General features: G+C 40.8%; 1 protein-coding gene across 3 annotated transcripts; it reads left to right on the top strand.

Annotated features, from left to right (window-relative positions):
* The first annotated feature begins 69136 nt into the window (after nucleotides 1-69136).
* On the top strand, nucleotides 69137-102578 carry LOC129762332 (putative aldehyde dehydrogenase family 7 member A1 homolog). 3 transcript variants are annotated; one of them, XM_055760516.1, is made up of 4 exons: nucleotides 69142-69232; nucleotides 69295-69342; nucleotides 69607-70990; nucleotides 102334-102578. In XM_055760516.1, the coding sequence occupies exons 3-4, from the start codon at nucleotides 69608-69610 to the stop codon at nucleotides 102544-102546; spliced, it is 1596 nt and encodes a 531-aa protein (XP_055616491.1). In that variant the 5' UTR covers nucleotides 69142-69232; nucleotides 69295-69342; nucleotide 69607; the 3' UTR covers nucleotides 102547-102578. The 3 variants fall into 3 exon arrangements, with proteins under 3 accessions (XP_055616490.1, XP_055616491.1, XP_055616489.1); XM_055760515.1 differs by having other exon boundaries at nucleotides 69137-69342; XM_055760514.1 differs by lacking the exons at nucleotides 69142-69232; nucleotides 69295-69342 and adding an exon at nucleotides 69440-69554.
* Nucleotides 102579-144179: the final 41601 nt, after the last annotated feature.

Below are 144179 nucleotides of genomic sequence, written 5' to 3'. Positions count from 1 at the left end.
ACATACACGCGCAGAACTTTTTCCGTTAGGATGCCATTCAGCATCGAGAAAGTTCCGGAAAGATCTAATCATTGCTGGAAAATAATCTGCCAGTTCCTTTGGGAATTTTCAAAATATATTCATGTGAAAGAGTTTATTTTAATGTTTTCTATCCATGTAACACTGTGACCAAATACATTAGGTTTTGTGATTTTTCAATCAATCGCAATCAACAGGATAGCTTCTGAAGATTATTCTTCCCCATCAGTAGGATATTTCCGTATCCAATATTGGATGCATAAAACCTTGTGCCTCCAACGTAACGCTCTCGTTTTCGAAGTTCTCCAAATATTCATTCATTCAGAATGAATTCAGATTCAACTTCATACAAATGATCTCTAAATCAACGATAGTCCTAGGTCACCCTTGCGGTTATACCATAGATATAACCCACTTCCTGTTTTTTTTTTATTTCACTCTTGCAGGTATTGTTGTATTGTTGGACCAATGAAATCTAACAGTGTTTCCACTTATTCAGGTGTTTTTCTCAACACTGCTCTGTAGTCTAGAGGATCATCACCGATGAGTTCCTTCAATATTGTATTTGTTGCTCCCTTTCCTTGCATCGAATTGCTGACCCAAATCCCTTTGCCTTTTTGCTTTTTCGGATAGTACCATCAGTTTGAAAAAATTCAGCACAAAGTATTTTTATATACGGTCAGCATGTATTTCGCGATAAAATTGTGTAATGATAAATTCAACTGAAAACCTGAGACGAAAACTGCCAATAGAGAAGTTGATTTTGGATCAATCATCTGTCAAATTCGGACCTGATTGCTGTTTCTGACTATTTGATGGACATTCGAAAAATTATCTGGCTTCCCTGGTAAGCCAATGCTGTAGTATCTAGTTTCTCGTCAGCTGCTCACACTGTGTGAACGGACAAGGCGAGTCAACCAATTGTCAAGCGAGATCACCGGCCCAGTAGCTGCTCACTGTCAAGTCAGCTACTAGCAACGTATTAATGGGCCTTAACTCGTAAAACGTAGTTCAATGGCGTGTCGTTTATCAGACCCGAATACACTTCACGGTGGAAACGAAATTGCAGTGCGGCTGAACTGTCCCTAAAGCCGGGTTCAGACGGTGCGAGTAAGCATACGAGTCGATCTAGTCAGTTACTGCAGTGCAGCTACTCACACCGTGTGAACACATCATGCCAGTTAGTGTCATGTGTGATTCGGCGTGCGAGCTACTTCAAAGTTTTTTGAATTTACTCGCACTCGCATCCCTCAAAACGTCAAAAAACAGAATTTAGCGTTCGAATCAGGGATGCCAAATGTAAACAAATGTCTCTATTTTTAAGATATTTGAAAATATGCGAAGATATTTATAGACTTGAAAAATATTGGAAAAACAAATAAAACCCTAATAGTTTCTAAACGGAATCGTTGTTATTTTGTTTGGCACACTGGCGGGGCACGTTTTCTTATTGAGACAGTTTTATTGGGAATCTAAATATAAAATCATCATCGGGCACAATTTTCATTCAAAATTCACTCACAACTTGCAAAAAAAAGTATTGTTCTAAGAAACAGAATACATATTCGATTTGAAAAAAGTATATTTTCATTCATTATTTTAGTTTTTGAGACGTATTTATTCCTCCGGCGAATCTACTATCATTTTCATTTCACAAATTGGTACACGAAGCTGCTGTCAACGCGAAGTAAATCAAATTTTGAAAAATCTTTTAGACTGCCATTTGTAGCACCACATACTTTCGGAATTAATTAAGCTATGGATGCTTTCGAGGTTCTAAAAAATAGCGACAATAATCTGATATATATTCCATATTCCAGAAGAAAGGCACATCATTTCTAGTTTCACTCATGAGTGTATATTGGCGTTGTATTTGTGGAGCAATTAAATCCAACAGTTTTTTCACTTTTTCAGGTGTTATTTCCAACACTGCTCTGTACTCTCGGGGATCATCATCGTGGAGTTACTCCAGTATTGTATTTGTTACTCCTTTTCTTTGCATCCAATTCCTGGCCCGAATCCTTTTTTCTTTCTGCTTTTTTCGGATAGTACCCTCAGTTCAAAGAAATTCAGCACATTGTGTGAACGGACAAGGCGAGTCAACCATTTGTCAAGCGAGTTCACCGGGTCAGTAGCTGCTCGTTGTGAAGTCAGCTACTAGCAACGTATAAATGGGCCTTTACATATGATACGAAAGAGTTGCAATCGGATACGTCATTCCTGATTGTTTATTGTGCTTTAGTGGAAATATCGCAAAATTTATATAGAAATGTTTAAATAAAGTGCAGTACTATATGTTTGAAGTAACCAAATAACATGAAGTAAAAAATTTCGTTCATATTTTAACAATTATGATGATGATGATGATGATGATGGTCCCGCCTCCTTCCCCTACAGAGGTTTGAGCAAGACGAGTTATCTAAAAGATAATTTATTTATTTTTCTCAACATTGAAATCAGTTTAGCAAACATGAAAAACGAACTGATGTTATTTACAGATATAAGTTCAAAAAATTGCATTGTCCAAAAAAAAGCCAATACTCAGTTAGGTCCGCCACAGAGCCGATACGGTCCCGACGAGGCCCTTGCAGCCTAGTGGTCCACCAGAGCACAAGTCCAACCGCCAGTCTGGTTTTGGATTGACTATGAATACCCTCATTCAGAGAAATCGAGAAAATTTCCTTTACGAAAAATTCCTAGACCGGCACTTAAAAAAACATTCAATTTAATATCCTTTATATCTGTGTCTCGCGCGCGACGCTCAAACTTTTGTAGACTACTTTTTTTTTAAAACTAATACAACTATAAGAACGACAAAATAAAACAAAAAATAGTCCATCATCACCAAGATCATGACAGATATAATAGAAATCAATACAAATTTAAAAAAAGATAATTTTTAAAAAATTAAATAATCTACATAATATAATCCGTTCAAAAAAAAACCTTCGTCAGATTCATTGAAAATATTGAAAACAAACTGCAAAAAAAATGTCCACATTAAATTATCCGTTCGTATAAAACTTCGTCAGTAAAGATCTTCGTCATAAAAATAAACAAAAACTCGTTCAGCTTTTACATGGGAAATACAGTGCCTCTTAAATTATGTAAGTGTTGTTACGCATTTAATATGTCTTGGCATCGAGTTGAACACATTTATTCCTTTGAAGTACAACGAATTTTGTGAAGCACATGACAAGAAATTAGGTGTTCTTAATTAATTCGCGTTTCTAGTGTTATTACTATGGAAGTCACTTCCTCTTTCAACTCGATCTCACAAATATCGAGGCAGCAAACCGTTAATTACTTTAAAAATTAACACCGTAGTTAAATAAACAATTCTTTGCTTCACGGATAACCATTGCAGAGCGTCCAACATTAAAGATGAGGAAGTGAATCTGTTACATTTTAGTATCAACCGCATTATTTTGTTTTGCAAGCGCTGTAATCTCGATATTTGTGTGTCATTGGCTAAGAATAAAATGGAAGAGCAAAAGTCTAAATGAGGAGAGATGATTGATTTGTATAGCTGTATTTTGCTGCAAATAGTTAAATCGTTTTTCAATCGACATAAGATTCCATACTTCTTGGCAATTTTCTTGATGACATTGTCAATGTGAGTGTTGAACTTGAGTTTGTCATCAATAATCACGCCAAGATATTTAATGTCCCGAACTCGATCAATAGTCTCATTATCAATAACGATGGAGACGTTTTCATTTAAACGATTTCGCGAGATTACCATATATTTAGTTTTACTTATGTTCAATTTCAATTGCTTATACTTCAACCAATTACTTAAAGAATGTAAATCTCCATTCAAATGTAAAACGACCTGATCTAAATCATTAGCTACAACGAATAACACGATTCAGATCACTCGTTCGAGAACTCGCGAGCTGATCGGACAATTTTGAGAATCGATCCGATAACGGTGTTTTTTTTTCACGCAGATTTATATTTTGCTTTTTTCATCAGCGCTTGCGAGTGAAGCGAGCTCAATAAAAAGTGGTGCACGATCGAGACGCTGAGGATCCAGTTCAGATCAACACACATTCATCACACGCTACACAGCAGCGGCAAGTAGAAGTTTATTTTTCTATTGTTCCATTTATCATTCCTTCAACCTCCTGTGTACGATTTACACCATTGTCCAACATTGTATTTACCAAATCGGCAAGCGTTGGCATTAGGGGTGTACAATTTTCTTACATTACCGTTGAACTTTTGTTGAAACTTTTTTTCATTTTTGAATTTATACAATAAAAAATTGAAATAAATATAATTTATATATACCTTGAATACAAATATAATTTATTTACTCATTTATTTTTTTCTATTTTTTTATTATTATTCTATACTGTTCACATCGAACAGGTGACTAATTTATTATTATGGCTGAGGGCGGGGGGGATCCCCCCTCCACGTCATTGAATGTTTCTGATGCTGACCCACCTCCTGAAGAGCAGGAGGATGAAGCAGACGTTGAGGAGGAAAATTCTGTGTATGAAGTAGAAAGTTCTGAAGATGAGGAAATTGATGAAAAACATGATTTTCGTCTAAAGGAATACCCGGAGGGATTCAAAGGTCCATTCATTGTATACTTTAGACGAAAATCAAAACCTCTTAATGTCATTCGCATCTCGAAAGAACTAACGCAGAAATTTTCCAAAGTTACTGAAATTACTCGGATGGGGCCAGACAAATTACGAGTTGTCGTCTCTTGCAGGACCCAAGCGAATGCAATAACGCCCTGTGATCTCTTTGCGATTGAGTATCGCGTATACGTACCCTGTTGCAACGTTGAAATAGACGGTGTAATAAACGAAAAGGGTTTGACTCGAAAAGAGATACTCGATGGTGTCGGTCGCTTCAAGAACTCCTCACTTAAAAGTGTGAAGATTCTTGAATGCGATCGACTGAAGTCTGTGTCACTTAAAAATGACAAACGAGTTCTCAATCGGACAAACTCTTTTCGTGTGACATTTGAGGGTTCCGCTCTTCCAAACTACGTTGCAATAGGTGCACTTCGTTTACCTGTTCGGTTGTTTGTACCCCGGGTAATGAAATGCAACAAATGCATGCAACTCGGTCACACGGCCGCCTATTGTTGCAATAAACAACGTTGCGCAGATTGTGGAGAGAATCATGATGGGACTTCTTGCGCAAAAGAGCGCAAGTGTCTTCATTGCGACGAGGCTCCACATGATCTTTCTCAATGCCCGGTGTACATACAACGAGGGGAAAAACTCAAGCGTTCCTTAAAGGACATTCCAAGCGGACTTATGCAGAAATGCTTAAGAGTTCCGCTTCAACGACTCAGGACAATCCCTACTCCATTCTGCAGAACGACGAGCCTGTTGCTGACGCTCCCAATGCAGGAAGTTCCGGTACATCGCAGGGTGCCATTAGGAAAAGAAAAATTACTTCTTTTCCATCACTCCCCAGAAAGAAGACCGAAACTTCCCAAATTGGAATGAAACCTCGTATCGAACGTGCTGAGAATAGACCGAAGCAAGTACCTCCTGGTTTAAGCGGTTCTTCTACGCACCAGGGGTCCTCAGCACTTCCCGGAGCAGAGCCCAAAACGTCTGTTCCTTTTTCGCGGTCGAGGCAACAGCCACAATCTGGCTTGCTTGCGCTTTCTGACCTGGTGGACAATATTTTAAATGCTTTAAATATAAATGACCCTCTTAAAAGCATAGTATTATGTTTGCTCCCGATTGTGAGAACATTTTTGAAAGAAAAATGTGGTTTTTTAGCAGCGTTCATTTCCCTCGATGCCTGATTCAGTGCAAGAGGTCAAGGATTTGACCACTGTAATACAGTGGAATTGCAGAAGCATCATCCCTAAACTAGATCAATTTAAATTTTTAATTCATAGTTCTAACTGTGATGTATTTTCCCTCTGTGAAACATGGCTTTCTTCAGCCGACGAACTGAATTTCCACGATTTCAACATTATTCGCCTCGATCGAAATGACTCGTTTGGTGGCGTACTATTGGGGATCAAAAAATGTCACTCCTTCTATAGAGTCACTCTCCCATCGATGACAGGCATTGAAGTTGTCGCTTGCCAGACACAAATCAATGGCAAAGACCTCTGCATTGCCTCGATATATTTTTTTTTCCCCTGTTGGATGTGAACCACTGCGTCCATTATTCTGAACTATTGTGGTATATCCCATTTTTTTGTACTCCGCTTCAAGCTTACCTACTACTTATTGATGAAGAAGTAGACTGAAAGCTATAGCGAGATAGGTGCCAATCAGGAATACTCTGTTTGATAAATTTTATAATCCTGATCGGCGACGCAGACCAAATTTCCTTGGGCTCCAAAATAGCCTTATCAAGGTATTGCAGTCTGCGTCTAGTTAGAGCTCCACAATTACAGAGCAAATGTTCCGAGGTTTCACTTTCGGTATAACAAAAACGACAAATATCATCTTGCACTAAACCTATGTTTTTGAGATGGTATTTACTCGGACAGTGTCCTGTTATAAGGCCTGTGATTGTGCCTAAGTCTTTCTTATTAAGACTCAGCAATTGTTGAGTAATTTTAATACGTGATAAATTTTTTTGACTGGTTAAGTTGTACCGCCAACCAGTTGGCTAATACTTCCCGGTCTTCCCAGTTCTTCAGCTCACCTTTCAACACACAGTCAGATATTCCACAGAAAGGTTCTGGACCAGTGAAAGGTGAGCTTGAGCCGTTCCTGGCAAGTTCATCTGCTCGCTCATTTCCCTCTATTCCACAATGGCCAGGAATCCAGTACAGTTGTACCGAACTTATCCGACTTAGTTGCCGTAAGAGGAGAATGCATTCCCAGACAATTTTTGAGGAGCATTTAAAAGCATTTAGAGCTTTAAGTGCCGCTTGACTGTCTGAGAATATGCAGATGTTAGCATGTCTATATTTTCTTTTAAGGCAGACATTTGAGCATTCTATTATCGCAGCTATTTCTGCTTGAAAAACTGTTGGCCAGTTTCCCATAGCTACAGAAATTTTTGTTCTGGGACCATACACTCCAGCACCTGTTCTGATTCCCATTTTTGACCCATCAGTGTAGAACATGATTGAACCATTACGAACACTGGGACCGCCTTCATTCCATATTGAATGAGAAGGCTCGATTACACTGTATGGAATGTCTTAGTTAATCCTAGGTTCCATCCAATAACTGTTCATCTCTGAGGATGGTCCTACGGGTAAGAGATTCAGGATGATCAAGTGACCAATTTTGTCTCCGTCTAGTATTTTTTTCCATTGTTTAAGCTTTAGAGCGCTTTTCTTAGCCTCTAGCTGAACATGTTGGTTCAGAGGTAGCAAGTGAAGGATAGCCTCCAGTGCCTTCGAGGGTGTGCTTCGCATTGCTCCAGTAATTGCAATGCATGCTAGTCGTTGGAGTTTGTTTAGCTTTTTTGTAGCTACAGTCTCCTTGGTCTTTGGCCACCAGACTAATGAGCCATAGGTTATTCTAGGCCGCACAATGGCAGTGTAGACCCACATTACCATTTTTGGTTTAAGACCCCATGTTCTTCCTATCATTTTAGAACATGCCCATAGGGCTATATTGGCCTTACTGATTATTGCATCTAAGTGTGCATTCCAGTTGAGTTTAGCATCTAGGATAACACCTAGATATTTCACTGAAGCGCTGCATTTTATTTCCACTCCCCCAAGATATAAAGACTGTAGATGCTGTTTTTTTCTTTTTGGTGAATGGAACAATTGTTGTTTTCGAGGGATTTATGCTCAGACCTTCTGTGGTACACCAATTTTGTGTTAGGTTTAAGGCCATCTGCATTCTACTCGATATCACGTCGTCGAACTTACCTCGTATCATTATGACTAGATCATCGGCGAAGCCCACAATTTCAAAACCTTTTGCCTCTAAGCTTGTCAGAAGGTCGTCAACTACTAGTGACCAAAGGAGAGGTGATAGAACGCCTCCTTGTGGGCAACCCTTTGTTGCAATCACATAATTAGACGACCCGCCCAGCTCCGAGGTGATTTTTCTTTGTGTGAGCATGCCATGGATCCATTCGACTATACAGTTATCAAAGTGTCTTCTTCTCATTGCCTGTGCCATTGATAGATAAGAAGCATTATCAAAAGCACCTTCGATGTCAAGAATCGCACATAATGCGGTTTCTTTTGACAAGAGAGATTTTTCAATTTTTGTCACAAGCATGTGTAGTGCTGTTATTGTGGATTTGCCTGATTGGTAGGCAAACTGGTATTTGGATAGTGGGTGTTTGGACATGAATACAGACTTTATGTATTCATATAATACTTTTTCCATAGTTTTCAACAGTATTGATGATAAACTAATTGGTCTAAAAGCCTTTGGAAGTGATTTGTCGCGTTTTCCCGCTTTTGGGATGAAAACTACTTTCACAAGTCTCCATATCGAAGGAATGTGCTCTAGTATCAGACTTGCCTTAAAGATCTCGATTAGAGACGGAATTAGTTTTGATTCTCCATTTTGAATCAAGGCTGGAAAAATCCCGTCTGCACCTGCAGATTTGTAAGGTAGAAAGGATCTCACCGCGTTTGCTACTCTGGCCCTCGTGAAGACTAACCCAGCAACTATGTTAGCGACATCCTTTGCACTTTCGGGTCCTATGAGACGCCTTCGAGAGCATATTGTGTCGCCATTATAGCCAGGATTTGTGTCCGAGTGGACAGATGTAGATCCCGGAAAGTGAGTCTTCATCAGTAATTCTAGTACTTCTGAGGGGGTTTTTGTGAACGAACCGTCGTCCTTTTTAAGCGATCCAAGCCCGTTCGAGTGGTCTTTTGCCAAAGTCTTGTTGAGTTTAGCAACGATTGGGGTATTTTCAATGCTTTCGCAGTTATATATCCAGGATTTTCGTTTAGATCGTCTCAGTTCTCTACTGTACTCAGTTAGGGCTCTCTTATATTGAGACCAGTCCGAGGTAATTTTTGCTCTGTTGAACAATTTACGCGCCGTTTTGCGAAGCCGTTCGAGCCTTTTATTCCACCAAGGAACGTTTCTTGTCGAAGAAACTTTTCTCAGTGGGCAATTACTGTTGTAGGCAGAGATTATCGTTTCATTTAATTCTTTTGTAGCTGATTCAATCTGTTGAATCGACCTTATTTTTGAGTTTAGAGTTTTAGACTCGAGTTCAAGTGCATACCGATCCCAATTGGTTTTTTTGGGATCTCGGTATTCTCTCTGAACTTCCATGCCACCATTCCATTCAAAAATAATGTGTCTATGATCAGACAAAGACGCCTCATCGGAAACGTGCCAGTTATGGATATTTTCTTGAATAGCCGGACTGCACAGCGTTAGATCTAAGACTTCTTGTCTGATAGCGTTAATGAAGGTTGGTTCATTCCCTTTGTTAGCAATATCTATGTTGTTTGACGAGAGAAATTCTAAAAGACACTCACCTCGATAGTTGATATCCGTAATTGCCCACATGGTGTGATGAGCGTTGGCATCACATCCGATTATGAAGTCCTTGTTAATTTCCCTGCAGTAGTTTACAAACGCCGCTACCTCTCGTGGAGGAACCTCAGGAACGTCGCCTGGAAAGTAAGCCGACGCAATTACGATGTCGGCCCTTCCTTTGGCGGTAGGAACTTCCACTCTGATCGCGACGATGTCCCTTTGAATGAACTCTGTAATAGGAAAGCATTTAATGTTTGCATTTACTAAGACAGCAGCTCTTGGGGAGTCATGCTTGTCATCATAGAACAACTTACATGAACCTGTTTGAATACCTAGTATTCTTCCTTTGTGAACCCAAGGCTCTTGTATAAGAGCTAGATCCACAGCGTCTTTTGTAAACCTCCTGGATAGCACGCTCGACGCTGCTTTGGCGTGGTGGAGGTTTATTTGCAGAACTTTAGTGTTCTGCATTAGGTTGGGTTATCCGATCTGGTGGTTCATTTGGGAGGATCGGAGTCCCATCTGTTTTTTTGAAAATCAGGTCAGGTTTTTTGCTTGTTCCAGCTTCCGTATTCGTATTAGATCTGGGATGGGTATGAAGAAACTCACCTTTTTTACTTGGCACAATCGAGGTTCCTAACCTGTTTGCGATAACCATTGTGTTCGTACCGCTTGGGCCGGGAATACTCAGGATGCCAAGCTTCTTGTTTTTCGGAGAATCTTCACGAGGGCGCTTTGGTTTTCCAGAAACCATTCTGCCGACTTCTTGAGTTTTTTGTGGTTCCACTATTTTGGAGTCACTAGTCTCTGAAGACTTCAGGTTTCCTGGGTTTTTGGAATTTTTAGGTTCCTCGTTTTTTGGCCCCAGATCTCCTTTGAATGCACCGGAGCTTTTATGGATTATGACTTGGCGCTGCTTTGGATTTGTTTTCCTCAGCTTATTTTCGCCAAATCGGAAGTTTATGTTGAAGTTTGTGCTAGTTAGTTGACGCATCGAAGCTTCGTCGACTGTTAGCGTCCAGTCCGCGTGAATTTCGTTGGGATTGGATCTTTTTAGTATTCGCCATTTATCGGTGGAGAGATTTTCATTTTGACTCTCAATGAGGCTTTTGAGTCTCTCGTCGCTGAATGTTGCGCTTTGTGGGAAAAGGCATGGAGAATTTCTGGACGCGGAATATTTTTGGCGTCTAGAGCAACCAGTTTGATGTTGTCGTCTAGGATTATCCCGGGAACCACTTTCTTCAACCATTCCGAAGTTTGATGATCTTTGCACGAAAGGATTAGATAACCTGACTTATACGAGCAATTGAAAAATTTGGGCTTAACCGGCTCGTTTCTTTGTTGCTCTATTGCAGTGAGTAGAGCATTCTGGATGGAATCTAACTGAGCCGTAGTAAGATCGGTGTTGGGATAGTCCTCCGGGAGTATTCCAACTTTGGTCTGTTCCAAAGCTTCCTTGAAGGAGATTCCAGTTTCGACAGAAGTTATTGTGGAGTCTTTGTTTTGAAGAGTGTTTCGAGCATCTTTTTTTTGCTCGTTCAACCCCGCTCTTTTACGGGGGCAGAGATTTTGTTTGGATTTTTTGAGAATCGGTTTTTCGTCACTACTAGGTAGTTCCGATCCTCGGGGGCGTTTTGCTGGTCCAGAGATGTGCTGACTCAGTGCTTGCTGCCGAGCTTCCTTTGCAGGGATCCCGGCTGCGACTAAGTTCTTCAGCCTCCTTCTCTGACCCTTGGTGAGGTTTTTCTTCCACGAAGAGTGGACCTCAGCTGAATCTAGCGCTTTAGGTTCAGTTTTTGTAGTGACGTTACTTTCGTCACTATCATCCTCTAGCGACTCATAACGAGTCGGGGTGTTGAGGATGGAAGAGGAACAGGACTGAACATCCGCAGGTGCGTCACTCAGTACTTCATCCTCTTCGACATTCATAGAGTCGACCTCTATGACGATTTTTTCCGACAGAGAGAGGCTGCCGGAACCCGGAAGATTTTTGTTTTTTGTTGAATTATTCATGAAATTCCCACGAGTTGCGCGGTAAAGAAGTTCAACTGCATCAGTGACCCGCTTAATGCAGAGGGGGCAGACGATACTGTCGAGGGTGCCCTGGTACTCCACAGGCTCCGTTAGAGGCAGGGTATTTGATTGAAACCCCCCCAACCATTCATCCCTCAGCACGGGTCGCGTCACACCTTGGATTAGGGGTTTATCCATTACTTTCTTTCCATAATAACCATGGATAACAGCTATTACAACCATCCTCCTTTTAGGGGCTTTGGACCCACTGCTCTGGTTCTCAATAGTTTCAGGTTCTTATACGGACATGCTATTATCAAGATAATTTCAGGTTCTTATAAGGACATGCCATTATCGAGATCCGTCATTCGCAGGTGCCTCGATATATATTCCTCCAAGAACTATGGTTGGCCGCCATCAGTTTTTTTATATCATCGAGGCACTGCCGGAGCCGCGGCTAATCTTAGGTGACCTCAACTCCCATGTAACAGCATGGGGTTCACTCTACGATGACAACCGTGCCACTTTGATTTATGATCTGTGCGACAACTTCAAATTGACAGTTTTGAATACTGGGGAAGCAACTAGAATAGCCAACCCCCCTGCACGGGCAAGTATGCTAGACATATCACTTAGCTCTTCTTCGTTATCCCTGGATTGCACTTGGAAGGTAATCCAAGATCCCCACGGTAGTGACCACCTGCCAATAATTTTATCGATCGCCGAATCAGGTTCTCGTGAGTCAGTCGATATTGCGTATGACCTCACGAAAAATATTGACTGGAGAAAATTTGCAGAAATAAACGTCGTCCTCCATCACTTTGGTGGGACAAGGAGAGTTCAAAGGTCTACCTTGAAAAATCATCCGCTTTCAAAAAATTCCGGAAAACTGGACTAGTGGAATGGTTTCGAAAGTACCAAGCTCTAGAAGCCAAACTAAAAGGTCTGATTAAAGCAAAAAAGCGTGGATATTGGCGAAAGTTCGTCAATAGTTTGTCAAGGGAGACCGCTATGAGCACTCTTTGCAATACGGCTAGGAGAATGCGTGGCTGGAACCATACAAATGAAAGTGAGAAATACTCTGACCGTTGGATTTTCAAATTTGCAAGAAAGGTTTGTCCCGATTCCGTTCCTGCACAAAGCGTCGTACGCGACATTCCGCTCCAATGCGACTATGAGAATTTTTCGATGGTAGAATTCTCAATTGCCCTCCTCTCATGTAACAATTCAGCTCCTGGGTCGGACAAGATTAAATTCAACTTGTTGAAGAATCTTCCCGACTTGGCGAAATAGCGTTTGCTGAACTTGTTCAACAAGTTTCTGGAGCTGAATATTGTCCCACATGACTGGAGGCAAGTGAGAGTGATAGCCATACGAAAACCCAACAAGCCGGCTTGCGATCACAACTCGTATAGGCCGATTGCAATGTTATCCTGTATTCGCAAATTGTTAGAGAAAATGATTCTACTTCGTTTGGACAAGTGGGTTGAAGCGAACAATTTGCTGTCAAATACGCAGTTTGGCTTCCGCCGAGGTAAAGGGACGAACGATTGTCTGGCGCTGCTATCTTCTGAAATCCAAATCGCATTTGCTCGCAAAGAACAAATGGCTTCCGTTTTCCTCGGTATCAAAGGGGCATTTGATTCAGTTTCCATGGAAATTCCCTCAGAGAAACTTCATAATCGTGGACTTTCACCAATTCTGAATAATTTCCTGTACAATTTACTGTCAGAAAAGCACATGTTTTTCAATCATGGCAGCTTGAAATCTTCTCGATACAGTTTTATGGGCCTACCACAAGGCTCCTGCCTAAGCCCCCTCTTGTACAGTTTTTACGTCAATGATATAGATGATTGTCTAACTAGAGACTGCACGCTGAGACAACTTGCAGACGATGGAGTTATTTCCATCACGGGTACTAATCCCGTCGTTCTGCAAAAGTCGTTGCAAGATACCCTGAATAATCTGTTCACGTGGGCCCTCAAGCTGGGTATCGAATTCTCTACGGAGATAACTGAAATGGTCGTTTTTTCTAGGAAGCACGAACCCGCCCAATTCCAGCTTCACCTATCCGGCAAAACGATCAAGCACTCGATGTTTTTCAAATACCTTGGAGTATATTTTGACTCTAAATGTACCTGGGGAATACACATTGCGTATTTGAAACAGAAATGCCAGCAAAGAATCAATTTTCTCCAAACAATAACCGGAACATGGTGGGGTGCCCATCCAGGAGACCTCATTCAGTTATACAAAACAACGATATTATCAGTGTTAGAATATGGCAGTTTTTGCTTCCGATCAGCTGCCAGGATTCATATTCTCAAGCTGGAGAGAATACAATATCGTTGCCTGCGTATAGCCATGGGGTGTTTGCATTCGACACATACGATGAGTCTCGAAGTTTTGGCAGGAGTACCCCGCTTACTCTTCGGTTCACAGAATTATCCTACAGATTTCTCATCCGTTGCAAGATTATGAATCAATTGGTGATTGATAACTTCGAAAATCTACTCCAACTGATTCCTCAGTCAAGTTTTATGTCTTTATACCATGAGTACCTTACCCACGACGTGCACCCTTCACCAGGCATCTCCAACCAAGTTTGCTTCCCATACTTTTGCAATTCCTCTGTCATTTTTGATCTGTCTATGCGACAAAAAATCCATGAAATCCCAGATCATCTACGCTCCGATTATATTCCGCCGATATTTTCGGCAGAATATGGGAAAGTTAGATCTGATAAAATGTTCTTTACTGACGGTTCATACATAAACGGGTCCACTGGCTTCGGCATCTTCAATGAAAATTCCAGTGCCTCTTTCAAACTCAAAGATCCTTGTTCCGTGTATGTCGCTGAACTGGGTGCGATATACTACGCACTGGGGATCATTGAAACATTGCCCATCGACCACTATTTTATTTTTTCAGACAGTCTCAGCTCAATAGAGGCAATCCGCTCAATGAAAGTTGATAAACGCTCATCTTATTTCCTAACAAGAATAAGACAACTATTGAGTGTTTTGGTCGAAAAATTATTCAAGATTACCTTAGCATGGGTTCCCTCTCATTGCTCGATTCCGGGGAATGAGAAAGCGGACTCGCTAGCTAAGGTGGGCGCTTTAGAAGGCACACTTTTTGAAAGGCAAATTGCTTATAATGAATTTTTCCACATTCCTCGTCAGTACACGCTCGTAAGTTGGCAGCGCATGTGGAGTGGAGATGAGTTCGGTCGTTGGTTACACACGATTATCCCTAAGGTCTCGACGAGTGCATGGTTCAAAGGATTGAATGTAGGTCGTGATTTCATTCGCGTGATATCTCGGCTTATGTCCAATCACTACAACCTAAACGCGCATCTCTATCGCATTGGGCTCGCAGCAAACAATCTTTGTGATTGTGGCGATGGCTACCACTGAGAGCACAAGGCAGACAATCGGAGATCCCCGTCCGGGATATCTTAGGTAGCCGTGATCCTGATCTTCTGCTTCATCTATACCTGTTCCTCAGGAACGCCGATGTCAACGTTTAATGATGTTTCCTTCGTTGTGTCCCCGTTTTATATCCCTCCTATCCGATCGATAAACTTTTACTTAGTCGCGGCAATACATACACACGCTCTTTACAGATACACGGGCCAAAGGTTGTGCAGTCCACTGATGATTCAACAAGAGCCAAAGGTTGTACCGCTCATGACAACTCTACATGAACTGATGATTGCGCCGGTTAGTGACCATTCTATCCTGGATTCCTCGAGTCGAGAAAAACGCACCACGCTAGATATGAGGTACAGACTAGGGGGGTGTTGCTGATCAAGGGTCAGCTGCATCCCAATAGGAAGTATCCCGAGTCGGGATACACGTACAGAGCATTGGAGACAGCAACATCCCAATTACGAAAACACTTGTAATACTAACCTCGAGCCAACCGCGAGTAATCGGTTACATATTACTAACATAGATAATAAGAAAAATTGTCAAAGTATTGAACTCCCGGCCCCGTGAGGCTAACGCCATATGAGCCTTGATAAAAATATATATTTTGGAAAAAAAGGTTAAGATTTGCTGTTGGGTAGATTGGCAAAAAATTGGTTTAGTCCAGAGTATTCTTGAAAAAAAACCAAAGAAAAATCGATTTTAAAATTCTTCCCGTTATTGTTGCCCACTACACCAACATTTACCCAAGAGAAAAATATGTACGAAAAATATTCTTATACCTGAAAGCTTCAAAATGATGCGCCTCCCATCGATATGCGTTATATATATATATATATATATATATATATATATATATATATATATATATATATATATATATATATATATATATATATATATATATATATATATATAAATATATATATATATATATATACACTAGCTAACCCGGCAAACTTCGTCCCGCTCATTTACTTGATTAATTCTCGAGTAATGCAGAAATTTGTGTTTTATTTGTATGGCAGCCACCCCTAAGAGAGGGGGGAGGGGTATCTAACCACCATAGAAACATTCATTGCACCCTAAAGTTTCCATATGCCTAATTTGGTTTAATTTGCTTGATTAATTCTCGGGTAATGCAAAAATTTGTGTTTCATTTGTACGGCAGCCCCCTCTAAGAGAGGGGGAAGGAGTATCTTAACACCATAGAAACATTTATTGCATCCTAAAACCTCCAAATGCCAAATTTGGTTTCATTTGCTTGATTAATTCTCGAGTAATGCAGAAATTTGTGTTTCATTTGTATGGCAGCCCCCCCTTTGGAGTTCGGGAAGGACTGTCTAACCATCATAGAAACATTTATTGCACCCTAAAACTTTCACATGCCAACTTTGGTTTCGTTTGATTGATTAATTTCCGAGTAATGCAAAAAATTGTGTTTCATTTGTATGGCAGCCCCCTCTAAGAGAGGGGGAAGGAGTATCTTATCACCATAGAAACATTTATTGCATCCTAAAACCTCCACATGCCAAATTTGGTTAAATTTGCTTGATTAATTCTCGAGTAATGCAGAAATTTGTGTTTCATTTGTATAGCAGCCCCCCCTTTGAGTGGGGGAAGGACTGTCAAACCATCATAGAAACATTTATTGCACCCTAAAACTTTCACATGCCAACTTTGGTTTCGTTTGCTTGGTTAATTTCCGAGTAATGCAGAAATTTTTGTTTCATTTGTATGGCAGCCCCCCCTTAGAGAGGGGGGAGGGGTCTCAAAATATCACGAAAACCTTCCCCGGCGCCAAAAACCCCTACATACCAATTTTCATGTCGATCGGTTCAGTAGTTTCCGAGTCTATAAGAATTAGACAGACAGACAGACATCACTCCATTTTTATATATATAGATAGATATATATATATATATATATATATATATATATATATATATATATATATATATATATATATATATATATATATATATATATATATATATATATATATATATATAGGCAGTATGTATATATATATACATACTGCCTATAATGAGTTTTTCCACATTCCTCGTCAGTATACGCTCGTAAGTTGGCAGCGCATGTGGAGTGGTGATGAGTTCGGTCGTTGGTTACACACCATTATCCCTAAGGTCTTGACGAGTGCATGGTTCAAGGGATTGAATGTAGATCGTGATTTCATTCGCGTGATATCTCGGCTTATGTCCAATCACTGCAACCTAAACGCGCATCTCTATCGCATTGGGCTCGCAGCAAACAATCTTTGTGATTGTGGCGATGGTTACCACGACATCGAGCATGTTGTCTGGTCGTGTATCCGGTTCCATGCTGCTCGCTCTCAGCTCTCTAGAGCACTGAGAGCACAAGGCAGACAATCGGATATCCCCGTCCGGGATATCTTAGGTAGTCGTGATCCTGATCTTCTGCTTCATCTATACCTGTTCCTCAGAAACGCTTAGTCAACGTTTAATGATGTTTCCTTCGTTGTGTCCCCGTTTCATATCCCTCCTATCCAAACGATAAACTTTTACTTAGTCGCGGCAATACATACGCACACTCTTTACAGATACACGGGCCAAAGGTTGTGCAGTCCACTGATCATTCAACAAGAGCCAAAGGTTGTACCGCTCATGACAACTCTACACGAGCTGATGATTGCACCGGCTAGTGACCATTCCATCCTGGATTCCTCGAGTCGAGAAAGACGCACCACGCTAGATATGGGGTACAGACTAGGGGGGCGTTGCTGATTAATGGTCAGCTGCATCCCAATAGGAAGTATCCCGTGTCGGGCACACGTACAGAGCATCGAAGACTGCAACATACCAATTATGAGAACACTTGTAATACTAACCTCGAGCCAACCGCGAGTAATCGGTTACATATTACTAACATAGTTGTAAGCAAACATTGTCGAAATATTGAGCTCCCGACCCCGTTAGGCTGACGCCATATGAGCCTTAATAAAAATATATATTTTGGAAAAAAAATATGTATTACTTTTGAACTACTGGACCGATTTAGATGATCGATGTATCAAATTGAAGCCTACTAGCTAGCCTATTTTTAAAATAACACATTTGCCAATTAATTGGATTATAGTCACTTACATTCAGTCTAGCCGCATAGAAATATTGAACGTAAACCGAAAACATGTTAACTTTGAAAAACCATAACTTAAAATGGAAAAATAACACCTCTCTGGTATTTGGATATATTATGTGAAAAAACCTCAGCTTTCAGCAAAAAATATTAAAAAAATATGGCGCCCGTGGTCCCGAAACGATGTAAGCTATAAAAAACATATATAATCAATAATTACGAAAACAAAATCCTTTTTTATTCAGAGAAAAATCATAACTCAAAAACGAAAAAGAACGCCTCCCTTGTTTCGAGATATGTTATGTGAAAAATCCTCAGCTTTCCAGAAAAAAATATAAAAAACTATAGCACCTTTGGTCCCGAGACTGTGAAAACAATAAAAAACGAATACAATCAATAAAATCGAGAGCAGAATTCAAATTTTCTGCAGATTTAGTATTTTTTCGAAAAAGACAAGGTGATTGGCTTTAATTTGATATATTGATTATGTATATATATATATATATATATATATATATATATATATATATATATATATATATATATATATATATACATATATTTTTTTTTCATGGAAAGCTGAGGATTTTTCACATAACACATAACATATCTCGAAATCAGGGAGGCGGTTTTTTTTCGTTTTGGAGTTTTGATTTTTCAAAGTTACCAGATGGTCCAAAAAATCATTTTTCCCTTTTTTCCTAAAAATGACTTTTGTCAAAAATTTATTACTTTTGAACTACTGGACCGATTCAGATGATCGGCATGTCAAATCAAAGCCTACTAGCTGGCTTTTTTTGAAAAAAATAACACACTTGCCAATTGATTGAAATATAGTCACATACATCCAGTCTAGTCACATAGAAATATTAACTTTGAAAAATCCTAACCTAAAAACGAAAAATAACAACTCTCTGGTATTCGGATATATTATGTGAAAAAACCTCAGCTCTCAGGAAAAAATATAAAAAAAATATGGCGCCCTTGGTCCCGAAACGATGTAACCTATAAAAAAACAAATATTACCAATAATTACGATAACAAAATTCATTTTATTCATTTTGGCTGTATATATTGGGGAGCCATATTGGTCATCTCGAGTTTCAAAAAATTACCCCATAAAAGATGTTACCCCATAAAAGATGTTGTCGAGTGTATATATATATATTATACTAGCTGACCCGGCCAACTTCGTCCCGCCCAACATTTGTTTTTTGTTATCAATACCTTCAAACATTCACGTTTTCTTACTATGAGCAAGTTCATGGGTCCAATCGCAGAACTGTTCATTGTTTGATCTTCTATTCGACCCCGTTGAATTTACCTTTTACTTTAAAATTCTTAGTATTTCTAACAAAACTCATCATTATAATATCAGATTATTTTCAGACACAATTCTCGTTCAAGATTTTTCAACCACTTGCAAATAACATGTTTCTCCGTTACATGGAATAAATGTTTTTACAGAAAATATAATAGAATAAAAACAGCCCTAAATCGGACAATTCCTTCCTCGAGTTCTGCTCGTATCAACATTTCCGGCGATCCTTTTTCTGGTATAGATAGAAGAAGATATAGGAGTGCGTTTCATCACATTAAAATCCATTTCCAGTTTCGAACAAAGATCAATTTCGCTAGCGCAAAGTTGTATTTCTAGAACATATGGGAATTTAATTTTCCGAATTTTCCCTTTTTCCTTCAGAGTTTTCCGAAAATTTTCAATTGTCAAGTTTGGTTGGAATATTTTTGGTTGAAATATGTGTTCTTTCAATAGTTCAATAGTTCTTTAGTTAGTTGTATGGCAAACAACTGTGTATACAGTTCAGAACGAAATGCGTATGCAGTTCAGAACGAAATGTATATACAGTTCAGAACGAACTGTGTGCGATGACCACCGAATGAACTGTGTATGCAGTTCAGAACGAACTGACCGCTGGCTGAACTGTGCATGCAGTTCAGAACGAACTGTGTACTGTAAGCGGTGCATAAGAGGAAAGAAAACGAACGAGTGATAGATGAATGGTACTGCAAGGTAAATAGTTCTTAAGTTAAAGGCTGATTTAGACGATGCCAGTCAGCGCTCTAGTTGAAGTATCCAGAACAGAGAGAACAGACAGCTCAATCGCACTTAAGGGAGAGTGGCACAAAGCGGTCAAAGTTTGAGTTTTTTTAAAATCGAAAAATCACCCAAGAGGGGAGTAAAGAAATTCGAGGTTTTCGAAAAAAAATTAATGCCAAATGTCATTTGGCATTAATTTGTCAAAAATCGGCACTCTGGGCGAAAAGTAAGGTTTAGGGTGCCAATAAAAAAAAGTTATCTCGATTTTTCATTCGGAACTTGCTACGAAATGTTGATTTGCACAATATACCCTATGCAAAATATTAGCTCATTCGGACTAGAGGTGGGCAAAACGGTTCACTTTAATGAACCGTTCAGTGACCAACCGTTCACTTATGTGAACTAGTTCTTTTGAGCAGTTCACTCACTCTTTTGAACAGTGGAGGGATATGTCAAAGCAAGTATAAAAAGTGTGGGATGTTATGTAAGACTGTTCATTAATAAAATGATAGATTCATAGAAATGTTAGATATTGATATTGGTTAGAAATAAGTTAGCACAATAGAAAATCAAACTTTGATTTTGAAATTTTGATTTTGTTTGAGTCGTTATTCATTATTTTTCAGCATAAACTAGCATTGTGCTGCTTTGCTTACGATGTATTGCAATAAATGCTATAGCAAAACTGTACCCAAACCGCGAACGTCCATCTCAGAATTATCGAGCACAATATGATATAATATGAAACAAGACTGTTTAAATCTTTCCGCTTTCAACTATATTTTCTAGGTGAGGTAGATTTGCATATCAACTTGCTGAAATATTTACCCTGAACTCCAAAATTTTATTTGATAAATAATTTAAAATTTCACAATCCAACTTAAAACCATCGTATCCTGAAATTTTGCGTTTTTTATGAAAGCGACAATACCGACATATTATTTTTGTTATTTTATGGGGCTATCGTTTGTTTCCATTTGTTAAGGCTGATTTAGACGATGCCAGTCAGCGCTCTAGTTGAAGTATCCAGTGAACAGAGAACAGACACTCTGTTCAAGTTACTTGTACCAGTATCGAACAAGTAATTGGCCTCTAACTTAAACAGAGTGTCTGTTCTCTCTGTTCTGGATACTTCAACTAGAGCGCTGACTGGCATCGTCTAAATCAGCCTTTAACTTAAGAACTATTTACCTTGCAGTACCATTCATCTATCACTCGTTCGTTTTCTTTCCTCTTATGCACCGCTTACAGTACACAGTTCGTTCTGAACTGCATGCACAGTTCAGCCAGCGGTCAGTTCGTTCTGAACTGCATACACAGTTCATTCGGTGGTCATCGCACACAGTTCGTTCTGAACTGTATATACATTTCGTTCTGAACTGCATACGCATTTCGTTCTGAACTGTATACACAGTTGTTTGCCATACAACTAACTAAAGAACTATTGAACTATTGAAAGAACACATATTTCAACCAAAAATATTCCAACCAAACTTGGCAATTGAAAATTTTCGGAAAACTCTGAAGGAAAAAGGGAAAATTCGGAAAATTAAATTCCCATATGTTCTAGAATTACAACTTTGCGCTAGCGAAATTGATCTTTGTTCGAAACTGGAAATGGATTTTAATGTGATGAAACGCACTCCTATATCTTCTTCTATCTATACTAGAAAAAGGATCGCCGGAAATGTTGATAAGAGCAGAACTCGAGGAAGGAATTGTCCGATTTAGGGCTGTTTTTATTCTATTATATTTTCTGTAAAAACATTTATTCCATGTAACGGAGAAACATGTTATTTGCAAGTGGTTGAAAAATCTTGAACGAGAATTGTGTCTGAAAATAATCTGATATTATAATGATGAGTTTTGTTAGAAATACTAAGAATTTTAAAGTAAAAGGTAAATTCAACGGGGTCGAATAGAAGATCAAACAATGAACAGTTCTGCGATTGGACCCATGAACTTGCTCATAGTAAGAAAACGTGAATGTTTGAAGGTATTGATAACAAAAAACAAATGTTGGGCGGGACGAAGTTGGCCGGGTCAGCTAGTATAATATATATATACACTCGACAACATCTTTTATGGGGTAATTTTTGACGTAGGACTACGTCTTTCATTTCTATACCGGGGTGTAAAACCAAAGTTTCGAGAACGAAAGCGTTACGCTGGAGACCGAGATTTTGAGCGTTAATAGCTCTTAAACAACTGAACGAAATGGTATGATTAACACTTCATTTGAAAGATAAAATGTCTACGCGTCATATACTTGTTACTTTTTCATCCAAAAACTTGTTTCAATAGTCTTAAAATTGCTTTCAAAACAGGCTATTGAAATCAAAAATCGGTATATAAGCGAGCGCCGCTCGTAAACCCACTCAGTTATGATTGAACAGCGATTGGAGCATGTTGTCGCTGTTGTTGTTAAGCTAATTTCGTTTACCATGAATGCGCTGATGAACGGTGTCACCAAGAGCCTGTTTGTGCACCTAATGCCAAAAGGGAATCCATCAGGAGAGTGATGCCACGGTTCCGCTTGAAACATCGGAGCAGCCGTCACACACACACACACACACACACACATACACGCGCGGAATTCTCGTTGCTATCATCGTTGCTGAAAAATAATCTGCCAGTTCCCCTGGGAATTGAAAAATACATTCATGCGAAATAGTTTATTTTAATGTTTTCTATCCATATAACACTGCAACCAAATACATTTGGTTTTGTTATTTTTCAATCAATCGCAATTAACAGGAAAACTTCTGAATATTTTTTCCCCATCAGTGGAAATTTTCGTATTCAATATTGGATGCATAACATGAAAAACGGAAAATGTTTCACATCGCGAAAATCAAGTCATTTTCGAGCGATTATTTGCTTTCTACTCATATAATGCTTCGACCAAATACATTTCGTTTTGGATTTTTTCAATCAAGTGCGATCAACGTAAGACCACGTCTTTCGGCAATTTATTAGAGGTGCAATGAATCTTTAGGAATTCCCGCTCTACGCGCACTGGCAAACAATGTTTACTCAACAATTTCTCTAACTAGAAATGGGTGTTGTGAGAGAGGATTAGCGAACGCGAAAACGACAAACGGGAGAAAGATACGTCTGGAGGTTGAAGGAAATTGGCAGAAAACTTCTTCATTCTATCATTCAAATAATGTGATTCATACCACATCGTTTTGCCAGAAAGAGATTATTAATGCTCAAAGGAGGAATCGAGTCCTCCGAGGAAATTACCCAGCGCAAATTAGAGTCGACTATCGATTGCGGCATTCGTACACAAATAATTTTATAATGCAGTTTCACCAAAGTGATTTCTTCGGATATATTCACTACATCATGTCATGTATTTCATATTCTTCATAAGGAAATCCATATCCATGGCACCTATCGGTAACGAATTATTATCGAAACCACGATTTTCGCTAAATGCTCCTTTCAGTTCGGCCTGTAAAAAACTTTTCTGTACTCTAATCCATCAAATTTGGAGCCCTGAAAAGGGCCGTTGATTATATGCTAAGCTAATATAGCACGCTCTCCTCGGATACGATGGGCCAGCTGGATGTCCTTGGGCATGATGTGACGCGTTTTGCATGGATAGCACACAAATTGGTATCCTCGAATAAGCCTCCTGCAGCGTCATAACCGCGGAACTTTGGAAGCGCAAGTCGGTTTTGAAGTCCTGAGCAATTCCACGAACCAAATGCTGCAAAGATAGCTTGCGGATCAGCAATTCGGTCGATATCTGATAGCGACGAATTTCATGCGAAGATCCCGGTCGATAGCGATGTGGCTTCTCCACCTATCCTGCTACTGGTGCGCTTATCCGAGCTGACTTCGTGTGCCTTACCACCGAATGACTAACGAGCTGTCTGCGAAAGACTAACGAGCTCGAGTCCTCACGGTGCGAGAGTAGAGTAAGAAATGAACGAAAGCAAAGGAAGCGTCATTTTATAAACCATAAAAGTATAGAATCTAAATCCCACCCTTATTATATTCGTGAGTATACAGTAAGCTTATACAATAAAGAGGGTGGGGTTTACATTCGATTCTTTTATGTTTTATAAAATGACACTTCCCTTGCTTTCGTTCATTTCACGGTGCTTCTGACATTCAACCGAGACGGTCATGTTTGTAGCGCCCCTTTGAAAAGAGTAGCGAAAATAGAAGTTTTCTCCTCATACAACTGGTTCTATGCTAAAGGAAATTCCTTGAGGCTCTAATCAGTCCTAAATAAAGTTTTTTCCCACAGGTGTACAAGACGAGGACAAGGAGGAGGCCACCGAATAGCCTAGACGGTTGGTGGCTTTCGATACCGGCAGTTTTCACTGCCCCTAGCGTCGGTCCCTGTTTTTGGCGCGCTTTATAGCTTGCTTATTTTTTCTACCGTATATCGCTAACTGTTTATATTGTTATACTTATATTTGGTGGTGGTTTTTTCTTTACAGCTGGTGTTGTTTCCTGCGCTGCGGATTAGTGGTGTTGCCACACTACCTTCTCTCCGGTGCGGGGGGCTTTCCCCCCAGCAGCTGTACTTAGTGCAAGTGATTTAAAAACAGTATCTTTCTACCCATAGCCTCCCAAGGCAATAGTGATTATAAGGACATTTCAGTAGTGTTGAAGCAATAATTACAGTGCATTTCTAAATTTTTTCTATACCATTTCCGAAGATAGTGATTTTTTGTTCTAGTAGTACCAGTGCTTTTTCTAGATATTTTGTGAAATTTTCACCGTTCTTCCTGGCTGTACCCCCTGGTATAGCCAGCCACAATCATGGCTTCCAGTAGCTCTGGCATCGCCGGCACCGGTAAGTCAACAAACCTATATAATGGCGTGCCCACCACACGCACCTCTCCTTTCTGGGCTGACCCCCTATGCGGGGAGCTCCAAATTTTATTACTTAGAGCAACTGGCAAGAATACTCTACCATCAAACCCTTTCGTAGTTTCCAAAACCATCCAAGCTGTTACGGATCGCGATTTCAAGGACGCGAGACCACAGCGAGATGAAAATAATAATCTACAATATGTTATCCATATTCGCAACAAAGAATATGTGGATGCACTCCTGGGTATTAAGTCATTAATTGACAAAACCCCTGTGGAGATAAATTTTCACCCTACCTTGAACCAGCGCAAATGCGTGGTATCCTGTAGGGATGTGATTGATATGGCAGAAGCTGTACTTTTAAAAGAGCTTGCTGACCAAAGAGTCATAGCAATCAAACGAATTTCCCGTATGGACCCAACCAAGAAGGAATTAATTCCAACTCCAACCTTGATTTTGACAATCAGAGGTACTGTAATTCCTGAATACATCAATTTTGGCTTTATCCGCGCCCCCACTCGTAATTTTTATCCGAATCCGATGCAGTGTTTCGGCTGCTACAAATTCGGACACACTTCGAAAAAATGTAGGACCAAGATCCAATTATGCCGAAACTGTGGACAAGCACACCCAGAACTAGGCAATGAAGAAACTGCCAAGAGCTTTATTTGCAACGCTCCTGCCTACTGTGTAAATTGCAGTGGCAACCACCCTTCTACTAATAGAAAATGCCCTGCATGGGTCATGGAAAACAACATCACCAAAGTGAGAGTTGACCAAGGCATATCCTACAAGGAAGCCAAACTAAGCTACCAGGCCAAGATAAATGGATCCTCTTACGCAAGCAAAGTCCAAGAGAGACTTAATGTAGCCCAAAGCACAGGATGCAATCGCTGCAAGTGCAACTGCACGCAATCCAACCCTACCCCAATCATTCCAACGGTTTCCACACCGATAATTAATCTACCAGACATGGAATATACCATCTCCACTTCCGATTCCGAAACTGATTCAGAAATTCCCATGGAAACTGAATCAGCAAAATTAAACAAACGAAAAATCAAAAATGTTAAAACTACAACTTCAGATAAATTGAAATCATCTGAAGATGAAAATTTCCGCGTTAATGAAAAAACAAGGAAAAGGTACAAAAACCAACAACTTCAAATATCTCAACCGGCCGCCCCACAACTGGCCGACCCTCAACCATCTACTTCACACAAAACAGTACCCAATACAAATAGAACAATACCAAATTACTTAAAATTTGACCCTAGACTGAAGACCAAGATTTCCAAAGGTAACAAACAGTCTAAATAATTTCAGTTATACCTCCTTCCACATTAATTAAACCCTTCAAGAGCCTCCATAATATTTTTTCAATTTCAACACTCCACACAAAAACAGTACACCTGTTGTCCAAGATTCAACATCCAACCGAAAACTTGCCATTCAATGGAATTTGCGTGGGCTTAGTAGGTCAATGGATGAAATTAAATTAATGTTAGCTGAGGAGAAACATCTCCCACTAACACTTGCATTCCAAGAAGCCAGAGTGACTAAGATTACACCCGATTTTAACCTTTCACTACAAGGTAAATACAAGTGGTACTTCCGTGAGGGACTTACCTCACGCCAGGGTGGAGTATGCCTCGCTGTTTTGAGCCATCTCCCACATACCCTCATCCAAATTTCATCACAGTTACAGATATGCGCAATCCAACTCACGGGACCGTTACGGTTAACCCTCGCTTCTATATACATTTCCCCAACGCATAGTAACAGTAATTTGGAAGCAGAAATGAACAATGCCATTCAACAATTACCACACCCTTTCATAATCATGGGTGATTTTAACGCCTACCATACTGTATGGGGTGGCCAAAGATGCAATTTAAGAGGTAAAATTATTTTAAAAATCGTTAAACAACTTAACCTCATCATCCTGAACGACTTCCAACATACTCGTATGGATGAACACTCTGGCTCTACTTCTTCAATTGATTTAACGATTACCTCATGGGACCTAGCGCCCAGAGTCAGATGGTGTGTCGATGATGATCTAAGAGGAAGTGATCATTTTCCCATTCACATCCGAACACTGACCAGTAATCCAAAAATCCTCCTGCGAAGGAGATGGTTGTACCAATTTGCCGACTGGGATGGTTTCGAATCAACCATTTCGCATCTGTTACCTGCACAGGGTAACTATTCAGTAGAGGAGTTTTCCCAAGCCGTTTTCGCAGCTGCGAAAGCTAATATACCCCGCACTAGTGGTATCTCCGGCCGGAAGGCAGTCCCATGGTGGAATAATGATGTCAAACAGGCCATTAAATCCAGAAGAAAAGCGCTGAGGAAGCTTAGAAGACAACTGGACGGTAGTGAGACAAAAGTACTTGCCCTAACTGATTTTCAATCCACTAGAGCTAGAGCAAGGAAAATTATAGCGGAAGCTAAACAAAATAGCTGGCTTAAATTTCTTGATAGCTTTTGCCCTCAGACAACTTCTAGTGAACTGTGGAGCAAGGTTAATGCAATCAGTGGCAAAAAAAGATCGCGAGGCTATTCCATTATGATCAATGGTACCACTACCGATGATCCCGGAACCATTGCTGAACATTTAGCTGACCATTTTGCTAGTACTTCTGCCACCTCCAACTACAAAAGCGACTTCAAAGCTCGTAAAACTGCCGCGGAGACTACAGAGTTTCCCTCGGACTCAGGGGAACCTCATATTTACAATATCAGGTTCTCTATGAAAGAAATGTTGTGGTCCATTAAACGAGTCAATTCTGCACGAATTCTCGGTGTAATGGTGGACAAAAAACTCACGTTCAATAAACATATAAAGAGTACAATATCGGACATTAAAAACCGCCTTAACTTAGTTAGCGTTATAAGCGGTCGAAGCCGAACAGGATCCCGCAAAACTATCTTCAACATTGGAAGAAGCTTAGTCTATTCCAAACTTACTTACGGTATTGAACTCTTCAGCCGTGCCACCTGGAAAACGCTTGAAGAACTGAGGCCTAGCTATCAAAAGATAATAAGACTAGCATCAGGGGCCTTTAGAACTAGCCCAAGTAAAGCGTTACTCGCTGAGTCAGGCAATTTACCCTTCAAATTGTTCCTCACGAGATTCTACAGCACGCGCGCGATACGAACGCTCGAGAAACATCCAACATTTGAATCCTCTCTTGTGAGAGTGAATAACTGGTTGCAGGATACATGCCGAACCACTCTTCCAACGATTGCACCAATTCCCATTATTAACCTTCGACCATGGTATAAACGGGAACCTCAGATTGATTGGTCAATTAAAAATTCTGTGCGAGCTGGTGAAAACAGCAGCATAGTTTTGGCCATTTTCAACAACCACATCCACAGTAAATACCTTTTTCACCACAAGATCTTTACAGATGGATCCTTTGATGGTTTACAAGTAGGTATCGGCATTTTTGCTAATAACCTGCAAGTTAAGTTCCAACTCCCAAATATCTGTTCGGTATTTTCAGCTGAATTAGCGGCACTTCTTATCGCTACATCAAAGTGCGAACACAACAGAAAGACGGTTATTTTCACCGATTCTGCTAGCGCGCTTCTTGCTCTTGAGAGCGGAAGTAGCAAACATCCATGGGTACTCGCAATTGAAGAGAAAACTGCCCAAAATGATATCACCTTCTGCTGGATCCCAGGTCACTGTGGAATCCGCGGTAACGAAGAGGCTGATCGCCTAGCCAAAGAAGGGAGAACATCCGAACTATGGAGCACAAGCGTCCCATCTGATGATATAATCAGATGGGTTAACTCATCTCTGATGACGTGCTGGGAGAACGAATGGAACATCTGCAGAGATACTTTTTTGAGAAAAATTAAAAACACTACCCATCCTTGGATGGATAGAAACCAAAGATCTTTTCAAGTATGTCTAACACGTCTTCGTATTGGACATACCAAATTAACGCACAGGTTCTTGGTCGAAAAAACCGAACCATCCATTTGTAATACCTGTAACGTCAGGCTGACCGTAGAACATTTTCTACTTGTCTGCCCACGTTACAACCTTATGAGAACTAAGTTTCAGATAGCTGACAACCCAAGGACAGCCCTAGCAAGAGATAACTTGGAGGAGGACAGATTACTGCATTTCCTGAAGGAGACGGATCTTTTGGAGCTTATTTAACCATTATACAATTATTTACTATATGTTACAGACTTAACCACATCATTCATACTAACACCTAATGCTTGTGAGCTAATATATGTGTTACCAACGTATTACATATGTTAGGTCACACACATTTTATTTATAAAAAAAAAATTAATAAATATATAAAAAAAAAACAAAAAACAAGGCTTTGGTTCTCAAATGGGGATCAACACTAGGGTAGGAGCCTACCTGTTGGTCTCAAATGTTCCTATCTCACGCCTCCACGAAGATCATATGACGACATTTTTAGATCGGGCGTGAACTGGAAACACACACCTGGTCTTGGCTCCGAGAACGGGTGTCGAAAGTGGCTAAGTGAGGGGGTGCGAGCGAGTCAGAGCGCTATATCTCTCCCGGGGAAGGCCTCCCGGGTCATGGAGGCCTTGCCAACCCGCTGTCTCCCGGGCAAAGGAGATACACCCAGACAATGGAGCTAAGGTCAAGACGAATACTACGAATGCGATCACCCGAGGAGGGTCCCCGAACTGGAGCTGGTCCTGGAACGGGCGTAAGAGCGAGCGGCCAGCGGCTGGAGGGCGATGTGCAAGAGCGGGCCACCAGCCGGGTTCAACCCGAAGAGCTACCGCCACACGGAAACAGCAGCCATCGACATCACCAACGAAACGCTGCGCCTACGAGGCGTGTTGCGACTGTCAGACGACAGTCGTCCACACTTGTGGGTACTACTAGGCGACGGATCATGTGGACACACGAAATGAACGAATTCGTGATCCGCGCCTATTACATCTGCACTGCTTTGGAGACGGACATGAGCGGTCGCCCTCGAATACTCGCAATGTTCGAGGAAGCGTATCCAGAGTTCGTCGGGAGGCTTGACCAAAACGCGATAAACGCGAGGCGTAGAGCGATTGTACGCAACAATATGCTCTCCCAAACGCAAGTCGACGAGATCAAGCAGCAGGTGCAGAGAGAACTAAGCTCCAGAACAAGCAGAGTGTCGAGACGAAGTTCAGTACGGCTGAGCAATTCATTCGCGAGTGGGGCACGCGAATCAGCACCAGTGGAGGCCACAGTACAACAACCCTCTGAGCCGGAAGATCCACAGCCAGATCAACAACTACTACGCGATCTGGTCTTCCATTACGACGAGGCGATCTCACAGTTCCGCGACACGGACCCTTTGTCGCGCCCCAGGATCCCGAAGTTGCAGCATTCCCGCAGGCTGACAAGTGCAGTAAAGCTCATGAACGAGCACGTTCTTCCGCTGCACTTGGTTGATGCTGAGAACATGGAGGAGCTGCAACTGAAAGTTTACTGTGCTGCTGTGGCGACCGCCAAAAGTTTAGGATACCGTATTAGGCCAAGAGGCGGACTGCTCCAACATCTCCGTGAAAGGCGTGAGCCTCCATGGCGAAGGAGATTGGAGCAACGGATCCTAAACAAGCGCGCCGCAATTGGAAGACTGATGGCGTACAAAAGAGGCAGCAGATCGGCGAAATTATGTCGCCAAGTTGCTGTGATCGTGCGGCCTACTGAACTTCGCCAGCTGGGAGCTCACCAGCTGACGGAAAAACTCGACACACTGGTACAGCAATTGAGCGTCCTTACAAAACGGCTGAAACGTTACTCTGACTCTGCAAAGCGCCAGGAACAAAATCGGATGTTCAGAGATAACGAGAAAGCGTTCTACGACCACATTAGCGACGAGAAGCCCGACTACCGCGAAGGTTTGCCAGATATTAGCGATGTGACGAACTTCTGGGCTGGTATTTGGGAGACCCCAGTAGAACATCGCGACGGGCAAATGTGGTTAAGACGGGAGGAGGAGAGTTGTGGTGAAATTGGAGAGATGCCAGCTATCATCGTCGGAGAGAACGATGTCCGCGAAGCCTCGCGGTACCTGAGGAACTGGGCAGCACCAGGCCCCGATGGTGTCCAGAACTTTTGGCACAAGAAGCTGACCGTCGCACATCCAAAGATAGCTGAGTGCTTCAACAAGGTGCTACGTGACCCACACAACCTTCCTGAATTCGCCACCCGTGGCGTCACCTTCCTCCTCCCGAAAGACAGCAACACATTGAACCCATCAAAGTACAGACCGATAACGTGCCTATCGAGTCTGTACAAAATACTGAGCAGCATAATTACCGCCAAAGTTTCTGCTCACTGCGAACAGCATCACATCATCGCAGAAGAGCAGAAAGGATGCAGGAAAAATACGCATGGCTGCAAAGACCAGGCCATCATCGACGCAGCCATAGTCGGCCAGGCGGTATATAACCAGCGGAACCTAAGTATGGCCTACATCGATTACAGGAAGGCTTATGACTCCATACCTCACTCGTTTCTCGTCCGGGTATTGGAGCTCTACAAAATTGATCCCGTCGTCGTTAGGTTCCTGCAGCATGCGATGAGGCAGTGGAGTACGTCTCTGCACCTCAGTGATGGGGAAAATGTGTTGCAGTCTAGAACGCTGCAGATAAAGAGGGGGATATTCCAAGGCGACTCTTTCAGCCCGCTTTGGTTTTGTCTGGCACTGAACCCCCTCAGTAGGACGCTCAATAGAAACGGTCATGGCTATAAAATAAGGTATGGCGACGGCGCCCACGAAGAAGTGACCCATACCTTCTACATGGATGATCTCAAGGTCTACGCTGATTCACGTCAGCGTCTAGGTGTAGCTATCCGGGTTGTCGAAGACATAAGCAGGGACATCTGCATGGAGTTCGGCCTTGACAAGTGCCGCTGTGTCCATATGCTGAAAGGGCAGCTTACCGAATCCGGAGGTTACGAGGTCTATGACGGCGAGTTCATAAGAGACATGGTTCGTGGCGAATCCTATAAATATCTTGGATTCCGACAGCTCACCGGGATTCGCCACTCCGACATCAAGACGGAGCTGCGAGACAAGTTCTTGAGTCGAGTGAACTGTGTCCTGAGGACTTTCCTCAACGCGGGGAACAAAGTACGCGCGATCAACACATTCGCGGTTCCCCTGCTGACCTTCAGTTTTGGTGTAGTCAAATGGAGCAAAACTGACCTAGAGGACCTTGAGAGGAGGATGAGGAAAGCATTTTAAGAGGCCGGAATGCACCATCCTCAATCGGCACTGGAGAGAGTTTCACTGCCACGCAAAGAAGGGGGACTTGGAATAGTCGACATATCTGCACTGTGTGTTGCCCAGGTACGACAACTGCGCGAGTACTTCGCAGAACGTGCCAACCAAAACGCGCTATACCGGGCTGTCTGCGCCGCCGACAGAGGATACAGCGCTCTGCACTTGGCGCAAGCGGAGTACCAACTCAACTGCAATCTGCAGACAGTGGAGGAGAAGATTGCAGCTTGGAAGCAGAAGGCAGTGCATGGTGCCCACCCCCATCAACTGGATCGGCCACACGTCGACAAGGCCGCATCTAATCTGTGGCTAACGCGTGGTGAACTCTCTTCAGTAGTAGAAGCCGACATGATAGCCATCCAGGACAGGATAATGCCGACGAGAAACTGCAGGCGGTACGTCTGACATCAAGACGTTGATGACATTTGCCGGATGTGCCATCAACCAGGTGAAAACATAGAGCACATTATGGGAGGCTGTCCCGTTTTGGCCAACGCAGCCTACACCGAGCGCCACAACAACGTGGCCCGTATTGTTCATCGACAACTGGCGCTCCAATGTGCTCTACTGGAAGACAACGTACCAAACTACCGGTACCTGCCTGCACCTGTCCTGGAAAATGACCGTTTCAAGCTGTACTGGGATCGCACTGTTCTGACCGACCTCTCGATCCACCACAACCGGCCAGATATAATGGTTTACGACAAGAGCGACCGCAAAGTCACCATCATCGATGTCGCTATTCCACTGAACCAGAATCTGGAGGAGACCCACGGTCGCAAAATCTGCAAGTACCGACCATTGGCCGTGGAGCTCAAGGAACTGTGGGGGCTAAGGGAGGTCCCAAGAATTGTTCCAGTCGTTCTCTCTGGAACTGGAATTGTCCCGAAGACACTTCTGGAAGCGTTAAAGGTGTTGAATATGGAGAAGGAATTGGCCGGCATCCAAAAGTCGGTCATCCTTAGCACCTGCGCGATTGTCCGACAATTTCTCGGTCAGGACTGAAACAGCACGAGCATGCAGATACGTGCATTCCGCAGAGCCTAGTCCCCCTTTGGCATTCAGAAGCCCGGGGGCAGGTGAAAATTCTGGCTAGGTTCGCCTAGTTAAGAAGTGAGATAAGTCTGCAAAAAACAAAAAAAAAATTAGTTAGATATGTAGTTAGATATCACAAACCAAACACACCCACACACACACTTAGACACACACTCACAACAAAATACACAGATTTTGATTTTTTGTAAAAAAAAAAGGCTCTTTTCCGACATACGAATTCAAATTTTGCGTGGATGGCACACAAGTCAATTAACATCTTTTAATTACCATATAATTCACTTTCAGCTTCCTGGGCTACACATCATTTCTCATTTTATTTTCTTTCAGCGTGTTTGATATAATTATTTCTTATTTCTACTACCAGGTGACCAAATATGCCTCCCATTACTAACGTACTTCTCTTCCAGCATATGTTATACAATTATTACACTATATACATGATTTACCGGAAACGAGAGCAGAGGAAGCATGCGCGAAATTTGTTTTAAAAAAAAGACGGGTGGGTAATGTCGGGGACATAACCGGAGTGACGTAGGACTATACAAAGGGGACAGCTTTTGTTAAATATATATTTTAAATATATTGTTTTATTTTCTTCTCCTACGTGAATACCTACCTATCTACCTTAAAAATGGATTAGTTTACTGTTTACTCTTCATGAATATGTTGATGGTTCTGAAAAGAACCTTTGGTGTTGTGTTTTTGTTATCACTCGATATTCCCATCTTGTTCGGTTAAACCTTCCTGTTTAGCTATTGCGTTTGCCACTCGCCACAGCTTTCACAGTTGGAAAATTTCTTCCCATCCAGCTTGTGACATGTTGTTCAGTAAATTACATTTGATGCGACGTGCCGGAGAAACACTTTGCCACTCACTGAAACTAATTGTTGCCTTGATGAGCGCCGAACCGAAGCTGCTCTGTTCTTGATGCGGGTTTTCTGATTGTCGTGAGCAGTTTGCAAGCCAACTCGAGCACTCCGACGGCCGAAACTCTATAATCGCTGTTAGGTATACTGGTGCTCCGGCACCAATCCGTTCGGCCTAGTTACCCTTGCGGAGCAATCAGTGAATGCGATCAACAGGGAACTGGAGACCTGCACGGTTCGAGTGAGACTTTGCCTTTCCCTTAACTTGTCCTCCATTGTTACGTCTACGATGCCGATGCCGTACAACCACACGGGTTTACGGTTTGAAAGAAAATAAGATATTTTTTTGGGGTCCGCGTGTTTTATACTCTAGCGGTACACACTCACAGCATAGAGACAAATCGGCAGACTCAGCCAGAGGGGCGAGTCCAACGAGACGAACGAATGAGCGTTAAAAGGGAGCGATGGCAAAAAAACACATCAAGGTGCTACTGACATTCAACCGATTCGGTCGTGTTTTTAGCGCCCTTGTAAAAGAGTACGGAAAAATAGGAGTTTTCTCGCACAACTAATCAAATGCTTAGAGCAGCCTTTCTGAAGGCTTGATTAGTCCTAAATACAAATTGATTTTCAGCATCGCAACCCGAGGATAGCAGAAGAGGATATCAACAAACGTTCACTGCGGTGGCGGTGCTCACCGGTTCGCCGGAAAAAGCGCGCGCTTTTTCGGCGTCACCGACGCCACGCCCTCTTTTTCTTTCGGGCAGTGTTGCCAGTTTTTTTCTGTAGTGCTAATAGTGAATCTTAATTATTAAATAAAATCTAAAAAGAAAAAAAAAACACGCATACAAACAGTGAAGTGACTGAAGCAATTATTAGATTAAGTGTAATTTGAAATTTTCTGCACCTGTTGGTGGCTTTTCAAAGTGCTTTATCGGAACAAAGTGTGATTTTCTGGGAAAATACCCCTTAGTGAATATCCCCCATAAGGAATTTTAGTGGTTTTATATCCGTACCTGCTGACTATAACCTAGGTATAGTCAAGCAGAAGCATGGCTTCAAGTAGCTCCGGGCCTCCGGGAGGCCGGGCTACAAATTTGTACGAGGGTAAACCTACCCAACGTACTGCTCCAAGGTGGGCCGACCCACTGAACGGCAACCTTCAGATCCTGTTACTTCGTGCCACAGGAGAGAACGCGATCCCGACTAACCCGTTCGTCGTGAGTAAGACGATCGCCAACGCTGTAGGAAAGAAATACTACACAGCGCGACCGCAACGGGACGACAAAAAGAGGACGCAATATATCCTTACGGCCAAGGACGAGGATATAATTGGTAAGCTCCTTTTAATCAACAAATTGATCGATGAAACCCCTATCGAAGTAATTTACCACCCTACTCTAAATCAACGTAAATGCGTTGTTACTTGCCGTGATGTAATTGACATCAAAGAATCCGAACTGGTGACAGAGCTTTCCGATCAAGGTGTGATCGATGTCAAGCGAATCACCAGGAAGGAGAATAACATTGTTATCCCAACCGCTACTCTCATTTTGACAATTCGTGGAACTGTTGTTCCCGATTTTATTAACTTCGGATTTATTCGGGCTGGGACTAGAAATTTCTATCCCAACCCAATGCAATGTTTCAAATGCTATAAATTTGGACATACGAGCAAGCGATGCAAACGCGAGAACCCGCTTTGCCGAAATTGTGGACAGGAACATCCAGAACAAAAGGATGGAATTAAAACCTGCAATGCTTCAGCATTTTGCTTGAATTGCCAAGGGGACCATTCCTCCTCGAATAGGAAATGCCCCGTATGGCAAACTGAGAACAACATCACAAAATTAAGAATCGACTATGGTATCTCCTACAAAGAGGCGAAAGAAAAATACAACGGTCAAAATAATGGACCAACTTTTGCAAGTGTTCTGCAAGACAGACTCTCCAACTTGCAAAAACCAACACCCAGCTGCAACTGCAAATGCAACTGCGCCTCGGCCGCTTCGGCCTCTTCTAGCCGCGAAAGCACTCCCCCAATTGACACTACAATCGATACTTCTATGACAGAGTCGACAACCGACAGCTCAACAACGGAATTCGAATCCGAATCAGTCATTTCAATGGACACTTCTGATGTTCCAAACAAAAATAAAAATAAACGGAAAATGGCGAAAGGATCATCTTCTGATTCAGATCAAAAATCCGAAGATGAAATCCAAAATAAAAAGGACAAGAAAAGAACAAAAAACGAACAAAGAACTACACCACCAACAAATAACAACACAACACCAACAAAAAACAACAACAACAACACACATCAAACAAAAAACAACAATAACAACAACAGCAACGCACATTCAACAAAAAACAACACAAACACAACAAACACTCCAAAGACTTCTACACCAAACAAAAACAACACCAATACCTCAAAGAAAGCTTCTCTTTCCAAGGGTAAAGGACCATCGAACTAATTCTCTTTGAATAGTTCAAACATACACACAATTAAGACTTAGGAATTAGAGTTAAAAACACCAACACATTCACTCCAACACAGAAATTCGGGATACAATGGAACATCAGAAGTATCCGACGAAATATTCTAGAACTGAAAATGCTTATTTCAAACTCTAATCCCACAGTCATAGCCCTTCAAGAAACTATGACTCCAAACAACTTCGATAAACACTTCATCTCAAAATATATCACATATTTCAAAGAGGGTCCCAACCCCTCAAAAAACGGAGTTGCAATCGCAATCAAAGATGGCACTCCACATGATCTTCTTCCCATTACCACTGATCTTCAGGCAGTGGTAGTGCGCATTAAACACCCCTTTCCAATCACCGTCGTTAGCATCTACATCACTAATGATTCCGATCCGAACACTCTACGCGGACAACTGGACCATCTGTTCGCCCAACTTCCCGCCCCAATCATGCTTATGGGTGATTTCAACGCCCACTCATACGCCTGGGGAGGTGCATACCTCGATCGAAAAGGATCCATCATTGAGGATTTCATATCCGACCATTCTCTTCTCCTTCTTAACAACGGCCAACACACCAGAACCCATTATTCTGGTACTACTTCAGCCATCGATCTCACTATAGTATCAGACAAACTATCTTCAAAACTTTCTTGGAACATCCACGATGATACTTGCGGAAGCGATCATTTTCCAATCTTCACCTCCTTCGGCCAAACTTCTCCAGAGTTTTCAACAAGGCCAAGATGGAAATTTGAATACGCTGACTGGGCTGGCTATCAGTTTGACATTGAAAACCGCCTCTCCGCTAAACGAGATTGGACAGCCGAGGAATTCTCCAAAGTTGTCCTAGAAGTTGCAATGGTGCACATCCCCAGAACCAGTGGCATCCCTGGCAGGAAATGTGTCCCATGGTGGTCACCTGAGCTGAAGGCAGCGATCAAAGGTCGACGTAAGGCCCTACGCAAATTAAGAAAGGCCCATCCGGACAGCCCACTGAGACCCACTCTGCTTGCAGAGTTCCAAAGGGCTCGCAAAGAAGCTAAGACTGCTATCAACACAGCCAAGCACAACAGTTGGGTTAAATTCGTCAGCGAAATTAATCCCAACGCGTCAACAAAGGAGTTATGGAGTAAGATTGGCAGGCTTCATGGAAAGAAAAGAAGCAAAGAATATAATCTTCTAATTAACGGTCAATACACCAATGACCGGAAAATCATCGCCGAGGCGTTTGGAGTTTTTTTTGCTTCCGCCTCCTCCAATCAAAACTACGACCAAACCTTTCTAACCCACAAAACGGAATGCGAAAGAATTCCCATCGATTTTCATACCGATGTGGAATTTGACTTCAACAAAAACCTCTCCCTCAAAGAGCTCGATTGGGTACTGAACAAAGTCAAACAAGGATCCACAGGACCTGATGACATCAGCTACCCTATGCTTAAGAATCTACCCCATCTCGGGAAAAAAGCACTTCTGAAGCTCCTCAACAAAGTCTGGGACAGTGGAACCCTCCCCAGTTGCTGGAAAGAGGGTTTAATGATCTGTATCCCGAAACCAGACATGAACAATCATCTTCTTGACAATTTCCGCCCCATCACTCTCCTAAGTTGTGTTGGGAAAGTCTTGGAAAAAATGGTCAATCGACGCTTAACGACTTTTCTAGAGTCAAATAAGCTGATTGATCCCAGACAATTCGCATTCCGTGCGGGAAAAGGTACAGAAGATTGCCTTGTAGCAATCGAAAAAATCCTAGACGACGCAACTGAAAAATTACACCACATTGATATTGTTTCCCTGGATTTATCCAAGGCCTTCGATCGGGCATGAAGGTACCCAGTGCTGAAAAGCCTTTTCGACTGGGGGATTCGTGGGAGATTAGGTCTCTTCGTTAAAAGTTTTCTAGAAAACCGGTCTTTCAAAACCGTTATTAACAACCACCAATCTTCTCTAAAAATCCCAGAAAACGGCTTCCCACAAGGCTCAGCACTTTCACCAACCCTCTTCAACATTGCCATGCAATCTCTATTCGAGATTATCCCGGACCATATAAAGGTCATAGTCTATGCAGATGACATTACTCTTATCTCTACGAGCTGCTTCGGCTTAATTCAGAGAAAGAGGCTTCAAAAAACCTTAGACTCCATCCAAAACTGGGCTCTAAAAACAGGTTTTAAAATTTCCCCGGAGAAATCCAAACACATACATATCGGAAAAGCTCTCAGAAGGAGAACCTATCTTCAGCTCAACAAAATCCCGATCCCTACAATGAGGACATTGAAAATACTAGGGGTTACTTTCGACAAGAAACTCAACTTCCTATCACATTCCCAAAAGACCAAAATAGCCACCAGAAAGAAACTGAACATCATCAAGGCTATCGCAGGCAACCTAGCCTCTGGTCATAGAAAGACGCTGCTAAATGTTGTAAATGTTTGGTTGGTCCCACAAATCTTGTACGGGATAGGCACCTTCAGCCGTGGAGGGGACAGGGTGTTAAACACCATTCAACCAATTTACAATAAAGCAATTCGGCTCGCAATTGGCGCTTTTCCCACCAGTCCTACTCTTGCTGTAATGGCAGAAAGTGGGCAACTTCCCTTCACCCACCTGGTAACAAAAGCCATCACCAATAAAGCCATCCGTCACTTGTCACTCCCCGAAAACGACCACAATGTCCCATTAATACATAGGGCTAAAACATGGTTCAAAAATCTCACGAACAAAGATCTTCCCGATATATGTGAACGTTCATCTGCGACGGGAAGAAATTGGAACGTCAAACCGCCGAACATTAACCTTGAACTTCTCAAGGCAGTTCGGGCGGGAGACCCTTCTCCAAAAGTCAAAGCCTGCTTCAATAACCTCGTTGCATCCAATTTTCAAATCAACCACCAGGTATACACAGATGGTTCAGTCAGTGCCGATGGAGTTGGATGTGGAATCTTTGAGAGTAGATACACTGGTAGCTTTTCTCTTCCACCGCAATGCTCCATCTTCAGTGCGGAAGCTTTCGCCCTTTTAATAGCTACCCAAGAATGCACCCATGAGTTTCTTCCTACCACAATATTCTCAGACTCAGCTAGCTGTCTCCACGATCTTCTAAGTGGAAACAGCAAACACCCATGGATTAAGCAAACAGAAGAGGCTGCTTCAAATAAAAACATCTCCTTCTGCTGGGTTCCTGGTCACTCAGGAATCCGCGGAAACACAGCCGCCGACATACTGGCCGGCAAGGGCAGCAAAATAGATCCCCCAGACATGCCCTGTCCTCCATCTGACATTGTCCGCTGGGTAAAACAGCAAGTCCGTGAAAGCTGGGACATAGGCTGGATAAACAGCCGTCCCACTCATCTTCATAAAATTAAAAATTCCACTCTCCCTTGGGATGACCGCCTCAATAGTAGGGAAAGGCAAGTCCTTACCCGTCTTCGAATTGGGCACACTAACTTCACCCACTCACACTTGTTCTGCAGAGCCGAAAAACCCCAATGTGCTTGCAACGAAGCTCCGGTTTCCGTTAGCCATCTTTTACTTGAATGTCAACATACCAAAGATGCTCGAGTCCGACACAACATAGGTCAGAGTCTCCGAGATATCCTCAGTAGAGACGAGACCCAAGAAACCAATTTAATTGCGTTTCTGAAAGAAACCGACTTCTTTGGTAAAATCTAAACCGAAATACTAAATACCTTGGAAATTGCTTATTAAAGTTCGCCACTTCACAGTCATGTATGCGTGTTTATGTGTGTATACACATGTATGTACGGGTCGGAAGGAAGGTTTTCATACATGTATATACACGCATTCAATAATAATAAATAACAAATAATATAATATATACTTTCATCCCCACATCTATCTTCTATCCATTACATTATACTTTAATCAACTTCCTATTCCTACAGCCACACTCACCAAGGAGGATAAATTCATTAAATAAACCTCTCCATTTTTCAGCTATACTATATGCCATTAAATTCAAAACCACTATATTTTATTATCTATTCAAACTGTATTTCATTTCATTTCACCCCACCCCACACCCACTCCTCCCCTCTTTCCTTCCCATACCACTCCCACCCCCTCCCACTCCACTAATCCCACCCAAATCCTTTCCACTCCTTTCCTTCCTATCCTCTTGAGAAGGGCCTTTTTGTTTTTTGGCTTTGGAACACGCCTAAGCCTGGGTCACTTGTGCTTCGTTACTGCTTTGGTCCTCGGATCAGTAAATTTTTACTTTTCTTTACAGCATATATTAAATATCTTATGAAGCATAGGATCCCTTCCTACCTTCTTCTTTAACCGAGAGTCGAGCGGACAGGTCTGATGAGTGATTTTGTTTGGTTTCCCTTTCGCCAGTCCTCTCTGGGCTGGTTTTATTGTGGCTCTTCACTGGGCTAGAGGCGAATGAACTGCAAAGTTTAAAGCCTCTTAAAAACAAAGAAACAAACAAACAAAAACACATTCATTACGATTTATTCGCTCGTTGGATTCACATGCAGACTAAAAAGGGTCCTTTTCAGGATCACAAAATTATCTTCAATCTAAAGAGTTTATTGCTTTGTTATCACTCGATATCCCCATCTTGTTCGGCTAAACCTTCCTGTTTAGCGATTTGTTGCCACTCGCCACAGCTTTCACAGTTGGAAAATTTCTTCCCATCCAGCTTTGTGACATGTTGTACAGTAAATTATATTTAATGCGACGTGCCGAAGCACCACTCAGTGTCACATTGGAGGCGATTTTAACCTGTAATTGAACATTTGCGATGACAGTGGTACAGTGTCGACTTTCAATGTGGGGTCATAATTTGGATCTCTATGTTTACAAAAATGTCCAACTAAATAAGTCGCATTACATGTCCGTCCAATTAGCTAAATGTCGAACTAATTGTAAATTACTGTACTTTCAATCTGGAAACAATTTAAGAATTGGTGAAAATAGAATAATCAGGAAAGTCCCCAACTATCAATAAGCTCAGAACAACTGCCAAATTCACATACTCATCAGATCCTGACAAACAAATTATGAAAAAATCAATTTGTGTTTTATTATTATTTTGGATAATGTTTTAGAAAGCATTGAACTGTATTTCCTAAACTCTTTTTTGGAAGGTTTAATGGCCCTGAAAAGCGCCTTGTTTTATGGAATGATTCCAATTTAGAAAACTTAGTACTCGTGGTTTTGAAAAAAAACCATTTCGAACGCCCTCGATGCCTGCCTTGTTCTGGATTTGCCACCAAAGCAGTTTGTATAAAGAACAAACTTTTTTCTTCTGCTACCTGATGCCGTTTTGCGATTGCATTTGCCACTCGCCACTCGCTGCAACTGCCTGTTGTCTCGATGTCCATCGAACCGAATGTGTTCTGTTCCGAATGCGGGTTTTCTTATCGTCGCGAGCAGCTTTGCCGGCTAACTCGATCACTTCGGCGGCCGAAACTATATAACTCCAGATCAACACGGTTCGAGCGGGATTTTGCCTTTCCCTTCACTTTTCCTCCTTTACCATGTCCAGACATGGCTGCTTGGGTTGGTTTGTTGATGTGTTGTGATGCGAACCGATGTGGTGTACGGTTTGAATGAGAATGATCGTTACGGCAGCGGAGCGGGGATTTTTAAGCTGACTGGCTGGCTCGAGAATTACGCATGTGTGAGACTGCGACCAATGTTTCGTTCATTTTTTTTTCTTTTTCCTTTCCAATAGTGCTTCATTCTATTTCGCTGCTGCTCTGGTTGCCCGTTTTGGTCGGTACGATTTGAGGAGCACAAAATAGACCAATCAAAAATGGGCACAAAGTGCATTTTGACAATGCTTGATATTTCACAATTATTCAATTATTTATCTCAAGAAAAATGAAATGTTATTCGTTATGATAGATGCGTAGATATATTTCCTATCAATTGATGCAAACACCTTTGCGATCTATTGAGAAATGCTCGAGATATAAGCGTTTCAAATCTTGCATTTTTTCCTACTTGTTCAGTGCCTAGATTTCCATTTCACCCCCTATATCTTCCGGTTAGACGTAGTCCTACGTCAAAAGAGTTAACTCGACTGAAATTTTTTCGGTTCGGCCTGCAAAAACGAAATTAAGAGCCCCCGCCGACTGCAGACTGACTTGTCGACCGATAGTTCGGTCGGCTTCTTAATCAGTACGGAGAAAAAAAGTCTGTAGTGTACAGCATAATGCATAGACGTAAGTATGAGCTTCCCTATCTCACTTTCCAATAAGATTAATGGGTTTCCAAGTGGGCGCGCTACATACGGATACGAATGATTTCAATAACCTGTTTTCGAAGCTATCATTAAGCTATTGAAACAATTTCTCGACTCAATAAATAGCAATCATATAACTCTTGGACATTTTATCTTTTGTATGAAATGATTATCATACTGTTCCGTTGATCCGAAGCAGAATAAGTCACGCTTAAAGAAGGAATGGAATTTTTCTTGGAATTTAGTCAGCAGAAATAATGCCCTTTCCCAACAATTAAAAACGACAAACGGTAAATAGTTTCATCAAAGTGATTTCTTCGATATGGGGATATATTCACTATATCATGTCATATATTTCATATTTTTCATTATGAAATCCATATCCATGGCACCTATCGGTATCGAATTATCATCGACACCACGATTTTCGCTAAATGCTCCTTTCAGTTCGGCCTGTAAAAAACTTTTCTGAACTCTAATCCATCAAATTTGGAGCCCTGAAAAGGGCCGTTGATTAAATGCTAAGCTAATATAGCACGCTCTCCTCGGATACGATGGGCCAGCTGGATGTCCTTGGGCATGATGTGACGCGTTTTGCATGGATAGCACACAAATTGGTATCTTCTAATAAGCCTCCTGCAGCGTCATAACCGCGGAACTTTGGAAGCGCAAGTCGGTTTTGAAGTCCTGAGCAATTCCACGAATCAAATGCTGCAAAGGTAGCTTGCGGATCAGCAATTCGGTCGACTTCTGATAGCGACGAATTTCCCGGTCGATAGCGATGTGGCTTCTTCACGCTTCCTGCGGCTGATGCGCTTATCCGAGCTGCTTTCGTGGTGCCTTACCACCGAAAGACTAACGAGCTGTCTGCTTAGTCCCGATGAAACGAGTCCTCACGGTGCGAGAGTAGAGTAAGAAATGAACGAAAGCAAGGGAAGTGTCATTTTATAAAACATAAAAGAATCGAATGTAAACCCCACCCTCTTTATTGTATAAGCTTACTGTATACTCACGAATATAATAAGGGTGGGATTTAGATTCTATACTTTTATGGTTTATAAAATAACGCTTCCTTTGCTTTCGTTCATTTCTTACTCTACTCTCGCACCGTGAGGACTCGTTTCATCGGGACTAAGCAGACAGCTCGTTAGTCTTTCGGTGGTAAGGCACCACGAAAGCAGCTCGGATAAGCGCATCAGCCGCAGGAAGCGTGAAGAAGCCACATCGCTATCGACCGGGAAATTCGTCGCTATCAGAAGTCGACCGAATTGCTGATCCGCAAGCTACCTTTGCAGCATTTGATTCGTGGAATTGCTCAGGACTTCAAAACCGACTTGCGCTAAGCGCACCAGTAGCAGGATAGGTGGAGCGCACCTATCCGGATACGGATAAGCGCACCAGTAGCAAGATAGGTGGAGAAGCCACATCGCTATCGACCGGGATCTTCGCATGAAATTCGTCGCTATCAGATATCGACCGAATTGCTGATCCGCAAGCTATCTTTGCAGCATTTGGTTCGTGGAATTGCTCAGGACTTCAAAACCGACTTGCGCTTCCAAAGTTCCTCGGTTATGACGCTGCAGGAGGCTTATTCGAGGATACCAATTTGTGTGCTATCCATGCAAAACGCGTCACATCATGCCCAAGGACATCCAGCTGGTCCATCGTATCCGAGGAGAGCGTGCTATATTAGCTTAGCATATAATCAACGGCCCTTTTCAGGGCTCCAAATTTGATGGATTAGAGTACAGAAAAGTTTTTTACAGGCCGAACTGAAAGGAGCATTTAGCGAAAATCGTGGTTTCGATAATAATTCGTTACCGATAGGTGCCATGGATATGGATTTCCTTATGAAGAATATGAAATACATGACATGATGTAGTGAATATATCCGAAGAAATCACTTTGGTGAAACTGCATTATAAAATTATTTGTGTACGAATGCCGCAATCGATAGTCGACTCTAATTTGCGCTGGGTAATTTCCTCGGAGGACTCGATTCCTCCTTTGAGCATTAATAATCTCTTTCTGGCAAAACGATGTGGTATGAATCACATTATTTGAATGATAGAATGAAGAAGTTTTCTGCCAATTTCCTTCAACCTCCAGACGTATCTTTCTCCCGTTTGTCGTTTTCGCGTTCGCTAATCCTCTCTCACAACACCCATTTCTAGTTAGAGAAATTGTTGAGTAAACATTATTTGCCAGTGCGCGTAGAGCGGGAATTCCTAAAGATTCATTGCACCTCTAATAAATTGCCGAAAGACGTGGTCTTACGTTGATCGCACTTGATTGAAAAAATCCAAAACGAAATGTATTTGGTCGAAGCATTATATGAGTAGAAAGCAAATAATCGCTCGAAAATGACTTGATTTTCGCGATGTGAAACATTTTCCGTTTTTCATGTTATGCATCCAATATTGAATACGAAAATTTCCACTGATGGGGAAAAAATATTCAGAAGTTTTCCTGTTAATTGCGATTGATTGAAAAATAACAAAACCAAATGTATTTGGTTGCAGTGTTATATGGATAGAAAACATTAAAATAAACTATTTCGCATGAATGTATTTTTCAATTCCCAGGGGAACTGGCAGATTATTTTTCAGCAACGATGATAGCAACGAGAATTCCGCGTGTGTATGTGTGTGTGTGTGTGTGTGTGTGACGGCTGCTCCGATGTTTCAAGCGGAACCGTGGCATCACTCTCCTGATGGATTCCCTTTTGGCATTAGGTGCACAAACAGGCTCTTGGTGACACCGTTCATCAGCGCATTCATGGTAAACGAAATTAGCTTAACAACAACAGCGACAACATGCTCCAATCGCTGTTCAATCATAACTGAGTGGGTTTACGAGCGGCGCTCGCTTATATACCGATTTTTGATTTCAATAGCCTGTTTTGAAAGCAATTTTAAGACTATTGAAACAAGTTTTTGGATGAAAAAGTAACAAGTATATGACGCGTAGACATTTTATCTTTCAAATGAAGTGTTTATCATACCATTTCGTTCAGTTGTTTAAGAGCTATTAACGCTCAAAATCTCGGTCTCCAGCGTAACGCTTTCGTTCTCGAAACTTTGGTTTTACACCCCGGTATAGAAATGAAAGACGTAGTCCTACGTCAAAATGATCGTTGCTGAAAAATAATCTGCCAGTTCCCCTTGGAATTGAAAATTACATTCAAGCGAGTTTATTTTAATGTTTTCTATCCATATAATACTGCGACCACATACATTTGGTTTTGTGATTTGTCAATCAAGTGCAGTTAGCAGGAAAGCTTCTGAAGATTATTCTTCAGAACAAGGTTTTTTGTATCCAATATTGGATGCATAAAACCTTGAGTCTCCAACGTAACACTCTCGTTTTTGAAGTCACCCAAATATTTATTTATTCATTCATTCAGGATGGATTTAGATTCAACTTCAAACAAACGATATCTAAATCAACGATAGTCCTACGTCACCCTTGCGGTTATACCATAGATATAACCCACTTCCTGTTTTTGAAACTCGAGATGACCAATATGGCTCCCCAATATATACAGCCAAAATGAATAAAATGAATTTTGTTATCGTAATTATTGGTAATATTTGTTTTTTTATAGGTTACATCGTTTCGGGACCAAGGGCGCCATATTTTTTTATATTTTTTCCTGAGAGCTGAGGTTTTTTCACATAATATATCCGAATACCAGAGAGTTGTTATTTTTCGTTTTTAGGTTAGGATTTTTCAAAGTTAATATTTCTATGTGACTAGACTGGATGTATGTGACTATATTTCAATCAATTGGCAAGTGTGTTATTTTTTTCAAAAAAAGCCAGCTAGTAGGCTTTGATTTGACATGCCGATCATCTGAATCGGTCCAGTAGTTCAAAAGTAATAAATTTTTGACAAAAGTCATTTTTAGGAAAAAAGGGAAAAATGATTTTTTGGACCATCTGGTAACTTTGAAAAATCAAAACTCCAAAACGAAAAAAAAACCGCCTCCCTGATTTCGAGATATGTTATGTGTTATGTGAAAAATCCTCAGCTTTCCATGAAAAAAATATATATGTATATATATATATATATATATATATATATATATATATATATATATATATATATACATAATCAATATATCAAATTAAAGCCAATCACCTTGTCTTTTTCGAAAAAATACTAAATCTGCAGAAAATTTGAATTCTGCTCTCGATTTTATTGATTGTATTCGTTTTTTATTGTTTTCACAGTCTCGGGACCAAAGGTGCTATAGTTTTTTATATTTTTTTTCTGGAAAGCTGAGGATTTTTCACATAACATATCTCGAAACAAGGGAGGCGTTCTTTTTCGTTTTTGAGTTATGATTTTTCTCTGAATAAAAAAGGATTTTGTTTTCGTAATTATTGATTATATATGTTTTTTATAGCTTACATCGTTTCGAGACCACGGGCGCCATATTTTTTTTATATTTTTTGCTGAAAGCTGAGGTTTTTTCACATAATATATCCAAATACCAGAGAGGTGTTATTTTTCCTTTTTAAGTTATGGTTTTTCAAAGTTAACATGTTTTCGGTTTTCGTTCAATATTTCTATGCGGCTAGACTGAATGTAAGTGACTATAATCCAATTAATTGGCAAATGTGTTATTTTAAAAATAGGCTAGCTAGTAGGCTTCAATTTGATACATCGATCATCTAAATCGGTCCAGTAGTTCAAAAGTAATACATATTTTTTTTCCAAAATATATATTTTTATTAAGGCTCATATGGCGTCAGCCTAACGGGGTCGGGAGTTCAATATTTCGACAATGTTTGCTTACAACTATGTTAGTAATATGTAACCGATTACTCGCGGTTGGCTCGAGGTTAGTATTACAAGTGTTCTCATAATTGGTATGTTGCAGTCTTCGATGCTCTGTACGTGTGCCCGACACGGGATACTTCCTATTGGGATGCAGCTGACCATTAATCAGCAACGCCCCCCTAGTCTGTACCCCATATCTAGCGTGGTGCGTCTTTCTCGACTCGAGGAATCCAGGATGGAATGGTCACTAGCCGGCGCAATCATCAGCTCGTGTAGAGTTGTCATGAGCGGTACAACCTTTGGCTCTTGTTGAATGATCAGTGGACTGCACAACCTTTGGCCCGTGTATCTGTAAAGAGTGTGCGTATGTATTGCCGCGACTAAGTAAAAGTTTATCGTTTGGATAGGAGGGATATGAAACGGGGACACAACGAAGGAAACATCATTAAACGTTGACTAAGCGTTTCTGAGGAACAGGTATAGATGAAGCAGAAGATCAGGATCACGACTACCTAAGATATCCCGGACGGGGATATCCGATTGTCTGCCTTGTGCTCTCAGTGCTCTAGAGAGCTGAGAGCGAGCAGCATGGAACCGGATACACGACCAGACAACATGCTCGATGTCGTGGTAACCATCGCCACAATCACAAAGATTGTTTGCTGCGAGCCCAATGCGATAGAGATGCGCGTTTAGGTTGTAGTGATTGGACATAAGCCGAGATATCACGCGAATGAAATCACGATCTACATTCAATCCCTTGAACCATGCACTCGTCGAGACCTTAGGGATAATCGTGTGTAACCAACGACCGAACTCATCACCACTCCACATGCGCTGCCAACTTACGAGCGTATACTGACGAGGAATGTGGAAAAACTCATTATAGGCAGTATGTATATACATATATATATATATATATATATATATATATATATATATATATATATATATATATATATAAATATATATATATATATATATATATATATATATACATATATATATATATATATATATATATATATATATATATATATATATATATATATATATATATATATATATTTATCTATATATATAAAAATGGAGTGATGTCTGTCTGTCTGTCTAATTCTTATAGACTCGGAAACTACTGAACCGATTGACATGAAAATTGGTATGTAGGGGTTTTTGGCGCCGGGGAAGGTTTTCGTGATATTTTGAGACCCCTCCCCCCTCTCTAAGGGGGGGCTGCCATACAAATGAAACAAAAATTTCTGCATTACTCGGAAATTAACCAAGCAAACGAAACCAAAGTTGGCATGTGAAAGTTTTAGGGTGCAATAAATGTTTCTATGATGGTTTGACAGTCCTTCCCCCACTCAAAGGGAGGGCTGCTATACAAATGAAACACAAATTTCTGCATTACTCGAGAATTAATCAAGCAAATTAAACCAAATTAGGCATATGGAAACTTTAGGGTGCAATGAATGTTTCTATGGTGGTTAGATACCCCTCCCCCCTCTCTTAGGGGTGGCTGCCATACAAATAAAACACAAATTTCTGCATTACTCGAGAATTAATCAAGTAAATGAGCGGGACGAAGTTGGCCGGGTTAGCTAGTGTATATATATATATATATATATATATATATATATATATATATATATATATATATATATATATATATATATATAACGCATATCGATGGGAGGCACATCATTTTGAAGCTTTCAGGTATAAGAATATTTTTCGTACATATTTTTCTCTTGGGTAAATGTTGGTGTAGTGGGCAACAATAACGGGAAGAATTTTAAAATCGATTTTTCTTTGGTTTTTTTTTCAAGAATACTCTGGACTAAACCAATTTTTTGCCAATCTACCCAACAGCAAATCTTAACCTTTTTTTCCAAAATATATATTTTTATCAAGGCTCATATGGCGTTAGCCTCACGGGGCCGGGAGTCCAATACTTTGACAATTTTTCTTATTATCTATGTTAGTAATATGTAACCGATTACTCGCGGTTGGCTCGAGGTTAGTATTACAAGTGTTTTCGTAATTGGGATGTTGCTGTCTCCAATGCTCTGAACGTGTGCCCGACACGGGATACTTCCTATTGGGATGCAGCTGACCAGTAATCAGCAACGCCCCTCTAGTCTGTACCTCATATCTAGCGTGGTGCGTCTTTCTCGACTCGAGGAATCCAGGATAGAATGGTCACTAGCCGGCGCAATCATCAGTTCGTGTAGAGTTGTCATGAGCGGTACAACCTTTGGCTCTTGTTGAATGAACAGTGGACTTTACAACCTTTGGCCCGTGTATCTGTAAAGAGTGTGTGTATGTATTGCCGCGACTAAGTAAAAGTTCATCGATCGGATAGGAGGGATATGAAACGGGGACACGACGAAGGAAACATCATTAAACGTTGACATCGGCGTTTCTGAGGAACAGGTATAGATGAAGCAGAAGATCAGGATCACGGCTACCTAAGATATCCCGGACAGGGATATCCGATTGTCTGCCTTGTGCTCTCAGTGCTCTAGAGAGCTGAGAGCGAGCAGCATGGAACCGGATACACGATCAGACAACATGCTCGATGTCGTGGTAGCCATCGCCACAATCACAAAGATTGTTTGCTGCGAGGTTGTAGTGATTGGACATAAGCCGAGATATCACGCGAATGAAATCACGACCTACATTCAATTCCTTGAACCATGCACTCGTCGAGACCTTAGGGATAATCGTATGTAACCAACGACCGAACTCATCTTCTCTCCACATGCGCTGCCAAATTACGAGCGTGTGCTGACGAGGAATGTGAAAAAATTCGTTATAAGCAATTTGCCTTTCAACGGAATCGAGCAATGAGAGGGAACCCATGCTAAGGTAATCTTGAATAACTTTTCGACCAAAACACTCAATAGTTGTCTTATTCTTGTAAGGAAATAAGATGAGCGTTTATCAACTTTCATTGAGCGGATTGCCTCTATTGAGCTGAGACTGTCTGAAAAAATAAAATAATGGTCGATGGGCAGTGTTTCAATGATCCCTAGAGCATTGTATATCGCACCCATTTCAGCGACATACACGGAACAAGGATCTTTGAGTTTGAAAGAGGCACTGGAATTTTAATTGAAGATGCCGAAGCCAGTGGACCCGTTTATGAATGAACCGTCAGTAAAGAACATTTTATCAGATCTAACTTTACCCCCATATTCTGCCGAAAATATCGGCGGAATAGAATCTGAGCGTAGATGATCTGGGATTCCATGGATTTTTTGTCGCATGGGCAGATCAAAAATGACAGAGGAACTGCAAAAGTATGGGAAGCAAACTTGGTTGGAGATGCCTGGTGAAGGGTGCACGTCGTGGATAAGGTACTCATGGTATAAAGACATAAAACTTGACTGAGGATTCAGCTGGAGTAGATTTTCGAAATTATCAATCACTAATGGATTCATGATCTTGCAACGGATGAGAAATCTGTAGGATAATTCTGTGAACCGAAGAGTAAGCGGGGGTACTCCTGCCAAAACTTCGAGACTCATCGTATGTGTCGAATGCAAATACCCCATTGCTATACGCAAGCAACGATATTGTATTCTCTCCAGCTTGAGAATATGAATGCTGATCGGAAGCAAAAACTGCCATATTCTAACACTGATAATATCGTTGTTTTGTATAACTGAATGAGGTCTCCTGGATGGGCACCCCACCATGTTCCGGTTATTGTTTGGAGAAAATTGATTCTTTGCTGGCATTTCTGTTTCAAATACGCAATGTGTATTCCCCAGGTACATTTAGAGTCAAAATATACTCCAAGGTATTTGAAAAACATCGAGTGCCTGATCGTTTTGCCGGATGGGTGAAGCTGGAATTGGGCGGGTTCGTGCTTCCTAGAAAAAACGACCATTTCGGTTTTCTCCGTAGAGAATTCGATACCCAGCTTGAGAGCCCACGTGAACAGGTTGTTCAGGGTATCTTGCAAGGATTTTTTCAGAATGGCGGGATTAGTAACCGTGATGGAAATAACTCCATCGTCTGCAAGTTGTCTCAACGTGCAATCTCTAGTTAGACAATCTTCTATATCATTGACGTAAAAACTGTACAAGAGGGGGCTTAGGCAGGAGCCTTGCGGTAGGCCCATAAAACTGTATCGAGAAGATTTCAAGCTGCCATGATTGAAAAACATGTGCTTTTCTGACAGTAAATTGTACAGGAAATTATTCAGAATTGGTGAAAGTCCACGATTATGAAGCTTCTCTGAGAGAATTTCCATGGAAACTGAATCAAATGCCCCTTTGATATCGAGGAAAACGGAAGCCATTTGTTCTTTGCGAGCAAATGCGATTTGGATTTCAGAAGATAGCAGCGCGAGACAATCGTTCGTCCCTTTACCTCGGCGGAAGCCAAACTGCGTATTTGAGAGCAAATTGTTCGCTTCAACCCACTTGTCCAAACGAAGTAGAATCATTTTCTCTAACAATTTACGAATACAGGATAACATTGCAATCGGCCTATACGAACTGTGATCGCAAGCCGGCTTGTTGGGTTTTCGTATGGCTATCACTCTCACTTGCCTCCAGTCATGCGGTACAATATTCAGCTCCAAAAACTTGTTGAACAAGTTCAGCAAACGCTGTTTCGCCAAGTCTGGAAGATTCTTCAACAAGTTGAATTTAATCTTGTCCGACCCCGGAGCTGAATTGTTACATGAGAGGAGGGCAATTGAGAATTCTACCATCGAAAAATTCTCATAGTCGCATTGGAGCGGAATGTCGCGTACGACGCTTTGTGCAGGAACGGAATCGGGACAAACCTTTTTTGCAAATTTGAAAATCAAACGGTCAGAGTATTCCTCACTTTCATTTGTATGGTTCCAGCCACGCATTCTCCTAGCCGTATTCCAAAGAGTGCTCATAGCGGCCTCCCTTGACAAACCATTGACGAACTTCCGCCAATATCCACGCTTTTTTGCTTTAATCAGACCTTTTAGTTTGGCTTCTAGAGCTTGGTACTTTCGAAACCATTCCACTAGTCCAGTTTTCCGGAATTTTTTGAAAGCGGATGATTTTTCAAGGCAGACCTTTGAACACTCCTTGTCCCACCAAAGTGATGGAGGACGACGTCGGAAAGTAGTGTTCTTTTGAGCTTGAAGTGCGCTTTCGTAAATCAAACTCGATATAAAATTATACTCTTCGAGTGGAGGAAGTTCATGCATTGAAGCAAGTGCTTCAGATATTATTTCTGCAAATTTTCTCCAGTCAATATTTTTCGTGAGGTCATACGCAATATCGACTGGCTCACGAGAACCTGATTCATTGGCGATCGATAAAATTATTGGCAGGTGATCACTACCGTGGGGATCTTGGATTACCTTCCACGTGCAATCCAGGGATAACGAAGAAGATCAAAGTGATATGTCTAGCATGCTTGCCCGTGCAGGAGGGTTGGCTATTCTAGTTGCTTCCCCAGTATTCAAAACTGTCAATTTGAAGTTGTCGCACAGATCATAAATCAAAGTGACACGGTTGTCATCGTAGAGTGATCCCCATGCTGTTCCATGTGAGTTGAGGTCACCTAAGATTAGCCGCCGCTCCGGCAATGCCTCGATGATATCAAAAAACTGATGGCGGCCAACCATAGTTCTTGGAGGAATATATATCGAGGCAATGCAGAGGCCTTTGCCATTGATTTGTGACAGGCAAGCGACAACTTCAATGCCTGTCATCGATGGGAGAGTGACTCTATAGAAGGAGTGACATTTTTTGATCCCCAATAGTACGCCACCAAACGAGTCATTTCGATCGAGGCGAATAATGTTGAAATCTTGGAAATTCAGCTCGTCGGCTGAAGAAAGCCATGTTTCACAGAGAGAAAATACATCACAGTTAGAACTATGAACTAAAAATTTAAATTGATCTAGTTTAGGGATGATGCTTCTGCAATTCCACTGTATTACAGTGGTCAAATGCTTGACCTCTTGCACTGAATTAGGCATCGAGGGAAATGAACGCTGCTAAAAAACCACATTTTTCTTTCAAAAATGTTCTCACAATCGGAAGCAAACATAATACTATGCTTTTAGGGTTATTTATATTCAAAGCATTTAAAATGTTGTCCACCAGGTCAGATTTCAAGCTGATTGCTAAGGTTATCTAATTAACCTTATCAATCAGCTTTTATTTGTTTCCAAGAACGTTCCTGTAGGACCTTTCCACACAGAGACATTTCAGTGTGAATGAAAAATTACCCCTTTGTATTTGATGATGAATAATTCAATAAACAACCACCGCAAATCGAAAGGCAGTTTCAACAACTCCAGTAAATTCTGCATAGGGATAATTTGTTACTTTGACGGAAAAAAAAATTAAATTTTTTGCATCGATTTCAAAAAAGTGTCAAAAACTGGATTTTTATAGTGTTTTACAAAAGCCACTGTAGTTCTGCAAATATCTCAGTTAATTCTAATGTTTGCAGGCAAATTTTTAGCCTAGTGTATTCCCTAAACATCCGTGAACGTTTCATATTGATACGTTCAGCCGTTTTTCTAGCCGATTTTTCAAAGTTTGGAGTAAATTAGAGGAGCATTGAATCGCAAATCGTACCAGAAGTATAAAATCATACGCGACTCTCAGAATGAACGATTCGTTACTTTCGTATTTATGAGTTTGTGGGTGCGGAGTGCGTGTATGTGTGGAAATGCGAATGAATATGTGTGATTATCATCACTCCTTACAATATTTGTAGGGGAGATGGGGGTAAGACGGACATGTTAAGGAAACCTTCAATTGTATCTTTGGAAACTCTTGTTTTCAAAAATTTAAAAGCAGTTTCTTTCAGTTCAATATACTGGTTTTCGAAATAACAGGCCAACTGTTTTATAAAAATATGTTTTTCCATGTTTTTTACTGAAAATAAAACAAGCCGAAAAGTAGAACATTTTTATAGGTGCGGGTATAATGGACATGTAGTGGGGGGGTACGGACAGGTTCATAATACACGAAGCGTAGAGGTTTATCGCGAGAGGAATAATTTCACTCTCTCTCAGTGTTTGTGCGTCCAGTAACTGAAATAGAACAAAAAGAGAAAGCAATATAAAAAAGAGTTCAATATTCTTTCCTTCACTTTCCATCATGCATTGGATGTGATTATGGAAGTGACTGTCCATTCAACATACAAACATACATACAAACTAGAGATGGGCAAAACAGTTCATTTTGATGAACGGTTCACTCATTAACCGTTCATCTAAGTGAATCAGTTCTTTTGAACCGTTCTTTCGCTCTTTCGTTCGGCGGTATTAAGAACAACATAGAATGTTAGCCGGCACCCAACATCAATAGACAGCTATCAATTGATATCGTTGGATTGGATTATATTTTTGGAATTTAGTAGGGGAAGATAAGCTGCTTCTTCTTTAAAAGTCGCAAACTGTATGTGAAAATATTTTTATCGGTCGACAAAAGTTTATGTAATAATCTGATGCGCACAAAATATGTGCAATTTTTCATATTCTCTTTTTGGACAACACACAGGTTCCATGTAAGATCATATTTCATAATGTTCATTCAGGGGAAAAAATCAGCAGCGATTTTCACTAATAATCAATCATACAAACAATCACGATAACACGTACACGCAATAGGCCAAACAATTAATTGAAAGCAACAACAAAATTTTGCCCTCACTATAAGATTTTATGTTTACCTAATCCATCAATCGCCCCAGCATCGCCAAGATTTTTTTCTGATAATCAGGAAATATATGAATGTTACGCGGAATTGAAAGAATATATGAAATTGAAAATATATAGTTTTGCTTTTAAAACTATGGAAATCTATTCAATTTTTAACCCAAAATTGAGTATACATTAACAAAATAAACCCTGCGTTAGATGCGTTTTGCTCATAAATGACAATATCGTTTTATTTTCCTTACAAGCGATCTCGTTATATTCATCCATTCCGTCCAGCGCAAATCAGTTCAGCTGGACTAGTTCGTTCGCAAACAGTTCGCCCGCCAACACCTCGTTCTAAAACAGTTCGTTCCCAAACAGTTCACTCTCAATCAGTTCTTTCCCGTACAGTTCACTCGCAAACAGTTCGTTCACAAACAGTTCACTCGCAAACCGTTCTTTCGGATTCAGTTCGTTCACAAACCGTTCGCTCGCAATCAGTTCGTGGGGAGAACTACCGTTCTTTGAAAAAGAACGACCGTTCGTTCACTCTTTTCAGCGAACTAGTTCTTTCGTACCGTTCGTGAACGGTTTGCCCATCTCTAATACAAACGTATGAAAACGAAAGTTACGAATCGTTCGTTCAGAGAGTCGCGTAGGATTTTGTACTGATACGATTGCGATTAAATGCTCCTCTAATTTACTCCAAACTTTGAAAAATCGGCTAGCAAAACGGCTAAACTTATCAATATGAAACGTTCACATATGTTTAGGGAATACACTAGGCTAAAAATTTACCTGCAAACATTAGAATTAACTGAGATATTTGCAGAACTACAGTGGATTTTGTAAAACACTATAAAAATCCAGTTTTTGGCACTTTTTTGAAATCGATGCAAAAAAATTAAATTTTACAAATTATCCCTATGCGGAATTTACTGGAGTTTTTGAAACTGCCTTTCGATTTGCGGTGCGATGGTTGTTTATTGAATTATTCATCATCAAAGACGAAGGGGTAAATTTTCATTCAAACTAAAATATCTCTGTGTAAGACGGTCCTACAGGAACGTTCTTGGAACCAAATAAAAGCTGATTGATAGGGTTAATTGGATTTGCTGTCGAGTAGGTTGGCAAAAAACCGGGTTAGTCCAGAATATTCTTGAAAAAACAAAGAAAAATCGATTTTAAATTTCTGCCCGTTATTGTTGCCCACTACACCAACATTTACCAAGAAAAAAATATGTACGAAAAATATTCTAATACCTGAAAGGTGTAGCTTCAAAATTATGCTCCTCCCATCGATATGCGTTGATTTTTCACGAAGATACAGCATGTCAAAAATCACTTGAAATATCCGACTTCGCATTCTGTTCCTTTTAATTTTTTTGTCGAGTGTATATATAATTAGAAATACTTACCATTCGCTTCTTATTGAGTAACGAATCCTAGGGATAAAGAGGTTCTACCTTGTTTCGTAATCCACCGTTGAAACTGTGAGTCCGTTCCGCGTTGTTGGTAAAGAGCCGACCTTGAGGTAATAATAACCTCTGAACTAGTCGCTACTTATAGGATATAACCAATCCGGAATCTACAACATTCTCTACCTTCTGGAGAAAGGAGAAAGTGTAGAATGAAATCATGGTTCCGGCCGCTCGAAGGTGCTGCGCTATCTATAAGTTTACCCAAAGCTGGAGAGGAAGACCGAGCGTAAAGTGGCCTCATTGTTCCGCAGCATGAACATTTAGACATTTCTATGAAGAAGGGTCAGTCGAGGCTGGCCATGTCTGAGCAGCCCAGAAGGAGTGGCTGAAGTCGCTGCTAAATAACATATTTCCGGTGAAACACAATAATGTGGCCATAGGGGTCCAAGTAATTTACGAAATCTTCAAGTCACTGTGCTTGTTATTCGGGCTTGAAAAATGAACATTGGGCCATATTATAGAAATCGAATCGAGGATTCGATACAATCACTATCACTATCACACCGAGTAAAATCTGGAATTATAGAAATCGAGGAAAACAGCTCGACTCGTTACTCTGCTCGAATGTCAGTGGCAGTAATGAAATATTTTGAAACGAGTTTGAAATGTTTCACAAAGCACTATAGAAAGGATGCCAAATCTTTTTTTTAGACATCGGCCATGAAAATTATATATCTATATTTCCAAAAGTATTAATATGGTTATGTTTTGGAGAAAACTGATATTCCCTCTACGAATGAAGCTTAATGGGTGTAATGCATGCATGGATGTGTAATAAAAACGACTTCATGGAACAATTTGCTTTACAAAAAATATAATTATTAGAAAATGAAATGAATTCCGTAAAGAGTCACGCATGCATTCCACTTTTTTTAGCAAAACAATTTTTTTGCATGTAATTTTCTTTTAGCGTCGATTTCTCGTAGCGGTGTTAATAGCTTTATTGTATTGGGCCACCAACTGTGGCCCTAAATTTTCGCTTTTTGTGTGCTAGTGTTTTCTTTACCTTTCACCTCGTGTCAATCCAAATCTATAATTTAAAAAAAATCATTATTGTTTTGCAAGATATTTCAGCTTTAGCATATGGTATAGAAAGTTTGGTATAAAATAGCAATAAAAAACAGGAAGTGGGTTATATCTATGGTATAACCGCAAGGGTGACGTAGGACTATCGTTGATTTAGAGATCATTTGTTTGAAGTTGAATCTGAATTCATTATGAATGAATGAATATTTGGAGAACTTCGAAAACGAGAGCGTTACGTTGGAGCCACAAGGTTTTATGCATCCAATATTGGATACGGAAATATCCTACTGATGGGGAAGAATAATCTTCAGAAGCTATCCTGTTAATTGCGATTGATTGAAAAATCACAAAACCAAATGTATTTGGTCACAGTGTTTCATGGATAGAAAACATTAAAATAAACTCTTTCACATGAATGTAATTCTAAATTCCCAGAGGAACTGGCAGATTATTTTCAGTAACGATTAGATATTTCCACATTTTCCTCGATACTGGAAGCCCACCAGTGGTTAATGCTAACTCGATAACCATCTGTTAATAGCACTTGATTGAAACATATTTGGTCACAGTGTTACATGGATAGAAAACATTCAATTAAACTCTTTCACATGAATATATTTTGAAAATTCCCAGAGGAACTGGCAGATTATTTTCAGTAGCGATTAGTTATTTCCACATTTTCCTCGATACTGGAAGCCCACCAGTGGTTAATGCCAACTCGATAACCACCTGTTAATAGCACATGATTGAAATATATTTGGTCACAGTGTTACATGGATAGAAAACATTCAATTAAACTCTTTCACATGAATATATTTTGAAAATTCCCAGAGGAACTGGCAGATTATTTTCCAGCAATGATTAGATCTTTCCGGAACTTTCCCGATGCTGAATGGCATCCTAACGGAAAGAGTTCTGCGCGTGTATGTGTCGATGCTTCGCCGTCCACCTCCTCCAGCACGTTAGGCAACGATGTTGTCTTGTCGATGTCCTCACGAAAAATGAATGTGTCTCACCACCAGCATATCGCTTAAGTATGCTTTTTGTGTGTGATTGAATAGAGAGAAGGCGTGGTTTACGATGGCAATTTGGAAGGCAAACTAGAGGGGAATGAACTCTCTGAGCTCGGAACTTTCGGCGACTGAGCAATAATCGATTGCGGGCGCATACAATATTGGATACGGAAATATCCTACTGATGGGGAAGAATAATCTTCTGAAGCTATCCTGTTAATTGCGATTGATTGAAAAACCACAAAACCAAATGTATTTGGTCACAGTGTTACATGGATAGAAAACATTCAATTAAACTCTTTCACATGAATATATTTTGAAAATTCCCAAAGGAACTGGCAGATTATTTTCAGTAACGATTAGATATTTCCACATTTTCCTCGATACTGGAAGCCCACCAGTGGTTAATGCCAACTCGATAACCACCTGTTAATAGCACTTGATTGAAACATATTTGGTCACAGTGTAACATGGATAGAAAACATTCAATTAAACTCTTTCACATGAATATATTTTGAAAATTCCCAGAGGAACTGGCAGATTATTTTCCAGCAATGATTAGATCTTTCCGGAACTTTCCCGATGCTGAATGGCATCCTAACGGAAAGAGTTCTGCGCGTGTATGTGTCGATCCTTCACCGTCCACCTCCTCCAGCACGTTAGGCAACGATGTTGTCTTGTCGATGTCCTCACGAAAAATGAATGTGTCTCACCACCAGAATATCGCTTAAGTATGCTTTTTGTGTGTGATTGAATCGAGAGAAGGTGTGGTTTACGATGGCAATTTGGAAGGCAAACTAGAGGGGAATGAACTCTCTGAGCTCGGAACTTTCGGCGACTGAGCAATAATCGATTGCGGGCGCATACAATATTGGATACGGAAATATCCTACTGATGGGGAAGAATAATCTTCTGAAGCTATCCTGTTAATTGCGATTGATTGAAAAACCACAAAACCAAATGTATTTGGTCACAGTGTTACATGGATAGAAAACATTCAATTAAACTCTTTCACATGAATATATTTTGAAAATTCCCAAAGGAACTGGCAGATTATTTTCAGTAACGATTAGATATTTCCACATTTTCCTCGATACTGGAAGCCCACCAGTGGTTAATGCCAACTCGATAACCACCTGTTAATAGCACTTGATTGAAACATATTTGGTCACAGTGTAACATGGATAGAAAACATTCAATTAAACTCTTTCACATGAATATATTTTGAAAATTCCCAGAGGAACTGGCAGATTATTTTCCAGCAATGATTAGATCTTTCCGGAACTTTCCCGATGCTGAATGGCATCCTAACGGAAAGAGTTCTGCGCGTGTATGTGTCGATCCTTCGCCGTCCACCTCCTCCAGCACGTTAGGCAACGATGTTGTCTTGTCGATGTCCTCACGAAAAATGAATGTGTCTCACCACCAGAATATCGCTTAAGTATGCTTTTTGTGTGTGATTGAATCGAGAGAAGGTGTGGTTTACGATGGCAATTTGGAAGGCAAACTAGAGGGGAATGAACTCTCTGAGCTCGGAACTTTCGGCGACTGAGCAATAATCGATTGCGGGCGCATACAATATTGGATACGGAAATATCCTACTGATGGGGAAGAATAATCTTCTGAAGCTATCCTGTTAATTGCGATTGATTGAAAAACCACAAAACCAAATGTATTTGGTCACAGTGTTACATGGATAGAAAACATTCAATTAAACTCTTTCACATGAATATATTTTGAAAATTCCCAAAGGAACTGGCAGATTATTTTCAGTAACGATTAGATATTTCCACATTTTCCTCGATACTGGAAGCCCACCAGTGGTTAATGCCAACTCGATAACCACCTGTTAATAGCACTTGATTGAAACATATTTGGTCACAGTGTAACATGGATAGAAAACATTCAATTAAACTCTTTCACATGAATATATTTTGAAAATTCCCAGAGGAACTGGCAGATTATTTTCCAGCAATGATTAGATCTTTCCGGAACTTTCCCGATGCTGAATGGCATCCTAACGGAAAGAGTTCTGCGCGTGTATGTGTCGATCCTTCGCCGTCCACCTCCTCCAGCACGTTAGGCAACGATGTTGTCTTGTCGATGTCCTCACGAAAAATGAATGTGTCTCACCACCAGAATATCGCTTAAGTATGCTTTTTGTGTGTGATTGAATCGAGAGAAGGTGTGGTTTACGATGGCAATTTGGAAGGCAAACTAGAGGGGAATGAACTCTCTGAGCTCGGAACTTTCGGCGACTGAGCAATAATCGATTGCGGGCGCATACAATATTGGATACGGAAATATCCTACTGATGGGGAAGAATAATCTTCTGAAGCTATCCTGTTAATTGCGATTGATTGAAAAACCACAAAACCAAATGTATTTGGTCACAGTGTTACATGGATAGAAAACATTCAATTAAACTCTTTCACATGAATATATTTTGAAAATTCCCAAAGGAACTGGCAGATTATTTTCAGTAACGATTAGATATTTCCACATTTTCCTCGATACTGGAAGCCCACCAGTGGTTAATGCCAACTCGATAACCACCTGTTAATAGCACTTGATTGAAACATATTTGGTCACAGTGTAACATGGATAGAAAACATTCAATTAAACTCTTTCACATGAATATATTTTGAAAATTCCCAGAGGAACTGGCAGATTATTTTCCAGCAATGATTAGATCTTTCCGGAACTTTCCCGATGCTGAATGGCATCCTAACGGAAAGAGTTCTGCGCGTGTATGTGGCGATCCTTCACCGTCCACCTCCTCCAGCACGTTAGGCAACGATGTTGTCTTGTCGATGTCCTCACGAAAAATGAATGTGTCTCACCACCAGAATATCGCTTAAGTATGCTTTTTGTGTGTGATTGAATCGAGAGAAGGTGTGGTTTACGATGGCAATTTGGAAGGCAAACTAGAGGGGAATGAACTCTCTGAGCTCGGAACTTTCGGCGACTGAGCAATAATCGATTGCGGGCGCATACAATATTGGATACGGAAATATCCTACTGATGGGGAAGAATAATCTTCTGAAGCTATCCTGTTAATTGCGATTGATTGAAAAACCACAAAACCAAATGTATTTGGTCACAGTGTTACATGGATAGAAAACATTCAATTAAACTCTTTCACATGAATATATTTTGAAAATTCCCAAAGGAACTGGCAGATTATTTTCAGTAACGATTAGATATTTCCACATTTTCCTCGATACTGGAAGCCCACCAGTGGTTAATGCCAACTCGATAACCACCTGTTAATAGCACTTGATTGAAACATATTTGGTCACAGTGTAACATGGATAGAAAACATTCAATTAAACTCTTTCACATGAATATATTTTGAAAATTCCCAGAGGAACTGGCAGATTATTTTCCAGCAATGATTAGATCTTTCCGGAACTTTCCCGATGCTGAATGGCATCCTAACGGAAAGAGTTCTGCGCGTGTATGTGTCGATCCTTCGCCGTCCACCTCCTCCAGCACGTTAGGCAACGATGTTGTCTTGTCGATGTCCTCACGAAAAATGAATGTGTCTCACCACCAGAATATCGCTTAAGTATGCTTTTTGTGTGTGATTGAATCGAGAGAAGGTGTGGTTTACGATGGCAATTTGGAAGGCAAACTAGAGGGGAATGAACTCTCTGAGCTCGGAACTTTCGGAGACTGAGCAATAATCGATTGCGGGCGCATACAATATTGGATACGGAAATATCCTACTGATGGGGAAGAATAATCTTCTGAAGCTATCCTGTTAATTGCGATTGATTGAAAAACCACAAAACCAAATGTATTTGGTCACAGTGTTACATGGATAGAAAACATTCAATTAAACTCTTTCACATGAATATATTTTGAAAATTCCCAAAGGAACTGGCAGATTATTTTCAGTAACGATTAGATATTTCCACATTTTCCTCGATACTGGAAGCCCACCAGTGGTTAATGCCAACTCGATAACCACCTGTTAATAGCACTTGATTGAAACATATTTGGTCACAGTGTAACATGGATAGAAAACATTCAATTAAACTCTTTCACATGAATATATTTTGAAAATTCCCAGAGGAACTGGCAGATTATTTTCCAGCAATGATTAGATCTTTCCGGAACTTTCCCGATGCTGAATGGCATCCTAACGGAAAGAGTTCTGCGCGTGTATGTGGCGATCCTTCACCGTCCACCTCCTCCAGCACGTTAGGCAACGATGTTGTCTTGTCGATGTCCTCACGAAAAATGAATGTGTCTCACCACCAGAATATCGCTTAAGTATGCTTTTTGTGTGTGATTGAATCGAGAGAAGGTGTGGTTTACGATGGCAATTTGGAAGGCAAACTAGAGGGGAATGAACTCTCTGAGCTCGGAACTTTCGGCGACTGAGCAATAATCGATTGCGGGCGCATACAATATTGGATACGGAAATATCCTACTGATGGGGAAGAATAATCTTCTGAAGCTATCCTGTTAATTGCGATTGATTGAAAAACCACAAAACCAAATGTATTTGGTCACAGTGTTACATGGATAGAAAACATTCAATTAAACTCTTTCACATGAATATATTTTGAAAATTCCCAAAGGAACTGGCAGATTATTTTCAGTAACGATTAGATATTTCCACATTTTCCTCGATACTGGAAGCCCACCAGTGGTTAATGCCAACTCGATAACCACCTGTTAATAGCACTTGATTGAAACATATTTGGTCACAGTGTAACATGGATAGAAAACATTCAATTAAACTCTTTCACATGAATATATTTTGAAAATTCCCAGAGGAACTGGCAGATTATTTTCCAGCAATGATTAGATCTTTCCGGAACTTTCCCGATGCTGAATGGCATCCTAACGGAAAGAGTTCTGCGCGTGTATGTGTCGATCCTTCGCCGTCCACCTCCTCCAGCACGTTAGGCAACGATGTTGTCTTGTCGATGTCCTCACGAAAAATGAATGTGTCTCACCACCAGAATATCGCTTAAGTATGCTTTTTGTGTGTGATTGAATCGAGAGAAGGTGTGGTTTACGATGGCAATTTGGAAGGCAAACTAGAGGGGAATGAACTCTCTGAGCTCGGAACTTTCGGCGACTGAGCAATAATCGATTGCGGGCGCATACAATATTGGATACGGAAATATCCTACTGATGGGGAAGAATAATCTTCTGAAGCTATCCTGTTAATTGCGATTGTTTGAAAAACCACAAAACCAAATGTATTTGGTCACAGTGTTACATTGATAGAAAACATTCAATTAAACTCTTTCACATGAATATATTTTGAAAATTCCCAAAGGAACTGGCAGATTATTTTCAGTAACGATTAGTTATTTCCACATTTTCCTCGATACTGGAAGCCCACCAGTGGTTAATGCCAACTCGATAACCACCTGTTAATAGCACTTGATTGAAACATATTTGGTCACAGTGTTACATGGATAGAAAACATTCAATTAAACTCTTTCACATGAATATATTTTGAAAATTCCCAAAGGAACTGGCAGATTATTTTCAGTAACGATTAGATATTTCCACATTTTCCTCGATACTGGAAGCCCACCAGTGGTTAATGTCAACTCGATAACCACCTGTTAATAGCCGCGCGTGTATGTGTGTGTAGCGATGTCTTCCCAGGGAACCGTTTGTGGCATCACTCTCCTCCTGATAGATTCCCTTCTGGCCTAGGGTGCACAAACAGGCTCTTGGTGACACCGTTCATCCGCGCTTTCATGATAAATAAAGAGCTTCACCGCAACAGCGACAACATGCTCCAATCGCTGTTCAATTAGAACTGAGTGGATTTCCGAGCGCCGCTCGCTTATATACCGATTGGTGATTTCAATAGCCTGTTTTGAAAGCAATTTTAAGACTATTGAAACAAGTTTTTGGATCAAAAAGTAACAAGTATATAACGCGTAGACATTTTATCTTTCGAATGAAGTGTTTATCATACCATTTCGTTCAGTTGTTTAGGAGCTATTAACGCTCAAAATCTCGGTCTCCGGCGTAACGCTTTCGTTTTCGAAACTTTGATTTTACACCCCGGTATAGAAATGAAAGACGTAGTCCTACGTCAAAAACCATTTCGAACGCCCTTGATGTCGCCTTGTTCTGGATTTGCCACCAAAGCAGTTTGTATAAAGAACAAACTTTTTTCTTTTGCTACCTGATGCCGTTTTGCGATTGCGTTTGCCACTCGCCACTCGCTGCAACTGCCTGTTGTCTTGATGTCCACCGAACCGAATGTGTTCTGTTCCGAATGCGGGTTTTCTTATCATCGCGTGCAGCTTTGCCAGCTAACTCGATCACTTCGGCGGCCGAAACTATATAACGCCGGCTAGGTGGACTGGTGCACTGGTACTAACGCGCTCGGCCTAGCTACCCTTGCGGGGAACTTCAGATCAACACGGTTCGAACGGGATTTTGCCTTTCCCTTCACTTTTCCTCCTTTACCATGTCCAGATATGGCTGCTTGTGTTGGTTTGTTGATGTGTTGTGATGCGAACCGATGTGGTGTACGGTTTGAATGAGAATGATCGTTACGGCAGCGGAGCGGGGATTTTTAAGCTGACTGGCTGGCTCGAGAATTACGCATGTGTGAGACTGCGACCAATGTTTCGTAAATTTTTTTCTTTTTCCTTTCCAATCGTGCTTCATTCTATTTCGCTGCTGCTCTGGTTACCCGTTTTGGTCGGTACGATTTGAGGAGCACAAAATGGACCAATCAAAAATGGGCACATAGTGCATTTTGACAATGCTTGATATTTCACAATTATTCAATTATTTATCTCAAGAAAAATGAAATGTTATTCGTTATGATAGATGCGTAGATATATTTCCTATCAATTGATGCAAACACCTTTGCGATCTATTGAGAAATGCTCGAGTTATAAGCGTTCCAAATCTTGCATTTTTTCCTACTTCTTCAGTGCCTAGATTTCCATTTCACCCCCTATATCTTCCGGTTAGACGTAGTCCTACGTCAAAAGAAAATTACTGACAAAAGTAACACGTACTAATGTACGCTAGCAGGAATATGCAATTTTTAGGTAGGAAATACGGTTGATAGTAATTCAAAGAATATGATAAAATTTACTCATGAAGTTATAAGCATCGTAGAAGGAATACTTACTTTCTGCCATTCTGAACCAAGACACATTGATGGTCTAAGTACATCAATCTCCTCACTGAATTCCTCCCACTTTTCCTTAACAGGGATTCTATTTGAACTGCCTCCAAAAAAAAACTCGAGCAATGTTTACATTCGCTTTCATTTGTTCAACGAGTCGTACTGGTGGTGATTTGTCTGTCCACTCATTTTCAGCCACTGAAATATGCGCTGGAAGTAAATTTTGCATTGTAATTTACAACATGATTAATATAAATAATGATGGATTGAACACTTACCTTGTATAGACTATTCTGGCAACACCGTAAAACAAATACTGATCAAAACAAACGAACAAGTGTTGAAAATTGCATATATTTAAGCGTTTCTGAAATGTTTCCCGAAGGAAAGTATCAGGGACGCAAACCAAAACAAAATAATTCTCTGAAGATATGCAAAAAGCGAACCAAACAACTCGAAAATTTCTGACACTTGCATCGATAGCTATCACTCGCTCGGTGCTATCGAATTGCTCGATTTCTATAATAGTAAAATAGAGCTAACGAGCAAAATTCTTATCGCCTCGATTTCTATAATAGGGCCCGTTATCATGCGAGAGTGTGATGTTTTGCCCGGATCGGGCTCCGGGACATTATGCCATTAGAGAAGATGGACTGGTTGAAGATGGTACTGAATTTCACCAAACCTTCCAATGCTGCAACCGACACAATTTTTTTGTAGGAACCTCAAACTGAGGATACTACTTCAATAAGTTTGTGGCAAAAACGGAGAAGCAGCTGATCGCCAAGGACACAATGAAATGTGGATCCATTACCACATTACTAAGTCCAATAGGCAGTCTACAGAGTGGCTGACAAGCCACGAAAGTCGGTCAAAGCGACCAAAAGGCCAACGGTCGATCGGGAAGGTTTAAGCCTCCGTTTTTTGGGATGCGCATGTTATAATCTTCATCGATTACCTGCAGATGGGAAAACAACTATTGGAGAGTATTATGCAGCGTTGTTGGACAAAATGAACGACGAAATAAAGAAAAAACAGCCCCCTATGGTGAAGATAAAAGTTCTATACCATTCCCCAACGCACCGTCGTACACGTCCTTAAAAGCGATGGCCAAGTTGGACCAATTACGATTCCATTTAGTTGTTCACCCACCATATTCTACAGACTTGGCCCTCAGCGTCTACTATATGTTCCCAAACCTCAAGCCGTGGCTCCAGAAAAAGAGGTTCACATCGAATGAGAAAGTCATCGCAGAAACTGAGGCATATTTCGAAGACTTAGACGCTTCGTACTACAGAAAAGTAATCGAAATATTGGAAACTCATTATACCAAGTGTATTGCCCTCGAAGGAAACTATGTTGAGGAACAAATACAGCTTTGCCTAAAAAATGATTGTTTTCTTTAATAATACCGGAACTTTTCAGCCCATGTAGTAACCCTGCCACAAAACGAGATGATCGATGTTGATAACTATTTGTATCGTGTAGCACAAAACAGGTAGTTCTCTGAAGAGATTGCAATCCCTGGGTATAACAATGTTCCTGATGAACCGAAGCATAGAATCCGTAAGAGTCTCTCATCTCATCTCTGTCCGTATCTCGACAACAATTTGGTAATCACAAGTCAGACGGCGAATTAAGGCTTGCGAGTTCCTCGATTATCGATATCTTTATCTATCACTGAGAATGGGATACACAAAATACTCTCAGAATGGGCCTGATTCTGGAATACACTTCACGGTGGAAACGAAATAAACGGCACGCCATTGAACTACGTTTTACGAGTTACTGAAGTGTCGAAGATAATAATGAGTTTTCAAGCAGAATGAGCACTTTTCAAATAAAAAATCATTAATGAGAATTTACTTCTTCGTATCAAACTGGTATTCAATGTGAGTGGAAAACTTTGTTTTCTTCATCTGATATAATAATCTCATACAAAAATTTCATCTGAAGACAATTTTATATTATAATGATAAGTTTAGTGGGAAACTAATCTCGTATCCAGATGTCGATACCGTACCGTTGTCATCGCGGATACGTTTCATTCCGTTTCCACTGTGAAGTGTATTCGAAGTGTATTAGAGAATCAGGCCCAATGTCTTCTTGATTGTCCTACTCCATTGTACGAAGGCAATAATAATATTTCTGGACAATATTTTCATTTTGCAAACGTTTTCTTCAATGGTGAACAGTCCTGCTAAGCAGCAAATTGTTCGAAAATAGTCGGCCGACTGTATGTCTCGTCTGCGTCCTCTTCACCCAAACTATTGGTCGATTGAAAAATCTACAGTCTGCGGGGGCTCTCATCATCGGTAGGTCCCTTCATCCTACCGATAACATTTCAAATTTGTACAACAATATGAGAGTTTCAATAAGCTCAACTAGAAATCTCCAAGCATGATTGAAGATAAAGTTAAAATTAACACGTCGACACAATGACAATGTAGATAATCATTCTCGACTCTGAGAATCATAATATAAATATGGACTAAGCTAGGCAAAATGTGAAGGTTTTTTGAGGTTTTTTGGCGAACAATCCGTAAAAAATAAGAAAGAAGTAGTATTTCCACTTAAAATTGGAAATTGATCAATCAGTTATTAGCATATACAATAACACGCTGATCACTTATCTGGAAAGACAATGAAAATATACGACTATTTCCTGTTAATATCCTTTGGTTCATCCCCGGCTTAAAATTTGTAGTTGGATTTCGTGAAACCGGCAAAATTGCCAGGAGATCACGCTGCATAGCGCTCGAGCGTATTACGTCGTGGAGAAAATTATTGTGGTAAAACCACAAAACCATGTTAATGAGTGATTCCAGATCCAAAAACCCTAATTGACATAGCGAATTGTTCCCACTGCTTCTGAGCCTAGATTGCACTCGAACGAGAAAATGATGTTATGTGTTTAAAAGTAACCGTCAATAAACCAGTCTTATCGTCGTGTTTTTCCATACACACAATGAAACCATGTGGAAGATTGCTGAAATTGACAGTGTTCACTCAATTTTATGGCCGTTTAAGTTTTTAACGAGACGACAGGTACTCGAAACGAATGTTACAAGTATACGAATATACATATTCATGTTTTTAAACAAAGTATATTATCCTAAATGAATTTAAAACTAAGTTCACCGGAATCAAAAAATTGAATTGTCCATGTAGAATCATATTCTTATCAGTAATGAACATATTCCAGTTTCAGTCATCGCACCGTACTCAATCAAGAAAGATTAAATTGTTGTAGTTCAAAAACCGTTCGAATTTATTACAAATTCAAAATACAAACGAAAGTAAATCTATTTTATTAATTAGTATAACCAAACATGATATACTGATTCTACTGATTTAATAGTTCTCGAAAATATCTCAGCGAATAAAAAAGACAGAGAACAAGTAACAAGTAAGTATCATAAGCCATCAAGTTACAAAATTCTTGTTTGGTATAGAAATGTCTTATCTTTTTTTTCACGTCGACCGGTAACCAACACTTTGCATGCCAGTTGACTCTGATAATGCTCTAAGGAGATAAGGTCAATAATTTTTCTCTTCACTTTGTTTCATGGCAAAGCTCAGTCTTCCAAGAGACAACCTTGCAAATCAGTTCTGTTTCAAGTAGAGCCGCTGTGACTATCGAGAAATTCATTACACAATTATTTCATTTCAGTATGATTACAACATTTTTACGCATCCACACACCTAAGCATCTTCAAACATATAGAATGGCATCAACATATTTGGTGGAAAATGATAATTTTTCGTTTCTCAAAGATCTTGGTTTGAGCAAAATTAATGATGGAGTTTACAACGGAAACTGGACTGGAAGTGGTGATACCATTACATCGATCGACCCTGCTAGCGGAAATGTAATTGCAGAAGTAAAAACAGGCACCTTGGAAGATTTGGAACAATGTGTTCAAATTGGTAGTGCCGCCTACAAACAATGGAAAAACCTACCGGCCCCTTTCCGTGGTGAAATTGTTCGCCAGTTTGGCGATGAGTTGCGAAAATATAGGGAACCACTGGGAAAACTGGTGTCACTAGAAATGGGCAAAATCCAAGCGGAAGGAATTGGGGAAGTACAAGAGTTTATCGACATTTGTGATTATGCTGTAGGGCTCTCGAGGATGTTTTCTGGCCAAATTCTGCCATCGGAGAGGGCAAAGCACACCATTATAGAAAAATGGAATCCCCTGGGATTAGTTGGCGTAATCTCTGCTTTCAATTTTCCTTGTGCAGTGTTTGGATGGAATGCTGCTATTGCATTATCTGTTGGCAATTCAGTTCTTTGGAAAGGAGCTCCAAGCACTTCTCTAGTATCCATCGCTACAACGAAGATTTTATCCAGTGTTTTGAAGCGGAATAATTTACCACCAGTTGTTACACTCTGTCAGAGTGGTAACGAAGTGGGAAAAAGGATGGTTTCTGACGAACGCATTAAACTTCTGTCCTTCACAGGCAGTACTGCAGTTGGACGCGAAGTTGGTGTTGAAGTTCAACGAAGATTTGGAAAATGTTTGCTGGAACTTGGCGGTAACAATGCTTTGATAATCAATCATGATGCTCCAGCCGATATGGCTTTAGACGCGGCATTCTTTGGATGTATAGGTACAGCAGGGCAAAGATGTACCAGCACCCGACGTCTTATTATCCATGAAAAATTGTATGATGAGTTTGTCTCTAAACTGACAAATCGTTATAATAACCTGTTGAAACGAGTTGGTCACCCCCTAGAAGAATCTACACTTTATGGCCCTCTGCACAATTCACAAGCTGTGATTTATTATAAGCGTGCCATCGAAGAGGCACTAAAGTTAGGAGGACGTATTGAATGCGGTGGCAAAGTGATAAATAGACCAGGATTTTTTGTGGAACCCACTATCATCACAAATTTACCACACAATTCTCCCGTGGTTCACAGGGAAACTTTTGCTCCAATTGTGTACATCCTGAAAACTAAAAATTTGGACGAAGCCATTGAATGGAATAACGAAGTGGAGCATGGATTATCATCCTCTCTGTTTACTGCTAACATTGGTAGTGCATTCCAGGTAAGGACGATTTTTTCTTTAAAAAAGTTGAAGATATCAACGCTACAATTCATTACAATTTTTTTATTAAACATAGTTAGGAGCTATACTATTAATCCATTAACAGGAAACTTCTTTGTCTGGTCAGAAAACTCAGATACGGAAAATTTTCCGCTCCGTTCCATCAATTGGTTGAATTCCAATTTCAAAGATACGCGTATATTAGTGCGTTTCAAACAAATTCTTTTCCTAAACATTACCATCAGGTGTATTAGCTAGCTTCCAAAATCTGTAATACTTTATACTTTATTTTTATTTATTTATTTGTATCAGAATTTATTATAATAATTACAATTCATTTTTAATAATTCATTAATCATATATCCGCGTTTTTCATAATGATTCTCGGTTAGCACCATCCTTGGATATAATTTCTGGTATAGTGGATTGGATACTCTATTTTCCATCAAGGTTTTATATTGCATCAGGGCTTAAGAGGGTTAACAGGATACGGCCTTCCATTTCACCCTCAGTGAGATTACTCTCTTTGAAGAGGGTGTTTGAGCTCTTTATTGAGCTAGATCGAGGATTCAACATTTCTCGTTCGATTTTTATCAAATGTAGTTTTCGAGACTGTTTCGCAAGGAGGATTTGATTTTCAGCTTGAACATTTGCATATTTTGTTCACTTTTCAATTTTTTATTTATTTATTTATTTACTGTACCCTGCCACGCTTTGCTGTGGCACATTGTGGTTGCACGGTTGAGTTGAATTTTTCAATTCTTCGTGTTGTAACAACAATCCTAGATGATTTTATAGTTTTGCATATTGTATCATAGTTTGAGCTCAATCGGTTCCGAAATTTTCGAGTTTTTGACACGTATACAAACGAACAGAACATTTTTATATATGTAGATGAGGGAAATCGATAAATTTTAAATCATTCCGAAACACAAATTCAGTTCACGATTTTCTCAAACACTTGGAAAAAACATGTTTCCATCACATAGAACACATATTCAATACTGAATGGTCGATTTTCATTAGAAGCTTAATTTCGGAAACGCGCTATGGCCATATAAAAAATCATTTTTCTCTATTTTTTCTATTTTCACGCTGTAACAACATTCCTTGAAATGAATTGTATATTTTGTCCAACTTTGAGCTCAGTCGGATCCGTACTTTTCGAGTTTTTGAGTTTTGACTCTCACTATATATATATATATATATATATATATATATATATATATATATATAAAGAGAGAGAGATAGAAATAGATGAGGGAAATCGATAAATTGGAAATCATTTTGAAACATAATTTCAGTTCACGATTTTGTCAAACACTTGGAAAAAAGATGTTTACTTCATATAGAACACAGTAGTCGATTTTCATTAGAAGCTTAATTTCGGAAACGCACTATGGCCATATAATAAATAAGTTTTCTCTAATTTTTTCATTTTTTTTATGCCGTAGCAACATTCCTTGAAGTGACTTGTGTATTATATCCAACTTTGAGCTCAGTCGGTTCCGCACTTTTCAAGTTTTTAACGCGTACACATACTAACAGAAACTAACATATATATGTATTGTATTGTTCTGTATTGTTCTGAGCACTCGGCGTTCGAAAACACCAAGCACTTGTGAGTCCTCTTCAAGCATCGTCCACACTTCGTGCCCATAGAGAACTACCGGTCGAAATAGGGATTTGTACATGGGGTTCGGGGTTTGTTAGACCTTGAGGATTTGCGGAGCCCACAGTAGGCACGACTTCCATTGACTATGCGTCTTCGAATTTCACGGCTATTGTTGTTGTCAGTTTTTACAACGAGGCAAGGTAGACAAAGTCGTCGGCGAAGCAGATAAACTGACAAGATTTGTTGAAAATCAAGCTCCGCATGCTTATAGATGGCGCAGATTATCCCGTCCTTCCACTCCTCCGGTAGCTGTTCTGTGTCCCAAATCCTGACTATCAACCGGTGCATACACTCTACAAGTTTTCCCGGACCTCCCTTGAAGAGTTCCGCAACGAGGCCATTCTTACCAGCTGCTTTATGGTTCTTTAGCTTATTATTATTAGCAGCATGGCTGCACGTGCTGCATCCTTCTCGTTCAGGAGCGCTCGGTACTCATCGTCAAACCATTCGTTCCGTTGTCCTCGTTGTTCAGACCCGATGACGGTCTCTGCTGTGCTGCCAATTTTTGCTTCAAGGTGTTCCAGCATTCATCGAGGGGAGTAGCATCCAGTTCGTCTACCTCCGGTAACGCAGCTTCGAGACGCTGCGAGTATGTTGCAGCAACGTTCGGCTCCGTAGGTGGTACCGTGATGAACGCTGGTGCCTTATGTTATTGACGACTGACAGTTTAGAACGCGGTTTGACCATCACCACGTAGTGGTCTGAATTGATATTAGCGCCACGATAGGTTCTGACGTCGATGATATCCGATAAGTGCCGACCGTCCATCAAAACGTGGTCAATTTGTGTTTCTGTTTGCTGTGGTGATCTCCAGGTGTAACGGTATTGGAGGCTGTGCTGAGAGAAGGTGCTACGTATGGCCATGTTCTTGGATGCAGCGAAGTTGATAAGTCTTAGGCCGCTTCCGTTGGTTCGCTGATGGGGACTGAACCTACCAATTCATCGCGTAGAACTCTTTTAATCATCATCGGTGTTAGCCGTTGATATAGACGTTGATATAGACTATAGACGTTGATAATGCTGATGTTGAAAAAGTGGCCTCGCATCCTCAATCTGCACATTCTTTCATTTATCGGCCACCAGCCAATCACCCGTTTTTGCATCTCCCCCATCACGATGAAAGCTGTACCCAGCTCGTGTGTGTTGCCGCAGCTCTGGTAGATGGTATACCCACTTTGGAACGATCGCTCCATCGAACCTTTCCAGCACACCTCCTGCAGTGTTATGATGTTGAAATTGCGGGCTCTCAATATTTCCGAAAGAATTCGGGTACTTGCAAGGAAGTTGAGAGACTTGCAGTTCCATGTTCCGAGTTTCCAATCTCTAGACCGGAGGCCTAGAGAGGACCGGTGTGCACAGATCTTTTTAGAGTCCCCGCTGGCACGAATGCAGTGATCAGCCGCCCCTGACATGGGGATCAGACGCTGTTTTGAGCCACACCTCCATGGTGAACAGCCACTTTTCAATTGAACAGGCGTTTTCCATGGTAGGTGAAAAATGTTTTTTGTTGCTTCGGTATTTGGACGTCTAATTGTTAAATAGTTTGTTTCCTCAACGGATATCGATGAGAAGTTCCTTCCAGAGATTGGATGTGTAAAGCAGCAGAGTTAGTGAGCATGTTGTGCATTTGGACTAGAGACTGAAGATCACGGAGTGCTAAAATCGGAAGAACCACAGGTGCAGCCCGATGGTCGAATACAACGAAGGCCTTTTGTAAACAGCTTCCAAACATCGATTTTGCGTTGATTGTAGAGTTTGCAGTTTTGTTTTGCTAGCCACTCACTAAATTGAAACATAGCTTAGATTATACAAACGCATAGTACATATTATTGGAGAGAAACAACGCGCAGAGAAGAATAGAAAAGCGTCTGTATCGTTTAACCGTTTATTGAAAAGTGAAAAAGTAACGCTAACTGCGTTTAGCTACATACTGGTAGTAGTGACATAAGGGAGCACAGATAATTTCCAGATAAACCACAGCTTATTTATTTATATTCTAACACACGCCCTTAAGTTGATGCGTTTATTCCCATCGCTGATCGATTGCGTTCTAGCTTGATGCGGTCCAAAGGTTTCGTCAGACCATCAGCGACTTGTTGATCGGTGCTCACGTAGTTCAGTGTAACGGCTTTTTGTTCCAAGGCATCCCGGATAAAGTGATGACGGATGTCAATGTGTTTCGTACGTGGTGTGTATCCACCGTTCTTCGCAATGCAAATTGCACTCTGGTTATCACAACATAGTTCCACAGTTTTCTTTGATTCAAACTGAGCTATCAAACCACGCCACCACATGGCTTCCTAAACAGTAGCTGACAACGCCATGTATTCCGCCTCACATGTAGAGAGAGCTACCGTTGGTTGCCTTTTACAGCACCAAGATACTGCACCACCTTGTAGCATGAAGATGTATCCACTAGTGGACTTCCTGTCATCCAGGTCTGAAGCCCAACTAGCGTCGGAATAACCCTTCAAATCGAAATCTCCTTCCTTCGTATAGCGTAGCTTAAGCTTGGCCGTGCCCCGTATATACCGAAGCAAATGCTTCACAGCATCCCAATGCATCGGTCCAGGATTTGTGTTGAAGCGACTCAGTTGATTTACCGCGTAGAGAACGTCGGGTCTAGTACACTGGGCGAGATACATAATACTGCCCACTGCTTCCTGAAAAGGCACCCTTTTCATCTTTTCAACTTCGTCCGCGGTTTGCGGGATAGTTTCATTGGTCAGCTTAACGCTTGGGTTCATCGGAGTAGACACAGGTTTCGAATTGTGCATGTTGAATCGAGTGAGCACTGACTCGATGTACGCCTCCTGATCCAGTGCTATGGCGTTTTTCTCACGAGTAATCCGAATTCCGAGACAGCTGCTTGCCTTTCCTAGATTCTTCATACGGAAAGTTTTGCTCAGTTTCGTCTTGATTTCCCTCGTAAGCGCTTCGTAGCTAGAGAAAATTATCACATCATCGACATATATTGCGACGAACAGAATCCGTCGTTCATCTATTTGATAATAGAGACATCCCAGCAAACATTAAGTCGTATGAATAGCTATAATTGGAGGCGATATACATACAACCAAGACACATTTGTATGATATATGATGCAGATAACTAGCATATACACACAAAAGTGGAGGCAATATACGTATATTCCATATTTTGTACGCATATAAAGCCATATATAACGATATGCGATGCTTTTTGGACTGATATGCGATTTGATACGACAACGTTACCACTCAATCCATCGATGACGTGGAAAATCGTGTTTTTGCATTTTATGCGATTTTAGATATATATGATCGATATTTTGATTGATATTTTATGCGATTGTGATTTGATACGAAATTATATGTGACTTATCATGTGCAAAGTTATACGATTTAATGTTTGCTGGGATGGATCGTATTTTGATTTTGTTAACCCGAAGCTTTGTAGCGCTTTATCAAGCTTGGCATTCCAAACGCGACTGGACTGTTTAAGTCCGTAAAGTGCCTTATTCAATCGACACACCACATTTCGTTGACCCGAATTCTCAAAACAGGGAGGCTGTTCCATATAAATTTCCTCCGATAAATCTCCTTGGAGGAAGGCTGTCATAGCGTCCATTTGGTCGATTGAAAGCCCGTACTTAGCAGACAAGGCAAAAAGGTATCGCAGTGAACTATGACGTACAACGGGTGAATAAGTTTCATCGTAGTCCACCCCCTTTCGCTGCGAAAAACCTTACACAACTAGGCGTGCTTTGTGTCTATCTACGTTGCCATTCGCATCATGCATGGTTTTATAGACCCACTTGCATTTAATCGGCTTCCGACCGGGTGGCAATTCTGTCAAGGTCCATGTATTATTTGCCATCAGTGCCTCATATTCGTCACACATCGCTTTCTTCCACAGAACTGCATCCTCACGGGACAGGGCCTCCTGGTGCGTTGCCGGATCATCGTTTACTAGTGTACTCCTAGCTACGGCCATATCAATCGCGGTTGCGACTCCACTTAACTGTTCCTGGACGTCGAGCTGCATCGACTCATTATCTCGGTTCGGTTGGTTATTTCCGACCTGATCGGAACCCTGTAAGGATTGGAAATGCGGCAGACCTTCGAACGAAACCTCAAATTCATTGTACTTGCCTGGAAGTTTGTGCTCCCGACCGCTACGCCTCGACACCTGTGACTGAGGTGGATGTGAAGTTTTGCGCGGAGGGAGCACAGGAGTCACGTTGATCACTGTATCATCCTCACAGTCCGTGTAGACATCGTCCTCGTTGGCATCACAACCTTTTTCGGACAGGTGATCGCCCACACCGTTGTCAGCTGATTGTTCGTTAAACTCGTAGCTCAACTCTATCACGTCCCGATGTTTCACACAGTCGACTGGACTTGGTACGCCTTCATTAATGAAGCAGACACCCCGGCTAGTGAACACCTTCTGCGATTGCGGGTCGTAGAGCCGATACCCTTTTGTGTTATCATCATAACCAACGAATACGCACTCCCGAGACTTAGGATCCAACTTTTGTCGACGTTGTTTCGGTATTTGTACCATCGCTTTTGTACCAAATATTCGCAGATGAGACAGATTCGGTTTCCTTCCAGTCCACGCCTGTTCCGGCGTACAATCGTGACCTTGCGTGGGAGAACGGTTGAGGAGATAAACGGAAGTATGAACAGCTTCGGCCCAGAATGCCTTTGCTAACCCAGCTTCCAACAATAAGCATCGAGCTCGCTCAACTATAGAGCGATTAGCGCGCTCCGCCATTCCGTTCTGCTGTGGAGTGTAAGCATTTGTCTTCTGATGTTGGATACCGTGCAGTTTTAAATAATCCTGAAAACCTTTGTTGAGGTACTCCATTCCATTGTCGCTGCGAAGCACTTTCATCTTCCTTTCAGACTGTCGCTCAACCATTGCGTGGAACTCTTTGAATTTTCTCAAAACTTCTGCTTCCGATTTCGTCTTTAAAAAATACACCCACATTTTTCTGGATTTATCGTCGACGAATACTAGGAAATATTTATTTCCTCCAAGTGAATAATGTTCCATGGGCCCGCAGATGTCGGTATGAACTACATCGAGAACCTCTGCGGCGCGAGAACCTTCCTTGTTAAAGGGATGCCGGCAATGTTTTCCCATTGGGCATACTTTACAGTCTCCTGCCTTCGTATCGACGACTTTCATTCCATCAGCCAATCCATTCGCTAGCTTGCGAATACTATTTGAATTCAGATGGCCCAGCCTCTGGTGCCACATCATCAGACTGATTGCAGAGGGACATACCAAAGCGCTATTCTGCTGTCGCAGTTCGAGCTTAAACAAGTCGTTTTCATGCTTACCCGTAGCCACAGTGTCACCGTTTGAATTGATCACCTTGCATCCGGCGTTTGAAAACACTACTGTGTAACCCTTCTTAACGATCTGATTCACGGAGAGTAAGTTGACTGAAAGATCCGGAATCAGCTTGACGTCCTGCACAGGGATGCTATCCTCCTGACATGCCAGCCTTAAGATAGCCGAGCCCGTTCCAATCACGCTCATGCTGTTCCCATTGGCAGCAACGACTGTCCCAGTCGTAGATTTCACATTTTCTAGCAACTCCTGATGGCTTGTCATGTGCACGCTTGCGCCGGAATCGATAAACCAGTCTGTTTTCCTCGCAGACGAAAACGTTGACAGTACTGCACAGAATGTCTCTTCCTATTTTGCACTCCTACAGTCGCGGGCAATGTGGCCAAATTTATGGCATTTCCGACATTTCGGCCCTTTCGGGGGATCACTTCTTGGTTCAAGCTTCGTTTTGTAATTAACCTCACTCACCGCTGCTCTTGTTCGTCGATTCGCAGCAAGCGCGGTATCTTCAGCAGAGAATTTCACCTCCTGCAACAATTTAGTCTTAATTGCGTCTCCAGTGATCGCAATTCCAGAATTTTCGAGCGCCATTATCATTGGGCGATATTCTTCCGGTAGCCCCGCTAGCAATAACGTTCCCACCCATTCATCGGATATCGGGAAGTTAATTCCATTTAACTGATGCGCGGCAGACATGATTCGATTAACATAATCATCCATCGACGAGCAGGAAGACAGCTCGGTCTTCACTAGTCTGTGCAAGAGTCCGACTCGCCGCGTCAATTCTGTGTCTTCGAAAGCATGCTCTAACTTTTCCCACACAGTTCTCGCCGTTTGTGCCTCCTTTACATGCACATAATTTTCCGGCTCCAGCAGCAAAATTATTTTCGCTCTCGCTCGACGATCCGCAGCAGCATCGACAGCTTTGTAGGTTCCGTCCGCATTCCTCTCCGGTTTCACCACGCCCCACAGGTCATCCAGCTCCAGGTACGTTTGCATCGCAAACTTCCACGTCGGCCAGTTTTCGCGTCCCTTGAGTCGCGCGATTCCCGGAAGATTTGAAATATTGTGGACTATCCCACTTCCAGCTGCAACAGCATCACTGCCACTTCCACCTTGCATTTTTATACGCGATTATCGCGAAAAAAAACGACAGAAAAACTTTTTACCTCGATAGAACGTTCGCGAATAGGCCCATAACCTATTGGAGAGAAACAACGCGCAGAGAAGAATAGAAAAGCGTCTGTATCGTTTAACCGTTTATTGAAAAGTGAAAAAAGTCGGGTGGGTAATGTCGGGGACATAACCGGAGTGACGTAGGACTATACAAAGGGGACAGCTTTTGTTAAATATATATTTTAAATATATTGTTTTATTTTCTTCTCCTACGTGAATACCTGACTATCTACCTGAAAAATGGATTAGTTTACTGTTTACTCTTTATGAATATGTTGATGGTTCTGAAAAAAACCTTTGGTGTTGTGTTTTTGTTATCACTTGATATTCCCATCTTCTTCGGTTAAACCTTCTGTGCAACTTACCCTGAGGAGCGTCTATTGAAGAGTGGGCGAATGATATATGGAAGAGAGAACATTCGGTTCATACATATGTGTGTGAGTGCATTGAAGCGTTAGCCCTCTAAAAGCTATTAACTGTTACGCTTGTGGTGGTGAATAATAGTAGCAACCTGTCATTTGGGATAACAGGTTAAGCCCCAATTTAAGCCCTATTGACAAATACATTTCATATGCCACACATCACCCCCTCTCTCCAAAAACAAAGCAAATTTTAATCGCAATTATCATTATCATTGCATTTACCGCAGAAAAAAATATGAAATAAGGAAAGATGAAACTGGCTTCATCTGTCAAACTCTCGATTATTTTATGAGTATCTGTCGTTGTAAGAGCACTATGTACCACCAGTGCTCGTTGAAATACTAGTATGCTAGCTGAACAATGTCTGCATCTGGCATGGTTGATGTTTGGCAGCTATGCCCTTCATGGAACGCTAATGGTTCCCGATTTTATTCACGAAAACTGCATGGCAGTACGGATCACTCAGGCTTGCCCAAGCAATAGGTATAGCAAATTCACCGAGTTAACAGGATCGTTTGCATTAAGTTACTATGCCGCAACATTGAAGTTTTCGATGAAGTCGAAACATTTAGCCGACATTTCTTTCGGTCGGACATCTTCGGGGAATGGCTTGATACGTTTCGGACGTACGGTCGTGTATGAATACTGGACTCTCGAGTGCTCGTGACGAGAGTTCCAGCTTCTAGCTTCGGAACTTATCGACTGTGGAAGATTGGCTCTGGAAACGGTGAAGAACGATAGCCATTGAAAGATCGACAGGATCCTTCTTGATTTACATCAATTGTTGGCTTATGCTGCTATATCCCCTTTTGTTTTTTTGTGCTCAGTAGCTTGCCTCATGGCTTGTTTAAGTTTCTTTTGTATTCGATGTTTGGGTTTGTTTGGGAATATCAGTACTTTAGACATAGTTTCTGTGTCCAGCGCATTTGGGTAGTGCTGGTTTCCTTCTTGGACTCTATCATCGATGAACATTCACTGCTGTAACATGCACCTCCATCGATGCCGCTAAGGTTTGCTTCACGCGTCAGCTTGTTATCGGTCAGATTTTGGCGATTCTTACGGTCTTGGTCATGGTCTCATGAAACGTACTTTCCGTCTTTTTTTTATTGCTTCAAGATTGTTGGATATATTATTGTAGAGATTACGAATTTGTGTGCCATTTGCAACATATTTAATATTCGTTATGAGGCAGCGATGAATCAATCAATACAAGTACTATTTGCATTGATCGTGGGAGCTTATTGAGTTATAGTGACTAATGATTTATTGGCGTTCTTACGTGATGGCATGCGCTTCATAAAAGCCAAGTGATTGCAGTATAATTTTTCTTTTAGATTAATTAAGTGGTTGTCTCAATTCGCGAAAGTTATATGAGATTCGTATTGTAATGCTTTACAATAGCGTCGTTTTGAAACGATTGCAGCGAAAGGGTGGTTTTGTATTTTTTTTAAAGCATCGTTTCGAAATGATCTTAGCAGATTTGCAGATACTCAGCGGATTTTGCAGTATTTATGAATAGCGTCGTTTAGAAACGATCGCAGCAGATTTGCAGCTTTTATTTTTTCGATAGTTACCCAGCGGATATTTGCAGTTTTTTTCAGAATAGCGACGATTGCAGCAGATTTGCAGTCATGTAGCAGATTTTGCAGACTTTAAAATGGCATAGTTTCGAAGCGATTGCAGCATATTTGCAGTAATGGCGGCTTTTTCAAATGATTGCAGGTTTGCAGTTTCGCTCATGTCAATGGCGTCGTTTTCAACGATTTAAGCATTTTCCTAGTCCTTTGTATCCGAAATGCATGAGCGATGCGGTTGTCCCAATCCGCTTGCTTTTTGCGTAGCTTCTTAATTTGAAACTGAATAAACCTTTGCATGGAATATTCCATTCGGCTCGTTTTAAAACGAGTGGCAGGATCGCCAAATGTGCAACTTACCCTGAGGAGCGTCTATTGAAGAGTGGGCGAATGATATATGGAAGAGAGAACATTCGGTTCATACATATGTGTGTGAGTGCATTGAAGCGTTAGCCCTCTAAAAGCTATTAACTGTTACGCTTGTGGTGGTGAATAATAGTAGCAACCTGTCATTTGGGATAACAGGTTAAGCCCCAATTTAAGCCCTATTGACAAATACATTTCATATGCCACACACCTTCCTGTTTAGCTATTGCGTTTGCCACTCGCCACAGCTTTCACAGTTGGAAAATTTATTCCCATCCAGCTTGTGACATATTGTTCAGTAAATTACATTTAATGCGACGTGCCGGAGAAACACTTTGCCACTCACTGAAACTAATTGTTGCCTTGATGAGCGCCGAACCGAAGCTGCTCTGTTCTTGATGCGGGTTTTCTGATTGTCGTGAGCAGCTTTGCAAGCCAACTCGAGCACTCCGACGGCCAAAACTCTATAATCGCTGTTAGGTATACTGGTGCTCCGGCACCAATCCGTTCGGCCTAGTTACCCTTGAGGAGCAATCAGTGAATGCGACCAATAGGGAACTGGAGACCTGCACGGTTCGAGTGAGACTTTGCCTTTCCTTAACTTGTCCTCCTTTGTTACGTCCACGATGCCGATGCCGTACAACCACACGGGTTTACGGTTTGAAAGAAAATAAGATATTTTTTTGGGGTCCGCGTGTTTTATACTCTAGCGGTACACACTCACAGGATAGAGACAAATCGGCAGACTCAGCCAGAGTCCAACGAGACGAACGAATGAGCGTTAAAAGGGAGCGATTGCAAAAAAATACATTCATTACGATTTGTTCGCTCGTTGGATTCACATGCAGGCTAAAAAGGGTCCTTTCAGGATCACAAAATTATCTTCAATCTAAAGAGTTTATTGTTTTGTTATCACTCGATATCCCCATCTTGTTCGGCTAAACCTTCCTGTTTAGCGATTTGTTGCCACTCGCCACAGCTTTCACAGTTGGAAAATTTCTTCCCATCCAGCTTTGTGACATGTTGTACAGTAAATTACATTCAATGCGACGTGCCGAAGCGCCACTCAGTGTCGCATTGGAGGCGATTTTAACCTGTAATGGAACATTTGCGATGACAGTGGACAGTGTCGACTTTCAATGTGGGGTCATAATTTGGATCTCTATGTTCACAAATGTCCAACTAAATAAGTCGCATTACATGTCCGTCCAATTAGCTAAATGTCGAACTAATTGTAAATTACTGTACTTTCAATCTGGAAACAATTTAAGAATTGGTGAAAATTGAATAATCAGGAAAGTCCCCAACTATCAATAAGCTCAGAACAACTGCCAAATTCACATACTCATCAGATCCTGGCAAACAAATTAAGAAAAAATCAATTTATGTTTTATTATTATTTCGGATAATGTTTTAGAAAGCATTGAACTGTATTTCCTAAACTCTTTTTTGGAAGGTTTAATGGCCCTGAAAAGCGCCTTGTTTTATGGAATGGTTCCAATTTAGAAAACTTTGTACTCGTGGTTTTGAAAAAAACCATTTCGAACGCCCTCGATGCCGCCTTGTTCTGGATTTGCCACCAAAGCAGTTTGTATAAAGAACAAACTTTTTTCTTCTGCTACCTGATGCCGTTTTGCGATTGCGTTTGCCACTCGCCACTCGCTGCAACTGCCTGTTGTCTTGATGTCCACCGAACCGAATGTGTTCTGTTCCGAATGCGGGTTTTCTTATCGTCGCGAGCAGCTTTGCCAGCTAACTCGATCACTTCGGCGGCCGAAACTATATAACGCCGACTAGGTGGACTGGTACACTGGTACTAACGCGCTCGGCCTAGCTACCCTTGCGGGGAACTCCAGATCAACACGGTTCGAGCGGGATTTTGCCTTTCCCTTCACTTTTCCTCCTTTACCATGTCCAGGGTTGGGTTGGTTTGTTGATGTGTTGTGATGCGAACCGATGTGGTGTACGGTTTGAATGAGAATGATCGTTACGGCAGCGGAGCGGGGATTTTTAAGCTGACTGGCTGGCTCGAGAATTACGCATGTGTGAGACTGCGACCAATGTTTTGTTCTTTTTTTTCTTTTTCCTTTCCAATCGTGCTTCATTCTATTTCGCTGCTGCTCTGGCTGCCCGTTTTGGTCGGTACGATTTGAGGAGCACAAAATGGACCAATCAAAAATGGGCACATAGTGCATTTTGACAATGCTTGATATTTCACAATTATTCAATTATTTATCTCAAGAAAAATGAAATGTTATTCGTTATGATAGATGCGTAGATATATTTCCTATCAATTGATGCAAAAACCTTTGCGATCTATTGAGAAATGCTCGAGTAATAAGCGTTCCAAATCTTGCATTTTTTCCTACTTGTTCAGTGCCTAGATTTCCATTTCACCCCCTATATCTTCCGGTTAGACGTAGTCCTACGTCAAAAGTAACGCTAACTGCGTTTAGCTACATACTGGTAGTAGTGACAAAAGGGAGCACAGATAATTTCCAGATAAACCACAGCTTATTTATTTATATTCTAACACATATCAATCAATGGCTTGGTCGGCAGGAATTTAGACACTTTCCACAAAATTCCACAAATTGCGCTTAAATCACGTTGAAGCGAATTGATGTGCTCATTCCAAAGTAGCCGGGAGTCTAATACCAAACCAAGATACTTGAAACTATCAACATATATTTGGTTTTTGCAAGATTGAGTGAAAGATTTTGCGTTTTGCGTACACTCCTACCGTAGTGTAGCGAACGGAACTCCGTTGACATAAACGCATTGCGTTCTGTCTGTCAGATAGCTTCTTATTAGATCATTTGCTACTCCTCTCACTCCCAAACATTCCATTTTGAGTAAAAGAATTTTATTATCGATTGTATCGAAGGAACCAGGAACAAAACAACTTCGATTTTCCTTGTATCCATCGCATCATACATCTCAATGACTAATTCTCGCGTAATTTTTGAAAAGGTCCTATGTAACATTCACATCAACTCGAGAAAAACAAAGTTGAAGATCGGAACATTGTTCCGCGAATTGTTTCAAAAGGAATCGATCTTCATCACTACTTTTACCACTAGCAGTCAATAATAACTCCACAAAACCAATCGTAACTGTTGATATGTGATTTTAGTTTGATATTGAAACCTCCGAGCGAAAAATGTTATATTGGACGTTTTGACTGACCGCTTCGTACATTGGACGAATTACGTTGTACGATGACAATTTACAAATAACTACTGAACAACGCTCCAAATACTTGCGTTTTGTGCTAAAAGCAGATCATTATTGTTATAACTCATTGAATTGCACTAAAAACGATATCAACACCCGAAAATAACAAAAACTCAAAATGTCCGAAGTGCGACTTCGTGTTGTTTTGATTGCTTTGTTACTTCGGACGTATCGAGCGTCAGAGGAAAGTGGCGTCCGAAGTAATAGTCGAGTGCTTAAAATTCGAATCTGTACAATGGACATTTTTTGTATTGGTAATAAAGAGGTGAAAAGGATAGAACGGTTGTTTTGCATTTTTTTTTTTTTTTATCTTCGCTTATTTTTCGTCGGCCTATTTCCGCCACTTTAGTGCCAATCACCGACATCAGGGAGGCGACTCCACCTGTTCCTACCTATCAGACTCAACAACTCATGAGCCGGGCCAACTTCTTTTACTTCCGCTCCGAAGGAAGACGTAACCAGAGATTTTTCGCCTCAGAAAATCCCAACGACGCCAGCTGGGATTGAACCCAGGCCGATCGGATTGTGAGGCTGTTACGCTAACCATACAACCACTGGCGCCGTCTTTGTTGTTTTGCATTGCATTCAATGATTGAGCACCAATAGTATGCATCCATTAACTCGATTTGTTTACTTTTGTTACTTAGGACCTTTTCAAAAGTTACGCGTGAATTCACAAGCTGCTGTCCAGGTACTTGTGCCGCTTCTGAATTCGTATTGACAGCTATATAGTACGTCTTGTTGTTTAAGAAACTGAATGAGTCTGATCGCAAGTAACTGTTCAAGTGTTTTGCTCAAAACTGACAAGACTGATATTGGGCGATAGTTGTTGACATAAGATCTGCTCCCCTCTTTATTAATCGGAATAACTCGTGCCATTTTCAAACAGCCAGGAAATCGACCAGTTGAAATTCCCTCGTTGAAGATGTCCCGCAGCAAGCAAGCAAAGAGGAATGGTGTTTTTTGACAAATTCTTCGTACTTCGTCAACACCTTGCTGTACAGAGAGCCCCGGGTTTGCCTTAATTTTCCTTAATTTCCTCAGCTTCCGATCGTAAGTTCTACTACGACGCGGTCTCTGATCCATTCAAACAACAGTTGTACATTCACGGAATCGTTTCAGCACATCATACACGGTCGATTTAGCCACATTCAGCGATTTCGCGATCTTAGTGTCCAACATCAAACTCCCTCTCTCGGTTTTCATGTTGCACAAACATATCAACGTGAAATTTTCAATGTCGAAAAATACAGGTTTCCCAAATATTTGGCTGTCAAAAAAATTCAGATACGTCTACTACGTCCCCTGCTATATAATGGACAGTGAATTTGGATTCTATAAGTTTCAAATTTTAACACAATTTTTCTAAATAATTCGATGTCACATGTGCTAAGACGGACAAGACGAGTGATTGATGGCGAAAATGCGACGTTTAGTAATAAAATTGGACAGGTCACTTCGAACAGTTTGCGAAGATGATCAGGTTTCAGCGCCGCAGCAATACATCGAAAACATACCTAACTTCAATATTCGTCTGCAAAAAGTCGCCTTCGACCATGACGATTTTCTCTAAGCTTTCTGCTCTGTTCTCGCCTCATGGTTCAGATCCGGATTGAATTCCACTTCCTTTCATAAATAATTATGCGGCAACATTGACCACCCCCGGAACGTCTGTCTTCATTGTATCATTTCTTGTCTACGTCTTTCCTGAGCCTGAGAACATTCATAGCGTGAAAATTTACTAACCAATCTCAATATTGAACTGTTTGGGGGAAGCCCTAGAATGTTTACTGCACCATAAGATGTACCCAGCAGTCCGACTAGTAGTTTCGGTCCACCATCACTGTCACATCTCTGCGGATTGTGTCGAACCTCACTCTATCACCTTGGCGTCGCGAACTGTCATTAGCATAAGTATATACAAACAAACAAGAGTAAATAAAACATTTTGTGAGTCGAAGTCGATGCATTGAACAAACTGATTGCCTTTAGAACGAATTACGAAGGTAAAAGTCTTGAAATTTGCCCTTTAAATATTCTAATGCGTATACGTATCATTTATAGTTGAAATCATAAATAGGACTAGACTGCATTAGTAGGAAATTGTAGCAGAAGACTAAACGTGAGTAGTTTCGTTGCAATTACCTGGAATAGAAGAGATAGAACCAAACATACCTGAAAAGAAAGAAAGTGAGATTTTATGTCAGTGAAATTAATACTTACCATCATAATTGTGCAGTAGAACCTGAAAGATTTAGAATACTCACCTTTTTTATGTGAAATAATAACGTAATGATTATATAGAATGTGTAATGACGAAAATGTATCATGTTTTTTTTTATTAAATTCGTTTATTTTTACAGGCTCAGTTACATAAGTTTAAAGGAGCCGAATTCTTAATTATATTTTTATTACTATACATAAACATTTTCTAAATCTAAGGTAAGTAAGGTAGAAAACCGATTACTCGCGGTCTACTCGAGTTTAGTAGGGTGACATATTTGTTCAGGAAAAGGATGGGATATAAGGAAATTGTTACAATAATGATAATCTCACACACTCAATTCTTAAATATATTCGTATATCTATTGTGTATTTACATTTCAACTTATTCTACTGTTTGTAGCAAGGGGACCAATTGCACGCAAAGGATATAAGGATATAAGGATAATCACACACGAACATCGATAGCTTTAAGGAAAATATAGATTTGGGACATGTAATCAAGGTCTAACCGAGCCAACACATCTCTCACCGGCACATTGGGCTGTCTTCCTCTAGCCCTGAGGGAGTTTTCTAAATTCGATCTGGCGACAAGATACAACTTGCACGACCAAACAACGTGCTCGATGTCGTGGTAACCGTGGCCACAAACACAAAGATTGCTGTCGGCAAGATTAATACGAAAGAGTAGCGCGTCTAACGAACAGTGATTGGACATGAGTCGGGAGAAGGTGCGAATAAAGTCTCGACTCAAGTCCAGACTTTTGAACCATGGTTTGAAGCTAACCTTAGGGATAATTGAGTGGAGCCACCGGCCCAATTCATCTTCGTTCCATTTGCGTTGCCAATTAGCGATGGTATTTTTACGGACTAAAGAATAAAATTCATTGAAGGCGATTTGACGCTGATAAATATCGCCTTCAATCGCACCTACCTTTGCTAATGAGTCAGCCCTCTCATTACCCGGAATTGAGCAATGAGAAGGGACCCAGACAAAGGTAATGACATAACAGCGTCTGGTTAAAGCACTCAAAACTTCTCGTATTCTCTCAAGGAAATACGGCGAGTGCTTTTCCGGCCTCACTGAACGGATAGCTTCGACAGAGCTAAGACTATCCGTTACAATGTAATAGTGTTCAACAGGTCGTGAGGCGACGCTGTCCAGCGCCCAGTGTATTGCTGCCAATTCAGCAATATACACTGAGCAAGGATACTGAAGACTGTGTGAGGTGCTAAAAAATACGTTGAACACTCCAAATCCTGTGGACTCATTCATAGAGGACCCATCAGTAAAGTACATATTATCGCAATTGATACGCCCATACTTTGCATTAAAGATCGTAGGAACGATCCCCGATAGAAGATAATCTGGAATTCCATGAATTTTCTCCTTCATGAACAGATCAAAATGTACAGAGGAATTGATGTAGTCAGGAAAACAAACACGGTTGGGAATATACGAAGAAGGAACAACCTGCATGGAGATGAATTCATGATATGAACTCATGAATCCAGAGTGAAAATTTAGCTCGATCAGTTGCTCAAAATTTCCGATCACCAATGGGTTCATAACCTTACACCGGATGAGGAACCGAAGAGATAATAAATTGAAGCGATCTTTTAGTGGGAGTACGCCTGCCAAAACCTCGAGACTCATGGTATGCGTTGAGGGCATACATCCCAACGCAATACGGAGACAAAGATACTGAATTCGCTCGAGTTTAATGAGGTGTGTTTTGGCAGCTGATTGAAAACAGAAACTGCCATACTCCATCACTGAGAGAATAGTTGTTCGATACAACATTATAAGATCTTCGGGGTGGGCTCCCAAAATGTATCATGTAATCAATGGTGTAAATTTATGTAACCTGTCATTGTTGTTCTAGGGATTTTTTAACGACTGACAATACACGTTATCAAACCGGAATAGCGACTTTTTCCAACAATCACCAATCTTATAACCTTCACTAACACTCTGGTTGGTTCCATAGAGAAGTGTCAACGAGTTGATGCCATGTACAAAGACTTTTCCGCTGCGTTTAACAAAATTCCGCACGATCTTGTTACCACATAGTTGATCCGCCTCGTTTTCCGATGCTACATCCAAAGCATTTCTCCTACTGTCCGGAGTTCCTTAGGATAGTCAACTAGAACATTCCATCTTCACTCGTTTATAAACACTATGTGTGTGATCATCTAAGCTATTCTATTGTGCATCTGTGTTGTTCCTAGCAAACAAGAGACAATTGCAACGGATGTCAATTTTACAGAACAAAGCCATGCGCTTGATATTGAGATGCGATAGACGAACTCCACGAAGATTTATGTTAGAATGCCTACAATGGATGTCAGTCGGCCAGCATATTAAATACTGCACGCTCACATTAATATTCAAAATGACCAACAGTTTGACACCAAATTATTTACGAAACACAATAACTCATGGGAGAGATATACACCAGTATAACACAAGGCAAGTGACCTAAGAACTCTGAACTTCCGGTTGTCCTGTACCCAAAATTCTATTTTTTCAAAGGTTATAAGCTTTACAACTCACTGCCAAATGAAGGAAAGACAGCAACAAGCCTCAGAATATTCCGAAACATATGTAAAGAATTTTTGAAGAATTATCCGGATTTGTGAAATGTTTGTTAGTTAACGTTAGTATAAATGTATGCATGTTGACGAAGTTATGATGGATATATTGTCTTTTTATGTTGAATGTTTTCTGATCTTTCTTTTTGTCTAACGACAATAATAATGATGGTATTTAGTTTGTTTTCAGTTTGTTAGATAGCAAGATTGTTGATATTAGATTTTAAAAAAAATGCGAAGTGAAGTCTACAATAGCTTGAGCCTCGCGCGCGTAAACGCCATGTACAATTTAGGATGATCCTCATTACAAGAGATTACAAATTGGAAGTGGAGCGAGCTGGGGATAGCCCTACCGAAATACTTGTAAACACATTTGTTAAATAGATGGTTATAACCTGAGAGAGAGGAGCCAGCTGAATGACAGATAGTTTGTTTTCTTCTTATTCTTTTTACGAATTCTCATCAAGAAAATTCAAATCGGACAATTTCAATCAAGCAAGTTGTTGTCATTCATTTATAAGAAAAGTGTTGAAACTTGACGTGAACTTTTGTTTGTGAGATCATTTGTGCGTTTTTATCCGCGATTTTATTTTTGACTTAGGACTACGCCTAACAGGAATATATGGGGGATAAAAATTTGAGCACTTACATGATCAGGAAATAATAAAATATGTACCAGGTCAGCCCACATCATGACTTCCAGCAGCATCGGCTCATTCGAACAAGTTTTTTTTTTACTTTTGATAATTCCGATATAGTTGTCTAAAAGAACTATTTCGATGATTTCTAAAAAATATCCGAAATAAGAAGTAAACTGATTTTTATGATTTGCTTACCGGTGGAGTTCTTGTGTGAATTAATGGGTGTTTTGCGCTCATTTGTGACTTTTTCCGATCGTTCATTCAATTTTCGTGAATTCTTTCATTCTTTAACTGGTTCCAGTTTGATTTATTGCTGCAAGCTCGGTGAATCGATTTTTGCAATGTGAGCCATAATTGTATATTCTCCGATACAATTTGAATATGCAGCGTATGTGGAATATACAAAATAAGCGCTAATCTCCCAATGAAAAGAGTCAACATTGATTTCTCCCAGGTTCATTTTGAGGGAATTTTGTTTGTGTCCGATGGAAATAAGAATAGGTTCCATCAAAATGATGCTGTGTCTGCATTCTTAATAAGCACTCTGCCCTTCCTCACAATACCCACTTCCCGTTTGTTTTTCTCAAGATTCATTGTACCCCTTATAAGTTCTCGAAAGATGTAATTTTACGTTGATCGCACTTGATCGAAGAAATTACGAAAAGAATGTATTTGAGCGCAGTATTTGATATACTCTTTCTGAAAAGAACTGGATTTGATTTGCTGAAAACACTCTCGTGTTGTGCGTTATGTGTGGCGACGGTAGTTTTTAACGAAGCTGCTTCTGATTTCTATGGCTTCGGCTTGTATGCAGCGATGCTCGAGGATTTGTTTGACTTTTGCTTCCGGGCAGCCACACCAGCTCGATGCTGACGCTTTCTTGGTCGCCTTCTTAGCGATACTATTCTTCTCTTCGGTGGACTCCTTTTTGGCCTTGCTTGAACGTACACGATGCTCCAGTGCCCTTCATTTGCACAAACATGCTCTTGGTGGTGACTACATTCATCAGGATTTCGGAGCTGCTACCTGCTTATATACAGATTTTTGTGATTTCAATAGCTTGCTTTCAAAGCAATTTTTGAGCTTTGGAAACAAATTTTTGGATCAATAAGTAACACACATATAACACGTAGATATTTTTTCTTTCGAATGAAGCGGTTATCATACCATTTCTTTCAACCGGCAGGTATTATTGCTCAAAATTCTGTTTCTCCAATGTAACACTCTCGTTCTCGAAGCTTTGAACTTACACCCCGGTATAGAAATGAAAGATGTAGTCCGACGTCAACATTATTTTCTTATAAAATGTCTTGCGAAAAAATATCATGTTAAAATTTTCTACATATTCCAATACTTCCCCTTGGTTCACCGTGACTGGTTCGCGCTGACATAAGGGCGATCACAACAAACGCGAGCTGGCTCCTCTCTCTCAGGTTATAACGAGATTTTTCTGAGTTGGGGCAGATTGCGAATTCCAACGGACATGTGTATAACCCAAGTTATGAAGGGCATATTAGTTTTCGAATTATCTGTTTTGAAATAAGCTAACATCATTTCGAAGGATTTGATGTGAAAACCGAAATGTAGCTGGTGATAGACCAATCGGAATGCTCCTAAATTAATTTGTTAAATAAATGGTTAAAACGAGATTTTTCTGAGTGCGGCAGATCTGATTGCGAATTCCAGTGGGAATGTTATCTTTAGAATATGAAGGGCTTCAAGTGTTGGCTCGAATTAGGCTTGGGGACGCTCAGCCTGTCTGGACTCGGAAACGATCGCATTAGCAGACCGTTATAGAGAATCTAGTAAAGCGAGAATTCTCTCGTAAATTCACGGTTAATACCGACATAGGTATTGGGTTCAATTCCCGATCGGTCAAGGATTTTTTCGGGTTGGAAATTTTCTTGACATGCCGTGGAATAAGAAAGCTCGCGTGCTGCCTTATAAAGCTCATCAAATTTAGAGTCTGTCTGTAGCACAACCAGTTCGTTTTTGACGTAGGACTACGTCTAACCGGAAGATATAGGGGGTGAAATGGAAATCTAGGCACTGAACAAGTAGGAAAAAATGCAAGATTTGGAACGCTTATAGCTCGAGCATTTCTCAATAGATCGCAAAGGTTTTTGCATCAATTGATAGGAAATATATCTACGCATCTATCATAACGAATAACATTTAATTTTTCTTGAGATAAATAATTGAATAATTGTGAAATATCAAGCATTGTCAAAATGCACTATGTGCCCATTTTTGATTGGTCCATTTTGTGCTCCTCAAATCGAACCGACCAAAACGGGCAACCAGAGCAGCAGCGAAATAGAATGAACCACGATTGGAAAAGAAAAAGAAAAAAATGAACGAAACATTGGTCGCAGTCTCACACATGCGTAATTCTCGAGCCAGCCAGTCAGCTTAAAAATCCCCGCTCCGCTGCCGTAACGATCATTCTCATTCAAACCGTACACCACATCGGTTCGCATCACAACACATCAACAAACCAACCCAAGCAGCCATGTCTGGACATGACAAAGGAGGAAAAGTGAAGGGAAAGGCAAAATCCGGCTCGAACCGTGTTGATCTGGAGTTCCCCGCAAGGGTAGCTAGGCCGAGCGCGTTAGTACCAGTGCACCAGTCCACCTAGCCGGCGTTATATAGTTTCGGCCGCCGAAGTGATTGAGTTAGCTGGTAAAGCTGCTCGCGACGATAAGAAAACCCGCATTCGGAACAGAACACATTCGGTTCGGTGGACATCAAGACAACAGGCAGTTGCAGCGAGTGGCGAGTGGCAAACGCAATCGCAAAATGGCATCAGGTAGCAGAAGAAAAAAGTTTGTTCTTTATACACACTGCTTTGGTGGCAAATCCAGAACAAGGCGGCATCGAGGGCGTTCGAAATGGTTTTTTTCAAAACCACGAGTACTAAGTTTTCTAAATTTGAACCATTCCATAAAACAAGGCGCTTTTCAGGGCCATTAAACCTTCCAACAAAGAGTTTAGGAAATACAGTTCAATGCTTTCTAAAACAATATCCAAAATAATAATAAAACACAAATTGATTTTTTCATAATTTGTTTGCCAGGATATGATGAGTATGTGAATTTGGCAGTTGTTCTGAGCTTATTGATTTTCACCAATGCTTAAATTGCTAAATTGCTGAAAGTACAGTAATTTACACTTATCTCGACATTTAGCTAATTGGTCGGACCAGTAATGCGACATATTTAGTTGGACATTTTTGTAAACATAGAGTTCGGGGTCCAAATTATGACCCCACATTGAAGGTCGACACTGTACCACTGTCATCGCAAATGTTCAATTACAGGTTAAAATTACCTCCAATCCGATACTGAGTGGTGGTAATGCGACGTGCCATTAAATGTAATTTACTGTAAAATATGTCACAAGCTGGATGGGAAGAAATTTTCCAACTGTGAAAGCTGTGGCGAGTGGCAAATGCAATCGCTAAACAGCAAGGTTTAGCCGAACAAGATGGGGATATCGAGTGATAACAAAACAATAAACTCTTTAGATTGAATATAATTTTGTGATCCTGAAAAGGACCCTTTTTTGCCTGCATGTGAATCCAACGAGCGAACAAATCGTAATGAATGTATTTTTGTTGTTTGTTTCTTTGTTTTTAAGAGGCTTTAAACTTTGCAGTTCATTCGCCTCTAGCCCAGTGAAGAGCCACAATAAAACCAGCCCAGAGGGGACTGGCGAAAGGGAAACCAACAAAATCACTCATCAGACCTGTCCGCTCGACTCTCGGTTAAAGAAGAAGGTAGGAAGGGATCCTATGCTTCATAAGATATTTAATATATGCTGTAAAGAAAAGTAAAAATTTACTGATCCGAGGACCAAAGCAGTAACGAAGCACAAGTGATCCAGCGAAAGGCGTGCTCCAAAGCCAAAAAAACAAAAAGGCCCTTCTCAGGTGGATAGGAAGGAAAGGAGTGGAAAGGATTTGGGTGGGATTAGTGGAGTGGGAGGGGGTGGGAGTGGTATGGGAAGGAAAGAGGGGAGGAGTGGGTGTGGGGTGGGGTGAAATGAAATGAAATACAGTTTGAATAGATAATAAAATATAGTGGTTTTGAATTTAATGGTATATAGTATAGCTGAAAAATGGAGAGGTTTATTTAATGAATTTATCCTCCTTGGTGAGTGTGGCTGTAGGAATAGGAAGTTGATTAAAGTATAATGTAATGGATAGAAGATAGATGTGGGTATGAAAGTATATATTATATTATTTGTTATTTATTATTATTGAATGCGTGTATATACATGTATGAAAACCTTCCTTCCGACCCGTACATACATGTGTATACACACATAAACACGCATACATGACTGTGAAGTGGCGAACTTTAATAAGCAATTTCCAAGGTATTTAGTATTTCGGTTTAGATTTTACCAAAGAAGTCGGTTTCTTTCAGAAACGCAATTAAATTGGTTTCTTGGGTCTCGTCTCTACTGAGGATATCTCGGAGACTCTGACCTATGTTGTGTCGGACTCGAGCATCTTTGGTATGTTGACATTCAAGTAAAAGATGGCTAACGGAAACCGGAGCTTCGTTGCAAGCACATTGGGGTTTTTCGGCTCTGCAGAACAAGTGTGAGTGGGTGAAGTTAGTGTGCCCAATTCGAAGACGGGTAAGGACTTGCCTTTCCCTACTATTGAGACGGTCCTCCCAAGGGAGAGTGGAATTTTTGATTTTATGAAGATGAGTGGGACGGCTGTTTATCCAACCTATGTCCCAACTTTCACGGACTTGCTGTTTTACCCAGTGGACAATGTCAGATGGAGGACAGGGCATGTCTGGGGGTTCTATTTTGCTGCCCTTGCCGGCCAGTATGTCGGCGGCTGTGTTTCCGCGGATTCCTGAGTGACCAGGAACCCAGCAGAAGGAGATGTTTTTATTTGAAGCAGCCTCTTCTGTTTGCTTAATCCATGGGTGTTTGCTGTTTCCACTTAGAAGATCGTGGAGACAGCTAGCTGAGTCTGAGAATATTGTGGTAGGAAGAAACTCATGGGTGCATTCTTGGGTAGCTATTAAAAGGGCGAAAGCTTCCGCACTGAAGATGGAGCATTGCGGTGGAAGAGAAAAGCTACCAGTGTATCTACTCTCAAAGATTCCACATCCAACTCCATCGGCACTGACTGAACCATCTGTGTATACCTGGTGGTTGATTTGAAAATTGGATGCAACGAGGTTATTGAAGCAGGCTTTGACTTTTGGAGAAGGGTCTCCCGCCCGAACTGCCTTGAGAAGTTCAAGGTTAATGTTCGGCGGTTTGACGTTCCAATTTCTTCCCGTCGCAGATGAACGTTCACATATATCGGGAAGATCTTTGTTCGTGAGATTTTTGAACCATGTTTTAGCCCTATGTATTAATGGGACATTGTGGTCGTTTTCGGGGAGTGAAAAGTGACGGATGGCTTTATTGGTGATGGCTTTTGTTACCAGGTGGGTGAAGGGAAGTTGCCCACTTTCTGCCATTACAGCAAGAGTAGGACTGGTGGGAAAAGCGCCAATTGCGAGCCGAATTGCTTTATTGTAAATTGGTTGAATGGTGTTTAACACCCTGTCCCCTCCACGGCTGAAGGTGCCTATTCCGTAAAGGATTTGTGGGACCAACCAAACATTTACAACATTTAGCAGCGTCTTTCTATGACCAGAGGCTAGGTTGCCTGCGATAGCCTTGATGATGTTCAGTTTCTTTCTGGTGGCTATTTTGGTCTTTTGGGAATGTGATAGGAAGTTGAGTTTCTTGTCGAAAGTAACCCCTAGTATTTTCAATGTCCTCATTGTAGGGATCGGGATTTTGTTGAGCTGAAGATAGGTTCTCCTTCTGAGAGCTTTTCCGATATGTATGTGTTTGGATTTCTCCGGGGAAATTTTAAAACCTGTTTTTAGAGCCCAGTTTTGGATGGAGTCTAAGGTTTTTTGAAGCCTCTTTCTCTGAATTAAGCCGAAGCAGCTCGTAGAGATAAGAGTAATGTCATCTGCATATACTATGACCTTTATATGGTCCGGGATAATCTCGAATAGAGATTGCATGGCAATGTTGAAGAGGGTTGGTGAAAGTGCTGAGCCTTGTGGGAAGCCGTTTTCTGGGATTTTTAGAAAAGATTGGTGGTTGTTAATAACGGTTTTGAAAGACCGGTTTTCTAGAAAACTTTTAACGAAGAGACCTAATCTCCCACGAATCCCCCAGTCGAAAAGGCTTTTCAGCACTGGGTACCTCCATGCCCGATCGAAGGCCTTGGATAAATCCAGGGAAACAATATCAATGTGGTGTAATTTTTCAGATGCGTCGTCTAGGATTTTTTCGATTGCTACAAGGCAATCTTCTGTACCTTTTCCCGCACGGAATGCGAATTGTCTGGGATCAATCAGCTTATTTGACTCTAGAAAAGTCGTTAAGCGTCGATTGACCATTTTTTCCAAGACTTTCCCAACACAACTTAGGAGAGTGATGGGGCGGAAATTGTCAAGAAGATGATTGTTCATGTCTGGTTTCGGGATACAGATCATTAAACCCTCTTTCCAGCAACTGGGGAGGGTTCCACTGTCCCAGACTTTGTTGAGGAGCTTCAGAAGTGCTTTTTTCCCGAGATGGGGTAGATTCTTAAGCATAGGGTAGCTGATGTCATCAGGTCCTGTGGATCCTTGTTTGACTTTGTTCAGTACTCAATCGAGCTCTTTGAGGGAGAGGTTTTTGTTGAAGTCAAATTCCACATCGGTATGAAAATCGATGGGAATTCTTTCGCATTCCGTTTTGTGGGTTAGAAAGGTTTGGTCGTAGTTTTGATTGGAGGAGGCGGAAGCAAAGAAATCTCCAAACGCCTCGGCGATGATTTTCCGGTCATTGGTGTATTGACCGTTAATTAGAAGATTATATTCTTTGCTTCTTTTCTTTCCATGAAGCCTGCCAATCTTACTCCATAACTCCTTTGTTGACGCGTTGGGATTAATTTCGCTGACGAATTTAACCCAACTGTTGTGCTTGGCTGTGTTGATAGCAGTCTTAGCTTCTTTGCGAGCCCTTTGGAACTCTGCAAGCAGAGTGGGTCTCAGTGGGCTGTCCGGATGGGCCTTTCTTAATTTGCGTAGGGCCTTACGTCGACCTTTGATCGCTGCCTTCAGCTCAGGTGACCACCATGGGACACATTTCCTGCCAGGGATGCCACTGGTTCTGGGGATGTGCACCATTGCAACTTCTAGGACAACTTTGGAGAATTCCTCGGCTGTCCAGTCTCGTTTAGCGGAGAGGCGGTTTTCAATGTCAAACTGATAGCCAGCCCAGTCAGCGTATTCAAATTTCCATCTTGGCCTTGTTGAAAACTCTGGAGAAGTTTGGCCGAAGGAGGTGAAGATTGGAAAATGATCGCTTCCGCAAGTATCATCGTGGATGTTCCAAGAAAGTTTTGAAGATAGTTTGTCTGATACTATAGTGAGATCGATGGCTGAAGTAGTACCAGAATAATGGGTTCTGGTGTGTTGGCCGTTGTTAAGAAGGAGAAGAGAATGGTCGGATATGAAATCCTCAATGATGGATCCTTTTCGATCGAGGTATGCACCTCCCCAGGCGTATGAGTGGGCGTTGAAATCACCCATAAGCATGATTGGGGCGGGAAGTTGGGCGAACAGATGGTCCAGTTGTCCGCGTAGAGTGTTCGGATCGGAATCATTAGTGATGTAGATGCTAACGACGGTGATTGGAAAGGGGTGTTTAATGCGCACTACCACTGCCTGAAGATCAGTGGTAATGGGAAGAAGATCATGTGGAGTGCCATCTTTGATTGCGATTGCAACTCCGTTTTTTGAGGGGTTGGGACCCTCTTTGAAATATGTGATATATTTTGAGATGAAGTGTTTATCGAAGTTGTTTGGAGTCATAGTTTCTTGAAGGGCTATGACTGTGGGATTAGAGTTTGAAATAAGCATTTTCAGTTCTAGAATATTTCGTCGGATACTTCTGATGTTCCATTGTATCCCGAATTTCTGTGTTGGAGTGAATGTGTTGGTGTTTTTAACTCTAATTCCTAAGTCTTAATTGTGTGTATGTTTGAACTATTCAAAGAGAATTAGTTCGATGGTCCTTTACCCTTGGAAAGAGAAGCTTTCTTTGAGGTATTGGTGTTGTTTTTGTTTGGTGTAGAAGTCTTTGGAGTGTTTGTTGTGTTGTTTTTGTTGAATGTGCGTTGCTGTTGTTGTTATTGTTGTTTTTTGTTTGATGTGTGTTGTTGTTGTTGTTTTTTGTTGGTGTTGTGTTGTTATTTGTTGGTGGTGTAGTTCTTTGTTCGTTTTTTGTTCTTTTCTTGTCCTTGTTATTTTGGATTTCATCTTCGGATTTTTGATCTGAATCAGAAGATGATCCTTTCGCCATTTTCCGTTTATTTTTATTTTTGTTTGGAACATCAGAAGTGTCCATTGAAATGACTGATTCGGATTCGGATTCCGTTGTTGAGCTGTCGGTTGTCGACTCTGTCATAGAAGTATCGATTGTAGTGTCAATTGGGGGAGTGCTTTCGCGGCTAGAAGAGGCCGAAGCGGCCGAGGCGCAGTTGCATTTGCAGTTGCAGCTGGGTGTTGGTTTTTGCAAGTTGGAGAGTCTGTCTTGCAGAACACTTGCAAAAGTTGGTCCATTATTTTGACCGTTGTATTTTTCTTTCGCCTCTTTGTAGGAGATACCATAGTCGATTCTTAATTTTGTGATGTTGTTCTCAGTTTGCCATACGGGGCATTTCCTATTCGAAGAGGAATGGTCCCCTTGGCAATTCAAGCAAAATGCTGAAGCATTGCAGGTTTTAATTCCATCCTTTTGTTCTGGATGTTCCTGTCCACAATTTCGGCAAAGCGGGTTCTCGCGTTTGCATCGCTTGCTCGTATGTCCAAATTTATAGCATTTGAAACATTGCATTGGGTTGGGATAGAAATTTCTAGTCCCAGCCCGAATAAATCCGAAGTTAATAAAATCGGGAACAACAGTTCCACGAATTGTCAAAATGAGAGTAGCGGTTGGGATAACAATGTTATTCTCCTTCCTGGTGATTCGCTTGACATCGATCACACCTTGATCGGAAAGCTCTGTCACCAGTTCGGATTCTTTGATGTCAATTACATCACGGCAAGTAACAACGCATTTACGTTGATTTAGAGTAGGGTGGTAAATTACTTCGATAGGGGTTTCATCGATCAATTTGTTGATTAAAAGGAGCTTACAAATTATATCCTCGTCCTTGGCCGTAAGGATATACTGCGTCCTCTTTTTGTCGTCCCGTTGCGGTCGCGCTGTGTAGTATTTCTTTCCTACAGCGTTGGCGATCGTCTTACTCACGACGAACGGGTTAGTCGGGATCGCGTTCTCTCCTGTGGCACGAAGTAACAGGATCTGAAGGTTGCCGTTCAGTGGGTCGGCCCACCTTGGAGCAGTACGTTGGGTAGGTTTACCCTCGTACAAATTTGTAGCCCGGCCTCCCGGAGGCCCGGAGCTACTTGAAGCCATGCTTCTGCTTGACTATACCTAGGTTATAGTCAGCAGGTACGGATATAAAACCACTAAAATTCCTTATGGGGGATATTCACTAAGGGGTATTTTTCCAGAAAATTTCAAATTACACTTAATCTAATAATTGCTTCAGTCACTTCACTGTTTGTATGCGTGTTTTTTTTTTCTTTTTAGATTTTATTTAATAATTAAGATTCACTACTAGCACTACAAAAAAACTGGCAACACTGCCCGAAAGAAAAAAGGGGGCGTGGCGTCGGTGACGCCGAAAAAGCGCGCGCTTTTTCCGGCAAGCCGGTGAGCGCCCGCTCTCCACGATCGAAGAGGCTATTGCCTTTTCCCGCTCTCCTTCTGCTATCACGTTTAAACTATTGCTCCAAATCTCCTTCCAAAATCGCCAGGGGGAACGTCCCAGTCCGCTGTCCAGAAACGCCAAAACTCCGAGCTGCTGAAAGAAAAATCGACCTTCTCGGTCGGAGGTTAAAATCAGTGTGTGATGTATTTTTTTGCCATCGCTCCCTTTTAACGCTCATTCGTTCGTCTCGTTGGACTCGCCCCTCTGGCTGAGTCTGCCGATTTGTCTCTATCCTGTGAGTGTGTACCGCTAGAGTATAAAACACGCGGACCCCAAAAAAATATCTTATTTTCTTTCAAACCGTAAACCCGTGTGGTTGTACGGCATCGGCATCGTGGACGTAACAAAGGAGGACAAGTTAAGGGAAAGGCAAAGTCTCACTCGAACCGTGCAAGTCTCCAGTTCCCTGTTGGTCGCATTCACTGATTGCTCGGCAAGGGTAACTAGGCCGAACGGATTGGTGCCGGAGCACCAGTATACCTAACTGCGATTATAGAGTTTCGGCCGTCGGAGTGCTCGAGTTGGCTTGCAAAGCTGCTCACGACAATCAGAAAACCCGCATCAAGAACAGAGCAGCTTCGGTTCGGCGCTCATCAAGGCAACAATTAGTTTCAGTGAGTGGCAAAGTGTTTCTCCGGCACGTCGCATCAAATGTAATTTACTGAACAACATGTCACAAGCTGGATGGGAAGAAATTTTCCAACTGTGAAAGCTGTGGCGAGTGGCAAACGCAATAGCTAAACAGGAAGGTTTAACCGAACAAGATGGGAATATCGAGTGATAACAAAAACACAACACCAAAGGTTCTTTTCAGAACCATCAACATATTCATGAAGAGTAAACAGTAAACTAATCCATTTTTAAGGTAGATAGGTAGGTATTCACGTAGGAGAAGAAAATAAAACAATATATTTAAAATATATATTTAACAAAAGCTGTCCCCTTTGTATAGTCCTACGTCACTCCGGTTATGTCCCCGACATTACCCACCCGTCTTTTTTTATTCTATCTTTTTAAATGGCTCAGATTGATAATACAAAAGTAAATTCTTATAAGTATGTCTTACTCGTACTCGTCCGGCTCAAACCTTTGTAGGGGAATGAGGTGGGACTATCATTATATAAAAAAAATCTAAGCTACTGCAAACTCTTGTATGCAGAAGAGTTAAAACTCTATCACGGATTACTTTGAACCCGAGAACAATTAGTCGTTGACGCACGATTAGTTGTTCTCGGGCAGCTGGTATCAAGAAAATTAATAACCTTTTTAGAGCACATGGACACAAAAAACTATTTCATCCGTCAGATGAATGAGGAAGCCAAGATTTCAGTGAAGTATTGTTAAACCGACAGCATGGTGGAAAGTTCGCTGACAAACATCAAAACTCCAAAGTTTCACGTATAGGGTAGAGTCCATCCGTCCGGATGGAGTGTTGAAGGGGAAGCGACTGAAGCCATGACTTTTTCATGCATCTGCAAATCGTTTGAATAAGATTAAATTTAGTTATCATCCAACCAAGCAAGTCGTTTCACTCGTTTGTCGGTTTGACCTACGGCCTACCTACCTGCCATAAACTAAATCCTTACAATTCATAAATCAGTCGATGAAAGCTGCTTTAAACAATTGTTTAAGCTGTTACGTTCCGGCCGGCATCATTCTGGTGGAAAAAAAAAAATGATTTAACCGACCTATGATGTGTATCGAATGTCGTCACGCATTGTACGACGTTCCTGATCATGCGTGTTTTCCTGTGGAGCAAAAGTGGTTCGAGATCCTTGGAATAATTGTTCCGATGGCCGATTAAATAGACCGCAATAAGTTTCAAAGCAAAGCAATAAGTTTCTCGGAATGAACCATGGTTTCGTGAAAAATCTACACAATTTCCAGGATAGTGTCATTTGTTTAAATGAAACGGCAATGAAACTTAATACAAAACAAGTAACGCATAATGACGCAGATATCAAAATGTGTTGTCAAATTCATATTCTATACCGCTATAGAAACATCCATTAGTTTGCCCGAATAAAGCTACTAAAGATCCTCTCATGTTAATAACGAAAATTTGTCGCGGACTCCAAATGAGATTATCCATGAATAACCTATTTCCTTTTTTTTTTTTTTTCAAATAACGGTTCAATTTTCTCATTTTGCTCATTCTCTCATAACGTAAGGAACACTATGTATTCTTAAAAAACTAAAAAATATTTTTTTCACTTTCAGTGGATAGGAGAGAATGGATCGGACTGCGGTATCGTAAATATCAATACATCACCATCAGGTGCTGAAATAGGTGGTGCTTTCGGTGGTGAAAAGCACACGGGTGGTGGTCGCGAATCTGGCTCGGATGCTTGGAAGCAATACGTTCGACGATCTACTATTACTGTCAATCATTCTCCGGATCTTCCATTGGCGCAAGGAATTGTTTTCGAGTAAAACCTATAAACTAATAAACCTTATTAACTCAATGTTTTTGAATCTTGTGTATTGACTATTATGGATTCACTTGCCTTGCTTATTGAAGTATCGTGATTCGTTTGTAATAAATTTTCGTAAGCCGCGTTACCCACATTACGTATATATATATATATATATATATATATATATATATATATATATATATATATATATATATATATATATATATATATATATATATATATATATATATATATATATATATATATATATATATATATATATATATATATATATATATATATATATATTATACACAGGGTTTTCCAAATTTAAATTCCGAATGTAAATTAAAATCTCGGTCATAACTTCACGAATGGCATAGACACGGTCTTTCGCATAACCCCACAAAAAAAAGTCTAGCGGGTTCAAATCGGATGATCTGGACGGCCAATTGGCATCACCAAAACGCGAAATAATGCGTCCCTCAAATTTCGTTCGCAATATGGCCATGTTCGGTCGTGTTGTGTGGCGCGTGGAACCGTCCTGCTCAAACCACATGTCATCCGTATCCATATCTTCAATTTTTGGCAAATAAAAATCGGTTAACATGCGACCATTGCGCTCGCCATTCACAGTTACCGTCTCGCCGTCCTCATTTTCAAAGAAATACGGCCCGATGACTCCACCAGACCATAATGCGCACCAAACAGTGACTTTTGGCTGATGCAATGGCCTCTCAACAAACACGTGTGGATTTTCTGAGCCCCATATACGGAAATTTTGGGTGTTCACATAGCCACCGAGCTCGAAATGTGCCTCATCGCTGAAGAAAATTTGATGCGAAAATTCAGCATTTCGCTGCTGTTGTCCGTTCACCCAATCGACGTATGCCCAACGCATTCCATGGTCACCACGCTCTAATTTTTGTACCAGTTGGACTTTACATGGATGTAGGTGCAAGTCCAAATGCAAAATTCGCCACAATGATGTGTTTGACAAGCCTAATTGCTGAGCACGCCGTGGAATCGAAACATTCGGGTCATCATCCACACTGGCAGCAACAGCAGCAATATTTTCGGCCGAACGCATATCACGATGATGCACAGGTTTCACAATATCCGCTACGGATCCAGTTTGTTCGAATTTAGGCACTTCATTAGCGATTGTGTGCTCTGTAGGCCGTCCATGACGACCAAAATCCGTCCGTAATGCTCGAAAAACATTTGCCAGTTTTGACGTAGGACTACGTCTAACCGGAAGATATAGGGGGTGAAATGGAAATCTAGGCACTGAACAAGTGGAAAAAATGCAAGATTTGAAACGCTTATAACTTGAGCATTTCTCAATAGATCGCAAAGGTTTTTGCATCAATTGATAGGAAATATATCTACGCATCTATCATAACGAATAACATTTCATTTTTCTTGAGATAAATAATTCAATCATTGTGAAATATCAAGCATTGTCAAAATGCACTATGTGCCCATTTTTTATTGGTCCATTTTGTGCTACTCAAATCGTACCGACCAAAACGGGCAACCAGAGCAGCAGCGAAATAGAATGAAGCACGATTGGAAAGGAAAAAGGAAAAAAAGAAAGAAACATTGGTCGCAGTCTCACACATGCGTAATTCTCGAGCCAGCCAGTCAGCTTAAAAATCCCCGCTCCGCTGCCGTAACGATCATTCTCATTCAAACCGTACACCACATCGGTTCGCATCACAACACATCAACAAACCAACCCAAGCAGCCATGTCTGGTCATGGTAAAGGAGGAAAAGTGAAGGGAAAGGCAAAATCCCGCTCGAACCGTGTTGATCTGGAGTTCCCCGCAAGGGTAGCTAGGCCGAGCGCGTTAGTATCAGTGCATCAGTCCACCTAGTCGGCGTTATATAGTTTCGGCCGCCGAAGTGGAAAAGTTGCTCGCGACGATAAGAAAACTCGCATTCAGAACAGACCACATTCGGTTCGGTGGACATCAAGACAACAACAGGCAGTTGCAGCGAGTGGCAAACGCAATCGCAAAACGACAGCAGGTAGGGGAAGAAAAAAGTTTGTTCTTTATACAATCTGCTTTGGTGGCAAAACCAGAACAAGGCGGCATCGAGGGCGTTCGAAATGGTTTTGCTTAAAACCACGAGTACTAAGTTTTCTAAATTGGAACCATTCCATAAAACAAGGCGCTTTTCAGGGCCATTAAACCTTCCAAAAAAGAGTTTAGGAAATACAGTTCAATGCTTTCTAAAACATTATCCAAAATAATAATAAAACACAAATTGATTTTTTCATATTTTGTTTGCCAGGATCTGATGAGTATGTGAATTTGGCAGTTGTTCTGAGCTTATTGATTTTCACCAATTCTTAAATTGTTTCTAGATTGAAAGTACAGTAATTTACACTTATCTCGACATTTAGCTAATTGGACGGACCTGTAATGCGACATATTTAGTTGGACATTTTTGTAAACATAGAGTTCGGGGTCCATATTATTTGAATTGAATGTAATTTACTGAACAACATGTCACAAGCTGGATGGGAAGAAATTTTCCAACTGTGAAAGCTGTGGCGAGTGGCAAACGCAATAGCTAAACAGGAAGGTTTAACCGAACAAGATGGGAATATCGAGTGATAACAAAAACACAACACCAAAGGTTCTTTTCAGAACCATCAACATATTCATGAAGAGTAAACATATATATATATATATATATATATATATATATATATTAAAATGGAGTGATGTCTGTCTGTCTTTCTGTCTGTCTGATTCTTATGGACTCGGAAACTACTGAACCGACCGACATGAAAATTGGTATGTAGGATTTTTGGGTCGCGAATGTATGGGAGAAAATCGACCCTAAAATTTTAAAAAGTTACCCTATACAAAATGTTTACCACCTCGAAAAAACACCCTATGCCAAATATTAGCTCAATCGGACTTAAGGGAGAGTGGCACGAGGCGGTCAAAGTTTGAGTTTTTTGAAAATCGATAAATCACCCAAGGAAATCTGAGTTTTCGAAGAAAATTTTTTGTGTCATCTAGTGTCATCTTGAAAAAAAAATTTCTCAAAAATCGACGCTCTGGGACTCTGGGATTTTTTTTTCGGAGTACGAGATTAAACATATGGTTTCAAGTGCCAATAAAAATAATTATAATTAATTATCGATTTTTCGTTCGGAACTTGTTGCGAAATGTTGATTTGCACGATAATATACCCTATGCCAAATATTAGCTCATTCGAATTTCATTTGTTAGTGTTGCAGACGTTAAAATTTGAATTTTTTGAAAACCGAAAAATCACCGGAAATCGGGGGTTTCAAATTTTTTTTTTTGATGCCAAATGTCTTAAAATTTCATAACGCATCAAGATTTACATTTATCTCAAAAAAATTTTTTTTATTAAAAATCGAATTTTCAGACGAAAAAACGACTAAGCGCCAAAAAAATTTTTTTTTACAATCTTTTATTGACGTAGGACTACGTCTAACCGGAAGATATAGGGGGTGAAATGGAAATGGCACTGAACAAGTAGGAAAAAATGCAAGATTTGGAACGCTTATAACTCGAGCATTTCTCAATAGATCGCAAAGGTTTTTGCATCAATTGATAGGAAATATATCTACGCATCTATCATAACGAATAACATTTAATTTTTCTTGAGATAAATAATTGAATAATTGTGAAATATCAAGCATTGTCAAAATGCACTATGTGCCCATTTTTGATTGGTCCATTTTGTGTTCCTCAAATCGAACCGACCAAAACGGGCAACCAGAGCAGCAGCGAAATAGAATGAACCACGATTGGAAAGGAAAAAGAAAAAATTAGTGGGTTATATCTATGATATAACCGCAAGGTTCACGTGGAACTACCTTAGCTAAGCAATCATTCGTTTGTATTGATTAAATTCTTGATTGAATGAAACAGTTTCCAAATTCAATTGAGTTCAATATATTTGCTCTGTGAGTGAAAAAAATGAACAAATGCCGTAAAGTCAATTAATTTATTGTGATTGATTGTTCTTCGTTACAAGTACATTTAATGACGGACCTTTTACGTTTGGTATGATGACTAGAACAAAATATATGTACGGAAGAATTATCAAACGTTTGATGAACCAGCCTAAGGCTGAAAATCTTTCCAATAAAGACAAAAAAAATTATCAAACGATTATTTTATTTTACATTTCCCTCTGAAGTTTACATCCCAAAAGTGTACATACTTCTCGAATCTCGAATTTGCTTGAAACTGGGAAGTTCATTCGCTTCTAGTGGCTGCACGATTTTCCCAGGTTCCTAAGTTTAGAAGATCATGTTAGGACAGACATATTCCACTCTGCACAAAGGCAAGCGAGGACAAAAGTACTCGCAGTTTGCATTTATTTGCAGAGCCGATTTCCCCAGAAACCACGGTTTTGAAGTCTGTGTTAGGGAAACACATTTCAATCGGAACAAAAATACCCCCGATTTGTATGAATTCGCAATGCCGATTTCCCCACGCTTCATGGATTTGAAGTCTGTGTTAGGGAAACACATTCCAGTCGGAACAAAAATACCCCCGACTTGCATGAATTTGAAATACCAATTTCTCCAGGCACCTTGGTTTAGAAATCTCTATTAGGGAACACATTTCGGTGGGAACAAAAGCTCCCCCTACTTTCGTGTGTTCTTTTCTTCTTTTTGGCTTTAAGAGGGTTTAAACTTTTCAGTTCACTCGCCTCTAGGCTCTTTCGTGTGCTTGCAATGCCGATTTCGCTGCTTGGTTTTAAAGTCTGTGTTAGGGAACATTTTTCGATGAGAACAAAAGTCCCCCTACCGTAAATCGGGCCAATCAAAACGATGCAGTTAGGTCGTTTAGATAACGCCTAATATTTTACAGTTATTCAATTGTTTATCTAATGAAAAACAACATTTTGTTAGTTGCGATAGATGCGTAGAAATATTCCCTATCAAGTGATGCAAACATCTCTCCTATCCAGTACGAAATGTTCGAGCTATAAGCATTCGAAATCTTTCATTTTTTCCTGCATGTTCTGTGTTTAGGTTTTCATTTTACCCTCCATATATTCCGGTTAGACGTAGTCCCACGTCAAAATATGAACGAAACATTGGTCGCAGTCTCACACATGCGTAATTCTCGAGCCAGCCAGTCAGCTTAAAAATCCTCGCTCCGCTGCCGTAACGATCATTCTCATTCAAACCGTACACCACATCGGTTCGCATCACAACACATCAACAAACCAACCCAAGCAGCCATGTCCGGACATGGTAAAGGAGGAAAAGTGAAGGGAAAGGCAAAATCCCGCTCGAACCGTGTTGATCTGGAGTTCCCCGCAAGAGTAGCTAGGCCGAGCGCGTTAGTACCAGTGCACCAGTCCACCTAGCCGGCGTTATATAGTTTCGGCCGCCGAAGTGATCGAGTTAGCTGGTAAAGCTGCTCGCGACGATAAGAAAACCCGCATTCGGAACAGAACACATTCGGTTCTGTGGACATCAAGACATCAGGCAGTTGCAGCGAGTGGCGAGTGGCAAACGCAATCGCAAAACAGCATCAGGTAGCAGAAGAAAAAAGTTTGTTCTTTATACACACTGCTTTGGTGGCAAATCCAGAACAAGGCGGCATCGAGGGCGTTCGAAATGGTTTTTTTTTCATAACCACGAGTACTAAGTTTTCTAAATAGGAACCATTCCATAAAACAAGGCGCTTTTCAGGGCCATTAAACCTTCCAAAAAAAAGTTTAGGAAATACAGTTCAATGCTTTCTAAAATAATATCCAAAATAATAAAAAAAGACGGGTGGGTAATGTCGGGGACATAACCGGAGTGACGTAGGACTATACAAAGGGGACAGCTTTTGTTAAATATATATTTTAAATATATTGTTTTATTTTCTTCTCCTACGTGAATACCTACCTATCTACCTTAAAAATGGATTAGTTTACTGTTTACTCTTCATGAATATGTTGATGGTTCTGAAAAGAACCTTTGGTGTTGTGTTTTTGTTATCACTCGATATTCCCATCTTGTTCGGTTAAACCTTCCTGTTTAGCTATTGCGTTTGCCACTCGCCACAGCTTTCACAGTTGGAAAATTTCTTCCCATCCAGCTTGTGACATGTTGTTCAGTAAATTACATTTGATGCGACGTGCCGGAGAAACACTTTGCCACTCACTGAAACTAATTGTTGCCTTGATGAGCGCCGAACCGAAGCTGCTCTGTTCTTGATGCGGGTTTTCTGATTGTCGTGAGCAGCTTTGCAAGCCAACTCGAGCACTCCGACGGCCGAAACTCTATAATCGCTGTTAGGTATACTGGTGCTCCGGCACCAATCCGTTCGGCCTAGTTACCCTTGCGGAGCAATCAGTGAATGCGACCAACAGGGAACTGGAGACTTGCACGGTTCGAGTGAGACTTTGCCTTTCCCTTAACTTGTCCTCCTTTGTTACGTCCACGATGCCGATGCCGTACAACCACACGGGTTTACGGTTTGAAAGAAAATAAGATATTTATTTGGGGTCGACGAGACGAACGAATGAGCGTTAAAAGGGAGCGATGGCAAAAAAATACATTCATTACGATTTGTTCGCTCGTTGGATTCACATGCAGGCTAAAAAGGGTCCTTTTCAGGATCACAAAATTATATTCAATCTAAAGAGTTTATTGTTTTGTTATCACTCGATATCCCCATCTTGTTCGGCTAAACCTTGCTGTTTAGCGATTGCATTTGACACTCGCCACAGCTTTCACAGTTGGAAAATTTCTTCCCATCCAGCTTGTGACATATTTTACAGTAAATTACATTTAATGGCACGTCGCATTACCACCACTCAGTATCGGATTGGAGGTAATTTTAACCTGTAATTGAACATTTGCGATGACAGTGGTACAGTGTCGACCTTCAATGTGGGGTCATAATTTGGACCCCGAACTCTATGTTTACAAAAATGTCCAACTAAATATGTCGCATTACTGGTCCGACCAATTAGCTAAATGTCGAGATAAGTGTAAATTACTGTACTTTCAATCTAGAAGCAATTTAAGAATTGGTGAAAATCAATAAGCTCAGAACAACTGCCAAATTCACATACTCATCATATCCTGGCAAACAAATTATGAAAAAATCAATTTGTGTTTTATTATTATTTTGGATATTGTTTTAGAAAGCATTGAACTGTATTTCCTAAACTCATTGTTGGAAGGTTTAATGGCCCTGAAAAGCGCCTTGTTTTATGGAATGGTTCAAATTTAGAAAACTTAGTACTCGTGGTTTTGAAAAAAACCATTTCGAACGCCCTCGATGCCGCCTTGTTCTGGATTTGCCACCAAAGCAGTGTGTATAAAGAACAAACTTTTTTCTTCTGCTACCTGATGCCATTTTGCGATTGCGTTTGCCACTCGCCACTCGCTGCAACTGCCTGTTGTCTTGATGTCCACCGAACCGAATGTGTTCTGTTCCGAATGCGGGTTTTCTTATCGTCGCGAGCAGCTTTACCAGCTAACTCAATCACTTCGGCGGCCGAAACTATATAACGCCGGCTAGGTGGACTGGTGCACTGGTACTAACGCGCTCGGCCTAGCTACCCTTGCGGGGAACTCCAGATCAACACGGTTCGAGCCGGATTTTGCCTTTCCCTTCACTTTTCCTCCTTTGTCATGTCCAGACATGGCTGCTTGGGTTGGTTTGTTGATGTTTTGTGATGCGAACCGATGTGGTGTACGGTTTGAATGAGAATGATCGTTACGGCAGCGGAGCGGGGATTTTTAAGCTGACTGGCTGGCTCGAGAATTACGCATGTGTGAGACTGCGACCAATGTTTCGTTCATTTTTTTCTTTTTCTTTTCCAATCGTGGTTCATTCTATTTCGCTGCTGCTCTGGTTGCCCGTTTTGGTCGGTTCGATTTGAGGAGCACAAAATGGACCAATCAAAAATGGGCACATAGTGCATTTTGACAATGCTTGATATTTCACAATTATTCAATTATTTATCTCAAGAAAAATTAAATGTTATTCGTTATGATAGATGCGTAGATATATTTCCTATCAATTGATGCAAAAACCTTTGCGATCTATTGAGAAATGCTCGAGCTATAAGCGTTCCAAATCTTGCATTTTTTCCTACTTGTTCAGTGCCTAGATTTCCATTTCACCCCCTATATCTTCCGGTTAGACGTAGTCCTACGTCAATAAAACACAAATTGATTTTTTCATAATTTGTTTGCCAGGATATGATGAGTATGTGAATTTGGCAGTTGTTCTGAGCTTATTGATTTTCACCAATTCTTAAATTGCTTCTAGATTGAAAGTACAGTAATTTACACTTATCTCGACATTTAGCTAATTGGACGGACCAGTAATGCGACATATTTAGTTGGAAATTTTTGTAAACATAGAGTTCGGGGTCCAAATTATGACCCCACATTGAAGGTCGACACTGTACCACTGTCATCGCAAATGTTCAATTACAGGTTAAAATTACCTCCAATCCGATACTGAGTGGTGGTAATGCGACGTGCCATTGAATGTAATTTACTGTAAAATATGTCACAAGCTGGATGGGAAGAAATTTTCCAACTGTGAAAGCTGTGGCGAGTGGCAAATGCAATCGCTAAACAGCAAGGTTTAGCCGAACAAAATGGGGATATCGAGTGATAACAAAACAATAAACTCTTTAGATTGAAGATAATTTTGTGATCCTGAAAAGGACCCTTTTTAGCCTGCATGTGAATCCAACGAGCGAACAAATCGTAATGAATGTATTTTTTTGCCATCGCTCCCTTTTAACGCTCATTCGTTCGTCTCGTCGACCCCAAATAAATATCTTATTTTCTTTCAAACCGTAAACCCGTGTGGTTGTACGGCATCGGCATCGTGGACGTAACAAAGGAGGACAAGTTAAGGGAAAGGCAAAGTCTCACTCGAACCGTGCAAGTCTCCAGTTCCCTGTTGGTCGCATTCACTGATTGCTCCGCAAGGGTAACTAGGCCGAACGGATTGGTGCCGGAGCACCAGTATACCTAACAGCGATTATAGAGTTTCGGCCGTCGGAGTGCTCGAGTTGGCTTGCAAAGCTGCTCACGACAATCAGAAAACCCGCATCAAGAACAGAGCAGCTTCGGTTCGGCGCTCATCAAGGCAACAATTAGTTTCAGTGAGTGGCAAAGTGTTTCTCCGGCACGTCGCATCAAATGTAATTTACTGAACAACATGTCACAAGCTGGATGGGAAGAAATATTCCAACTGTGAAAGCTGTGGCGAGTGGCAAACGCAATAGCTAAACAGGAAGGTTTAACCGAACAAGATGGGAATATCGAGTGATAAAAAAAACACAACACCAAAGGTTCTTTTCAGAACCATCAACATATTCATAAAGAGTAAACAGTAAACTAATCCATTTTTAAGGTAGATAGGTAGGTATTCACGTAGGAGAAGAAAATAAAACAATATATTTAAAATATATATTTAACAAAAGCTGTCCCCTTTGTATAGTCCTACGTCACTCCGGTTATGTCCCCGACATTACCCACCCGTCTTTTTTCGTGATAACAGTAAATCTCGATGAGTAATGCAATTTAAAGACATTTGGCACCAACAAATTTTATTGAAAACCCCGATTTTCGGTGATTTTTTCTTTTTAAAAAAAACTAAAATTTTTACGTCTGTGACACTAATAAATGAAGTTCGAATGAGCTAATATTTTGCAAAGGATATATTATTGTGCAAATCAACATTTCGCAGCATGTCGGAATAAAAAATCGAGATCACTATTTTTATTGGTACCCAAAACCATAAGTCCCAGAGTGTCGATTTTTAACAAAAAAAAATTTTCGAGATAACACTAGATCTCGACGTTTCATGCAATTTTATGATATGAAAGGATAGAATGAAACCTCAGCAAACGACAATTTTTGATTGTTTCGTATTTGCATCTAAACACTCAAACGCGGTGCAAATGTTGTAGGAGTTATTGTTCAGCCGGCAACGAACACACACTTGATGGCAAGCATATCGTAATAGGAATTTACCGTCTGTTATTGTGATATAATTTGGTTTTGCATTCCTCATGAATAACTGTGTTCTACTAGTCAAGTCCTTCATTCGATACCCATATTGATGGGGCTTTGAGAAAATATGTAATCCGCAATTTTGTAGCGGCCGCCATCTTGAATTTTCAATATCATGAAATACGCAGTTTTATAATGACTGCAGAGATAACGATGTGTTCCAAATTTCGGATCAATCAGTCAACAGTAAGGGAGTCAAATTTCAATTAATGTGGTACAGCACAGAATGTGGCCAAGCACCACCATCGCTCACTTTATATAGCCATATAGTTAACGTTGTAGCGACCGCCTATATTTACTCATAATCTCTTTTTCGTCCCCCACCTTCACCTTGTCCATACGTTTCGCCCGTACCCGTGGTTGCTTGTAATGGATAGCTGTTTGCTGCGGGAGCGCAGACAAAATGTGTGGGGAAGTAGGGAATTCTTTCTTCCAATTTTTCATCAATTTGAACTTTATATGAGCTGAGAACCTGTAATGTGAAGAATATAAACAATTGCAGAGAATATTTCCTATCAATGTGTGCATTTGGAACCAAAATCCATTCATGAATTCAGGAGGTATTAGCGTTCAAAAACTGAACACTTTTTCAAACTGAAATATTGAAATGGGCCCCTATATTGAACGGTTAGACGTAGTCCTACGTCAAAAAATAAAACCCCGATAAAAAACTCAAACTATGACCGTTTTGCGCCACTCTCCCTTAAGTACGATTGAGCTAATATTTGGGATAGTGTTTTTTCGAGGTGGTGAACATTTTTTATGAGGTAAAATTTTGAAATTAGAGATGACCATTTTCATTGGCACTCTAGGGGGGGGTCTGCCATACAAATGAAACACAAATTTCTGTATAACTCGAAAACAAATGAAGTAAATGGAGCCTAATTTGGCATGATAAGGTTTTAGGGGGCACGAAATGTTCCTATGGTGAATAGACACTCCTCCCCTCTCTCTAAGGGGTGGCTTCCATACAAATAAAACACAAACTTCTGCATTACTCGAGAAATAATCAAGCAAATTGAGCCAAATTTGGGATGTGAGGGTATTTGGGTACGAGAAATGTTTCTATAATGGTATGACACCCCTCCCTCCTCTGAAATGGAAAAGGGTCCCATAAAAATAATACACATATTTCAACCAAACATGACCATTTAGAAAGATTCGGAAAACTCTGAAAAAATGGAAAAGTTCGAAAAATTAAATTCGCATATGTTCTACAATTACATATTGACAAGCGTTATCAGTCCATTTGATGTTTACGCTAACGAAACTGATCTTCGTTCGAAAGTGGAAATGGATTTTAATGTGATAAAACGCACTCCTATATTGTCATCTTATATAAATAAAAATGGATCGCCAAATGTGTTGATAAGACAAAACTCGAGAAAAGAATTGTCCGATTTAGGGCTGTCTTTATTCTATCATATTTTCTGTATCACACATTTGTTCCATGTAACGGAAAAACATATTATTTGCAAGTGGTTGAAAAATCTTGAACGAGAATTGTGTCTAAAAATAATCTGATTTTATAATGAAGAGTTTTGGTAGAAGTATTAGGAATTTTATAGTAGAAGGTAATATTAAAGGGTAGATTAAAAGATCAATCGATGAACAGTTTTGCGATTGGACCCACAACGTGCACTTAATAAGAAAACGTGGAAGTGATTACGAAAAATAAATTTTTGACGAGACGAAGTTCGCCGGGTCAGCTAGTAATTAAATATAAAGGTTGGGTACTCCCAATAAAGGTTATTTATTCCACTTTAAAGTAAAAATAGCAACAACAAAAATCCGGTTTTCCATGAAATCTTGAACTTTTCTTCGAATACCACTCATCGTATTTTGGAAACTCTATTGGCTAAACTGCGCAGCCATTTCGTTCAACCATTTCTTCATGCTAATACCTCCTGAATTAATGAATGGATTTTGGTTCCAAATGCACACATTGATAGGTAATATTCTCAGCAATTGTTCATATGCTTCACATTACAGGTTCTCAGCTCATATAAAGTTCAAATTGATGAAAAATTGGAAGAAAGAATTCCCTACTTCCCCACACATTTTGTCTGCGCTCCCGCAGCAAACAGCTAAAATTGCATCACGGAAAAAACGCTGTAGAAATTTAATTTTTAGGAATTATATCTTCAGCTTTCGCTTATAATCAGATAAGAGTGTATAGATCACGTTGGCCATGCTTCACTGTCAATTTTTCGTAAATTTGGAAAAATGTCGTCGAACGAAATAGAGCGTCGTGAATTAATCCTGTGTACTCATTTCGAGAATCCGGAGTTGTCACATCGGGACATCGGTAAGATGCTGGGAATCGTCCAATCCACGGTCAGCAGAGTACTAAAACGATTCTTCGAGAACCTAACCATCGACCGGAAGGTGAAGAACGGTTAAAATGGATGCTCCGTCAGTGAAAAAGATCACAAGCGCGTAGTTAAGCAGTTTAGACGTGATCCGAGAAGTTCGGTCCGGGATGTCGCCAATAAGCTGAATTTGTCCAGTTCATTCGTCCAGCGGACCAAGCAGCGGGAGGGCCTGCGTACATACAAGGTTCAGAAGGCTCCTAACCCCAACGAAAGGCAAAACATGGTGGGGAAGACGTGAGCCCGGAAGCTGTACACCGAAATGCTGACGGAGCCGCATTGTCTGGTAATGGACGACGAAACCTACGTCAAAGCGGACTTTCGTCAGCTGCCGGGACTGTTGTTCTTCTCCGCAGAGGACAAATTCAGCGTTCCGGAGGAGATTCGCAAGCAGAAACTATCCAAGTTTACCAAAATGTACATGGTGTGGCAAGCGATCTGCTCTTGCGGAAAGTGGAGCGCCCCCTTCGTGATGACCGGCAAGGAGTGCCTACAGGCAAGGAGTGCCTACAGAAGCGCTTACTACCACTATTGAAGCAGTACGAGGGCCCGACCATCTTCTGGCCGGATCTCGTTTCGTGCCACTATTCAAAGGACGTGTTGGAGTGGTACGAAGCCAACGGGGTCACCTTCGTGCCAAAGGAAATGAACCGCCCAACGCGCCGGAGTTTCGCCCAATAGAGAAATATTGGGCGATTACGAAGCAGGCCCTCCGGAAGAACCCAAAAGTTGTCAAATCAGAGGCGGACTTCAAGAGAAAATGGATTTCTGTTCAAAAAAAACTACAACATGACGTTGTACAGAACCTTATGGACGGGGTAAAGAGGAAGGTGCGAGCATACGGGCTTGGGCTCGAAGTATGAATAAAAAAGACGGGTGGGTAATGTCGGGGACATAACCGGAGTGACGTAGGACTATACAAAGGAGACAGCTTTTGTTAAATATATATTTTAAATATATTGTTTTATTTTCTTCTCCTACGTGAATACCTACCTATCTACCTGAAAAATGGATTGGTTTACTGTTTACTCTTTATGAAAATGTTGGGGGTTCTGAAAAGAACCTTTGGTGTTGTGTTTTTGTTATCACTCGATATTTCCATCTTGTTCGGCTAAACCTTCCTGTTTAGCTATTGCGTTTGCCACTCGCCACAGCTTTCACAGTTGGAAAATTTCTTCCCATTCAGCTTGTGACATGTTGTTCAGTAAATTACATTTAATGCGACGTGCCGGAGAAACATTTTGCCACTCACTGAAACTAATTGTTGCCTTGATGAGCGCCGAACCGAAGCTGCTCTGTTCTTGATGCGGGTTTTCTGATTGTCGTGAGCAGCTTTGAAAGCCAACTCGAGCACTCCGACGGCCGAAACTCTATAATCGCTGTTAGGTATACTGGTGCTCCGGCACCAATCCGTTCGGCCTAGTTACCCTTGCGGAGCAATCAGTGAATGCGACCAACAGGGAACTGGAGACTTGCACGGTTCGAGTGAGACTTTGCCTTTCCCTTAACTTGTCCTCCTTTGTTACGTCCACGATGCCGATGCCGTACAACCACACGGGTTTACGGTTTGAAAGAAAATAAGATATTTATGATGATGATGATGTTGAATTAAAGAGGCTTTAAACTTTTCAGTTCATTCGCCTCTAGCCTTGAGAAAGGCCTTGGGTTTTTTTTTTTAAATCAAATTTCGCGCATGCTTCCTCTGCTCTCGTTTCCGGTAAATCATGTATATAGTGTAATAATTGTATAACATATGCTGGAAGAGAAGTACGTTAGTAATGGGAGGCATATTTGGTCACCTGGTAGTAGAAATAAGAAATAATTATATCAAACACGCTGAAAGAAAATAAAATGAGAAATGATGTCTAGCCCAGGAAGCTGAAAGTGAATTATATGGTAATTAAAAGATGTTAATTGACTTGTGTGCCATCCACGCAAAATTTGAATTCGTATGTCGGAAAAGAGCCTTTTTTTTACAAAAAATCAAAATCTGTGTATTTTGTTGTGAGTGTGTGTCTAAGTGTGTGCGTGGGTGTGTTTGGTTTGTGATATCTAACTTATTTCCTAACAAGAATAAGACATCTATTGAGTGTTTTGGTCGAAAAATTATTCAAGATTACCTTAGCATGGGTTCCCTCTCATTGCTCGATTCCGGGGAATGAGAAAGCGGACTCGCTAGCTAAGGTGGGCGCTTCAGAAGGCACACTTTTTGAAAGGCAAATTACTTATAACGAATTTTTTCACATTCCTCGTCAGGACACACTCGTTAGTTGGCAGCGCATGTGGAGTGAAGATGAGTTCGGTCGTTGGTTACACACGATTATCCCTAAGGTTTCGACGAAAGCTTGGTTTAAGGGATTGAATGTCGGTCGTGATTTCATTCGCGTGATATCTCGGCTTATGTCCAATCACTACAACCTAAACGCGCATCTCTATCGAATTGGGCTCGCAGCAAACAATCTTTGTGATTGTGGCGATGGCTACCACGACATCGAGCATATTGTCTGGTCGTGTATCCGGTTCCATGCTGCTCGCTCTCAGCTCTCTAGAGCACTGAGAGCAAAAGGCAGACAATCGGATATCCCCGTCCGGGATATCTTAGGTAGCCGTGATCCTGATCTTCTGCTTCATCTATACCTGTTCCTCAGGAACGCCGATGTCAACGTTTAATGATTTTTCCTTCGTTGTGTCCCTGTTTCGTATCCCTCCTGTTCGATCTATAAACTTTTACTTAGTCGCGGCAATACATACACACACTCTTTACAGATACACGGGCCAAAGGTTGTGCAGTCCACTGATGATTCAACAAAAGCCAAAGGTTGTACCGCTCATGACAACTCTACACGAGCTGATGATTGCGCCGGCTAGTGACCATTCTATCCTGGATTCCTCGAGAAGACGCACCACGCTAGATATGGGGTACAGACTAGGGGGGCGTTGCTGATTAATGGTCAGCTGCATCCCAATAGGAAGTATCCCGTGTCGGGCACAGGTACAGATCATTGAAGACAGCAACATCACAATTACGAAAACACTTGTAATACTAACCTCGAGCCAACCGCGAGTAATCGGTTACATATTACTAACATAGTTATAAGGCAAACATTGTCGAAATATTGAACTCCCGGCCCCGACGCCATATGAGCCTTAATAAAAATATATATTTTGGATAAAAAGTCGGGTGGGTAATGTCGGGGACATAACCGGAGTGACGTAGGACTATACAAAGGGGACAGCTTTTGTTAAATATATATTTTAAATATATTGTTTTATTTTCTTCTCCTACGTGAATACCTGACTATCTACCTGAAAAATTGATTAGTTTACTGTTTACTCTTTATGAATATGTTGATGGTTCTGAAAAAAACCTTTGGTGTTGTGTTTTTGTTATCACTTGATATTCCCATCTTCTTCGGTTAAACCTTCCTGTTTAGCTATTGCGTTTGCCACTCGCCACAGCTTTCACAGTTGGAAAATTTATTCCCATCCAGCTTGTGACATATTGTTCAGTAAATTACATTTAATGCGACGTGCCGGAGAAACACTTTGCCACTCACTGAAACTAATTGTTGCCTTGATGAGCGCCGAACCGAAGCTGCTCTGTTCTTGATGCGGGTTTTCTGATTGTCGTGAGCAGCTTTGCAAGCCAACTCGAGCACTCCGACGGCCAAAACTCTATAATCGCTGTTAGGTATACTGGTGCTCCGGCACCAATCCGTTCGGCCTAGTTACCCTTGCGGAGCAATCAGTGAATGCGACCAATAGGGAACTGGAGACCTGCACGGTTCGAGTGAGACTTTGCCTTTCCTTAACTTGTCCTCCTTTGTTACGTCCACGATGCCGATGCCGTACAACCACACGGGTTTACGGTTTGAAAGAAAATAAGATATTTTTTTGGGGTCCGCGTGTTTTATACTCTAGCGGTACACACTCACAGGATAGAGACAAATCGGCAGACTCAGCCAGAGGGGCGAGTCCAACGAGACGAACGAATGAGCGTTAAAAGGGAGCGATTGCAAAAAAATACATTCATATACTGATTTTTACCTCCGACCGAGAAGGTCGTCTTTTTCAGCTCGGCGTTTTGGCGTTTTGGACAGCAGACTGGGACGTCTCCCGTTGGCGATTTTGAAGCGGATTCATTTGGCGTGGAAGCAGAAGGCGAATAGGAGAAGGCATCAGCTCGTTTCGACCGTGGAAAGCGGGCGCTCACCGGCTTGCCGGAAAAAGCGCGCGCTTTCGTGGCGTCACTGACGCTACCCTCATAGTGCCTCTTTTAGTGTTTAGAACCAAATAATACATAGCGTGAATATACGCAAACGAATTACAACGGTGAAGTGATTGAACTGAAAGTGTATACGACTGAAAAATTTTAGTACGTTTTTTCCAAATTTTCGCGTTACAGTTAATCAGTTTTGGGCTATTTCGTTTTTCTCCATTGAGTGTGTTAAACGTTTTCTCGCACACATCCGAATAGTGTTTTGTGAGGTTTGTGTAAACCGAAACCATTCTGCCGGCTATACCCAGGGTGTAGCTAGGCAATATCATGTCGTCCAGTAGCTCCGGGCCTCCGGGAGGCCGGGCTACAAATTTTTACCAAGGAAAGCCGACTCAACGTACCGCTCCAGAGTGGGTTGACCCTCTGAACGGTAATCTTCAAATTTTACTCTTGCGTGCTACAGGAGATCATGTGTTACCATCCAACCCATTTGTTGTGAGCAAAACCATCGCCAATTTCGTGAAAGATTTTGATAAAAACAACGCCCGACCATCAAAGGACGATAAGAAGAGAACGCAGTACATCTTAACGGCCAGAGACGAGGACACCATCGGTAAGCTCCTCTTAATAAATGAACTCATCGATAAAACACCTGTTGAGGTAATATATCACCCAACATTAAATCAACGCAAATGCGTTGTCACATGCCGTGAAGTGATTGAAATACCTGAATCAGTAATTCTCACTGAACTTGCCGACCAACAAGTGATCGAAGTTAAGCGGATCACTAGGAAGGAAAACAATATAGTTATCCCCACAGCTACCCTTATTCTTACCATTCGTGGGACAGTGATCCCAGAAGTAATTTTATTTGGATTCCTTCGCATCGGAACTCGGAATTTTTACCCGAACCCGATGCAATGTTTCAAGTGCTTCCGCTTTGGACATACGTCGAAACGATGCCAACGCGAGAATCCACTCTGTCGAAATTGCGGCAAAGAACATGGCACAGAAATTAAAATATGTAACGATGTCGCCCACTGCATTAATTGCCAAGGGGACCACTCCTCTTCAAGCAGGAAGTGCCCAACATGGCTAAAAGAAAACGGAATAACCAAGATTAGAATAGATCAAGGCATTTCATATAAACAAGCCAAGGATCTTTACAACATTAAAAATAATGGACCTTCATATTCAAGTGTCCTACAAGACAGGCTAAATATTATTCAAAAACCGACTGCTAGCTGCAACAAGTGCAAATGTAGTTGCGTTTCAGCTGAAAACAGTCCGGCAACAAGTCGCGAAAGTACTCCATCCACAGTTGACACTACTATGTCTGAATCTGATACCTCGACCACCGAATCAGAATATGATTCCGATGTTTCTATGGCAATCTCTGAGGCTCCAAGGAAAACCAAAAGGAAGATATCTTCCAAAGACACATCTTCAGAGGAGCTAAAAACCTCGGAAGATGAACTTCGACAAAATAAAGAGAAACAAAGAAAGAAGACACGAAACAATCAGGAATCAACGGAAACCACACCACAAAAAAACAACACACAAAATAACACACAAAACCAAAACACACAAAACACCAACACACAAAACAACAACACACACAATAACAATACACAAAACAACAACACACAAAACAACAACAAGAAAACGACAAAAACACTAACTTCCTCCACCCCAAACAAAAATGACAAGAAATCCGGAAAGAACAGCACCCCTTCAAAGGGGAAATAAGATCCACCTTACTCGTCAATACATTCACTTCAACGAGCAAACTAGCTATTCAATGGAACATTCGAAGTCTCCAAAGAAATTTTCCGGAATTACAAACATTAATTTATAAATATAATCCCACAATCATAGCTCTTCAAGAGACTATGACGCAGAAAAATTTTCACAAAGATTCTATCAAAGGTTACACCACTTATTTCAAAGAAGGACCCAACCCTTCATTCAACGGGGTTGCAACTTCAATAAAAATCGGCACCCCCCACAATTTTCTCCCCGTTAACACCGCTCTACAAGCAGTGGCAATACGCATAAACCTTCCGTTTCCAATCACAGTAGCCAGCATATACATTTCTCCTACGTCCGATGTGGCTCCTCTACGGGGTCAACTGGAACATCTTCTCAACCAACTTCCCTCCCCAGTTCTCCTTATGGGTGATTTCAATGCTCACTCGTATGCCTGGGGATGCTCATACCTCAATCGAAGAGGGTCCATTTTAGAGGATTTTCTCTCCGATAATACTCTCACTTTTCTGAACAACGGCCAACACACCAGAATCAATTCTGCTTCTGGCTCTTCTTCGGCCATAGATCTCACCATCATATCCCCTCAACTTTGTTCAAAGCTTTCATGGAACACTCACGATGATTGCTGCAACAGCGATCATCTCCCAATATGTATTTCCCTTGGCCAACCTTCTCCAGAAGTTTCAACAAGGCCTAGATGGAAATTTGAATATGCAAACTGGGCTGGCTATCAATGTGACATTGAAAGCTGCCTCTCAGCCAAACAAGATTGGACACCCGAGGACTTTTCCCAAGCCGTCCTTGAGGTTGCAATACGACACATTCCTAGAACCAGCGGAAATCCTGGTAGAAAATGCGTCCCATGGTGGACACCTGAAGTAAATACAGCCATCAAAGACAGAAGAAAAGCCTTACGCAAGCTAAGAAAGGCCCACCCGGATAACCCATCTAAGCACACTCTGCTAGAGAAATTCCAAAGGGCTCGCAACAATGCTAGAGCTATTATTAAAACAGCCAAGCATAACAGCTGGATTAAATTCGTCAATGATATTAATCCTAACACGTCGTCAAAGGAATTATGGAGCAAAATTGGCAGGCTTCATGGCAAAAAAAGGAACAATGAATACAACCTTCTAATTGCCGGTCATTATACAAATGATCGGAAAACTATAGCAGAGGCTTTCGGAGATTTCTTTGCCTCCACCTCATCCAACCAAAGCTTCGATACCACCTTCCAAACCCGCAAGGCAGAATGCGAAAAAATCCCCATTGATTTTAACACCGACGCAAATTTTGACTTCAACAAAACTATTTCCCTCAAAGAACTAGAATGGGCCTTAAACAAAACAACACGCGGCTCCACTGGACCAGATGACATCAGCTACCCAATGCTGAAAAACCTACCCTATCTTGGGAAAAAAGTTCTTTTAAAACTTTACAACAATGTATGGAACAGTGGAATTTTCCCAAATTGCTGGAAAGAGGGCCTAATGGTCTCTCTGCCTAAACCAGACAAGAATAATCACCTGCTGGACAACTTCCGTCCCATTACCCTTCTGAGTTGCGTCGGTAAAATCATGGAAAAAATTATCAACCGGCGCTTAACGACCTTTTTAGAGTCAAACAAGCTGCTCGACCCTAGACAATTTGCCTTCCGCGCGGGTAAAAGTACAGAAGACTGCCTCGTAGCTCTCGAAAAAATCCTAGACGACGCCGCTGAAAGTAATCTGCACGCAGATGTTGTATCACTCGATCTTAGCAAGGCCTTCGATCGAGCATGGAGGTACCCAGTTCTGAAAAATCTTTTCAACTGGGGGGTTCGTGGTAGATTAGGCTTCTTCATCAAAGGGTTTCTGGAAAACAGAACCTTTAAAACAATCATCAACAATCACAAGTCTTCATTGAAAATTCTTGAAAACGGGTTTCCCCAAGGTTCAGTCCTTTCTCCAACACTCTTCAATGTTGCCATGCAACCTATTTTTGAATTAATTCCCGACAGTATAAACATTTTTGTTTATGCTGATGATATCACTCTTGTCTCTGTCAGTGGCTTTGGGCTAGCACAGAGAAAGAGACTTCAAAGTACAATTGATTCCATACAAAACTGGGCCCAACACATAGGATTCCAATTTTCGCCAGAAAAATCCCGATTCATTCACATTGGCAAAACACTCAAAAAGAAATCCGCCCTAAAGCTTAATCAAACCGAAATCCCTCAGAAGAGAACACTAAGAATACTGGGCGTAACCTTCGATACCAGGCTTAACTTTTTACATCATGCTCAATTGGTCAAAAAAGCCGCCAGCAGGAAAATGAATATCCTCAAATCCATTACAGGAAGTTTATCCTCTGGACACAGAGAAACACTGCTTAAAATCATCAATATCTGGTTGATCCCCCCAATCCTTTACGGAGTAGGCATCTTCAGCCGTGGTGGGGACAGAGTACTCAACGCCATTGAACCCATCTACAACAAAGCAATAAAGCTAGCAACAGGAGCCTTCACCACAAGCCCCACTCTTGCTGTTATGGCGGAAAGTGGTCATCTGCCTTTCAAACACCTTGTAACAAGAATCATCACAGGCAAAGCCATCCGACAACTTTCACTTCCTGACAATGACCCCAATGCACCATCAGTAATTCGAGCTATAAATTGGTTCAAAGACCTCACGAACCAAGACCTTCCCGATATATGTGCACTTTCAACTGCCACGGGAAGAAAATGGAACGTCATACCGCCGAACGTGAATCTTGATCTTCTCAAGACTGTCCGTGCAGGCGACCCTCCACCAAAAATTAAAGCCTGCTTCAACCATCTCACGGCTACTCACTTTCAAAACAAACACCAGGTCTACACAGACGGTTCTGTTAACTCCGATGGAGTTGGGTGTGGAATTTTCGAGAACAGATACACCGGTAGCTTTTCTCTTCCACCGCAATGCTCCATCTTCAGTGCGGAAGCTTTTGCTCTATTAATAGCTACACAAGAGTGTACCCATGATCACCTTCCTACGGTAATTTTCTCCGATTCAGCCAGCTGTCTTCAAGACCTGCTCAGTGGAAACAGTAAACACCCATGGATAATACAGACAGAAGAGGCTGCTTCAGAAAAAAACATCTCCTACTGTTGGGTTCCTGGTCATTCCGGAATCCTCGGAAACACAGCCGCAGACAAACTGGCCGGTAAGGGTAGCAAAATGGAACCACCAGTTATACCCTGTCCTCGAACTGATATAGTTCGCTGGGTCAAACAGCAAATTCGCGAAAGCTGGAACATAGGCTGGTTAAATAGCCCTCCCACCCATCTCCATCAAATCAAAAATACCACGCTTCCTTGGTTTGATCAAAACAACAGCAAAGAAAGACGGGTGCTAACCCGTCTTCGAATTGGACACACTTTTTTCACACACTCACACCTAATGAAGAAAACCGAAAGACCACTTTGCGCATGTAACTCAGCCCAAGTTTCAGTTAGGCATCTTCTACTAGAATGCCAACACACCAAAGATGCTCGTGTCCGACACAATATAGGTCAGAGTCTCCGAGACATTCTCAGTAGAGACGAGACACAGGAAACCAATTTGATTGCGTTTCTGAAAGAAACCGGCTTCTTTGGTAAAATCTAAAATACACTCTTATTTCAGTTAGTCACTTCACCGCCGCGTATGCATATACATGTAGATATAAGTAAATAAAATGTATATATATGTATGCATGTACATGCGCATGCATGCACAGGTTTATGTACAAAATTACAAATCTAACAAAAATGGCGTATGTATGTGTATGCATCTATAAACATATAACATACAAAAATACTAAAACAAATAAAAATACATAAACATAAACATCTTCCATATATAACTCACAAATTAACTTTTTCCAGCATATGCAGCAGTACTATATAATCAAACAGCATACCTTTCAAACATATTATTATTTTATTTACTCAATTCTAACCACACTAATTCATACTTATCCAGCATTTTACTAACACCATTAAACTAACTACATTTATAAATCACCCAACATCACATCATTCCTTCCCACTCCATCCCACCCCTTCTCCTTACCATTCCTTTCCTTTTTCAACCACCCCCCCCCCCCACTCCGTCCCTTTCCCTTTGTTCTAGAGCTTGGTTCTACGATGCTTCGTCGCCGCTTTGGTACTAATTAATAACAATACAATTACGTTACAGCTTATATTAAACATCTTATATGGCATAGGATCCTTTCCTGCCTTCGCCCGGTTTTACATCTGAGCAGACAGGTCCGCTGAATATGGTTTTTTCTTCTTTTTCACCAGCCTCCTCAAGACTGGTGCTCAATGGCTCTTCTCAGAGCTAGAGGCGAATGAACTGAAAAGTTTAAACCCTCTTAAAACCAAAAAGAAGAAGAAGAAAATACATTCATTACGATTTGTTCGCTCGTTGGATTCACATGCAGGCTAAAAAAGGTCCTTTCAGGATCACAAAATTATCTTCAATCTAAAGAGTTTATTGTTTTGTTATCACTCGATATCCCCATCTTGTTCGGCTAAACCTTCCTGTTTAGCGATTTGTTGCCACTCGCCACAGCTTTCACAGTTGGAAAATTTCTTCCCATCCAGCTTTGTGACATTTTGTACAGTAAATTACATTCAATGCGACGTGCCGAAGCGCCACTCAGTGTCGCATTGGAGGCGATTTTAACCTGTAATGGAACATTTGCGATGACAGTGGACAGTGTCGACTTTCAATGTGGGGTCATAATTTGGATCTCTATGTTCACAAATGTCCAACTAAATAAGTCGCATTACAAGTCCGTCCAATTAGCTAAATGTCGAACTAATTGTAAATTACTGTACTTTCAATCTGGAAACAATTTAAGAATTGGTGAAAATTGAATAATCAGGAAAGTCCCCAACTATCAATAAGCTCAGAACAACTGCCAAATTCACATACTCATCAGATCCTGGCAAACAAATTAAGAAAAAATCAATTTATGTTTTATTATTATTTCGGATAATGTTTTAAAAAGCATTGAACTGTATTTCCTAAACTCTTTTTTGGAAGGTTTAATGGCCCTGAAAAGCGCCTTGTTTTATGGAATGGTTCCAATTTAGAAAACTTTGTACTCGTGGTTTTGAAAAAAAAAACCATTTCGAACGCCCTCGATGCCGCCTTGTTCTGGATTTGCCACCAAAGCAGTTTGTATAAAGAACAAACTTTTTTCTTCTGCTACCTGATGCCGTTTTGCGATTGCGTTTGCCACTCGCCACTCGCTGCAACTGCCTGTTGTCTTGATGTCCACCGAACCGAATGTGTTCTGTTCCGAATGCGGGTTTTCTTATCGTCGCGAGCAGCTTTGCCAGCTAACTCGATCACTTCGGCGGCCGAAACTATATAACGCCGACTAGGTGGACTGGTACACTGGTACTAACGCGCTCGGCCTAGCTACCCTTGCGGGGAACTCCAGATCAACACGGTTCGAGCGGGATTTTGCCTTTCCCTTCACTTTTCCTCCTTTACCATGTCCAGGGTTGGGTTGGTTTGTTGATGTGTTGTGATGCGAACCGATGTGGTGTACGGTTTGAATGAGAATGATCGTTACGGCAGCGGAGCGGGGATTTTTAAGCTGACTGTATATAGTGTAATAATTGTATAACATATGCTGGAAGAGAAGTACGTTAGTAATGGGAGGCATATTTGGTCACCTGGTAGTAGAAATAAGAAATAATTATATCAAACACGCTGAAAGAAAATAAAATGAGAAATGATGTCTAGCCCAGGAAGCTGAAAGTGAATTATATGGTAATTAAAAGATGTTAATTGACTTGTGTGCCATCCACGCAAAATTTGAATTCGTATGTCGGAAAAGAGCCTTTTTTTTACAAAAAATCAAAATCTGTGTATTTTGTTGTGAGTGTGTGTCTAAGTGTGTGCGTGGGTGTGTTTGGTTTGTGATATCTAACTTATTTCCTAACAAGAATAAGAATCCCCAGCGGAGCGGGGATTTTTAAGCTGACTGGCTGGCTCGAGAATTACGCATGTGTGAGACTGCGACCAATGTTTCGTTCTTTTTTTTCTTTTTCCTTTCCAATCGTGCTTCATTCTGTTTCGCTGCTGCTCTGGCTGCCCGTTTTGGTCGGTACGATTTGAGGAGCACAAAATGGACCAATCAAAAATGGGCACATAGTGCATTTTGATAATGCTTGATATTTCACAATTATTCAATTATTTATCTCAAGAAAAATGAAATGTTATTCGTTATGATAGATGCGTAGATATATTTCCTATCAATTGATGCAAAAACCTTTGCGATCTATTGAGAAATGCTCGAGTAATAAGCGTTCCAAATCTTGCATTTTTTCCTACTTGTTCAGTGCCTAGATTTCCATTTCACCCCCTATATCTTCCGGTTAGACGTAGTCCTACGTCAAAAAAAAAATCTAACTACATATCTAACTAATTTTTTTTTTGTTTTTTGTTTTTTTTTATATATTTATTAATTATTTTTTTTATAAATAAAATGTGTGTGACCTAACATATGTAATACGTTGGTAACACATATATTAGCTCACAAGCATTAGGTGTTAGTATGAATGATGTGGTTAAGTCTGTAACATATAGTAAATAATTGTATAATGGTTAAATAAGCTCCAAAAGATCCGTCTCCTTCAGGAAATGCAGTAATTTGTCCTCCTCCAAGTTATCTCTTGCTAGGGCTGTCCTTGGGTTGTCAGCTATCTGAAACTTAGTTCTCATAAGGTTGTAACGTGGGCAGACAAGTAGAAAATGTTCTACGGTCAGCCTGACGTTACAGGTATTACAAATGGGTGGTTCGGTTTTTTCGACCAAGAACCTGTGCGTTAATTTGGTATGTCCAATACGAAGACGTGTTAGACATACTTGAAAAGATCTTTGGTTTCTATCCATCCAAGGATGGGTAGTGTTTTTAATTTTTCTCAAAAAAGTATCTCTGCAGATGTTCCATTCGTTCTCCCAGCACGTCATCAGAGATGAGTTAACCCATCTGATTATATCATCAGATGGGACGCTTGTGCTCCATAGTTCGGATGTTCTCCCTTCTTTGGCTAGGCGATCAGCCTCTTCGTTACCGCGGATTCCACAGTGACCTGGGATCCAGCAGAAGGTGATATCATTTTGGGCAGTTTTCTCTTCAATTGCGAGTACCCATGGATGTTTGCTACTTCCGCTCTCAAGAGCAAGAAGCGCGCTAGCAGAATCGGTGAAAATAACCGTCTTTCTGTTGTGTTCACACTTTGATGTAGCGATAAGAAGTGCCGCTAATTCAGCTGAAAATACCGAACAGATATTTGGGAGTTGGAACTTAACTTGCAGGTTATTAGCAAAAATGCCGATACCTACTTGTAAACCATCAAAGGATCCATCTGTAAAGATCTTGTGGTGAAAAAGGTATTTACTGTGGATGTGGTTGTTGAAAATGGCCAAAACTATGCTGCTGTTTTCACCAGCTCGCACAGAATTTTTAATTGACCAATCAATCTGAGGTTCCCGTTTATACCATGGTCGAAGGTTAATAATGGGAATTGGTGCAATCGTTGGAAGAGTGGTTCGGCATGTATCCTGCAACCAGTTATTCACTCTCACAAGAGAGGATTCAAATGTTGGATGTTTCTCGAGCGTTCGTATCGCGCGCGTGCTGTAGAATCTCGTGAGGAACAATTTGAAGGGTAAATTGCCTGACTCAGCGAGTAACGCTTTACTTGGGCTAGTTCTAAAGGCCCCTGATGCTAGTCTTATTATCTTTTGATAGCTAGGCCTCAGTTCTTCAAGCGTTTTCCAGGTGGCACGGCTGAAAAGTTCAATACCGTAAGTAAGTTTGGAATAGACTAAGCTTCTTCCAATGTTGAAGATAGTTTTGCGGGATCCTGTTCGGCTTCGACCGCTTATAACGCTAACTAAGTTAAGGCGGTTTTTAATGTCCGATATTGTACTCTTTATATGTTTATTGAACGTGAGTTTTTTGTCCACCATTACACCGAGAAATTCGTGCAGAATTGACTCGTTTGATGGAACTACCGTTCAGAAGATAAGAACGTAGTTTTTTCCTGTGACGCTTATTGTTGCAGCAATGAAGAACTTGAGATTTTTCAGCTGAGATCCTAAATCCCACGGAATTCGCCCAGTTATTAACAGACGAGATTCCTTCCTGAAGTCTTCTTCTTGCTAGTACTGGGAATGAGTTTTTTGAAATTAGCAGAATATCATCTGCGTATAGCAAAGCGTCAATATTTTGGGGTATGGCATCAAATAATGATTGCATCGCTATCAGGAAAAGAGCAACCGATAGCACAGAACCCTGTGGCACTCCATTTTCTTGCAGTTTACTGGTGGAGGTGACTCCTCCGAGAAGAACTTTGAAGCTACGATTTTGTAGAAAACTGCGAATTATCTCGAACAAATTACCTTCGATACCCCATTGATGGAGTTGGTCCAAGATATTATATCTCCAGGTTGTATCGTAGGCTTTGGATATGTCCAACAGAGCGAGTTCCCCGTGGAGGTGGTCTCGCGTGATCACGTGAAGGTGTTGATCAAGTTGGCTGAAATACGTGTTGGTACCATTGCCTTGACGAAAAGCATGTTGTCGAGGATCCAGGAGATGACGTTCTTCAAGGTTCGTCATCAATCTCCGTTTGATCATTCTCTCGAAGACCTTACCTAGGCAATTGAGAAGGGTGATGGGACGAAAACTAGTGGCTAGTGGTTTTTTCTCCATCGGTTTAGGGATGGGGATGACTAGCCCTTCCTTCCATGGGTCGGGGAAACATTTCCTAGCCCAAAGGTTATTATAAATTTGGAGCAGCGACGTTTTGACGTGGAAAGGTAAATGTTTTAACATGCTGTATTCTATTTCGTCTGGTCCGGCTGATTTGCCTTTGGACTTACTAATGGACCACAACATTTCTTTCATAGAGAACCTGATATTGTAAATATGAGGTTCCCCTGAGTCCGAGGGAAACTCTGTAGTCTCCGCGGCAGTTTTACGAGCTTTGAAGTCGCTTTTGTAGTTGGAGGTGGCAGAAGTACTAGCAAAATGGTCAGCTAAATGTTCAGCAATGGTTCCGGGATCATCGGTAGTGATACCATTGATCATAATGGAATAGCCTCGCGATCTTTTTTTGCCACTGATTGCATTAACCTTGCTCCACAGTTCACTAGAAGTTGTCTGAGGGCAAAAGCTATCAAGAAATTTAAGCCAGATATTTTGTTTAGCTTCCGCTATAATTTTCCTTGCTCTAGCTCTAGCAGATTGAAAATCAGCTAGGGCAAGTACTTTTGTCTCACTACCGTCCAGTTGTCTTCTAAGCTTCCTTAGCGCTTTTCTTCTGGATTTAATGGCCTGTTTGACATCATTATTCCACCATGGGACTGCCTTCCGGCCGGAGATACCACTAGTGCGGGGTATATTAGCTTTCGCAGCTGCGAAAACGGCTTGGGAAAACTCCTCTACTGAATAGTTACCCTGTGCAGGTAACAGATGCGAAATGGTTGATTCGAAACCATCCCAGTCGGCAAATTGGTACAACCATCTCCTTCGCAGGAGGATTTTTGGATTACTGGTCAGTGTTCGGATGTGAATGGGAAAATGGTCACTTCCTCTTAGATCATCATCGACACACCATCTGACTCTGGGCGCAAGTTCCCATGAGGTAATCGTTAAATCAATTGAAGAAGTAGAGCCAGAGTGTTCATCCATACGAGTATGTTGGAAGTCGTTCAGGATGATGAGGTTAAGTTGTTCAACGATTTTTACAATAATTTTACCTCTTAAATTGCATCTTTGGCCACCCCATACAGTATGGTAGGCGTTAAAATCACCCATGATTATGAAAGGGTGTGGTAATTGTTGAATGGCATTGTTCATTTCTGCTTCCAAATTACTGTTACTATGCGTTGGGGAAATGTATATAGAAGCAAGGGTTAACCGTAACGGTCCCGTGAGTTGGATTGCGCATATCTGTAACTGTTATGAAATTTGGATGAGGGTATGTGGGAGATGGCTCAAAACAGCGAGACATACTCCACCCTGGCGTGAGGTAAGTCCCTCACGGAAGTACCACTTGTATTTACCTTGTAGTGAAAGGTTAAAATCGGGTGTAATCTTAGTCACTCTGGCTTCTTGGAATGCAAGTGTTAGTGGGAGATGTTTCTCCTCAGCTAACATTAATTTAATTTCATCCATTGACCTACTAAGCCCACGCAAATTCCATTGAATGGCAAGTTTTCGGTTGGATGTTGAATCTTGGACAACAGGTGTACTGTTTTTGTGTGGAGTGTTGAACTTGAAAAAATATTATGGAGGCTCTTGAAGGGTTTAATTAATGTGGAAGGAGGTATAACTGAAATTATTTAGACTGTTTGTTACCTTTGGAAATCAATTCATCTGAAGTTGTAGTTTTAACATTTTTAATTTTTCGTTTGTTTAATTTTGCTGATTCAGTTTCCATGGGAATTTCTGAATCAGTTTCGGAATCGGAAGTGGAGATGGTATATTCCATGTCTGGTAGATTAATTATCGGTGTGGAAACCGTTGGAATGATTGGGGTAGGGTTGGATTGTGTGCAGTTGCACTTGCAGCGATTGCATCCTGTGCTTTGGGCTACATTAAGTCTCTCTTGGACTTTACTTGCGTAAGAGGATCCATTTATCTTGGCCTGGTAGCTTAGTTTGGCTTCCTTGTAGGATATGCCTTGGTCAACTCTCACTTTGGTGATGTTGTTTTCCATGACCCATGCAGGGCATTTTCTATTAGTAGAAGGGTGGTTGCCACTGCAATTTACACAGTAGGCAGGAGCGTTGCAAATAAAGCTCTTGGCAGTTTCTTCATTGCCTAGTTCTGGGTGTGCTTGTCCACAGTTTCGGCATAATTGGATCTTGGTCCTACATTTTTCCGAAGTGTGTCCGAATTTGTAGCAGCCGAAGCACTGCATCGGATTCGGATAAAAATTACGAGTGGGGGCGCGGATAAAGCCAAAATTGATGTATTCAGGAATTACAGTACCTCTGATGGTCAAAATCAAGGTTGGAGTTGGAATTAATTCCTTCTTGGTTGGGTCCATACGGGAAATTCGTTTGATTGCTATGACTCTTTGGTCAGCAAGCTCTTTCAAAAGTACAGCTTCTGCCATATCAATAACATCCCTACACGATACTACGCATTTACGCTGGTTCAAGGTAGGGTGAAAATTTATCTCCACAGGGGTCTTGTCAATTAAAGACTTAATACCCAGGAGTGCATCCACATATTCTTTGTTACGAATATGGATAACATATTGTAGATTATTATGTTCATCTCGCTGTGGTCTCGCGTCCTTGAAATCGCGATCCGTAACAGCTTGGATGGTTTTGGAAACTACGAAAGGGTTTGATGGTAGAGTATTCTTGCCAGTTGCTCTAAGTAATAAAATTTGGAGCTCCCCACATAAGGGGTCAGCCCAGAAAGGAGAGGTGCGTGTGGTGGGCACGCCATTATATAGGTTTGTTGACTTACCGGTGCCGGCGGTGCCAGAGCTACTGGAAGCCATGATTGTGGCTGGCTATACCAGGGGGTACAGCCAGGAAGAACGGTGAAATTTCACAAAATATCTAGAAAAAGCACTGGTACTACTAGAACAAAAAAACACTATCTTCGGAAATGGTATAGAAAATATTTAGAAATGCACTGTAATTATTGCTTCAACACTACTGAAATGTCCTTATAATCACTATTGCCTTGGGAGGCTAAGGGTAGAAATATACTGTTTTTTAAAATCACTTGCACTAAGTACAGCTGCTGGGGGGAAAGCCCCCCGCACCGGAGAGAAGGTAGTGTGGCAACACCACTAGTCCGCAGCGCAGGAAACAACACCAGCTGTAAAGAAAAAAAACCACCACCAAATATAAGTATAACAATAAAAACAGTAAGCGATATACGATAAAAAATATAAGCAAGCTATAAAGCGCGCCAAAAACAGGGACCGACGCTAGGGGCAGTGAAAACTGCCGGTATCGAAAGCCACCAACCGTCTAGGCTATTCGGTGGCCTCCTCCTTGTCCTCGTCTTGTACACCTGTGGGAAAAAACTTTATTTAGGACTGATTAGAGCCTCAAGGAATTTCCTTTAGCATAGAACTAGTTGTATGAGGAGAAAACTTCTATTTTCGCTACTCTTTTCAAAGGGGTGCTACAAACATGACCGTCTCGGTTGAATGTCAGAAGCACCGTGAGATATTTATTTGGGGTCCGCGTGTTTTATACTCTAGCGGTACACACTCACAGGATAGAGACAAATCGGCAGACTCAGCCAGAGGGGCGAGTCCAGCGAGACGAACGAATGAGCGTTAAAAGGGAGCGATGGCAAAAAAATACATTCATTACGATTTGTTCGCTCGTTGGATTCACATGCAGGCTAAAAAGGGTCCTTTTCAGGATCACAAAATTATCTTCAATCTAAAGAGTTTATTGTTTTGTTATCACTCGATATCCCCATTTTGTTCGGCTAAACCTTCCTGTTTAGCGATTTGTTGTCACTCGCCACAGCTTTCACAGTTGGAAAATTTCTTCCTATCCAGCTTTGTGACATGTTGTACAGTAAATTACATTCAATGCGACGTGCCGAAGCGCCACTCAGTGTCGCATTGGAGGCGATTTTAACCTGTAATTGAACATTTGCGATGACAGTGGTACAGTGTCGACTTTCAATGTGGGGTCATAATTTGGATCTCTATGTTTACAAAAATGTCCAACTAAATAAGTCGCATTACATGTCCGTCCAATTAGCTAAATGTCGAACTAATTGTAAATTACTGTACTTTCAATCTGGAAACAATTTAAGAATTGATGAAAATTGTATAATCAGGAAAGTCCCCAACTATCAATAAGCTCAGAACAACTGCCAAATTCACATACTCATCATATCCTGGCAAACAAATTATGAAAAAATCAATTTGTGTTTTATTATTATTTTGGATAATGTTTTAGAAAGCATTGAACTGTATTTCCTAAACTCTTTCTTGGAAGGTTTAATGGAACTGAAAAGCGCCTTGTTTATGGAATGGTTCCAATTTAGAAAACTTAGTACTCGTGGTTTTGAAAAAAGCCATTTCGAACGCCCTCGATGCCGCCTTGTTCTGGATTTGCCACCAAAGCAGTTTGTATAAAGATCAAACTTTTTTCTTCTGCTACCAGCTGCCGTTTTGCGATTGCGTTTGCCACTCGCCACTCGTTGCAACTGCCTGTTGTTGTCATGATGTCCACCGAACCGAATGTGTTCTGTTCCGAATGCGGGTTTTCTTATCGTTGTGAGCAGCTTTGCCAGCTAACTCGATCACTTCGGCGGCCGAAACTATATAACGCCGGCTAGGTGGACTGGTGCACTGGTACTAACGCGCTCGTCCTAGCTACCCTTGCGGGGAACTCCAGATCAACACGGTTCGAGCGGGATTTTGCCTTTCCCTTTACTTTTCCTCCTTTACCATGTCCAGACATGGCTGCTTGGGTTGGTTTGTTGATGTGTTGTGATGCGAACCGATGTGATGTACGGTTTGAATGAGAATGATCGTTACGGCAGCGGAGCGGGGATTTTTAAGCTGACTGGCTGGCTCGAGAATTACGCATGTGTAAGACTGCGACCAATGTTTCGTTCATTTTTTTCTTTTTCCTTTCCAATCGTGCTTCATTCTATTTCGCTGCTGCTCTGGTTGCCCGTTTTGGTCGGTACGATTTGAGGAGCACAAAATGGACCAATCAAAAATGGACACATAGTGCATTTTGACAATGCTTGATATTTCACAATTATTCAATTATTTATTTCATGAAAAATGAAATGTTATTCGTTATGATAGATGCGTAGATATATTTCCTATCAATTGATGCAAAAACCTTTGCGATCTATCGAGAAATGCTAGAGTTATAAGCGTTCCAAATCTTGCATTTTTTCCTACTTGTTCAGTGCCTAGATTTCCATTTCACCCCCTATATCTTCCGGTTAGACGTAGTCCTACGTCAAAAGAAAATGCCAAAAGTTGTTTAATAGTTTTTATTTTACTGTCTAAAATTTTCAAAAGGATCGGTCTACTGGGCGAATTTCTACAGCGTTTTTTCCGTGATGCAATTTGATGTGACACACCCTTTATCCATTACAAGCAACCACGGGTACGGGCGAAACGTATGGAGAAGGTGAAGGTGGGGGACGAAAAAGAGATAATGAATAAATATAGGCGGTCGCTACAACGTTAACTATATGGCTATATAAAGTGAGCGATGGTGGTGCTTGGCCACATTCTGTGCTGTACCACATTAATTGAAATTTGACCCCCTTACTGTTGACTGATCTCTGTTGCATCACGAGTCACCTTTTTACTCTTCTTCAACTTTTGTTTGATGATCGACCAATATTTCCGATTTGAGCGGAATTGAGAACAGTTGGTTGGATTTTCGATAAAATCCACCCCGTCAGGCCAAAACATTACAGGTCTATTGTACCTTTAAAGTACAAAAAAAAAACTTTTTTTCAGGCACTCCTGCTTGTACATTTTGGGATTCATACTCTTGTTTGTCACGAAAACCCTAGTTTTTTGTCCGCGCATGATGAGGCATCGCTTCTGTATGAAAAACATTAAGGTGGTGATGAATATATTCAGCATGGTGCCATACACTTAGGAAGCCTTGGCCTTTGAAGGTAAGAACTTTCGAAATAACCTGATAGCTTCCGATTCCAAGTTCCACTACGACGATTACTGTGATCCTGCTGATCGATATTATGCCACTCACGGGAATGTTTGAGACGGTCGATTTAACCAAATTCAACGACTTCACAACTGATCACGTCGGATTGTCGAAGTAGGTGTCCAAGTTTAATTTTCGGTCCACGGCTTCCATTCCAAAACGAAAAAAACCTCTCTGATACCGAGATATGTTATGTACAAAATCCTCAGCTTTCAACAAAGAATATAAAAAAATATAGGTATGGTAGCTTGGGTGACTGGTGGCTGGCTCGGGTGGCGGTTGGTAGAATTTTTACATTATATAAATGATATTTTGAGTTTACAATTGTATTAGGCTGTCAAAAAAGTCCTGCGGTATTTTTTTTAAATTTTCATTTGTTCATAAAATTAGTTACAATCATCTGTTTTAAGTCAAATATGCGCCGTTTTATTCGATGACTTGTTCCCAACGAGATGCCAACTTCATAATTATAGAAGCTCGCTTCCTTATTGGCAAAAAACTCGGATAGCCAATTTTTACAGGCCTCTTTTGTGGCTAACTTCTGACTACCTAGCTCGTTCACCATGGACAAAAACATGTGGTAGTCACTTGGTGCAAGGTCCGGACTATACGGCGGATGCAAAAGAACCTCCCATCCGAGCTCCCGGAGCTTCTGGCGCGTCACCAAAGAAGTGTGTGGCCTGGCGTTGTCCTGATGGAAGACAATGCGGCCTCTGTTTATCAAAGATGGCCTCTTCTTCATGAGTGCTACCTTCAAGCGGTCCAGTTGTTGGCAGTACAGGTTCGAATTGAGCGTTTGGCCATAGGGAAGCAGCTCATAATAGATTATTCCTTGACAATCCCACCAAACACACAGCAGAACCTTCTTGGCCGTTAATGAGGGCTTGGCCACCGTCTGAGCCGCTTCAGCGGGCTTCGACCACGACCGCTTACGCTTCACGTTGCCGTAACTGACCCACTTTTCATCGCCAGTCACCATCCGCTTCAGAAACGGATCGATTTTGTTGCGATTCAGCAGCGATTCACATGCGTCGATACGGTCAAAGATGTTTTTTTGCGTCAACATGTGTGGCACGCATACATCGAGCTTCTTTGTGAATCCAAGCTTCTTCAAATGGTTAATAACGGTTTGATGACTTATCCCCAGCTCTTGGCCGATGCTACGGCTGCTACTATGCCGGTCTTTCTCGGCTAATTCAGCGATTTTGTCGCAATTTTCGACGACAGGCCTTCCGGAGCGTGGCGCATCTTCGACGACCTCTACACCAGAACGAAAACGTTGAAACCATCGTTGTGCGGTGGAAATGGAAACTGTATCGGGTCCATAAACTGCACAAATTTTATTGGCAGCTTGAGATGCATTTTTGCCTTTGTCATAGTAGTACTGTGAAATATGTCGGATTTTCTCTTTATTTTGCTCCATATTTGCGACACTATAACTCACAAACGACTTAACCAAACAAAACACTGTCAAGGACTATATTATAGCGCGCAAAAATACCTTTCCAACAAGCTATAGTATGACTCGATACAATGAATACAACTAGAACTACGCGCTTACAACGACACCTCGCGGAAATTCCGCAGGACTTTTTTGACAGCCTAATATTTTAGGATAAAGTATCGATTGTACTTTTACTATGAATAAAAAAGAAAGTCTATTTCGAACGAAAAACATTAATCTGTTTCAACCGTTACGATTGGTGAATACAATAATGAGTCGACTTCATACACAGTAAATACTTTAGTTACCGCACACTGGTTACAAGTGGTTCAAAAGTTATGAATTTTTGAATAAAGTCCGTGGAAAAAATTATTTTTTGGATCACCCTAAAATGGAAATGGGCATACTAATAAAAACAATTGAAAAATATGGGTCTAATGTTTTGCGATATAGAACAAAATTACCACTTTTGACGAAAATATGAGAAACACTATATCGGTTTGGCATGGAAAGACTGACATCTATCTATATAAATAAAAAAAAGTTGAGGAAGGGATGATCCAATTTGAGCCCTCTTTATTTTATTTCGTTTTGTGATCGGGTTGAGCAGCGGTGGAAGGCAGACGTGCGCGTTTGTGCTCTGCGCATTTTGACGTAGAACTACATTTTTCATTAAGGGTGCCAAATCAGAAAACAGGTCACGTTTTTATGAAATAAAGTTAACATTAATAACTATTTTTTCCGTGAACGGATTTTGGCGATTTACATACCAAACGAATCGGAAATTCGGTTTATGGTTTAAATTGATGAAAATTGGAAACATTCCCATTTCCTCATACATTTGTTCTGTCCATTTGTGTGCTTTCCCGAACAGAGCTGTCAATAACGAGCAACTTATCGACGAGCAACGAAGGGGAAATCGTTAGATGTAAAGTCTCCGTGAACAAAGGAAAAGAAGAAGAACGAACGGGGAATATTTGCCTAGAGTATAAACAATGGATCTCGCTGAGGCAAACTTTCATTCTTCGTGAGGAAATCGACTGAATAACATATTTTCTGGGCGAGCAGGACGACGAGGGATCGAATGCCTTTCTCAAGGAGTAATATTATGGATAAAGTAAAGTTTTCCGAGGGCCTGAAGGTTAAAGACGAATGAACTGAAGAAGTTTAAAGTCTCAAGCAAGGTAGGAAGGCAAACTTTCAGTATCGTTCTAGATACGAAACAATGAACATCGCTTGGTCTTCCTCGTTTTGCGTCATCACATGTCTTCGTTTCGGATTGAGCTGTGGATGCGACCAAATTACTCACTCGCTGATGTCTCTGGCATTGCAATCATTGCATCAAACTGACGCCATTAGATTAAGGTTTTGAGCTACACAATTGTGTGGGGAATCATCAAGCAAGGCTATTGTCAGCTCACCATGAAAATAAATGTTCTGGAATTTTGTCAGTGATTTGGTTTCGCATGACGGTAGGAAAACTCTCTCCACAAAGGATGACAGCTAAGCTAATCTAGACTGGCAATATCAACAGAAAGGGCTTCTGAGCGCAAAACGGGGATAAGTGTGTATATATTAAGTTTCTTCAAGCCATCGATACATGAATATTTGTGTACGTACGTGCGTGCTTCAACACCCGCACGTAAAAATAGTGCATCTTCGCTACGCTGAAACCCCATTTGTATCTGCTCTCGTGCGCATTGGCCCTGTAACGATGCAACAATCGCCTAATAAATTTCAAATTATGCAATTATGCATTATGCAAATTATGGAGGGAAGATAGCGGATGGGAAATATTTACGCTAGGGTATTGGTAATGAATCTCTGCTGAGGCAAATATTCAGCCTTTTTCCAAGCAGTTAACATTGTTTGTTTTCTGTCATCATAGAAGCTTTGTTGGTGTCTTTGACATTGCATCAATGCATTGAAATGACGCTATGGTGAAGCAGGTGTTAAGGTTGTGCACCAAAAAATTATTTGGTGAATGAATTTGGCGAATAAGTTCTATTAAGTTATTAATTTATTTGGGCCCGCGTGCCAGTTGCAAAGCTGCTTTCAACGAGGATTGCATTGGCGATCAAGATTAACGCAGTGCAGATAGTGAAGCAGTGCTACTCTTTTCGAGGTTGTTGAGATTAACAGATAGAGTTTATTTCATTTATTTAGTCACCAAGAAAGTAAATGTCGTTCTGGAAGTTTGTATGTGATTTGGTTCCGCTTGCCAGTAGCAAAACTTTCTCCACTAAGGATAACAGCTGCGCTTATATCGAGCATGTATTGTTCTGCGAGCACAAGAATGAATCATCAAACAATGATCGTCAAATAATTCTACAATAAAAAGCCACAGGTGGGTTGTGACCGAGATACGACCGCATAGTTGACGTAGGATTCCGTTAGGCTCTCTGTTGATGTTGGATATGTTTGAAGAATTACCTCGTTAAACTCTTTGATAATGATTTGGTGGCCTCCTGAAAAGAGCCGTTTTGTTTGGTTGTTGGGTATTGTTTGTTCACTCCACCAGTTTTTACCGAGTGATGATAACAGAAGGATGATAAACAGTCGTTGGATAGTGCGTATCAGATAAAAGATACCGAAGTGGAACGAGATATGATGAAAACCGCCCTCTGTCCTAGACGAGAATGTAATAAAGAAAAAAACGGGTGGGTAATGTCGGGGACATAACCGAAGTGACGTAGGACTATACAAAGGGAACAGCCTTTGTTAAATATATTTTTTAATATATTGTTTCATTTTCTTCTCCTACGTGAATACCTACATATCTATCTGGAACATTAGTTCACTATTTACTCTATATGAACATGTTGATGGTTCTGGAAAGAACCACCAAGCGCAAAATCCGAAAAAGGAATGGTCCGATTTGAACCATCCTTTTTATATTCTCCCATGAATCAATACAGTGAAGGGAAAAATCGGAATATTTTCGAAAAACTCTGAATGAAGGTCTGACAATTCGGAAAAATGCATTCCCATATGTTCAAAAATTACACTATGATAAGCGTTGTTAATCCATTCGAATCCACTAACCAAATTTCTTTTTGTTTGAAGGTGGAAGGTGGAAATTCTCTTGACATGCCTTGGAATATCTAGCGTTCATATAATGCCTTTACTTGCTCTTTCGAGTGACAATCTATGTATATGCTCTTAACTAATATACTGGTTTTGTTTGTATTATAAAAGAAATCCATATATATATATAGTTATCAAAGAAAATTCGTCCAGCTCAAATCGTTGTAGGAAAATAGAGTGGGACCGTCATCATTATTACATAATGAATAGAGTACTGTTTTAGGTGTAGGTGCATGTGTGTGTGTTTTTTTTATCTTTAGACTATGATGATGATGGTATGTTGTTTTTATTATTTTTTTTTCTTCAATTTTTAATAATTTTAGTTATTAGATTAGTTTAAAAATAATTGTGAAGTCTACAAGAGTTTGAGCATCGCGCGCGTGAACCGGCATAGTAAAATTTGAAATTGAACATTGGCAAAAGTGATTTTTTTCTTTGTTTTTGTTTTGTTTAATAAGATCGATCCATTCCAAGGGATTGAAAGTGGAAACTGAAAAGAAGCTAGGGATAGCTCAACCGGAATACTTGTAAATTTATCCTTTTGACAGATGATTGACGAGATCTTTCTGTGTTGTGGCAGATCTCATTGCAGATTCAGATTGACGCGATTATACCCCAGGTTGAATGAAGGGCCTGAAGTATCGGCTGGAATTAGGCTTAGGTTTGCTCAGCTGTCTGGTCTCGAAAACGATTAACAGATCGTTGTCGGGTATCCAGTAAAGCGGGATTTCCTTTGTAAATTCATGGCTGGTACTGACATAGGTATTAGGTTCAATTCCTGATCGGTCAAGGGTCTTCCCGGGTTGGAAATTCTCTTGACATGCCTTGGGAGAGTTACTGGGCCTGAAGTGTCGGCTAGAATTAGGCTCGGGGTTGCTCAGCTGTCTGGACTCGAAAGCGATCGCATTAGTAGATCGTTCTCGGGAATCTAGTAAAGCGGGAAATCCCTTGTAAATTCATGGCTAATTCTGATATAGGCATTGGGTTCGATTCCCGATCGGTCAAGTGTCTTCCCGGATTGGAAATTCTCTTGACATGCCATGGAATATTTAGCGTTTAGATAATGCCCTTACTTGTTCTTTTGATAAACAATCTATACCAGTGGTACAACCGGACCGTTTTTTGTTTTTAACTAGCTTACTGGTTGATTTGATATTACAAAGAAACTCCTCCATATAATTATCCACAAGATAACTCGTCCAGCTCAAACCTATGTAGGGGAAAGAGGTGGGACCATCATCATTTTATATAAATAAAAAAAAAAAAAAAAAAAAATGGATTTTCAGCCGAAATAACGCACTCCTATATCTTCTATCTAGATAAATAAAAATGGAAGTCGAAATGTGTTGCTAAGTGCAAACTCCGAAGAAGGAACGGTTCGTCTTTATTATAATAATAATATATTGAACTCGTCGCTCCCCATCGATGTTATCAATGTTATGGTGAGAAAAAGTTTTGAAATTTTCAATAAGCTTCAAGAGAAAGTTCGAAAAAATGTATCATATAATGTATATATCCACAATGTCATTGTTGTTAGTCCAATTGGATTTCGCGTTTGCTAAATTATGATTCGTGTTCCGTTAGTGTGAAGCGAAAAAAATCCTCAGGTGGAAAATAAAAATTATGACTGAAAATTACTGTTCTCTTTTAAACATATATTCCATGTAACGGAAAAATGTAAATTGTAAGGATTAATCAATGAAGAGTTATGCGATTGCACCCACGAACTTTTGCTCGGTAAGAAAACGTGAATGTTCGAAAGAATTCATATCTAGTGTTCAATAAAAAATTGAAACTTCAAACTTCAAACAAGTGAAACTTTCCTCATTTCCAATTTAAAAAGTTTCCAATGAGCTCCATAGTTACTTTATCGGGCAACCGAACGAAAACATCCAAGGCACAACTGGCATCATATATGACACAACATCGTAGTGGTTTATACTTGATAGTGATCGCGAAGATACAACACAGGAAATTAATACACACCATACAGCAGGCAGATAGAGCGAACTGTCTTCATTGACAGGCAGTTGAATAGGTGATGCTGTACACATCATGCGAATATCCTCGAGTAGGGACAGCATGGTCAAGAATGCAACACAAAATAACAAAAATATTAGAAAGATGGCAGCAATGATCATGTGAGGACTTATCAAAACTATTATTAAAATATATAAATTATACGAAATGAAATGGATTATTGGGAAATTCCATTAATAGGGCTAGCGAAATTACATACATCTCTAGCTTGAAAAATTATTTAGAGGTGGATCAAAACGTAATGTAATTTCAAACTTCAAACTTCACATTAAAATAAAAAATTATAGTAGGCTGTGTCCAAGATACGACCGCATTGTTGACGTAGATCTACGCTGCTATTTTATATAAGTTGCTTGTTTATACCTTCGGATATTATTCTATAGTGCTGTGAAATTTTAGAAACAACTGCTTAGTAGAATAATCTTTGAAATGTTTTCTCATTGTAGAATCAGTTGACGATAATTGATTGATGATTCATTCTTGCCCTCGCAGAACAATACACTAGCTGATCATATGTCGCAAATAATTTCATGTCAATGCATTGAAAATTTACGTCGAACGCAATTCCGGTGGCCTTTTTCGCAATTGACATAGACTCAGCCATAGTCGATTATATACATGTTGCACCAGCACCATTATTCCACATCTCATAACTACATCAATATATCTTTGGCACCGCGAGGAAACAACAACAATGACAACCGTTGCAAGTATGAAATATCATGCTACATGTTATTTAGTATTGCCTCAGAGGAATTGCACCTCTAGGCATCGTTCGTACAACGTAAACCAAGCGTTCGTCATAGCACGCATACAGAGTAATATATTGGTGGCTTGAAACTACTAGGAATATAAACACTTCTCATCATTTTGCGTTATTCTCAAAAGAAACGATTCTGTTTATAATACTGGTCTCGAAAAAAATTGCATTACTTTCTCATGTTCGAGATAAGCGCAGCTGCCACCCTTAGTGGAGGAAGTTTTTCTACTGGCAAGCGAAATCTAATCACATACAACATTCCAGAACGACATTTACTTTCTTGGTGTCTAAACAAACGAAATAAACTCTTTTTATTAATATCAACAACCTCGAAAACAAATAACTTATAACATTCCAGTACGACATTCAAGTTTCTTGGTATTCCCCACATAATTTTTTTGGCGCATAACCTTAATGCCTGCTTCGCCATTGCAATACATGTTTATTGCATTCATGCAATGTCAAAGGCACCAACAAAGCCCTCATGATGACGAAAAACAAACAATGTTAACTGCTTGGAAAAAGACTGAATTATGTCACACAGTTTGTTTGTCAAGAGCGACCGCCTTCACCATTAGCGAGTGGAGCTTGATTTTGGTTGCTGTCTGGGTAAAGCCGTTTACATTTTCGACTGACGCGCCGAAGTCGCCTACTTTGATGTTGTTCGATGCGGTGTCACACTCGCGAAGGCTCGGTTCAGTGCGAGCGCTTTTCACTGCACCAACATCGCGTGCTTCACTAGATGACGCTTGCCTCGAAATTTGATTGCCACTGGCAATACGTTCGATTTTTGCAGTGCTCGAGCCAGCCTTCCTCTTCTTCTTGCTCATCACACACTACGCGAAGCGTCCAATTTATGACGTGGAAAGAAAAACACCCGATACCAATAACGCCAAATACGAACTGAAAAAACCACACGATGATATCAAAGTTGGATTATCACTGGTGGGGTTCAATCGTAGGTCGAAGCGTGCTTTCGCTTTTCCGTGAACTGGATTGCTCAACAGTCCGATGCCGAATGAAAGTTTGCCTTCTTCTTCTTTCTTTGTTTTTAAGAGGCTTTAAACTTTGCAGTTCATTCGCCTCTAAGGTTTGCCTCAGCGAGATCCACTGTTTAAACTCTAGGCAAGTATTCCCCCTTCTTATTCTTGTTTTCCTTTG

Source organism: Toxorhynchites rutilus, chromosome 1, assembly GCF_029784135.1.
Source record: "Toxorhynchites rutilus septentrionalis strain SRP chromosome 1, ASM2978413v1, whole genome shotgun sequence".
Classification (NCBI taxonomy): domain Eukaryota; kingdom Metazoa; phylum Arthropoda; class Insecta; order Diptera; family Culicidae; genus Toxorhynchites; species Toxorhynchites rutilus.
This window is presented reverse-complemented; position numbering and strand designations above follow the sequence as displayed.

Coding starts and splice junctions, on each gene's coding strand:
- LOC129762332 (XM_055760514.1), top strand. CDS start 69,502: ATGGCAAAGCTCAGTCTTCCAAGAGACAACCTTGCAAATCAGTTCTGT. Junction 69,555..69,606: donor GCAAATCAGTTCTGTTTCAA/GTAGAGCCGCTG, acceptor ATTTCATTTCAG/TATGATTACAACATTTTTAC. Junction 70,991..102,333: donor ACATTGGTAGTGCATTCCAG/GTAAGGACGATT, acceptor TTTCACTTTCAG/TGGATAGGAGAGAATGGATC.